This window comes from Leucoraja erinacea, chromosome 9 (assembly GCF_028641065.1).
Source record: "Leucoraja erinacea ecotype New England chromosome 9, Leri_hhj_1, whole genome shotgun sequence".
Classification (NCBI taxonomy): domain Eukaryota; kingdom Metazoa; phylum Chordata; class Chondrichthyes; order Rajiformes; family Rajidae; genus Leucoraja; species Leucoraja erinaceus.
Window position 1 is genome coordinate 32,144,936 of NC_073385.1, and position 144,179 is coordinate 32,289,114.

The following is a 144,179-nucleotide window of genomic DNA, read 5'->3' on the forward strand; positions in this document are numbered from 1 at the left end:
CCAACTGTGGCCTGAAAAATATTTGCATTGGTTTCCTACTCCATATAACCATATAACAATTACAGCACGGAAACAGGCCATCTCGGCCCTACTCCTACATCATTACCACCTAAAATACCCAATAATCTATCTGACTTTCCAATCATAGTACAGCCAGATTTTGGTCCTAACCTGAAACGTCATCTGTGCAATCCCTCCACAGATGCTGCCTGATCAGCCAAGTTCCTCCAGCACTTTGTTTCTCGCTCAGTATTCCAGTATCTGTAGTCTCTTGCTGGATTTCCTCCAGCACTTTTGCTGGAGACATTTATCTCATGTGGCTTGTCCTTCCTCCTATGTCTGACCAGCTTTCAATAGTTTAATGTAAAATCAATGCTTAATGGTTGGATGGCTTTTAATTTTAAATTAGACCATCACTACAGTTACAAGGGCTGAAGTCTTAAAAGGCTCATAAAATAAGGCCATGTGGATAGAGCTCAGATATAATAATGGGGCCACAACGGAGACACACGCAATTGTAGATGCTGGTTTACAAAAAAAAGACACAAAGTGCTGGAATAACTCTGGGTCAGGCAGCATCTCTGGAGGACATGGACAGGTGATATTTTGGATCCAGACCCATCTTCAGACAAAGGGAGAGTGTTTATTTTACTGGGTCTATAGTACGGGGGGGGAAGCGTTAGAAGGACGTATGGTGGTTGCGTATTAAATTGGGCTGAGTCCATAACTACATTTTCTTGTGGTCTTGAGCAGAATAATTGCCAAATCAAGTTGTGATGCATCCCAATGGGATGATTTTATGGTACATCTGTAGAAACTGGTAAGATGGGGGTGCTTTTTAAGACTGAGATGATTTATGGGCCTGTCCCACTTAGGCAATTTTTCAGCTGACTGCCAGCGACTGTCAGAGTGGAACACACACACGTTTCCTTCACCAGCTCGTTATGCAGGCGGAGACAGGGCAAGTGGGGGGAGAGCTGTCTAAAAAAATTCTCACGTTGCAAAGCCAAGGTGATACAGACATGCACCGCGATGAACAGGAAATTTGGAAGCTGTAAAAGCAGTGTACGGTAAGTCCTTTAAAAGGGGGGGGGGGGGGGTGAGGGGTGAGAAGGAGTGGAGACAACTTTTAAGAAGCCAGAGGTACACGGCTGTGAAGCTCGGCGGACATTTGATATTACAGGTCGGTTATCCTTTGTTCGGAAATCTACTGCTTACCTTTTTTTCCCCAATGAGCCAATGAAATTCACCGGTCAGCACCAGTTACAACCTACGAGAATCTCTGAGAACCTTCGACTTCCTGGCAACCCATTAAGACCTCCTGGAGTCGCCTAAAAAAATCACCTGAGTGGGACAGGCCCATAAGTGTGCCTTTTGCAGTAGTCAAATTACGAAATAAATTGGAAACTCTTTGAACCTGGAATTATAAATGGTTTTCAGTGATATTTTTGTGGTATCTGGTGCCACAGAATTAGTTGCGTGTGTGGGTCACAAAGATTTAAATAGTTGTGCCCATAAAAATTTGGCATGCTCCTTTTGTGTGTTTTGTAAATTTTTTTCAAGGTAGAAAGCCACAAAATTGAAATCTGTTATTTCAAAAAAGTTGTATTTTAATCATGCTTTTTTACAAATAAGGCTCAAGTTCGCAATCAATGAATGTGAATTATTTGTAAATAAAACACATTGATAGAAATCACAATTTTTGTAGTGGTATTGTGCACTGGCAATACTGCTACTGTACATTAAATATTTCATAAATTAACCTTAAATAATAGTGTATTGATAAATATAAACTAGTATTTTAACACCATACAACAAAAAACCACAGAAACAATCAGACATAAACAGCCATCTGTTTGGGGAAATTAACTGGCAATATTTCTATAGTAAATAAACCAACATAAAAAGCTAATAAAATACACGACAGTTTTCAAAATAATTTTCGCAACCATTGGCAAATTTTCAATTTTAGACATTAATATATTGCACACCAAATAATGTAACTTCAGCAGTCTCATCCCAAAAGGACAATCAAAGAATGAAATTGTATGCAAAAAACAAAGTGCTGGAGGAACTCAATAGTTCAGGTAGCATCTGTGGAGGGAATGTACACACATTTTAGGTTGGGACCCATGTTCAGTCTGAAGAAGGGTCTCGACCTGAAACGTTGCCTTTCCATTCCCTCCACAGTTTTTTTAGCACTTGTTTTTTTGCTCATGTTTACAGTTTCTTGTCTCCAATGAAATGATAGGATTGCTTCAATATTTTAAATTTAAAATCTTTAAAACCGATTCAAAACCAAGAAACTGGGACAAAGAATTGGCATTGCAAGATTTATTGCATGTATTTTACTGATTTTTGATTAGAATTCTTTCAATATGGAAAACAGTTAAAAGTAATGTGATCTGTATCCCAGATATTGAAATTCTCTGACTGGTTTAGCTCAGTTTGGTTTAGAGATACAGCGTGGAAACAGGGACTTCAGCCAACTGAGTTCACACCGACCAATGATCACCCTTACATTAGTTCCACATTATCCCAATTTTGCATTCTACGCACTAGGGGCAATGTACAGAAGCCAATTAACCTACAAACCTGCACGCCTTTGGAATGTGGGAGGAAGCCACCCGGGGAAAGCCCACATGGTCACAGGATGAACATACAAACTCCGTACAGAAAACACCTGAAAGGTAGCAACTCTACTGTTGCACCACTGCACCGCCATACAGAAATAGTTCCTAACTGGTTTTCTATTGATTGCAAGAAACAGGACATAAAGAACATTTTTTTTCATACAACCTGTTAATTTTAAATTATTTTGCAATCTATATAATTTTAGCACAGATAATTGATGATGGAAGATAATTAATGGAATACATTGATCTTGCAGAATGGGGTATAAACTATTGAATATGTTAACTATCTCCTATCTTTTTAAGGAATTGGGTATTTCTTTTCTTTAAGGAATTGAGTATTTTTGTGTAACATTTTCCTCCACCAAGCAGAGCTGGTCCTTACCCTTATCAACTTCTCCTTCGATGACTCCTATTTCCACCAAATCCAAAGCATAGCTATGGGCATTCACATTGGCCCCAGCTATGCCTGCCTCTTTGTAGAGTGATCCCAAGGTGCTCAACCAACATAGCATAGGTAATAGAATTCCTATCTATGGATAGGAATACAGCGTCATACAAGATGCAGTTTGTTTTGACAAGAACCTTTCAAGATTAACTTGCCCAGGATCTTCACAGTGTCATATTTTCCATGAACATTGATGAAGGCACTTCAGACAATAACAAAAAAATTCTGACCGTCTTGGTAAGCTACTATTCTCCATCTTTGAATAAGGTGGTTATCAATCATTTTGTCTCACTCAGTTTGATTGTGGTGAATAGTTAGCTATTCGCCACAATCAAAGAAAAGATTGAAGAAAAGAAAGCTTTTCATTCTAGAGCAAGATCTGCTAGCAAATGTTTGCAGGAAAAACTCTCCTTGATTGATTCCTTGCTGCAACGACACAACATTCCATGAACAAATGTGATATCTATCTTGATGGATTCATGTAATGTCATGAGAGTTTCGAAGAGTGGATTGGAGACAAGGATAAGGACAAAGCATGCTCCTTATCACATTGATATAGATGGAGATGTTTGCATACACAATGCATGTAAGAGATTCTCAAAAGCATTTGAACAGCATTTGGAAGAACTGTTCACTTCAATCTACAATGACTTTAAATGGTCTACAGACCTTCACCAGTACTTGGAGAGGCTGTGCAATATCCTTGGTGTGAAGTTCACCGTACCCGAGAGATATGTTCCAACAAGGTGGCTGAGTGTGTATGATGTAGTGGTGGACACGTTGAGATTGCTTGATGTGTATACAATCTTCTACTTTCCCTTCCTGTCTTTACCAGATCGTCAGCACTTTTTCCACTTGTGCAAGGGTATCTACTTATCAAAGGAGATCGGAGACAAAGCAGTTAGGGCTATCAAAGTAATTCAGGACAGGTTAGAGAAAAGAAAATGACAGAAGAAGGGAAACAGCGGAAAGAAAGGATCACACAGAAGCTGTTTGTGAATCACAGTTACACAAGATTGCTCCTTTAGCCTTGGCTCTACCGAAGAAATTTGTTCTGGTCTTTCAGAAGAACGAAACTCAAATCCACAAACTATATGATGAAGTTGTAGGCCTGAGCAAGAGTTTCTTCTCATGCTTTGTGAAGACAGAAGTGCTTCTTCAGTGTAAAGTGACTGATGTAGATGTAGCAGCTAAGACTTCAATGCTTGCTCTTGTAGACATATTCATTGGACCAGAAGCAACAGCTATTCTACACAATGAAAAGAAGATTGAAGTAAAGAAAGCTTTTCTTTCTAGAGCAAGATCTGCTAGCAAATATTTGCAGGAAAAGCTCCCTTTGAAGAACAGGTTATTAATTAACCTGTCTGCCATTGATCCCTTGGTGACAGGACATACACATCAGTCTGAGTTTCCTACCAATCAGTATGAGTGAGCGTTGTTGTGCGCTCACCCCGTTTAGTGTTTAGTCACTTTTTAGCTTTTAAATATCATTCAGTTGATTGACTATGGCTTCTAGAGCAAGCGGTGGTGATTGTGTCAGTCTAAGTGTTAACGAGAAACTAGAGTTAATAAAAAAGTTAGAGGCTGTTGCTATGGTAGCGCACATATGTGAAGAATATAGTATGAAAAAACAAGCTCTGTCAGACATACAAAATGCAAAGGACAAGTTTACTGCATTGTCATTAAAGTTTGGAGTCGATTCTAAAACTTCTATTGGTGGAAGTAAACATATGAGTTGCGCAATTTAAAAAACTTGACGAAGCCGTGTGCAAATGGTACACGCAAGAACTTTCCTGTGGTGTAAACATCCGTGGTGTACAGATCCAAAATGCAGCAAGCAAACTAGCCAGGCATATAGGAGTGGAGAAGTTTATGGCTAGTGAGAAAGCGCCATGGCATTGGTAATAGAATTACTCATGGTGAAGCTGCCAGTTCGCCAGCACAAGTAGAACCTTTCAGGAAGAGGCTGAATAATCTAGTCCAGAATGAAGGTCTACTACTTTCCCATGTGTATAATATGGATCAAACAAGTCTGTTTTGGCAGTCAATTCCCTGAAATACCTAAGCATGAAGCTTCCACACATGGCCATAAATGGAACATGGAGAAATTCTCAGTGTGTTGCACAAATGCAGATGGTATGCATCATCTACAGTTAGCCATCATGCGGAGATCAGCACAGGTATACGGTGAGAGTGCAAAATCTTAATAGGAACCTAAGAGGCAACTTTATCACACAGACTATGGTGGGTATATGGAACAAGCTGCCGAAGGAGGTAGCTGAGGCGGGTACGATAGCGACATTTAAAAGACATTTGGACTGGTGCATTGATAAGAAAGGTTGAGGGTTGTGGTCCAAATGTGTGAAAATAGCTTAATTGGGCCATCTTGGTTGGCAAGCCCTTGAACCTCAGGATCCCAAGGATTTTGTCCCCAACAACAAAACGCATCTCGGCAACAGGGTGGGAATCACTCAGCCAGGTGTGGACTGTGTGAATGTAACCTGCTCATAATAACGGACCAGGTAGCCAGACATAATTCACAACACCATTTAACTCGTGGTAAACCAACAAATATTAATTATCACACATTAAATCAATTTTTTAAATGCAATAAGCTGAAGAAACTGCAAAAGGAATAATTCATAAACAAGACTAACCAAAGGACAAATTACTGATCTGCTTTCTCTACAGATCTTCTGCGGAATGGTATGACTGCCCACTGAATTTACACAGCAGACAACAGTTCACTCGAGTTAAGAATGTCTCATGGTGCTGATAAGCACACATTCCTCTTCCGCATCAGAACAAACATATTGAGAATGTAAGACAAGGACGTCGTATCAAGCAATGTATCACTTAAGGAGCAGACCAAAAGCAGTACAAGCAAAAGGAGGGCAATTACATTAGTTATCATTTCTGTGTTTTTGTATTATTTTAAAAAAGGTGTGTTTGGGGAAAATCCATGGACAAAATGCATAGAAAGGAGCAGGTGATCAACAGGCTGAATCATGTCCAGAAATAGTTACAGAATAAATTCTAGCTGAAATTATTAATTAAAAAATTAAGCCATGTAGTTTTTTAAATCTTACTACTATAGCCTCTGTACACTAAATCAATTCACTTTTTTTCTTGTTTATTTCTAGTGTTTATTATATTGCAGTGTAAATTTGGTTTAATAACGTTTTTAGAAAGATCTAGGGTTGTGCCCGAGTCTTCACTAGCTTTTACCCAATTTGAGCAAACTCAAGCTGAACTTAGAACAGATATAAAGGGGAACCATCAGCAACAATCTAAACCCACTACTCCATGCACAGCAACAGCAAGAAATATCAAGGACTATTATATCAAGCAATACAAGAGTTAAGGAATAGACCAGAAACAAGTGGTATAATCAAAAGGCAGGCAATCAAATGTCATTCCCATGTTACTGTGTTTATTAAGAAAGCATTAAGACCGTTTTCCAGGCCCCCCACTATGGATGGCCAGTCACTCCATACCTCCATCCCCCACGAGGAAGGTCTTCAAGTCCTCCGTTTCTTCCTCAACCGCAGAACCAGCCAATTTCCATCTACTAATGCTCTCCCCCGCCTAACAGAGCTGGTCCTTACACTCAACAACTTCTCCTTTAATTCCTCCCACTTCCTCCAAAAGTGTAGCTATGGGCATTCTCATGGGCCCTAGCTATGGCTGCCTCTTTGTAGGGGACGTTGAACAATCACTGTTCGAGGCATACACTGGCCCTATCCCCGCACTCTACCTCTGCTACATTGACGACTGCATTGGTGCTACCTCCTGCACCCATGCAGAACTCATTGACTTCATCAACTTCACAACCAATTTCCATCCTGCACTTAAATCCACTTGGACCATCTCCGACATCTCCTACCTCCTTCAACCTCATCTACTGTATCCACTGTCACAGATGTCAACTCCTGTACATCGGCAAGACCAAGCGCAGACTTGCCAATTGTTTCGCTGAACACCTCTGCTCAGTCTGCCTAAAGCTACCTAATCTCCTGATTGCTCAGCAGTTTAACTTTTCCCCCTCCCATTCCCAATCTGACCTTTCTGTCATGGGCCTCCTCCATTGTCAGAGTGAGGTTCAGGGCAAATTGGAGGAACAGCACCTTATATTTTGCTTCTGTAGCTTACACCCCAGCAGTATGAACATTTGCTTCTCTAACTTCAAATAGCCCTTGCTTTCCCTCTCTCTCCATCCCCTCCCCAGTTCGCCCACCAGTGCCTCCGACTACATTCTATCTCTGTCCCTCCCACTCCCCTGACATCAGTCTGAAGAAGGGTCTCAACCCGAAATGTCACCCATTCCTTCTATCCAGAGACGCTGCCTGTCCCGCACTCCCCTGACATCAGTCTGAAGAAGGGTCTCAACCCGAAATGTCACCCATTCCTTCTATCCAGAGACGCTGCCTGTCCCGCTGAGTTAGTCAGGCATTTCGTGTCTATTAAGAAAGCAGTACCCTGTATTGGGAGGGGGAACTGTGGACAATGTTCATTACATGTATAAAAAGGAAAAGGTTCCTTCAAGTGAGCAATCTTCAAATTTAGAGAATCAAGTGAATAGAGGGAATGGTGTCAAAGCCTCCTGCAAAAATGCAATATCTTTACCAATTTGTGGTATTCCCAATGCCTCAATTGCTCAAAACAGAATTCATTTCTTGAGAATGCATATCTCATTGCTTACAATGGAAAATGCATACCACCTCCCAAACCATCCATCTTACTCCCCACTACACCATGTCCAGCATCTCCTCATGCACCAGTGGCAGGGTCCCACAATGGCCTCAGCAACCATCTCAAACCACAGAACGGGCATGGAGGCGTCAACCCAAGCATGACATCATCAAGACAACATTACTCATCTCACTGCCATTAAATGCAACTATATGTAAACTGGATGCAGCTGACCTCTACAATGACATTTACCAAATAATGCCATAATCAATAAATTATGTTTATGCTCTTTTATGCAAGATTATTAGTGTAAGTATTGAAACAGAGAACACACCCCAGCCTAGAAATGGAACGCACACCTGCTTTTATGTACCTATTATGCAAAAGTATTTTCTCCTGGATTGTACCAGCTATCATTTCCAGATGAAATTCGGCCAGGCAATTCTGGTCATGTTCACCCTTGCATGCATAACCTTTAAACAGTAAGTTTAACATTACTTTTAACATCCTTCTCACTGAAATTATAGTTCTGACAGACGGGAGAATGACAGTGAAATGAGAGTTTAAAAAAATCTGCTGAAATTTGCAATGTGACACAACCTAAAGATCTCTTCAATTGTATTTTGATAACATCAAACAGATTTGTATTACTAAAGGTTAAAATACTTTTACAATTACTTTTGCTTGTTCTATCACTGTTTACTGTCCTTTTATATGAGCATGAATCTGCCATAGCTGATCATCCCTATACATTCAAGAGTTTAAATATTTGGTGTACCAAAATAACATTTTCTTCAGCTTTACATGCACATTAATGCAACAGAGCAAATAAATATGTACCAATAATATAATAATGACTATGGCTCATGTGGTTCTGCTTGAGGCATAGCCCTCCACAGGACAGAGGATCTGTTGGAGTTGGCTATACACCTGCTCTTGCCATTTCACCTACATTTTTATTTTCTTCCAGTTGTAGTAAAGATCACAATCATACGGGATGCTTCCAAGATCTGATGACTCTCCCTGCACACAGCTCAGCAATCGCATTCATGGCGTGGAAATCACAACTGTTATTGACAACTAGCTTCAGGAAACTTGAATGTCCCTTTTCAGCAGGTGCAAATTTGGGTAGTACTTCAAATGACTTGATCAATCTGACAATTTCTTGCAGCGTGAACCAAATCAAAATTAACTTCAATGGCAATGGAAGTTAAATACACCATACAATAGTCACAATCCAATTGCAAAGCAATATCCATCAACCTGCTTTTCAACTATTCATATATGGAAACTATTTTCACACCATTACACCTTTCCTTCAAAGGGAAAGGACACGATAAACAGCATCTGAAAAAAATGTAGTTGTCCCATCGTTTAGGGTAAGGCTATTTTTTTTTTGTTATTAATGTCCCATTACCATTTGGCACCAGCCATTTCAGAACATTTACACAGTTTTCTCAAGCGAGGGTTCGATATTGTACTTTATACAGATTAGACATAAAATGGTCTGTTTCATGTTACCAAAAACTAATTTTCTTTCTTTATGATTAAGACTTTGGAATGAAATCATCTCAAATCCAATCATAGCACATTTTAACATAACCCATTCTAGTGTCACAAACAGGTTTTGTACCACAAACCGTTTGCTCCATCCTCCATAAAATGTTACCAAATGTATATAATACGATTGGATGGTTTTGATCTTATTTAAAGGCTGGTGTCTGCAGTTACTGATTTGGCTACTGTGGGCTCAGGCGTTGCATCAGGCTGTCCATCCCGACAGAAGAACACAGCTGGATTTTTACAGGCCCACATTGCCACATCCCCATTCGCGGGACTAGAAGAGGACATCCTGTTGCCAGCTCCCTGCCCTCTGACGTAGTGCTCCCTTATCCTGTCTGACTGAATTCTTGTCTCGTGATCTTGGTTCTGCCCAGACAGATAGGCTGCTATGTTTCTAGTCCTGTAACCGTCTTCCCTTTTCCTTCCCAAAAGCATGGAAATGTTGGGATTTCTGGTGGCGTAGATGACAGGATTGAGGGCACCGTTGGCCCAGGCCAGCCAGATGGCCACGGTGTCCATGACAGGAGTGAAACGAAAGTTGCTAGTGGCAGTGATAATTCCCATGACACAGTATGGGCCCCAGCAGCAGATGGTGAAGACAATCATTATCAACACTGTGGTGGCTGTCCTCATTTCACTGTAGAAGCGCAGAAGGTGGGCATAGGTAGGTTCTGGGCGGACTCGGATTTCTGAAAGCCTCACAGTCTTACAGATGTTGTAGTGGCAGAAACACATCAGAGAGAAAGGCAGCAGGAAGCAAGTGACAATCAGGGCCAGGCTGTAGCCAGTGCCCATGGGCGAGCTGCCTGAGTGAAAGATGTACATGCAGTGGTAGAAGCCCTTCTTGTGAACCACCTTGTGATCCGGGGCTGGCAACAAGAGATGCCAAGGGAAAGAAAAGAAAAAGGCCGTCAGCCAGACGGCGGCCAGGAGCTGCGCTGCCAGGCGCCTGTCCATCTTTCCCCGTGGCCTCCTGACGATTGCGTAGTAGCGGTCGAAGGAGATGAGGGTCATGGTGAGGCTGGAGACGATGCCCGAACACGAGTTGAAGAAGCCATTGGCCAGACAGAGGCAGTCGCCGAAGATCCAGGCACCGTCGGTACTGAAGAGCATGAGGAAGGAGAAGGGGAGGCAGAGCAGCGCGGTGAGCAGGTCGGACAGCGACAGCGACACGATGAAGGCGTTGGTGACGGTGCGCAGCCGCCGGTGCCTGGCGATCACCGCGATCACCGCCGCGTTGCCCAGGCCCGATAGCAGGAAGATGAGGAGCAGCACCAGCGCCTGGGCGGTCACAACCACGGCCGTCGCCGCAGCCGGCACAGGCACAGACCCCGCCTCGGCCGCCCCGCTCTGGTTGCTGAGCGCCGTCAGGTTGCCGGGCCCCGTGGCCGCCCCGCTAGCGAGCTCCATGTCGCTCGTCCGCTCCGCGTCGGCCCATCACCGGGGGCCTCGGGCCTCGCCTACCTTACCTACCCCGGCTCCGCGGCCGACGCCCATTCCCTGTGTACCGGCCCTCGCCCCTCTCCCCCGCCCGGTATTGGGGTGAGGAGGCGGCCGGCCGCGGTCACACCGAGCGCCCGGCTCTGCTCTCTCTCCTCTCGCTGCATTAGCTGGGGACTGGCGGCTCCCAACGCCCGCTATCGCCCGCCGCACGTGTCCGCCCGCTGACGTCGCCGCGCCACGTGCTCTCCCCAGCGTACGTCACTGGCCACGTCTCCTTCGCCCGCCGCATGACGTCACGCTCCAGAATCCTCAGGCCGCCGTTGCCTAGCGACAGGAGGCACGCCCGCGTCACAGGTGGTTGCAGCTGCTTTACATTGCGGCGGCTGGGGACACCTTACAGTGAGCGAAATCTATCTGCAGAGGAGATCAACACCATGCACCAGAACTGGGATAGTTTAAAAAAATCTATTTTAGCGGCAGGAAGACAACTAGATAGCTAACCTCAGCAACGGACTGTTCCAGCTGCTACTTCAGGCAAACGCCTCCCCTGTCATGCTGTGAAATCAGAGAGGATGAGACATAGTTTCTTCCCACAGGCCATCAGGACTGTAAACTCCTATCTCACCTGGGACTAATTTACTGTACTAAATTACTGTTGTGTTGTGTCTCTTGTAAAACATTCTTTGCTAGTATGTAAACACTGATTATGTTCTGTAGTTTTTGCACAATCCGCAGGCATTGCCACTTTCATTTCACTGCACATCTTGTATGTGACAAATAAAGTTGACGACTTGAGACTTTTGGACATTGTTGGAGATTGAATGTGGTCCCAGGCCTGTAATCAAGAGTCAAAACCTATTGTCATTTGTCCCAGATAGAACAATGAAATTCTTATTTGCAGCAGCACATCAGCTTGCATGGATTGATTTAACGGGTTTTTGTAGACCAACAAACTAGTTCTTTGTGTCCACATTTGCCTGCTTGGGTTAGTCAAGTGCGTTTCATTGTAAAGAGCCAAGTGTGTATAAGTGTTGTATGTTTAAGAAAGAACTGCAGATGCCTGTTAATCGAAGGTAGACACAAAATGCTGGAGTAACTCCATTTGCGCAAATTGGAGAAACAGCACCTCATATTTTGCTTGGATAGTTTGCACCCAAAAGGTATGAACATTAACTTCTCTAGCTTCAGGTTGCCCTTGCTTTCTCTCTCGATCCCCTCCCCCTTCCCAGTTCTCCCACTACTCTTACTGTCTATGCCTACATTCTTTCCTTGTCCCACCCCCTGACATCAGTCTGAGGAAGGGTCTCGACCCGAAACGTCACCAATTCCTTCTCTCCATAGATGCTGCCTCACCTACCTAGTTATTCCAGCATTTTGTGTCTACCTAAGCGTTGTATATACCTGGTAACGGAATAATAATAGCTGAAGCTTAACATGTCGAGTAAGCAATAACACGCAAATAACTATTCATTATTTTCCATAAATTGGGAATTTGAGAATTATGTGTAGAATTTGAGAATTATGCTGTGGGCGTACACAACGTGAGATTTAACTGGAATAATATAACAAGACAGGCAGCATAAGTGGAGAAAATGAATAGATGATGTTTCGGGTCCAGACCCGACTTCAGACTGATTGTAGTAGGGGGAGTGGGGAAAAAGACATTGACGAAGCCGTACTTGGAGCACTGTGTTCAGTTTTGGTCATCTCTTCCATTAAGCTAGAAAGTGTGCAGGGATTTACGAGGTTGTGGTGAGGACTTGAGGGCCTGAGCATTAAGGAGAGATAGGGCAAGCTAGGGGTGATCTTATTGAGACGTATAAAATCATGAGTGGAATAGATCTGGTGAATGTGCAGTCTTTTTTCCCAGGGTTGGGTAACCAAAATGCTGGAGTAGCTCAGTGGGACAGGCAGCATCTCTGGAGAGAAAGAATGGGTGATGTTTCGGGTCGAGACCCTTCAGGCTGATGTTCTTCATGAAGCACCTATCATGAACCATTGAAATATATGTTTCCCTCTTATTACTAAATAAATGCAGGTACTGGGCAACAAACAGAATCATTTGGAGCTATGGAGCTCGGAAATAGAGTTTTAATCAGGAATAACTGGATACAGCTGTATTTTATTAAAAAGACTTTGAATAATATACATATATTGAACAGGCATATATATTTTTAATTGACATTTCCAGCAAGGAGCTGCATCTCACTAGCCATATGCAGTGCAGTTATTATCCCTGTATTGGTTTACACAAGTAAACATCGCATTGCCCTATTGCAGAGCCAATGTAAGTAGCTTGAATTGTAACAATGTGATTTTGTTTTGTTCTTCATCGCCTGTTTTTAAATTGGGCATAATCTACCCATAGATAATGTAGATTAGTCAGAATTGCCATTGATAATTTTACCAAAATAGCTAAGGAATCAAAATAAAAGCTAATGTTATCAACAGTAATGTGTACAAAGGTTAATACAGTAATTAGAACTTTTCTTTGAGTCTTTACAATTAGTATCATTGAGATAATATAATTTTAATATAGACTAAAAGCTAAAGGGGTTGAGATATCAGTTTAGGATTCACTCAGAATGAAATATAGGATAACATTTAGATTCCATATTCGTAAATATTTAAACATGATCTATCGGACCTAAGCATTTACATAATATGAACTTAATTATATTGACAAATTCAGAGTTAAATGTCTTGATATAAATTTCAGAGAGAAAGCTAAATTACATTTAATAAGTTCTAGGGCTTTAAAATAATACATGTAGTTCTGCCACAAATGCAATAATTGCATTCCTAAGAAACTCCCTGTTATTGGAAATTGTGTTCGAAAGCTAATTGTCAGTAGGGGAAAGAGGATTAGAGGCTAAAGAGTTTTTCTTGAAGGATTGCAAATATAAAGGTCTTTTCAATAACAAAATAATTATTTTTATTACTGCGAGCTAAAAATACTAAGACCGTATGTTGCATTGTTTAACAAAGTATTATTGCACGGGTTAATAGAAGTGATTGGTTATTAATTTCTAATGACCTCACACGGTTAAAGTAGCATCTGTGTTCTTATGAGGTAATGATGCTTGATTACTGTGGGGAGGTTACATGGAAAGAGAGTTTTTCCTCGTTACAGCGTTTAAACTCAAGACAGTACTAAGACTGTATGTTGCATTGCTTAATAAAGTATTGGTGCACTAGTATAATTTGAAGTGATTGGTTATCAATATCTAATGACCATGCACGATTAAAGTACCAGCTGCGTTCCTATGAGGTAATGGCGTCTGATTACACCATTGTTACAAGGTGTCTGATTACATCGTGGGGTTACATGTAAACAGTTGTGTTTTCCTCGCTATAGCATTTAAATTCAAGACAGCTATTATTCCTGCCTATTAATTTCCAAAGTAACTTTTAAGCAGTTCTCTAGTTCCTGAACAATATCACGTTATAACCAATTTGGCCTACGTAATGCAAGTAGTGTTCCTTTAATTTGCCACTCATGTTTTATCTAATTTGTATTCTGAAAACACGTTACCCACAGAGATGGGTTAAGTACAAATTATAATTTGTTTACAATACTTTATCGGAGAAGGAACCCATCTTTGAGATCATCATCATCTTCCACATAAAAGTTTGCTGTTCCTGTGTAATGTGCTTGTCCTGATATTTCCACTACAACAGCTTTGAAATCGCCACATTTTGTTTCCTGAAAATAAATCAGCATCCCCTTCACTTTGGATCAAAATATTGCAGTATTAAGTGTTTAAAAAGCAATAATCCTAAATTGTACGTGTGAGGTATTGCACTTTAGGAAGTTGAATCTAAGGGGAAAGTATATGGCTGATGGCAAGACCCTTAATATCATTAATGTGCAGGAGGATCTTGGGGTCTAAGTCCATAGCTCCTTGAAAGTCACAATGCAAGTAGACAGAGTGGTAAAGAAGGTGTATGGTATGCTTGTCTTCACTAGTTGGGGCACTGAGTAGAAGAGTCAGGAAGTCATTATGCAGCTTGGTAGGACTGGTTTGAATGCATTTGAGAGTAATGTGTGCAGTTCTGGTCGCCCCCATTGCAGGAAGGACGTGGAGGCTTTGGAAAGTATGCTGAAGAGATTTACTGGAATGTTGCGTGAATTAACATTTATTAGCTAAGGAGAGGTTGTACTAGCTTGAATTGTTTTATCTAGAACGGCAGAGGATGAGGGGCGACCTGATAGAAACATATAAAATTATGAGAGGCACAGACATCATAGACAATCAGAAGCGGGCTCAAAATGCTGGAGTAACTCAGTGGGTCAGGCAGAATCTCTGGAGAATGCTGCTTGGCCCACTGAGTTACTCCAGCATTTTGTATTTATCTTTGGTATAAACCAGCATTTGCAGTTCCTTTTTTATTACATTATAGAACATCATACCCTTTTTTTTCCCAGGGAGAAAATGTCAAAGGCTAGGGGGCATAGCTTTAAGATGAGAGGGACAATGTTTAAAGGAGATGTGTGGGGCAAATTCTTTTTACACAGAGGGTGGTGGGTGCCTGGACCATGCTGCCAGGGATGGTGATGAAGGCAGTAACAATAGTTGTGTTTAAGAAGCGTTTAGCCAGGTCCTTGAATATGCAAGAAATGGAGAGATTATGGATAGGTTGCATGCAGATGAGATTAATAATAATAATAATAATAATAATACATTTTATTTATGGGTGCCTGTCAAGAGTCTCAAGGACACCTTACAAAAAATTAGCAGGTAGAGGAAAAACATGTAAGGGGAATTAAATAGACAGTAGAGACATGACTAGTACACAAAGTAAATACAGAATTCAATACAAAACACAATGAGTCAATTAATGCACAGATGAAAAGGGAAGGCACGTGGGACTAAGGATAGGCAGAGGTGACGAGATGGGTCTTGAGGCGGATTAAGATTAGTTTAACATGCCATTATTGTTGGCACAGACATTGCCAAATGGAAGAGCCTGTTCCTGTGCTGTGTTCTTCCATATTCCACGTAACTCACCTCAACAGCTTTCCCAGTGAATACTGAGTTAGTTAAACCACTTTGAAATGTCCTGGTCTGATTCAGGAGAATCAATCCTTTGTGATATTGCAATGCAATACGAGCTGTTACACCTGAGCCACAGGGACTCCTGTCCACCTATTCAGGGCAAGTTGAACAAATTGTCCATGAGCCTTTGAATTATATATAATTGTGTTATTTCATTCAAAATCATCTATCTGTTTAAACCCAATAGATTTGAATGAACTAAACATAGAAAATTCAATTTCAAAATTATCAAATGTAACTATATATTAATATTAAAGGTAAAGGATATATATATCCTTTACCTTTATTTACACAATTCATCAATAGAAACACATATTAATAAATAATTTAAATACATTAATACCTAGTAGCCAGCCTGTCTGAACATTTCCAGTTTTGATTTCTTGTTTTAATTACACATTATAGATCGATGTTAAAGACTATTAAAATGCCAATATCATTAGCCTCTATTTACCTGAGCATCTGCAAAAACACAGACATTTGCAGTTGGTTTTTTAGAAAATTCATCTTTGCCATCAGTAATTATGGTGCCGTAGAGAAAGGCAAGATCTTCACTATCAGGGTGGTGCAGTTTGACCTGCAAAGAAAAACTCAGTCAGGTGTGTCATTAACTTATTTGACTAGTCAGTCAATTGTTTTAATTATTACTTGTTATCACACTTAAGTGTCTTTCAGAAACTTTCAGAATCTAACATCTGTTGGGTGAATTTGTACTTCAGAAACTATTTGGAATAAATATAATGGAATGATCGTGAAACAATAAAACAACTTTTAATCTCCACTTATCAGTGCAAATGCCGTTAATCATTTAGTGGACAATACCTCCCTGTGGCTGATATTATTTGATATTGACCAAAACCCCACTGTACACAGTTCAAATAACCAGAAGCAAACCAACAGAAGTAGCAAGCCTTCCGTCATGATCTACTGAAAATGCTACTTTTTATATTATTAGCACTCACACATTATTATTTTGAATATCCTATAACCAAATGGTAATAGACCTGTTAATGTCTCGGAGTGGCAAGGACTAAGGCCCACTTGTCCGGTTAAACAAAATTCCAAATCAGATCATGAATCAGCAGCAAATGTTGAGATTATGGATTTCCACCCAGGGACAAACAGTTCACAAAAACCATCATTCTCTTATTGATGTTTCAGTCAAATAATCTAGGGATGGCTGAACAAAGAACCCCATGTTGGAAATCTGTATGATTTCCCCTAATTTCCTAATAATTTATTTGCGCTTCAAGTAGGACTGTTAAGTTCTTAGGGTAAAGAAAAAATACGTAATAAAACATATTAAAAAGATATTGTGGATATTTCACCATATACAACTCCACTTTATCTACTTGAAGGAGGGGGTGAGCGGTGAAAGATCTGCTTGCTGAATCAGTACAGTATTGCTATTTTTTACTCACCCGTGCTTTCACGGCATTAGTGACAGCTACTGCTGCATCGACAAGGTCTCGTGTTTTGGAGGAACAAACATCCAAACTAAAACAATCTGCACTCACAAATGCATAAAAAGCACCTCCATATACAACATCCACTACGATCTTCCCATGTCCTGGCACATCAACTGGAATATCTGAAAAAGAGCAGTAAACCAGGACTGGTAGGTAGTTGAGGCCAGTTCAGGTAGTTGAGGCTAGTTCATTGGCTATATTTAAGAGGGAGTTAGATGTGGCCCTTGTGGCTAAAGGGAGCAGGGGGTATGGAGAGAAGGCAGGTACAGGATACTGAGTTGGATGATCAGCCATGATCATATTGAATGGCGGTTCAGGCTCGAAGGGCTGAATGGCCTACTCCTGCACCTATTTTCTATGTTTCTATGACTGTGACACATCTGTGTCATCACTGAATTTGAGCAGGGCTTCAGTTAGTATCTTGCCCTGTTTCCAAGAGGCTGATCGAACCACTCAAGAGTGACCGGCTATTTCCAGCAATGTTTCAAATTTGAAGTTTGAAACGTAAAATCTCTCTATTTATTAATTTCTTCTTTTCCTCCTTGGGCAGAAGGTACAGAAACTCAAAAGCATGCGCCACCAGTCTAAGGAACATCTTCTATCCCATTCTGAAGAAGGGTTTCGACCCGAAAGGTTACCGATTCCTTCTCTTCAGAGATGCTGCCTGTCCCGCTGAGTTACTCCAGCAGTTTGTGTCCAACTTCCCCTCTATTATCAGATTTCTGAAAGTTTTTTCCTTAAGTTAGGCTACCGTCCGAGGGGAGGGGGGGGGGGGAGGGGGAGGGGGGGGGGGGGGGAGGGGAAGAGGAGAGGGGGGGGGGGGGGGGGGGAAGAGGGGAGAGGAGAGGAGGGGGGGAGAGGGGAGAGGCGAGGAGGGGGGGGGAGAGGAGGGGGGGAAGAGGAGGAGGGGGGGGGGGAGGGAGAGGAGAGGGGGGGAGAGGAGAAGAGAGGGGGGGGGAGGAGGGAGGGGAGGAGGAGAGAGGGGGGAGAGAGAGGAGGGGGCAGAGGGGAGAGAGGGGGGAGAGGAGAGAGGGGGGTCTTGCTTTTAGGGGAGAGGAGAGAGGAGAGGGGGGGGGAGAGGAGAGAGGGGAGAGGGAGGGGAGGGAGAGAGGAGAGAGGGGGGGAAGAGGAGGGAGGGGGGGAAGAGGAGAGAGGGGGGGAGAGGAGAAAGAGAAGAGGAGGGGGGGAGGAGAGGAGGGGGGGGGAGAGGGGGGGGGGAGAGAGGGGGGGGAGAGGAGGGGGGGGGGGGGGGGGGGGGGAGGGGAGAGGAGGGGGGGAGAGAGGAGGAGGGGGGGGGGAGGAGGAGGAGAGAGGAGGAGGGGGGGGGAGAGAGGAGGGGGGGAGAGAGGGAGGGGGGGAGAGAGGAGGGGAGGGAGAGGAAGAGAGAGAAGGAGAGGGAGAGGGGGAGAAAGAAAGAGAAGAAACGAGAGGGAGAGGGGGGGGGGGAGAGGGAGGGGAGGGAGGAGGAGGGGGGGTGAAGGGAGATGGTTAGGGGAGGGGGGGAGAGAGAGGGAGGGGGAGAGAGAGAAAGAAAGGGAGAGACAGGGGGGGAGAGAGAGAGAGAGAGAGAGAGGGAGGGAGAGAGGTGGGGAGAGAGAGGAGGGGGGAGAGAGAGAGAGAGAGGGTTCCTTTTTACTTCAACCCAAACAACCATTGCAGGCAGTGCTTTTTTCCTCAAACTAACCATATTTTCATTTTAAAACCACATTATGGGTACTCACAGCTGTGGGGACATTTGTTCAGTGTTATTCAGAGCTCTGATTGAGGCACACCACTTGCAGAGACTGATTGAGGCACACCACTTCCTGGTTTTATAGTCCCTCCCCCCTGCCGCCAGCAGGGGCAGCAGAGAGAATGGGGAATTTTGTAAAAACATTAATATTTCTGTCATTTTTCATCGACGGGAAAAATCCTCGGCACACATACGGCGGAGGGGGGCTCTGAGCAACGTGGCCAAAAATGATGGCCGTAGGTGATGGCATTCTCTCGGAAATCGCAGCACAGATGGCCAAAACCGGTCAAGAACAGACTTTTAATAATATAGAATATTATCTGATCGTATAGCATGCAAAACAAAGCTGTTCAATGTACCTTTGTACACATGACAATAACCTCACCCCATTATTTGTGAATCAACAGACTACCCAGGCTTGTCAAATAATGACAAAATCATTGTGCAGTACATGCATAGGGAAAGGAAAGCAGTGTGCTGAAGTGCGGAAAAAAGATGGCGCAGTGATTATTTAACATACTGATCTTTGTTCTGTTTACTGTTTTGACCAAATAAACCATGTTAACATAGAATAGTGCAGCGTAGGAACAGGCCATTCGGCCCACATTGTCTATGCCGAACACAATGCCAAGACCCATTCTTCTCTGCCCACACATAATCCATATCCCCCCCATATCTATGTGCCTATTCAAAAGCCTCTTAAATACCACTATCGTATCTGCTTCCACCACCACACCCCGCAGCACGTTCCAGGTATTCACCTCTATGCCCCTCATATCTCCTTTAGGCTTTTGCCCCTCACCTTAAAGAGCCATTCATTTCCCCATCCACTTCAACACCCTACCCCCAATACCATGTGCTCTAATTTTAGTCACCAGTCTCCTGTGCGGGACCTTGTCAAAGGCTTTCTGAAAGTCTAGATACACTACATCCACTGGCTCCCCTTCATCCATTTTACTTGTCACATCCTCAAAAAATTCCAGAAGATTAGTCAAGCAGGATTTTCCTTTCATAAATCAATGCTAACTTGGACTAGTCCTTTTACTGCTATCCAAATGCCCCATTATTATCTCTTTAATAAGTGACTCCAGCATCTTTCCCACCACCGGTCAGGCTAACTGGTCTGTAATTCCCCGTTTTTTCTCTCGCTCCTTTCTTGAAAAGTGGGATAACATTAGCTATCCTCCAATCCACAGGAACTGATCCTGAATCTATTAAACATTGGAAAATGATCACCAATGCGTCCACTATTTCTAGAGCCACCTCCTTGAGGACCCTGGGATGCAGTCCATCAGGCCCAGGAGATTATCATCCTTCAGTCCCATTAGCCTACCCAATACTATTTCTCGTCTAATGAAAATTTCTTTCAGTTCCTCGACCCCCTTAGATCCTCTGTCCTCCAGTACTTCTGGGAGATTGTTTGTGTCTTCGTTAGTGAAGACAGATCCAAAGTACCTGTTCAACTTCTGCCATTTCCTTGTTCCCCATAATAATTTTACCCGTGTCTGCCCTCAAGGGACCCACATTTAACTTTGCATATTCTTTTTCCCTTAACATATCTAAAGAAATGTTTACTGTCCTTCTTTACATTACTGGCCAGCTTCCCCTCGTACTTCTTTGCAGCCCGTATTTCTCATTTTGTTTCCTTCTGTTGTCCTATTAAAGTTTCCCAATCCTCTGGCTTCTAGCTACTCTTTGCTGTGTTATACATCTTTTCTTTTAGTTTCATTCTATCCCTAACTTCTCTTGTTAACCACGGTTGCCTCCTACTCCCCTTAGAATCTCTCTTCCTTTGCGAGAGGATTTGAGTTTAGGAGCAAGGAGGTCCTACTGCAGTTGTACAGGGTCCTGGTGAGACCACACCTGGGGTATTGTGTGCAATTTTGGTCTCCTAATTTGAGGAAGGACATTATTGCTATTAAGGAAGAGCAGCGTAAGTTCACCAGGTTAATTCCCGGGATGGTGGGACTGACGTAAGATGAAAAAATGTGTTGACTGGGCTTGCATTCACTGGAATATAGAAGGATGAGAGGGGATCTTATAGAAACATGTAAAATTCTTAGAGGATTGGACAGGGTAGATCCACGAAAAATGTTTCCGAGGTTGGGGGAGTCCAGAGCAAGGGGACACAGTTTGAGGGTAAGGGGTAGGCCATTTAGGACTGAGATGAGGAAAATCTTTTTCACCCATAGAGTTGTGAATCTGTGGAATTCTCTGCCAAAGAAGGCAGTGGAGGCCACTTCACTGGATGTTTTCAAGAGTTAGATTTAGTTGTTAGGGCTAAGGGAATCAAGGGATATGGGGGGAAAAGCTGGAATGGGGTTCTGATTTTGGATAATCAGCCATGATCATATTGAATGGTGGTGCTGGCTTGAAGGGCGGAATGGCCTACTCCTGCACCTATTTCCTATGTTGCTACCCATATCCTCCAGAGATGCTGCCTGACCCGCCGAGTTACTCCAGCACTTTGTGTCCATTTAATATAATTTTAGTGTGGTAACAGGCCCTTGCAAACATCTGTACAGGAGTTCTACCCTACTCAATATCAGGAATGAACATGCGTCTCTGGTGATGTAAGGCAGCAGCTCCATCGCTGCGCCACTGCAGCTTAGCACCCCCTTGACTTTGAGTCACCATGCATATAACTGGTCAGCTTGGGGCATGTCTTTCTGATGCCAAAGCTGAAGTTACACAAAAACAAATGGCTCCATGAACACAAATTAGTAGGAAATCAAAAGGTTCCATTAACTTTCAATGCATAGCACGGCCAAAGTTCGAAGGTTTGGCAATATCGTCAGCAGAAATTGTCAAGCGGGCAGTATAGATTTGGAAACAGAACCTATAGTTTGACTGAATATAAACGACAGAGCACTTGGAAATTATAGTTGCATTAGATTAGATTCAACTTTATTGTCATTGCACAAGTACAAGTACAGGTACAACGAAATGCAGTTTAGCATCTAACCAGAGTGTAAAGTAGTAAAATGCTGATTAAAACAATATATACAAATGAGGATATATTGGCCTATGTACATAGGCATATACATATATACAGATAATTGTTAAGGTGCAAAAGATTGACGTGCTAAATTCTGGTGAATAGAGCTTACCTATAAATTATATAAACTATAAATAATACTGATGAGAAGGGGGTGGGGGGGGGGCTAGCGCCGGGCCTGTGAGTTCAGCAGGGTAATGGTGTTTTGGAAGCAGCTGTTCTTTAGCCTGCTGGTGCGAGACCTGAGGCTCCTGTGCCGCGTCCCTGATGGGAGGAGGGCAAACAGTCCATGGTTGGGGTGTGAGGAGTCCTTAATGATTTTGCCAGCCCGTCTCAGACACCATGTGCGGTGAAGGGCAGCCATGGCAGGGAGCGGGGCACCGATGATGTGATGGGCGGTTTTCACCACCCGTTGCAGTGCCTTCCTGTCAGCTGTGGTGCAGCTGCTATACCACACCGTGAAGCAGGTGGTCAGGATGCTTTCAATGGTATAGCGGTAGAAGTTGGACAGGAACCGAGGGGACAGGTGAACTTTCTTAAGCCTCCTCAGAAAGTAGAGACGCTGTTACGCCTTTTTAATCAGTTTGGCGGTGTTGAGGGACCAGGACAGGTCCTCAGAGATATGTACCCCGAGGAATTTGTAGTTGGAGACGCTCTCCACCTCAGTCCCGTTTATGTGGATGGGGGTTTGTCTGCTGCCTCTGGTCTTCCGGTAGTCCACAATGATTTCCTTCGTCTTCTGTGTGTTGAGGACAAGGTTGTTGTTGGTACACCAAGCTGCCAGGTGCTGGACCTCCTCCCTGTAGGCTTTGTTGTTGTTGTCCCTGATCAGTCCATCGGTTCACTTTGAACAAATACATGGAATGGAACTTACAGAAACGTATTTAGGTAACTTTTTTGGTTAGTTGGTGCGACTAAATGCACTGTGATTGATACACAGAACACCTCATGTATAGGAAAGAACTGCAGATGCTAGTGTAAATGGAAGGTAGACACAAAATGCTGGAGTAACTCAGTGGGACAGGCAGCATCTCTGGAGCGAGGGAATGGGTGACGTTTCGGGTTGAGACCCTTCTTCAGACTGATGTATAATTTGATTTTGTATAATTATGTTCACATGGAACAATACCACATGGAACAATAAAATTGCAAACACCGTTTCCACTTTATTCACCTGATCACGTAGTAGAAACTGATCCATCTGCGTAGAACGTGTGCCTACAGTTTAGCACTTAGCAGCATGGAAGGTAACTCCAAGAAGACCAAAATTGCTTCAGGAAGTAGACTCACGCACACCCCATCCACATTAACGGGACAGGTGGAGCTAGCTTCAGGTTCTGGAGCAACATCTCCGATGACCTCTCTTGGACCCACAATGGGAAGGCTCATCAGTTCTTCTTCCGGGACTGAAGAAGGTCCATCTTCTCCTCAGACCTGGTGAACTTCTACCGCTGCACCATCGAGATTTACCAACTGCATCATATGGTATGGCAACTGCTCTCACCGGAAGGCATGGAGAGGGTGGTGAAAATTGCCCAATCACCACATGGAACAAGCGCTGTAGGGCGCTCAGCAAAGGACTGCTCTCAAACACTGTTTCCCTCCTACCATTTATTCACCGTTGAACCAGCGTCGAGGAACAGCTTCTTTCCGACTCTACTAAACAACGTACCTCGGTGACATCACCATCTGCGTATTTTTATTCAAAATCGTTTGCTATGTCGCTCTTCAAGGGAGATGCTAAATGCATTTCGTTGTCTCTGTACTGTACACTGACAATGACAATTAAAATTGAATCTGAATCTGACATCATACACTCAAACATATGTTGTGGTGGACACTAAAAGGTTTGGTGTACCAGAAAACAAACATTACATTATTAGTGAAAACAAAACATTTTCACCAATATGATCTAAACGGTACATGGATGGTCGATGAATCATCAGAACGTTTGATTTGGGCTTTTTTTTTTTTTAAAGTAAAATGTCTCCGTAACGGTCGTTGCGGAGCTTCCCGATGTTGACACAAAGGAATTAAGTTTGCGACTTGGTCCGTACGAAAGGAAAACAAGAGACAGTGTGTTGCCAAATTGAAGATTGGCTCAGTTTCTTAGTTTTGATGACCAATATATGTCCAAAATTGATTCTAAAAAGTCAGAAAATATATCGTAAACGGTCGTTGCGATTTTGACACAATGTTTTTGATATATTAAATTGGAAAATAAGAAAAAAAATAACCCACACAAAAACGCTACTACCATAGGATACCTTGTTGGGTTTTTGAAAAGCGTTAGAGGTTTGGAGCTTCCGTAACTTACGGAGGTACCGACCCCGATAATGGTCGTTGTGACAATGGACACCAAGCACAACGACCGTTACTGGATCTTTACTGTACTTTATTACCTTTAGGTTACTGTATTTTTATCCTGGTATTGAAGATATTCCCCAGATCCTTATCAAAACATATATGTATGAGGGGCCATATGAAGTTTATTTATGAATTCAATATTCATGACTAAATGTCATGACTAAATGTGGCAGTTTTTAATGTCACATGAAGATTTGGCTGTCATGAAAAAAGTTTTTGACTTTCACTCTTGAAGTTATCTAATTTATATCTGTTATTTTTAAGGTTTCACATGGTGGGTAGATTTTTGTTGAGAACAGTGTTTTGGTGTAAGAAAAGGGATAATAATCTTGTTCCTCAAAATCTCTCCAGTAATGTAAAAGGACACATACACAGAAAGAAAGACAAAGTGCTGGATTAACTCAGCTGGCCAATAAGCATCTCAGGAGAACATGGATAGGTGATGTTTCGGGTCAGAACCCTTCTTCATATATCATATATGTAAACACTGAGTTTGTATGTACACTCTGATCGTACTGAGGATATAATGCTTAAATTCTGAGGCTGGAATCACTGAAATATCTAGAGAATACATCTACAAATTCTGATCATGTATTGATTCACTTTGTATACATTACATAATACATGCAAACTTGAGGCAGTATTGATTGATTGGGTCGAAAGGGGAAAAAAATCACATGGAGACACTGAAGTTATCTTTATTCATTGTCGAATAAACATGAAATATAGATGGTAGAAATAAGGAACTACAGATGTAGGTTTACCAAAAAAGGACAAAAAGTGCTGGAGTAACTCGGCAAATCTGACAACATCTGTAGAGGCAATAGTCAGCCGGACCCTGGCCCCCACGAATCATGGGATGTGGCTTGGAGGGCTTACACTGCGGAGCATCCTGGATAATACATATCACCTCCTCCATGACACACAGGTCAACCTTCAGCCTGGTTCCGCCAAAATGCAGGGCAGAACGCCACAGGAGATCCTTCTTTCCTGTGGCTATCAAACGTTACAACTCCTCCCCCTTCTGTCGCGGGGTAGACCGAGACCGATACCCTCCTACCCTCCCCCCGAATCTTTGCACATTCTCCAAGCCTTTCCACAGGTCACTTTTGTTTCAAGCTTCATTGATTTTGTGTTTTTATAACTGTTAGCAGATCAATTTTCTTCCTGGGATCGTATCGTGTGCTACCTTACCCGTGAGTGCCTTCAGTACTGTGTGCGTATCCCAGAGGTTTGCTGCTGCCACTGCGGCCCCCAGCCCTCACCCTACCTGTGGCGAAGACGAAGGCAGGGACGCTGTGGAAGCGGACGCGGCCGCTCTTGCCGCCCTCGTATTGGACGTAGGCCCGGACCAGGCCACAGGGGCAGTGGATGTTGACCTGCGTCTCGGGGGAGCTGGGCTGGGCGACCAGACCGTAGTCCACGGCGTAGCGGCCGAGGGCCATCATGGCGTGGCCGCACATGGTGCTGTAGCCCTGGTTGTGCATGAAGAGGACGGCGAGGTGCGCGTCGGGCAGCTCCGAGCCCACCAGCAGCGCGCCGTACATGTCGCGGTGGCCGCGGGGCTCCAGCATCAGCCGGCGCCGCAGCCCGTCCAGCCGCTCACGGATGTAGCGCCGCTTGCTGAGCAGGTCGGGCCCGGGCACGGCCGGGAAGCCGCCGGTGATGATACGCAGCGGCTCTCCGCCCGTGTGCATGTCCAGCACCCGCATCACATGCACGCGCCCGGCGCCCCGCTCCTCCATGGTCAACGGCACGGCACGTGGTACACAACGCGTCATGCGTGGCTCGGTCACGTGACTGATAGCGTCATGGGCTAGTGGGATGGAACCAGGTGACATGCGCAGATCAATGGAGCCCCGAGTCACGTGATACCGAGCGCCCAGGGTGGGGTGACGTGACACCTGTCGTCACCGGAGGGGGCGGAACCACGCTGTACCATGGTCTCGGCCGAAACGTCACACATTCCTACTCTCTCTCTCTCTCTCTCTCGATATTGCCTGTCCCGTTGAGTTATTGCAGCATTTTGTGTGTCTATCTTCGGTTTAAACCAGCATCTGCTGTCCTTTCCTACACGCAACGCGCGTCCGCTGTCCGAGAGGCCGCACGCAAGCGATGCCACGTGATGCGGGGTGACGCGCTACAGGAAGGCGGGGCCGGAAGTGGAGCGGCGGCTGGCTGGCTGTGTTCCGGTTTGGAGGCCGCGGCCGGGCTCGGTGTTCGCTGCTGACTTCAGTATGGGTAAGACTGGATACTAGAGGAGCTTTGAGTAAGGCGGTGGCGGCCGCGACCTGCGGGAGGTCACCATCCGTGTTTGATTAGTTAGCACTGAGAGCATGCAAAACAAAGCTTGTCACTACAATAATAAACCTAAACCAACTACCTCCAATATGTAGGAAGGAACTGCAGATTTACACCAGGGGCAGACACAAGAAACTGGAGCAACTCAGCGGATCAGGCAGCATCTCTGGAGAAAAGGAACAGGGGACGTTTCGGGTCGAGAGCCTTCTTGACTACCTCCAATGTTTGTAGATCATTATTTAAATTAATTTACCTAAATTAGACCTTAGGCTTCAAGTCTAAAGTTCTCTGAAAGTGGTCACACCGGTAGATATGGTGGTGAAGATGCCCTTGGCATGCTCGCGGCTTGGATTATACAAGTTGTGATGTTATGTTGAAAAACACTGAGTGGGCTGCACTCGGTCGTGTTGTGTGCAGTTCTAGCCATCATAACAGGAGGATGAAGGTTGTGATGAAGAGTGCAGAAGGTTTCGCAGGATAATGCCTGGAGTATTGTGTGCAGTTTTGGTCCCCTAATTTGAGGAAGGACATTCTTGCTATTGAGGGAGTGCAGCGTAGGTTTACAAGGTTAATTCCCGGGATGGTGGGGCTGTCATATGCTGAGAGAATGGAGTGGCAGGGCTTGTGCACTCTGGAATTTAGATGGATGAGAGGGACCTTATTGAAACATATAAGATTGTTAAGGGTTTGGACACGCAGGAGGCAGGAAACATGTTCCAGATGTTGGGGGAGTCCAGAACCAGGGGCCACAGTTTAAGAATAAGGGGTAAGCCATTTAGAATGGAGACGAGGAAACACTTTTTCTCACAGAGAGTTGTGAGTGTGGAATTCTCTGCCGCAGATAGCAATGGATGCAGGTTCTCTGAATGCTTTCAAGAGAGAGCTGGATAGGGCTCTTAAAGATAGCGGAGTCAGGGGATATGGGGAAAAGGCAGGAACTGGGTACTGATTGGGGATGATCAGCCATGATCACATTGAATGGCGGTGCTGGCTCGAAGGGCCGAATGGCCTACTCCTGCACCTATTGTCTGTTGATTGGATGCCTTTATTTACGGGGGGAAATTAGATAGGCTGGGTTTGTTTTCCTTGGAGGTGGCTGAAGTGTGATGTGATAGAGATTAGCCTGATTTAAGTATACCAAAAACAAGAAGGTAGGTTGGACTAGTATAGATGGACTACCTTTTTTAGGAGAGGAAGGGATGACTATGTTTTTAGGAGAGGAAGGGATTTTAAAGTGGATTTAAATGGAACATTTTTTTACAGAGAGTGATTGATATCTGAACCTTGTTGCCAGAGGAGATGGAGTCATACAATCACTACATATAAGAGACAGTTGTAAGCATTAGGCAAAGTGTAGAAGAATCTGAACCTATGGCAAGCAAATGGGATTTGTGCAGATGGGCATACAGGGTGGGATGATGGGCTGCAGAGTCCATTTCTATGCTGTATGACTGACTGTACCCCAGGTATGGACTTAACCAATAGCCAGCAACAATATCTTCCTATTTCTAAATGCTGACTGGCAAATAAAGACCAGTGTTATTTACCTTAAATTCTACTCTTCTAAATTGGCACATAAGTATTGTTGAAGTTGCCCAGAAACAATCCATTTAAAATGGGTTAAAAACACCCAAAACATAAAAGGAAATTTAAACATTTAAATAATATACAAACATAAGTAATATTACTATTACTCCATACGCTGCAATCCATTTAGTAGACATGGTCCCAGTCATACCATTCTCCCAATCTTTTTACAATGCAAAGAGGAATTTATTTTAAAATAGAGCTTTATGTTTGGGCATGTATTTTGTAAATTGATCATGAGGGTATGTAAAGGATGATAGACACAAAAAGCTGGTGTAACTCAGTGGGACAGGCAGCATCTCTGGAGAGAAGGAATGGGTGACATTTCAGGTCAAGATATATCTTTTGTTTCCCTTAGGGATAAGAGAGAAGAGGGATACATCTTGACCCAAAATGTCCCCAATTCCTTCTCTCCAGAAATGCTGCCTGTCCCGCAGAGTTATTCCAACATTTTGTGCCTATCTTCGACCTCATTACTGGGGTCTGAGGTTTCCATCTGCTTTAAAAGGGCATCACTAATACCAGTGCACAAGGAGAGTAAGGTGCCTCTATGAATACCAACTAAGGTCTGTGGTGTTAAAGTACTTTGAGAGGTTGGTTATGGCTCATATCAGCTCCTACCTCAACAAGAAACGACCCACTACAATATGCCTACCACCATGATAGGTCAACTGAGGATGCGATATCACTGGCACTCTGGACTGGACCACTTGGGGAATAAAAGCACAAACGTCAGGTTGCTGTTTATAGATTCCAGCTCAGCATTCAACACAATCAATCATCTCCAAACTGGTTACTAAGCTCACAGAACTGAGTCTCTGTGCATCACTCTGCCACTGGATCCTTGACTTCCTCATCAACAGACCACAACCTGGATGAATTGGCAGCAGCACTTCCTGCTCGATAACCATCAACACAGTGGCATGTGAAGGCTGCGTGCTCAGCCCCCTGCTTTAGTCACTCTATACTACTGACTGTATAGCCAGACAAAGTACCAATCCATCTTCAAATTCATGACAATACCACTGTTGTTTGACAAAGTACAGATGACGATGAGTCAGAGTATAGGAGGGAGATAGATTGACTGACCAAATGGTGCCAGAACAACCTTGCTCTCAACGTCAGTAAAACCAAGGAACAGATGGTTGACTTTGGAAGAGGAAGGTCAAGGATCCATCCACCTGAGCAGGATTGTTCACTGAGCCAGAAGAGAAGCAAAAGATATAGTACGGCGTTTATCTGCAGTTAATCTAACTTGTTGAATTAATTTTGCTGCGATTCTATACACAGTCATACAGTTTTGATCATCAGTTTCCCTTGAATGGGGTTATAATAACTGCTTTAGAAAATGTTTACAAAATATTTAAAGATTGCGAATTAAAATAAATGATAATTTATCTGAATTAATTTAATCGTAAATGAAATATGTTTTTAAATTTTATTAAATTTCAGATGTTAATTTAATATGTCCCGGATTATATTGTGGAAAACAAATAAAAGAGAGTGGAAATGATAGTCAATTCCAATACGGAGACTGTGGGGTGAGTTTCTGTTCATTTTTGCATTTCTTACAAAGTGCAAGCTAGTAGGCAGTTAGTTTAAAGAGTACTCTGAAATGAAGTAATTTGGATGCTAACTATTACCCAACATTCTGCATTTTGTTTAGTTCATTAAATAGCGAATGTTAGGTGTGCCAGTGACTATATAATATCTGGAAATTATATTAATCATACAATCCTCGATCTGCAATCCAAATGTTATTTTTGCTGTTGCACATTTTGGGATGCAGTGTTCCTTTTTAAGTGTTCTTCATTTTGTCGTTCGCTTTCACGGGCATGTTGTTTTTTTTAGTGAAACTAAATAGTGGGGGGGGGGGGGAGGGATTGACAAATTGGGAGTATAAAGAGTTGAAGGGGAAGTGAGTCTCAGTTAGAAATTGGCAAGTATGATGTTGTGGGAATTACAGAGACATGTCTGCAAGAGGGCCAGGGCTGGGAACTGAATATCCAAGGGTATACCTCCTATCGAAAAAACAGACAGGTGGGCAGAGGGGGTGGGGTAGCTCTGTTGGTGAGGTATGAAATTCAGTCCCTTGCAAGGGGTGACATTGAAACAGGAGATGTGGAGTCAGTATGGATAGAACTAAGGAATTGTAAGGATACAAATACCTTAATGGGACTTATCTACAGGCCCCCAAACAGTAGCATGGACATAGGGTGCAAGTTGAATCAGGAGTTAAAATTGACATGTAGCAAAGGTTGTTATGGGAGTTTTCAACATGCAGGTAGACTGGGAAAATCAGGTTGGTACTACACCCCAAGAAAGGGACTTTATAGAGTGCCTCCATGATGGATTCTCAGAGCAGCTTGTATTGGAGCCTACCAAGGGAGAAGGCAATTCTAGATTTAGTGTTATGTAATGAACTGGATTTGATAAAGGAACTTGGGGTTAATGAGCCATTAGGAGGTAGTGACCATAATATGGTCAGATTTAGTCTACAATTGGAGAGGGAGAAGGGTAGATTGGAGGTGTCAGTGTTACAGTTGAATAAAGGGGACTATGGGGCAATGAGTGAGGAGCTGGACAAAGTTGACTAGACAGATACCCCAGCAGGCATGACAGTGGAACAACAATGGCAGATATTTCTAGTAATAATACAGAAGGTGTAGGATTAGTTCATTCCTAGGAGGAAGAAAGATTCCAAGGGGAGTAAGGGGCGACCGTGGCTGACAAGGGACGTCAGGGACAGTATAAAAATAAAAGAGAAGAAGTACAACGTAGCAAAGATGAGCGGGAAGCAAGAGGATTGGGTAATGTTTAAAGAGCAGCAGAAGATAACTAAAAAGATAATACGGGGAGAAAAGATGAGGTACGAAGGTAAACTAGCCAAGAATATAAAGGAGGATAGTAAAAGCTTCTTTAGGTATGTGAAGAGGAAAAAATTAGTAAAGACCAACGTTGGACCCTTGAAGACCGAGTAAGGTGAATTTATTATGGGGAAGAAGGAAATGGCAGATGAGTTGAACAGGTACTTTGGATCCGTCTTCACTAAGGAGGACACAAACAATCTTCCTGATATAGTAGTGGCCAGAGGATCTGGGGTGACGGAGGAACTGAATGAAATCCACATTAGGCAGGAAATGTTGTTGGATAGACTGATGGGACTGAAGGCTGATAAATCCCCAGGGCCTGATGGTCTGCATTGCAGGATTCTTAAGGAAGTGGCTCTAGAAATTGTGGATGCATTGGTGATAATTTTCCAATGTTCCATAGACTCGGGATCAGCTCCTGTGGATTGGAGGGTAGCTAATGTTATCCCACTTTTTAAGAAAGGCAGAAGAGAGAAAACAGGGAATTATAGACCAGTTAGCCTGACATCGGTGGTGGGGAAGATGCTGGAGTCAATTATAAAAGATGAAATAGCTGCACATTTGGATAGCAGTAACAGGACCGGTCCGAGTCAGCATGGATTTACGAAGGGAAAATCATGCTTAACTAATCTTCTGGAATTTTTTGAGGATGTAACTAGGAAAATGGACAAGGGAGTGCCAATGGATGTAGTGTACCTGGACTTTCAGAAAGCATTTGATAAGGTCCCACATAGGAGATTAATGGGCAAAATTAGGGCACATGGTATTGGGGGTAGAGTGCTGACATGGATTGAGAATTGGAAACAAAGAGTAGGGATTAACAGGTCCCTTACAGAATGACAGGCAGTGACTAATGGGGTACAAGTCTCAGTGCTGGGACTGCAGCTATTTACAATATATATATCAATGATTTGGATGAAAGGAGTCAAAGCAACATTAGCAAATTTGCAGATGACACAAAGCTGGGTGGCAGTGTGAACTGTGAGGAGGATGCTATGAGAATGCAGGGTGACTTGGACAGGTTGGGGGAGTGGGCAGATGCATGGCAGATAAAGTTTAATGTGAGGTTATTCACTTTGGTATAAAATAACAGGAAGGCAGATTACTATCTAAATGGCGTCAAGTTGGAAAAAGGGGAAGTACAACGGGATCTGGGGGGTCCTTGTTCATCAGTCTATGAAAGTAAGCATGCAGGTACAGCAGGCAGTGAAGAAAGCGGATTGCATGTTGGCCTTTATAACAGGAGGAGTCGAGTATAGGAGCAAAGAGGTCATTCTGCAGTTGTACAGGGCTCGAGTGAGACCACACCTGTAGTATTGTTTGCAGTTTTAGTCCCCTAATTTGAGGAAGGACATTCCTGCTATTGAGGGAGTGCAGCGTAGATTTACAAGGTTTAATTCCCAGGATGGCCAGACTGTCATATGCTGAGAGAATGGAGTGGCAGGGCTTGTACACTCTGGAGTTTAGAAGGATGAGAGGGGATCTTATTGAAACATATAAGATTGTTACGGGTTTGGACACGCTAGAGGCGGGAAACATGTTCCCGATGTTGGGGGAGTCCAGAACCAGGGGCCACAGTTTAAGAATAAGGGGTAAGCCATCTGGAGATGAGGAAACACTTTTTCTCACAGAGAGTTGTGAGTCTGTGGAATTCTCTGCCTCAGAGGGCGGTGGATACTTTCAAGAGAGAGCTAGATAGGGCTCTTAAAGATAGCGGAGTCAGGGGATGTGGGGAGAAGGCAGGAACGGAGTACTGATTGGGGATGATTAGCCATGATCACATTGAATGGCGGTGCTGGATTGAAGGGCTGAATGGCCTACTCCAGCCACTATTGTCTATTGTCTTTAAATAAACCAGAGTTATTGAACAGCGTTTGAAAAAATACAGAAAATATTGGAAATACATCAGTTCTGGCAGAATGATTGGAGAGAGAAAAATCGAGTTCATGTTTCAAATGAACAGCCATTCACCCTCACAGAGCCGTACAGAATGGAAGCAGGCTCTTGGGCCCAACTAGTCCATGCTCACTGAATTGGGTCTCATTGGCCTGCATTTGACTCATAGCCCTCTAAACTCTTCCTACCAATATCTCTGTTCAATGTCTTTTAAACATCACAATTGTTTCCACTTCTACAGTTTCATTTGGCAGCTCTCTCCAGATACAGACCACCTTCTCAGTGAAAACGTTGCCCCTGAAGTCCCTCTTAAATCTCTACCCTCACCTTTGCTCTCTAGCTTTAGTATCTTCTAGTCTAGGAAAATGACAGCGAGCATTCATTTATCCATCTCTCTCATAATCATGTACATCTCAACATAGTCACCCCGCAGCTTCCTGTGCTCCAAGGAAAATAGTCCCAGCCTATTCAGCCTCTCCCTATAACTCAAGCCTGCAAGTCCAGGCAATATCCTGTTGAATCTTTTCTGCACTTTTTCCAACTGCACACATTATTGCAAATGTTGTCTTATACTGCTGCATCCTGATGTCCCTACTTTTGTACTCAATACCCTTCCCAATAGGGTAAATGTGCCAAACGCTTTCTTCACTGCACTATCGACCTTGCTCGGCATATACAATACAATACAATACCTTTATTTGTCATTTGAACCTCACATGAGGTTCAAACGAAATGTAGTTTCTGTAGCCATACAATACAATAAAAGAACCAAAACACACACCAACACTATTCACATAAACATCCATCACAGTGGCTCTCCTCCTCACTGTGATGGAAGGCAAAGTTCTTGTCTCTCCCCTGCACTCCATTTTCCTCCCGAAGTCGAGGTCAAAGCCCCCGGCAGGCGCTAGTCCGCGGCAAATTAAGGCCGCGCCGGGCGTTGTAGGGCCCTCCTCCAGGTCACTCTCAACCCCGCAATTCGGGCGGGAGAAGTCGCCGCTGCCGGTACCCCGCAAAGCAGCCTCCCACCGGGGATCCGCGAGCTCCCAGTGTCACCATCCACCGGAGCCGGGCCGCATCAACGTGCCACCGCCGCTCTCCACGCCCCGAAGCCGGCCAGCTCCACGTAGGTAAGTCTGCAGCAGCTCCTCAGCAGCTCCACGGCAGGCTCCTCAGCAGCTCCACAGCACCTCCTCAGCAGCTCCACAGCAGGCTCCACAGCAGCTCCCCAGCAGCTCCTCAGCTCCACAGCAGGCTCCACAGGCTCCGCGGCTCCTCAGCAGCGGAGCTATTTAGGGAACTGTATATGTTTAGGGAAGCTTACTGATTCAAACTTGAACTCGGGTAAAGCACCCAATGTTATAAGAGCCTGTAGTTCTAAATTGTTATGAAGGAATTTGTAGTTTGAATCTAGAAACTAATCAATGACAGCCTCATTATTATCCCTAATCTAAGATCAAACCAGTTTGACTTTTTACAAGAGTTAAGAGTGTTTAATTGACATGTGTACCGAAAAGGAATAATTAAATTCTTACTTGCAGCAACATGTCAGGTTTATAAACATGTTTAAAAAAGAACTGCAGATGCTGGAAAAATCGAAGGTAGACAAAAATGCTGGAGAAACTCAACAGGTGAGGCAGCATCTGTGGGGAGAAGGAGTAGACGATGTTTTGGCTCGAGACCCTTCTTCAGACAGATGTCGGGGGGGGGGGGGGGGGGGGGGGGGGGGGGGGGGGGGGGAAAGAAAGAGAGGCAGAGACAGTAGGCTTGGGGGATGGCTGGGAAGGGGAGGGGAAGGAGGGAGAAAGCAGGGACTACCTGAAATTGGACAAGTCAATGTTCATACCGCTGAGGTGTAAACTTCCCAAGCGAAATATGAGGTGCTGTTCCTCCAATTTGTGCTGGGCCTCACTCTGGTCGTGGCGGATGCCCAGGACAGAAAGGTCAGAATCGGAATGGGAGGAGGAGTTGTAGTACTCAATAGATAACTTAATAAACAAACAAAATACCAAAGTTAAATAAATAAATAAACCGACTTAGTGACCCACAAAATAATGCCCAAAGTCACTTGTATAATTAAGCCAGTTGAAAGTTGGGAGTTTAGTTTGATTGCATGGTGTTCAATAATAGCCTAATGGACGTTGGGAAGCAGATATTCCTGAACCTGGATGTCACAGTTTTCAAACTCCTACATCATCTTTCCGATGGCAGGAGTGAAATAAGAGCATGGCCAGGGTGATATTGGTCCTTGTTGATGCTGGCCTTTTGTACCCATGATGGACTGGGCAGTGTTCACCACTTTTTATAATCTACTTTCCTGGGCATTCGAGTTGCCACACCAATTAAAACAAAGTTCTTTCATGTCAGCAGGGATATGTGTTAAACCTATAATCCGTGTAGCAGCATTGCATATACTTGTACCCTGGTACAGAAAAGTTGGAACGCTATTTCATTTACATCAATCTTGCTCAACAGGTATGCCCAAGAGGGGAAAGATCAAATGACTTGAAGATTTGTCGGAAATGTGAGGGATCGCCAGAGTTATATGACTGGCTGTATCTTGGCTTCATGGCAGTCCTACCTTTGGTTTTGCACTGGTTCTTTATTGAATGGTACTCGGGCAAAAAGAGGTTTGTTTCTTTGAGAAATGGAATGTGAATCATAGTATAATATACTATTAGTATAAGTGTCATAAGAGTCAACATTACTTTTATCTCCAGACCATAAATTTATATCCAGTAGGGATCTAAGAGACTGAAAATCTGTGACGTGAAATATGAATGGACAGTCTTAATTAATTGATGCCTTTATGTGGGGCAGATGTGGATATAACCGAAGGTACATCAAAATGATGCTCAGCAGAAATGAAACTGAAGTGGATGATCAAATAATTATGTTAGGGGTATTAAATTGAAATTGCAATAATTTGAATTTGAAGGCCAGTTCCAGGTCTCTGAATTGAAAGGATTGCAATTTCAAAGAAACAATTGTAAGCGTCCCTTAATATTAAACATAACTCCAGTAAAATTTATACATTATGAATATGATTTGAATCACATACCTTTCAATGTAAGAACTGCTTTATCGTAGGTGGTTCCCAAGATGATACTCGCCAAAGTAAAAGCACTGACACATGTAATTGTAAATCAGAATTGTTATACATTATTCCACAGAACCATGTTCAAGGGTAAGAAATAATAAGTGTTCAGTTTTGTCCACAAAGTAAATAAATTAAAGTGGAGAGTCTAGCCAGGTACAATCATTAAAACAACCACTTGCTGTCTTGGACTGATTCTTCATTAGTTTAAATCACTCTAAGATTTACACTTATTTGCATTAATCATACTATTCAGGTGCAGTTTATTATAACCAAGTTCATTTGCATTTTTTTTGTACAGTTCCAGTGCACTTTTTCAGCATGTGACTGCATTATTGGAATGTGCTGTTGCAGCCATTGTCACATTGTTGGTAAATGATCCAGTTGGAGAGCTGCAAATCCGGTCCTGCCGTGTGGAGATGCTATCAGATTGGTACACAATGCTTTATAATCCCAGTCCAGATTATATTACTACATTGCATTGTACACAGGAAGCTGTATTTCCTTTGTAAGTATATTATTTTAAAGATGATTTTATTTTTAATTATTTTGGGGCAGCATGGTGGTGTAGCAGTAGCGCTACTATCTTACATCGCCGGAGACCCGGGTTTGATCCTGACTACGGGTGCTGTCTGTACGGAGTTTGTACGTTCTCCCCGTGATCTGTGTGGTTTTTCCTCTGAGATCTTTGGTTTCCTCCCATACTCCAAAGACCTACAGGTTTGTAGGTTAATGGGCTTGGTATAGTTGTAAATTCTCCCCTGTGTATGTAGGGTAGAGTTAGTGTGCGGGGATCGCTGGTCGGTGCAGACTCGGTGGACCGAAGGGCCTGTTACCGCGCTGTATCTCTAATCGAAACATAAATATTAAACGCTTTCATTTTCTTGATACATTAATTTATTCACTGCCATTGTGTAAGTAAATTTGACATTTTTTTTAAAGTACTGGTGTACACTGCATGCATTTCTCTGGTTCACATCAATACAGATTAAAAGAACAAATACAGAGTCTTTGCATTTGCTATTATAAAAACATTCTATTAACTATAATGAATGTTAGAAGAGGAAGAGCCAAAGGGAATCTTAAATGGAGATTTCACCTTCACTGATGTTATTATTCTGATGGTCAGTCTTGTCTGTTTCAGGTACACCATTGTCTTCATCTACTATGCTTTCTGTCTGGTTTTCATGATGCTGCTCCGTCCTCTCCTGGTTAAAAAGATTGCATGTGGTCTTGGAAAGTCGGACCGATTTAAAAGTATTTATGCAGCCCTCTACTTTTTCCCAATTCTTACAGTGCTTCAAGCAGTTGGTGGAGGCTTGCTTTGTAAGTGTATTTTTATTTACAGGCTACATTTGGATTCCCATTTCAAATAATTCTAATTAACGGGTGGGTCCATAACATGACTTTAATTAATTCTCTACCTTAATTAACCGGATGGAATTTGGGGCTGAATACCAGAACCACCATCTTTAATAATTTTATTTGTTAGTCAATATACCTGAGAATTGCATACCTGAGAATAAGGATCTTCATCTTTGGTTGAAATTTCATTTTGCATTTAGGATTTGTATTTAAGTATCTGGAGTTACTAACAATACATTATCTTAATATAAAATCAAAAGTAAATGCTGCACAAATATATAATTTTGTTAAGTTTGCACCAATTCATTATTTGCAAAATACATACTGCATTTTAATCATTGTTTTTCTGTGTATTATCCTAATTTTTGCTGTCTACATTTTTTTTAGACTATGCTTTTCCATACATAATTCTAGTCCTGTCCTTGGTAACTTTGGCAGTATATATGTCTGCTTCCGAAATACAGGTAAGTTAGAATTCTCAAAATAACATTGTTTGGAAAGCTAACATATAATTGCACTAATTGATCTAAAACTGATAAAAATTAATATGAGAATAAATATGGGGTGATTACATACTATGTAAACACGTAGCCGTATGGATTTACAGAAAGTACAATAATCTCAGAGGTAATTCAACATACTATAATTACTAAGTTTAATAATTCAGTGCAAAATTACTAAAAGTGCACATCAAATGTAATCATTTCTAAATATAAAATAATTATTATTATTCATCTCTTCCTTTAACAGACTTATAAGGATTTGATCACCAAAAAGAAGAGAATAATTGTTCTGTTCAGTCACTGGATACTGCATGCCTATGGAATAATCTCAATTTCCAGACTGGATAAACTGGACCAAGATCTGCCCCTGTTGGCCTTAGTGCCCACTCCTGCACTTTTCTATCTTTTAACTGCTAAATACACAGAGCCTTCAAGGATACTGTCAGAAGGTGGCAATGGACATTAAAGAAAATGTGGGAAAACAGAATACAGTATTTGATTGGTCAATGAATGTTAGAGATTGCTTTAATAACATGGGGAGACCCACTAATGTTATCACCAAGGAAACCTGTTTTTTATTGCTTATTAAGATTGTTATTTATATTCTGCGCACACATGAACAAAATTGCACTAAGAAGCATAAAGGAAATGTTAATAAAGTTGAATATATAAACGATTGGATATCCTGTGGGATGGGATAAAAAGTGAAAATTTGAAAAGATTTGTAGAAAAGCAGCATTGTAGTGTCTTTGTATCCCTGCAGTTTGCTGGCTGTTTAGATTAAGTTAATGTTTTATTTTCTGGGATTTCATTTGACTATAATTCTATTGCACTGTTACCCTTATCTTAATATCTCTAGATTGAACCAACACAGCATTGCCCAAAGCCTCATCAGTTGCCTTGTTAATTGCTTTTCTATTAGACTACCACCCAGAGTAAATCACACAAGAAATTGGTGCCACTTCTTTTTTAAATTATAAAACATCCATTCATGCATTTCATATTTTGCCAAGTTGCTTTTACAGAGCTACCTTATTTCCAAATTCAAGCATGTAAGTGTCTTTTCATTTGTCAACACCACATTTGTAGACAATATTACAGTGTAAATACAGTAAATTCCATGACACTTAAAAGGATTAATTGTAACTCCTGTATTTTCAGGAAGTTGGAACCGTGAACTTTTTTAAATCTAAAAGTAGAGACGCGCGGTTATTAAATCTCTAGCACAGGCTTTATCAGACGCGAAAATATACTTAAGATAAACACAAAAAGCTGGAGTAACCCAGCGGGTCAGAGAGCATCTGGAGAAAAGGAATATGTGACGTTTCGGGTCGAGACCCTTCAGACGATATGCTTTTTCAAATCAGACTACTTAAATCAGAGCAGGTTTTGCAAGTGACAGTTCAAGACTTACAAAATTTATACAACTAGTAGATCAGCTGCCAATTAAAGGGCCTGTCCCACTTTCCCGAGTACTCTGACGAGTTGAAAGGACCTTTTAAAAAAAATCAAGATTTTTGTGATCTACGACTCCTCCTCCCGACTATCTTTTTACTCATGGACATTTTTGTCATGCTGGAAAAGTGTCCCGCCTTGCCTGATGCCCCGAGTACCTACGGCTGGCATAACGAGCCACTACGATATAGCTACGGACTCCTGCGGCCTCGCTACGGACATTCTCCGAGTTTGATTCCAGGGGAAAACGGGAGAATTTGTGAGTAACTCGGGAAAGTAGGACAGGCCCTTAACTATAAATGTAAATATTTTTAAATTGTATTCTAATCCAAGTACAATTTGTGATGCTGTCAATTAAATGTTGTCTTACCTCATTTAAGCGTACCTCATTTAAGTGGGATGGTTTTTTCATCCTACATTTTTGTTTTATTCCTTTTGTAATTCAAAGAAATTAAAGTTTAGAATATGTTTAATACAACTAAAAGTAAAATTATTCAAAGTTCATTGTATTTGCTTACCTTTAGAAGGTGTACTTCCCACAAAGGCTAGCAAATTACTTAAATGATCTTTGAGCTGATCACCAATGCTGCCAAGCTTTATCTCTCTGAGCTGTATTTTATCCATCAGTTGCTCTATGACATTCAGAACACTTTGATCACAGGCACCAAACTCCTGCAGTGGCACAAAGCAGTAATGTGTACCCTATATTTTTCTACAGCATGAAGTATAAAATAAATACATTAAAAAATTGTTACCAGCTACCATTTGAACACTAAAATCCAATGCCCAGCTTTTCATTAAGTTATCTAAAAATAAATAGAAAAATAAAATTAATGACATAACATTTGCAGGCAATTTTAATTAAAGTTAAATGCATGCAATTTTACAATTGTTTGCTGCTTAGAATATAGAACAGCACAGGAACAGGCCCTTCAGCCCACAATGGCTGTGCCGAACATGATGCCAAGACTAATTCTTATCTGCCTGTACATAACCTGTATCCTTCCATTCCCTGTATATCCATGTATTTCCAAAAGTCTCTCAAAAACACCTTTGTGTCTATTTCCACTCCCAACAGCTGTTCCAAGCACGCATCACCCTCTATGGGGGAAAAAAAAAACCTTGCCGCACACATCTTTAAACTTTATCCCACTCATCTTAAAGATATGATACTGGTATTTGATATTTCTATCCTGGGCAAAAGGTTGTGATTGTCCACCCTATATATGCCTTTCATAATTTTTTAAATATCTATAAGATATATACTTGTCAGCTTAATTTTGACTGGGCCGGAGGAGCCTCAGCAGTGGCGGCGATGGGAGCCTTAGGGCGGCAGCGAGTGCCTTGGCAGCAGTGGGAGCCTCACTGGCAACATGAGCCTCGGGAGCCTCAATGGCGCTGGGGCCTCGTGGTCGATGAGCGTGAGGGGGGGGGAAGGGAAGACAATGGGGACCCGGCATGGGGAGATTCTGAAACCTAAACAAAACATGGTTGGCTAGAAGGTCAAATCTGTTTTTTGTGTATTATGTCTAAATTGGCTATTACAACTATTTTATTCCATTGAAATGTCATTTACAAACGCATCATTAAACCTTAAATAATATCAGTTTGCAATATTTCCAATCATGAGATTTATGTTTGCTAATAAATACTCTTGGTTTTAACATTATAAGATGATCATTTTTCAACTTTAAGCTTGGAACTAAAACCACAAAACTACTAGCTAATTTAAACCAAAACTACCTTTCCTACCCACCCCCATCCCAAACATGTACCATGGATAGTTTGAAGTTCATTATCCTGCTTCTCCTTTTCTGCTTTTTGCCTTTCTCCTTCTTCTTCAAGTGAGGCAACATCTTTGGTCAGTTGGAAATTGCACTGCCAATGAAAATAATAAAAATTGTATTCAAATACTGATGTATTGCAATTTAAAAAAATGAGTGAATCACAACCATTGTATATTTTTCCAAAAGACTCTTGGATAGAGATGAGAAGAGGAAATACAAAACTTAATTTATATCCCAATTACTGACACAATGGCTATTCGTGCAATTATTGACGATAATTCCTCATGCTACAGTGTAATGAAGGAATATTTTTCAATTAAAGGGGATTGGTGTGACATTATTTGCTAGATATTAACTAACAAAAAAACAAAGCTAGCTTCTAAACTTGAAAGTTTCCTTGTATAAATAAGGAACTGCACTTGCTGGGTTACACAAAAGGGCACAAAGTGCTGGAGTAACTTTGCGGGCCAGACAGCATCTCTGGAGAACATGGATAGGTGATGTTTTGTGTCAGTCTGAAGAAGGGTCCCGACCCAAAACGTCACCTATCCATGTTCTCCAGACTTGCTGCCTGACCAGTAGAGTTACTCCAGTACTTTCTATCCAGAAGGTTTCCTTGGTCTGTTTGCTCCAAAGACCCTGTAATTGGATAGCATGACAGTCGTAGCTTATGTCAAAACCACAAAACACAGAATCTCATTCATGGGCATGCTATGTAGTTGTTGCTGAATAGACGAGAAATGTGCATTTGAAATGTTATTCCTCACCAGTGAGCCAGAAAGTAAAATCTGGATAGAGGAAATGCCCTGCAAGATTAACTTAAATAATACGGTAAGATAAAATATGTTCCTGCCGAATGGCCTGGTTTTATGCTGTACTTTTCTATGTTGTATGTACACAATTGGTTTTCCGAGCATAATCAATACTAAATGGATAAACAAAAATAACTTTATACTCACCAGTTTCAGTTTGCAGTTCTCTATCTGAACAAGTTCAAGCCTTCTATCTGCTTCATAAATTTCCACTTCAAGCAAGTTCAATTGCTCAGCAGCACATTTAACTTGGTAAAAGATATCGTGTCGAATTGTAGACAACTTGGATTGTAGATCTGGCTGATGAAATGAATGAATCGATTTTTATGTATTGAATCAAAAAAAGGGATTTCCATTATTAAATGGTCTGAATTATTGCAAAAGTGTTATATAATGCTATTAATAGTAATGAATGTTCAAGGTGACGTGGAGGCAGAGATTCCCACAGTATTTAAGATGAGACTTGAATCCCCAAGGCATAGAAGGTAAATGGGATTAGTATACGATCAGCCATGATCACAATGAATGGCGGTGCTGGCTCGAAGGGCCAAATGGCTTCCTCCTGCACCTATTTTCAATGTTTCTGCTTAATAGTCAGCATGGACATTGTGAGCTGAAGGATCTCTTTCAATATTGTATGACTCAGTAATGGGGTGACCTGATAGAGGTATGTAAAATTATGAGAGAAGTGGTTTCTCCAAGGAATAAAAGCTCTCGGATTCTCTTTAGTTGCCCTTTTCCCCCTTATGAATTTATCAAATCTTTTGGGACTGCCCTTAATGCTACCCACCAGAGCAATCTCCTGGCTCCTTTGTGCCCTTCTGATCTCCTTTTTCAGTTTACTCCTTAGTTCCCAAAACTCCTCCAGGGATGCACTTGATCCCAGCTGCTTATACCTGTCCCATGCATCCTTCTTGTTTTTGATCAACGCCTCAATTTTCCTCGTCAGCCAAGCTTCCTTACGTTTGCCTGCTTTGCCCTTCACTCTAACGGGGACGTACATATCCTGAGCTTTTGTCAGCACACTTTTAAAAACATCCCACTTGGCCGATGTTCCTTTCCCCTCAAATAACCTGCTCCAGTCAACTTGTGCGAGACCTTCTCTCATACCCTCAAGTTTGGCCTTACCCCAGTTGAGCATTTTAACACGTGGACCCAGATACAATAATGGTATTTATGATTCTTTTAGACAGGCTCATGGATATGCAGGGATGCAGGGAATGGAGCGATATGGATCAAATGCAGGCAGAGAAGATTAGTTTAACCTGGCATCATATATGGCACGTACATTGTGGGCTGAAGAGCTTGTTCCTGTGCACATCCCAAAGATGTGTGGGGTTGTAGGTTAAATGACTTCTTTAAAATTGTCATGTAGCAAGTGGATGGAAAGTGGGATACCGTAGAACTAGTGTGAACATGTGATTGATGGCTGGCGTGATCTTATTGGGCAGAAGGGCCGTTTCCACCCTGTATCTTTCAATCAATTAATCAACCAAACATTTTTATTGCAGCTAAGACCACATTTTTTTTTCCAGTGATCTGGTGTCCTCATTAAATCAAATAGATTATCTTGTTGAAGACTCCGATGAGCCTTGATTGGAAGGATGGCAGTAGGATGTTCCTTCTCGTAGTAAATCTCAAAGTAGAATGCACAGTTTCAGAAGAAGGATTTGTGGAATATCTGTGATGATGAGGTAACTGAATGACTGACATCGAGTCAGACTTTTGGGTGAGTAGGGAATCGAGAGTTATGGGGAATGGACAGGCAGGTGCTGTTGAGACCAAGGTCCGATTACTCGTGACTCCCACTCCAGCTCCTATTTCTTCTCTTATTTTATTCTTACCCTTTAACTGATGGCGAAAGGAGCAGAATTAGGCCATTCAGCCCATCAAGTCTACTCCACCAGTCAATCATGCGCTCTCTCTCTCTCCCCCTCCCTCCCCTCTCTCTCACACACTCTCAGTCACTGTGTGTGTCATCTCTGTCTCTGTCTCCCCTATCTCTGTGTGTGTCTCTCTCTCAGTCTGTGTGTGTGTAACACTCTCTCTCTCACAGTCCCTGTGTGTGCGTCACTCTCTCTCTCCCCCTCTCTCTCTCTCTCTCTCTCCCTCTCTCTCTCTCCCTCTCTCTCCCCCTCTCTCTCTCCCCCCCCCCCTCCCTCCTCCCCATAACCCCTGACACACTTGTAATTAGGGACAAATTACAGTCCAATTAAACTACATACTGTGCCCACTTGCCTTTGGGATGTTGGCGGAAAAAACTGGAACTCTCACTCGGAAAAAACCTACATGAGAGACCATGCAAACTTCTCACCCCCGAGGTCCGGATCCCCCCCCCCCCCCCCAGCCCCCCCCCCCCAATTATCCTGCCAACTCCCAGCAGAACCCCAGACACACTTGTAATTAGGGACAAATTACAGAGTCCAATTAAACTACATACTGTGCCCACTTGCCTTTGGGATGTTGGCGGAAACTGGAACTGCACTCGGAAAAAACCTACATGAGAGACCATGCAAACTTCTCACAGACTGCACCCGAGGTCCGGATCGAACTTGGGAATCTTGCTCTGTGAGGCAGCTGTGCCACTGTAGACAATTATGCTCGGAATACAACTTCCCAGGTGTTTATGCAGCAGAAAGATCAGCAATCCACTCTGCTTGTTTACAGGTGAGAGGAACACGGGCTACACTTTCCACATGAATGGCCTTAGTGTTTTTTGCGCATTTTTACAACATTAATATATACTGATTTTAATCCTGTTATTGTTCAATGGTGCTGATAAATAAATATAAAAATTGCAAGCATTTCCAGAAAGGGAAATTTTGTTTTCTACAAGCCTAGCAAATAAAATCAATTTTAGGCCATCTGCAAATAATCTCACACAAATTCGAGAGATAAGTGGCAAGGCAGTTAATTTGGTTTGATTAATTTCAGTTTACTGCACTAACATATATCTAATTTATATTAGCAAGTAGTCATGAATCTAAGATAACAATTAGGCAAAAAGCTTGTTAATTGGATGTTTCTGATGCTATTAATCACATTGAATTTAAATTATAAAGAATGTTACCAGAGAAGCAAGAAGGTTTGTAGTTTCTCCCTTTAACCTGGCGATGTTGCGATCCAAGGCAAATTTCTTACTCAATTGGCCTGTAAAATGTCAGAAAAAAGACATTCAATAATATTAAAAAATTGCAGTTAAATGTAAGATGTTGCATTTTGGGAAGTCAAACCCAGCCAGGACCTTTACAGTCAGCCCCCAGTTGGGCCCTGGAGAGTGTTGTAGAGTAGAAAGATATAGGCATACAGGTGCATAGTTTCCTGAAGGTGGTGTTGTTGGTAGCTAGGATGGTGAAGAAGGATGTTGGCATGTTGGTCAATAGTAGGGAATTGAATTTAGAAGTCGAAACGTTACGTTACAGTTGCACATGATATTGGTGAGGCCACGCTTGAAATATTGTGTTCAATTTTGAAAACACTGCCAGTGGAAAGATGCAATTAAGCTAGAAAGATGTAGAGAACATTTATGAGATTGCCAGGTCTCGAGGGCCTGAGCTATAAGGAGAGGTTGCAGGTTAGAACTTTATGCTTTGGAGTGATGGAAGCTGAGGAGTGATCTTGTAGAGGTGCATAAAATCATGAGGGGGATAGGATGAATGCATATATTCTTTATAAGTCAGGGAATCAAAAACTAGTGGGCACTGATTTAAGGAGAGACGGGAAAGAATTATTAGGAACATGGGTGCCAACATTTGCACTCAGAGGATGGTGGACATATAGAACAAGCTGCCAGAGGAAGTAGTTAAGGCAGGTACAATCACAATATTTAAAAAGCATTTGGACAGGTGAATGAATACAAAGGGTTTAGACAGATATAGACCAGGCAAATGGGACTCGTTTAGAAGTGGCTTCTCGGTTGATGGACAAGTTGGGCGATGTCACCATGACTCTTTGGCATTAGCCTATTACAAGGTTAGATGGGTAGACAAGTATCATTACTATAATCATTGTTTAATCATTAGATAGATCTCTGAATTAAATGCCTCTGGCCTAGACAAGCTTGTATAGTCCTTCTCATGAATATTTGGAAACTGCTCTTTACATTGTGCACACAAATAAGTCCTGCAGTAGCCAAGGCAGTTATAATCACAAAATTATACCTTATAGAAAAGATGCTGGACTTTTCCATCACAACCCATGACCCGTCCAAGATTTTGGTTACTGGAAAACATGAGTGAGGAAACCTCATCCTGATTACCACCTACTGTCAACCGATGAATCAGTGCCTCTCTATGGTTAGCAACAGTTGACTCCCAAGAATTTGACCAGCCTCAACAACATGTTAATGTCATCCAGTACGTAAATGCTAAAGATAAAGTTGAGGCATTCATAAGCAAATCCAATATCCTTGCTTTCGCAGAAGCTAGTCTTGAGGTAATCCAATTTACCTCTTCAAATGACAGGCAATTAAACAAAGATTATGGGAGCAGCGAACATGACTAGCTGTAAAGTTGAAGGCTTGTGCTAGAGAACTAGCCAAACCTCGAACCAAGTTGTGTAAGAAAGAACTGCAGATGATGGTTTAAATCGTAGGATGACACAAAATACTGGAGTAACTCAGCGGGTGAGGCAGCATCTCTGGAGAGAAGGAATGGGCATCGTTTCTGGTCGGGACACTTCTTCAGACTGATGTTGGGGAGGGGGAGGGACAAATATAGAATGTAGGTGGAGACAGTAAGACTAGTGGGAGAACTGGGAAGGGAATGGAGAGAGAAAGCAAGGGCTATCTTAGTTAGGGAAGTCAATGTTCATACCAGAAAATATGAGGTGCTGTTCCTCCAATTTGCGCTGAGCTTACTCTGACAATGGAGGAGGCCCAGGACAGAAAGGTCAGTTTGGGAATGGGAGGGGGAGTTGACGTTCTGAGCCACTAGGATATCAGGTAGGTTAAGGCGAACTGAGCAGAGGTGTTCAGCGAAACGATCGCTGAGCCTGCGCTTGGTATCGTCGATGTAGAGAAATTGACACCTGGAACAGCGGATACAGTAGATGAGGTTGGAGGAGGTGCAAGTAAACCTCTGCCTCACCTGGAAAGACTGTTTGGGTCCTTGGATGGAGTCGAGGGGGAAGGTAAAGGGACAGGTGTTGCATCGCCTGCGGTTGCCCCCCATTCGTAGCAAGGACAGAGTCCTCATTGTCCTCATCTTCCACCCCATCAGCCGTCGCATACAGCATATAATCCTCCAACATTTTTGCCACCTCCAACTGGATCTCACTACTGGCTACATTTTCCCATTTCCACCCTTTTCTGCTTTCTGCAGAGACTGTTCCCTCCGAAACCCGCTGGTCAACTCGTCCCTTCCCACCCAAATACCCCCTCCCCTGGTACTTTCCCCAGAAACCGCATGAGATGCAATACCTGTCCCTTTACCTCCCCCCCTTGACCATTCAGGGACCCAAACAGTCTTTTCAGGTGAGGCAGAGGTTCATTTGAACCTCCTCCAACCTCATCCATTGTATTTGCTGTTCCAGGTGTCAACTGCTCTACATCAGCGAGACCAAGTGCAGGCTCGACGATCATTTAGCTGAACTCCTCCGCTCAGTCTGTCTTAACCTACCTGATCTCCCGGTGGCTCAGCACTTCAACTCCCCCTCCCATTCCCAATCTGACCTTTCTGTCCTGGGCCTCATCCATTGTCAGAGTGAGGCCCAGCGCAAATTGGAGGAACAGCACCTCTTATTTTGCTTGAAGTAGGGTCTCGACCCGAAACATCGCCTATTCCTTCTCTCCACAGATGCTGCCTCACCCGCTGAGTTTCTCTAGCATTTTTGTCTACCTTCATATTTTGCTTGGGTAGTTTACACCCCAGCGGTATGAACATTGACTTCCCTAACTTCAGATAGCCCTTGTTTTCTCTCTCCACCCCTTCCCCGTTCTCCCACTAGTCTTATTGTCTCCACCTACATTCTAGCTTTGTCCCGCCCCCTCTACTGACATCAGTCTGAAGAAGGGTCTCGACCCGAAACGTCTCCCATTCCTTCTCTCCAGAGATGTTGCCTCGCCCGCTGAGTTACTCTAACCAAGTCGTTTTAGTACAGCACAGATTACAGGAAAAATATAAGTAATTAAGCCCCACTAATCTACTTCAAATCATCAGCAATATGATGGAAGATAGCACTAATAGTACTCTGAAATGACATTTGCTAACCAATCAATGCTCAGTTTAGGTTTGAGCAGAACTACTTGAGTTGCATCATCAAGTATTTTATGTTCTATATTCTATCGCCAGAATATAGCTTCTTGCTTCATATTTGGACCAGAGTTCTGCTTGCAGAACTGCTTGCAGAACTCTGGTCCAAATATGAAGCAAGAAGCTATATTCTGGCGATAGAATATAGAAACTAAAATACTGCACAGGAACAGGCCCTTTGGCCCACAATGTCTGTGCCGAACTCAATGTCTAGACTAACACTTATCCGACAGCACATAATCCATATCTCTCCATACCCTGCGTATCCAGATGTTTATCCAAAACAGTCTTAAATACCACTATCGTGTCATCCACCATCACCGTCCCCAGCAGAGAGTTCCAGGCATTCACCACCTTGTGCAAAAAAAACTTGCCCCGCACATCTCCATTATCTTGCAAGATTAAGGAGTTAATTATTGACTTCAGGAAGTATGGTGAAGTGTATCCCAAAATCAGCATCAATGATGCCAAAGTAAAAATAGTTGGGAGCTTCAGGTTCCTTGGCGTTAATATTACCAATGATCTGTTTTGGACCGACCACTCGATGCGACAACCAAGAAAACGCACCAATGCCTCTACTTCCTGAGTAGACTAACGGAATTTGGCACATCTCCAAAGACTTACAAATTCTACAGATGCACAGTAGAAAGCATACCGTCGGGTTGGATCACAGCTTTGTTTAGGAACAGCTCTGTGCAAGAACACAAGAATTTGCAGAGTTGTAGTTGGGCCAGTCCATCACACAACCAGATTTCCCACCATTATTCCATCTACACTTCACACTGCCTTGGAAAAGCTGTCATAATCAATGACTCGTCCCACACCGATCATTCCTTCTTATCCCTGCTTCCATCGGACAAATTGCACAGAAACTTGAAAGTGCACACCAGACTCAGGAACAGCTTCTTACTATCTTATCAGGCTTCTGAACATTCGTTCCAAAAATTAAGGGACAATCAGATTCACCTCTACCCCATTGTAGACATTGGACTTTGTCTCTGGAACTAATGCGGTACAGTGTTGAGAACTATATTTAGCACTCTGTATCTTCCCCTTTGTTCTACGTATAGCATGAATTAATACTTTATTGTCACATGTGATGAGTCACAGTGAAATTCTTTGTTTTCAGGTCTTCCTTTGTTCCACCCCCTTCCCCACCACCTCCCCCTCCCCTTCACAGTAGTTTCCCCAAGCGAGGTCCTCCTCTGTTATCCCCCCCCCCCCCCCATCCCTCATGGAGATTCCGCCATGCCAGATCCTCCTTTGTTCTTCCCCACCCCCCTCTCACGGTGATCCCCCCCATGCCGGGCACTACTTTGTTCCCAGTGGGCTGTCTTCCGCCTCCCACTTGGCCCGTGCTTGACCGCCGGCGCTCTCAATACCCGCCAACCTCAACCGACCACCGCACCAATCACCTCATCGATTGCTGCACGGACCTTCTCGACGACCACCGCCAGGTCCCCTCCTGACGCCCCTGCGGCACCAACCCAGGCCCCGGCCATGGGGTTCCGCCGCCCCATGTATTGTACATGAATTTAATTTTATTGTATTTATGTACAGTATCTGATTGTATAGCATACAAAACAAAGCTTTTCAGTTTAGTTTAATTTAGAGATACAGCGTGGAAACGGACCATTCGGCCCACCGAGTCCACATCGACCAACGATCCCCATTCACTGTCACTATCCTACAGACTAGGGACATTTTACAATTTTTACCGAAGCCAATTAATCTACAAACCTGTACGTCTTTGGAGTGAGGGAGGAAACTGGATCATTCGGAGAAAAAACACATGGTCATAGGGAGAACGTACAAACATCGTACAGGCAGTACCCATAGTCAGTTTTGAACCCAGGTCTCTGGTGCTGTAAGGCAGCAACTGTACTGCTGTGCCACTGTGCCCCCCACTGTACACAAGATAGTAATACTTAACCTAAACTTTGTCTCTCTCAGCTTAAAGCTATGTCCTTTAGTCTTTGACATTGCCACCTTGGGATAAAGTCTACCTTATTAATGCCAATCATCATTTAAAATATACTTCTATCCGGTCTCCAGCATTCCAGACAAAACATTTCACGTTGTTCACCCTCTCTGCTTGCAGCTAAGTTCTCCAGCTTTCCAAGGAAAATAAACCAATTTTGTCCAATCTCTTCTTGCAGCTCATGCCTCCTATTTCAAGCATCATCTAGAAAACCTCCTCAGCAACCTCTCCAAAGCCTCCACGGTCTTCCTAGATTAAGGCGATGCAGCAAGATAGATTGGTTTTGACATGAAGGCAGACTGGGTAAAGTATCATGGAAAACAGGATAAAACTGAAGATAACGGGCTTCAATAGTTGGTGGCATGCCTTGTAAAAAGGAAGAGAATTGCCAAACCCATCATTACTGTAGATGTTTCCTATGGGCAATGTCCAGTCAGCCATCTTTGGTTATTCTTCAATGATATCATCACCATGTCAGAAGTGGGGATGTTTGTTAATGATTGCATTCCATTTACAACTCCTCAGCAAATGAAGCAGTCTTTGTCTATATGTGGCAAGACCCAGTCAACAAGTATGCATGGCTGATAAGTAGCATTTGCACTGCCAAAGTGCAATGAACATCGCCAACAGCAGAGGATCTAACCACATCATTTGACATATTATATCGTAATAATTACAATGTCTCTCCAACCAATGGCTTTTTGGGGTCACCCAACAGGTCAAGCAGCAGTTGTAGAGAAAATAGATAGGCGACGTTTCAGGTTTAGGCTCTTAGTGTCACCTATCCATTTACATTTTTGCACTATGTGCTATTCATATGTGGGAATAACAAATTCAAACAAATACCATGCTTACATTACCTTCAAATTCTGTCCCTCGTTCATTACAAATTGCAGTCGCTTCTGCAAGATCAGAGTCTAGCTTCTGTTGGATGGGCAAATTTAATTCCAATTCTTTTTTCGCCTGCATTATTCTTTCATTTACTTCTTTAATTCCATCCTTTTGGATTGAACAGAAAATACAAAAAGCATTGCCTTACTATTGTAATTGTTATCAACAGGCAAGGATTAAACCTTGCTTCATATTAGTACTAGGGTTTAAATGTTAATAAGATGTGATGGTTTCACTGAAGATCAGTCCAAATCCATCAATCAATGTTAAATGAGAGTATCTGTTCAGGGAAACAATCAAAGCATGATGATGGGTGCATAGATTTGAGGTGTCCTTTACATTAGTGCAGATCTTAAACTGACTAAGTTTACCAGTTGCTGGTGCCTTGGATCACACAGTTTCTGTCAGCACAATCCAGAGTGTAAGCTTTTGCTGGGAGCCCAGCTCATTACCTAAACCTTATCACTCAAGGGCCATTGCAACCGAAGTGCCAGCTGAAAAAATGTCAGTGGCAAAAATGTTGTTGACAGCAGTGAAGCACAGGCCCATTTTCAGAGTCATTTCCTGCCCTGCTCAATCCCACCCCCAACCCATCATCATAAGTAGCTCGAAAAGTAGCCAATACATCCAATTGGAAGGCAATGTGTATACCTAATACAGACACTCCCCCAACTGACATAAGGGTTACATCCCGCAGACCCTGGCGTAAGTATGATATTACGTAAGTCTTAAATGGAAGTGCTACTGCGCACATGGAAATTTACTATTCGACGCAGAGACCACGTGGGAGCTTCGACACGGAAACCATGTGGAAGCTCCCAGGCAGAAACCACATGCGAACATCCACGAGAAGAGCTGACTGGCTTACAGAAATGGCTGCATGCAACGGCAGTAGCACACAGCTACAAAGACTACCGTGACGTGGAACTCAGAAATAAAGCAGTGGGCTTAAAGAATTGCTAACACAAGTGAAAGTTAACATTGTTTATTGCAATTTCAGACAATTAATAAAGGTGGAGACACAAGAAACTGCAGCTGCTGGAATCTTGAGCAAAACACAATGTGCTGGATGAACTCAGTGGCATTCATTCCCTCAACAGATGCTGCCTGGCCCGCTGAGTTCTTCTAGCATTTTGTGTTTTATCAAAGAATAAAAGGTACATTTGTCTACAGCTGTTTCCTGGTCTGACTTTGGAACTGAATGAAACTTTCTTGAGGTGGTTATCATGGATTAACTTGGCACTTCAAGCTTGGTTAGAATAAGCTTTAAACATCACAGGCACTTTATCAATATCATTAAAGTTGTTACATAATATGAACATTATTTTATTCATTCACAAAGCGAAATAATTGCTGGCTATTATTGAAGCTTTATGCAAGCATTTCATCCAGACAATCATTTCTGTAAGCACATGGAGATATTGGTGACTGTAAATTCCAATCTGCAGATGCTATAAACACAGTTGAAGAAATGAAAGGTATACTATACTTTCAAATCCTTGTTTTCTTTGAGCAACTTCTTGGTCATGTTTTTCAATGCATCTTCTTCTGCCGCAACTTGTATTTTAAGGGCCGCATTTTTTTCAGCATATTCTCCAATAGCCTTCTCGAGATTCATACTCTGGTTTGAAACATAAAACAGTGGTAAATTTTGTTTTTAATTTAATTCTTAACTAAAATTGTCTTCTAAAACCACTTGAATTATCCACTCAAACTCAAAAGATGAAAAATTGGTGACATATTCTCAACAAAACTTTTTGGAAACTTTCAGATTCCAACAATACATGGAAACCAAGCCCAGTCGCTCCATTCTTTCAACATATGACAGTCCCGCCACCCCAGGAATTAACCTCGTGAACCTACGCTGCACTCTCTCAATAGCAAGAATGGCCTTCCTCAAATTTGGAGACTGAAACTGCACACAATACTACAGGTGTTACCCCATTGTATTATCCACAAGGAGCAATCTTTCACAGAAGGAAAACCATGCTGTCATTGGGAGACGTGAAAACTACACACAGCCAGCACTCAAGGTCAGGATCAAACCCAGTTGTCTGGCACTATGAGGCAGCAATTCTATCAGTTGGGCCACAGTGCTATCTTCAATGCATTTTTTCCCCACATGCAACAGGTGAAGTCTACAGCAAACCATGATAATCTCGGATATCCTAAATTAAGCAGGTCATCACGAATGTCACCTCCCTCAACCACATTTCCCTGCTCCGCATCTTAAGTATCAACGTCCATACCTGTTTTATCTGTTTCTCACGTTTCCTCCTGAAGGATTGCAAGCGCCTACTCATATTAATTAAGAACCGCTCAGTTGCTCTTTTGGCTTCCAGCATTTCCCTTGATATCTCGTCTCTTCTCCGTTGGGTGACTCTCCTATTTGTTAATTAAAGGCGGTATTGTAGCAAAATTTCAGACACAGAAATTATGACATTGCATTTCCCTTAATTAAATAAATCAGGTTACAAAATATATCATCTACATTTTAAAATTGTACTTGAAATTCTGATTTTTTTGTGTGAATAAGCAAATAAGTAGTTAAGTTTCAAATTAAGGTCAGTGTGATAGGTGAAAGCAGAACACATAACAGTCCTTCGGCATGAGGTCTGGGCATTTATATGTGTAGTGCAGATAAGTCTCTAAACCAAAATTAACATGACGGCTGGCGGGCTGACAGGAATGAATCACACCAGAGACTTAATGCTAACTAGGACTTGATTTAGGTTTAGGTTTTGTTACTGTCACATGTAGAAGCCGAGGCCGGAGCCTCGCTGGGTCAGAGGCCTCGCGAGTCAGCGAAGCCCGCAGCCAACGGCCCCTGGGCCTGCAGAGCCCTGGGTCGGCAGCACGGAGGCATCCAGAGAGGACCCGGCAGCGATATTGGAGAGGTCGGTGTGGCGGTTAATGACCAACGGACGAGGACAGACATATGGAAGTGAGGACGCCGCAGCTGTGGGAAGGAGCAAATGAGGACCCGCGTGGGGGGACTGCTGTGAGGGAGGGGAAGAACAGTGGACAACCCTGCTTAGGGGGAACTGCCATGAGGAGGTGGGGGGGAGAACAAATGGGGACCTGGCGTGGGGATACTTTGTAACTTCATAAGCGCCTTTTATGGGCAACTTTTTGCATATCGGGTATGCAAGCAAAGAATTTCACTGTGACTTGTCACATGTGACAATAAAGCATTAATTTTTTAAAAAAGTATTCATGCATTCATTTTTCATTAATTCAATATTAGTTTGCGTGGCATCCAATAAAACTAGATAATACGATACACAAGTACAAACAAGTCAAACTCTTGCACAAAAGGAAGAGCAAAGGGGACGATACAAAGTGCAGAATATAGTTCACCGGTTCCATAGACACAGTCCAATGTCTGCAATAGGGTAGAAGTGAGTTAGACAGTGCCATTGACAAACCTGATAACAGAAGGGGTGAAGCTGTTCCTGTGCCTGGCAGTACACCCTTTCAAGCTTCTGTATTTTCTACCTGATGGAGTGGGGAGAAGAAGGAATAACCAGGGCAGAAAGGTCTATGATTATGTTGGCTGCTTTCCTATAGCATTATGAAATGTAGATTGAGTCAATGGTGGGGAGGCTGCTCTGTGTGATCGAGTGGGCTACATCCACAACTCTGCAATTTCCTAGGCAGAGCTGTTTGCACATCAAGCTGTGAAGCAACAATGATAGTATGTTTTCTGTACTGCATCTATAGAAGTTTGTCGGAGTCATTGAAGACATGCTGAATTTCCTTAGTCTCCTAAGGAAGAGGCGTTGGTGTGCCTTTTTAGCTGTCACTCCAATGTGGTTGGTTCATGACAAATTGTTGGTTATATCGACGCCAAGGAGCTCGAAGCTCTCAACCTTTTCCACTTCACCATCATTGATGCTGATTGTGGCATGTACTCAACTATGCTCGTGTAGTGATCCTTGTAAAGGTAAATGAGGAAATAGCAGGATTTAAGTAATATTTAAGAAGGAACTGCAGATGTTGGAAAAATCGAAGGTAGATAAAAATGCCGGAGAAACTCAGCGGGTGAGGCAACATCTATGGAGTGAAGGAATAGGTGAAGTTTCGGGTCAAGACCATTCTTCAGACTGATGTGGGGGTGGGAAGAACAAAAGAAGATGCGCAGACAGTGGGCTGTGGGAGAGCTGGGAGGGGAGGGGAAAGAGGGAGAAAGCTCTCTAGCATTTAGTACACCAGTCATTGAAGGTAGGCATGCAGGTGCAGCAGGCAGTAAAGAAAGCGAATGGTATGTTAGCTTTCATTGCAAAAGGATTTGAGTATAGGAGCAGAGAGGTTCTACTGCAGTTGTACAGGGTCTTGGTGAGACCACACCTGGAGTATTGCGTACAGTTTTGGTCTCCAAATCTGAGGAAGGACATTATTGCCATAGAGGGAGTGCAGAGACGGTTCACCAGACTGATTCCTGGGATGTCAGGACTGTCTTATGAAGAAAGACTGGATAGACTTGGTCTATACTCTCTAGCATTTAGAAGATTGAGAGGGGATCTTATAGAAACTTACAAAATTCTTAAGGGGTTGGACAGGCTAGATGCAGGAAGATTGTTCCCGATGTTAGGGAAGTCCAGGACAAGGGGTCACAGCTTAAGGATAAAGGGGAAATCCTTTAAAACCGAGATGAGAAGAACTTTTTTCACGCAGAGTGGTGAATCTCTGGAACTCTCTGCCACAGAGGGTTGTTGAGGCCAGTTCATTGGCTATATTTAAGAGGGAGTTAGATGTGGCCCTTGTGGCTAAGGGGATCAGGGGGGTATGGAGAGAAGGCAGGTACGGGATACTGAGTTGGATGATCAGCCATGATCATATTGAATGGCGGTGCAGGCTCGAAGGGCCGAATGGCCTACTCCTGCACCTAATTTCTATGTTTCTATGTTTCTAAAGCAAGGACTACCTGAAATTGGAGAAGTCAATGTTCATATCGCTGGGGTGTAAAATACCCAAACGAAATATAAGGTGCTGCTCCTCCAATTTACGGTGAGAATCACTCTGGCCATGGAGGACGCCCAGGACAGAAAGGTCGGATTCGAAATGGGAGGGGGGTTGAAGTGCTGAGCCACCGGGAGATCAGGTTGGTTATTGCGAACTGAGCGGAGGTGTTGGGCAAAGCGATCGCCATGCCTCCGCTTGGTCTCACCGATGTAGAGCAGTTGCCACCTAGAGCAGTGGATGCAATAGGTGAGGTTGGAGGAGGTACAGGTGAACCTCTGCCCCACCTCGAAAGACTGCTTAGGTCCTTGGATGGCGTCAAGGGTGAAGGTAAAGCGACAAGTGTAGCATTTCCTGCAGTTGCAAGGGAAAGTACTAGGGGAGGGGGTGGTTTGGGTGGGAAGAGACGAATTGACCACGGAGTTATGGTGGGAGCAGTTTAGCGGAAAGTGGAAAGGGGAGGAGATGGGAAGATGTGGCCAGTCGTAGGATCCAGTTGGAGGTGGCGAAAATGTCGGGAGGATTATCTGTTGTATGTGCCGGCTGGTAGGGTGGAAGGTGAGGACAAGGGGGGCTCTGCCTTTGTTACGAGTGGGGGGGATGGGGAGTGAGAGCAGAGTTAGGGGGTACAGACGAGACCCTGGTGGGAGCCTCATCTATAGTCGAAGTGGGGAACTCCCATTCCCTAAAGAATGAGGACATCTCCAATGCCTCATCCTGGGTGCAGATGCGGCGTAGACGGAGGAATTGGCAGTAGGGGGATAGAGTCCTTGCAGGAAGCAGGGTGGGAAGAAGTGTAGTCCAGATAGCCATGGGAGTCAGTGGGTTTACAATAGATGTCGGTCAGTAGTCTGTTACTTGCAATGGAGATAGTGAGGTCTAGAAAAGGTGGGGAGATGTCGGAAATGGTCCAGGTGAATTTGAGTGCCGGATGGAAGTTAGTGGTGAAATGGATTAAGTTAGTGAGATCTGCATGGGTGCAGGAGGTAGCACCAATGCAGTCATCAATGTAGCGGAGGTAGAGTTCGGAGATAGGGCCACGGTACGCCTCAAATAAGGAATGTTCGACGTACCCTACAAAGAGGCAGGCAAAGCTGGGGCCCATGCGTGTGCCCATAGCAACACCTTGGATTTGTAGGAAATGGGAGGAGTAAACAAAAAGTTGTTGAGGGTAAAGACCAGCTCCGCTAGGCGGAGGAGATTATCGGTAGACGGGAATTGGTTGGTCCTGCGGTCGAGGAAGAAACTGAAGGCTTTAAGAACCTCCTGGTGGTGGGGGATGGAGGTGTAGAGTGACTGGACATCCATGGTAAAGATGAGGAAATGGGAGCCTAGAAAACGGAAGTCCTGGAGTCGACAAAGAGCATGTGAGGTGTCTTGGACATAGGTGGGGGGGGGGGGGGGGGGGGGGGGGGGGGGGGGGGTGGGAACAAGCAGAAACAATGGGTCTGCCAGGACAGTCAGGTTTTTTGGGGAGTAGGTAAAATTGGGCCGTGCGGGGCTGGGGATTTAAGTAATTGTATCTGCAAAGGATATGATTATGAATTTTTGACAGCGTTCATTTTTTCAAAATTCACCCTTAAAGTCAGCTAAATTACTGAAACTTTCTACCTATCACCTATTTAAGGATGATTTGAAGTCCGGTGTGGCCAACAAAAGATGGATGCATGCACGAGTAGGGGGAAACGCACAGCTTTCTAAATCTTACCTTATTTGTTGTTCTTTTTCTAACTTGCGCATATATTTATGCATCTCCTTATTTAGAAATTCCATTGCATCCCTTTAATTAAAAGAAATTCTTAGGATCTCAGCTTTATCATAAAATAATCACTGAAACTAAAAGAAAAAGTGAACATTCAAAAAAGTTTAGAATTAAGACATATTTCAGCTAAGAATTATGTTTTACTTATAAAGCACAAAGTGCTGGAAGAACACAGCGGGTCAAATAGCACCTGAGGAGGGAATGGACAGATGGCGTTTCAGGGGTTGGGACCCGTCTTCAGAGTGAAGCACTCTATTCAGAGTCTGAAGAAGGGTCCTGACCTGTAATGAAGCCTGTCTATTTTCTCCACAGATATTGCCTGATCTGCTGAGATCTAATTAAGATTTCTGCATTTGCAGTTTCTTATGCTTCCTTTTTTTCCTGTAAGTTACAATAATATGAAGTTATTTTCTATTTAAACCTGATAACAAATATAAAACATTGTGAATAAATACAACAGTATTTCTCTGTGGAATAGAGTAGATGTCCAGATGGTAAAAGGTCCTAGCAATGTCTTTTGCAGTGAACATTTCAGCTTGGATAGTGCACTATTGATAAAGCTCTATGAAAGACCTTACACACAAGGAACCGCCGATGCTGGTTTACAAAAATAGATGCAAATTCTGGAGTAACTCGACAGGTCAGGCAGCATCTCTGGAGAATATGCATACATTACTTGTTAGTTAGGAGCACAGACAGGGGATTCTGTGGCAGTAAATGAGACTCCAGGATGTTGTGTTGTCTCCCTGGTGCCAGGATCCAGTATGTCTCCAAGCGATTGCAGAACATTAGGGCGAGTAGCCGGAAGTTGCTGTGAATGTTGGCACAAATGGCATAGGTAGAAAAAGGGATGAGATCATGTGAGGTGAATATAGGGAGTTAGGCAGAAGATTAAACATCAGGACCACAAGGGTAATAATCTGGCTAACTCTTGGTGCCAAGTGCTAGTGAGGGTAGAAATAGGAAAATAGGATAGATAAATGCATGACTCAGGAGTAGGTGCAAGGGGCAGGGAATCAGATTATAAGACCATTGCGATCTCTTCTGCGGCAGGGGTGACATGTATCCTTGTAGGGAGGTTCGCTGGCTTACTCAGAAGTATTTAAACGAGAGAGGCAGGGAGGTGTGAACCAGAAATTTGATGAGGTGATAGGAAGGTAGAAATCAGGACCAGTAAGTATCAAAGGAAGAATAGTCAGGCAGAGGTGAAGGAATATGTTGCCGTTGATAGGCTAAAATGTATTTATTTCTATGGAAGGAGTACTGTGCAGAAAGCAGATGAACAGAGCATGGGTTGATGATTGGGACTAAGATGTTGTGGAAATGTGGTTGTGGCAGGGACATGCCTGGCAGCTCAATGGTCTAGGGTTTTGATATTTCAAATGTGATCGAAAGGGAAGCAAAAGAGGTGTAGGAGTTGCACACCTGTCACAGCAGCACTCATTGACAAACTGGAGGGTTCGTCTGCTGAGGCAGAATGGGTGGAGCTTAGAAATGTTGTCTGGAAGGGCACGTGTACGATAGAGGCCATCTCCATTATTTTTCTCCGGGGACAGAGCTAGTGATTTCACCATCGTGGGGGAGTGGACCAACGCCTCTGGAGTCGAAGCAGGAGACTGTGGCGCAGGCGAAGATGGGACAGACAGAGGAACTGTCACAGGCATGGATTGTTGTGCTGACAAGAGCATGCGAGGGTCACCAGATGCAGATTGAAATGAACTTGTACGATCACGATAATAAGGTGGAGGGATTGGGTCCTTCACAGGCAGAAGATGTTGTCTGTTTTGTAGGTAGGTACTGCCATCGGCTCTAACAATGTACGAGCGTGGCTCCGATGCTAGTTTGGTGGCCTGCACTCTGCTTGAAATGCCATGAAATTTATATTTGGTGGCCTGCACACTGCTTGAAATGCTATGAAATTTATATTTGGTGGCCTCTGCAAATGCTATGCTTGCTTGAAATGCTATGACATTGAGTTTGGTGGCCTGCACTCTGCTTGAAATGTTATGAAATTTAGTTTGGTGGCCTGCACTCTGCTTGAAATGCTATGAAATTGAGTTTGGTGGACTGCACTCTGCCTGAAATGCTATTTCAAGGAATAGCTGTGAGTGAACTGCCAGCCCACCTGACCTGAGTGACTGATCTGCCAATCCACCAGCCCTGAGTGACTGATCTGCCAGCCCACCAGCCCTGAGTGACTGAGTTGCCAGCCCACCAGCCCTGAGTGACTGAGCTGCCAGCCCACCAGCCCTGAGTGACTGAGCTGCCAGCCCACCAGGCCTAAGTGACTGAGCTGCCAGCCCACCAAGCCTGAGTGACTAAGCTGCCAGCCCACCAGGCCTGAGTGACTGAGCTGCCAGCCCACCAGGCCTGAGTGATGAGCTGCCAGCCCACCACGCCTGAGTGATTGAGCTGCCAGCCCAAGAATCCATTTGCCCCACAACACCCATACTACACCTTTGGAAACCAGTCCTTTCGGCCCACAACACCCATGCTAGCACTCCAGAAAGCCCCCCACTGGCCATCAATATTGGAATTTGTGGAGAGGTGGAATAATGTGTTGGGGGACCAGCCCTCCCATGTGAACATGGGACCCAATGGGTCCCACTTAGTCCAGTTCATACTGTAAGTTTGAACAAAGAGAAGGAAACATCATCCATTTTCTTCTCCAAATTTATGTCTCATTTTTCAATCAAAATATTTCTGTAAACGCTTAAGGTTGTGAGTGTACATTATTAAAATGAAGATGCAAGGAACTGTAGGTGCTGGAATTGTGAACAAAACACAAAGCGCTGGAGTAATTCAGCAGGCCAGGCAGCAACAGTGGAGGGAATGGGCAAACAACATTTTGGTCGGAACTTCTTCAGACTAATGAGGAAGGGATCAGTCTGAAGAAGTGTCCCCATCTGAAACATCACCTATCCATTCCCTCCACCAATGCTGATTGACCCACTGAGTTACTTCAGCACATTGCGTATTACTGAAATGAAATAAGGCAATACCCTGCAGATTTGACAATCCACAAATATAGTTGAAACAATACACACCCGCATGGAACTCTACCCATTTCTAAGCAGCTGGAGTGAATAGGGAATAAATAAATGATATTTAGAATATCAAATTAAACTTAAGAATATTGTAATGGTCTTACTTGTGTTTATCTGCAAGACTCAGCATCATTTCTTCAAACTCTTGGATTTCCTTCCTGACACTTGACAAAGTTTCTTCAGTCTGATCAAGCATATCGTTGGTTGATTCTAACCTAAAATATTAAATTAATTGATATATTACAAATATAGCTTAATATATGTTGCTGAGTGAAAATGTTTCAAAACTGAGACTTTCCATTTATGTATTTGATTTTCTCTTGCACAGAACATCTGTTTATTTAATTTATAGAAGCTCCATAAAACTACCCAAAGTAATAACATATAAATAGTGGAAAAATTGTGGAAAATATTGCAAAATAAGTCAAAATAGCATGAGTAAATGGTACAAATGAATTCTAAAAACTACACGAGTATAATTTTCAACAGTGTCATTTAGTATATAACCTATTAATTAAATCCTAATTTAAGTACGGCACTACACAATCATCTCCTCAAATCAGTTTTAACCACCATTCAATTAAATCTGTACCTCATGTCCCTTTTAGTGCTCATGCTCTCTTCTAAAACATTTGCATTCAATTCCCATATAATAATTTCAATTTCCTAACAAAAGTATACTCTTTCCACATAAATTGTTGTTGATTTCCCATCAACATTTCAAGAGGGAAATCATAGAACTAGTACAGCACAGTAACAAGCCCTTTGGTCCACAAAATCCATGACAAACGTATTGCCAAGTTGAACTAATCTCATCTGCCTGTAAATTATCCATTTCCCTCCATTCCTTCCATATCTAAGTGCCAGTCTAAAAGTTATTTAAATGCTACCATCATATTGGCCTCCACCACTGTCCCTGGCAGCATGTTCTAGGCCCCCGTCGGCCTCTGTGTAAACAAAATTTGCTCTGCACATCTCCTGTAAATTTTGCCCCACTCACTTTAAAGTTATGCATTGGGGGAAAAGGTTGTCACTGTCTAATAATCTTATATAGATAAAACCCTGCAGAGAGAGTTTACAAAGAAAAATAAGAATGAACTTGAATTTACCGCATGATTACACATGAACATGTGAATCTTTTCCTTTTACATTAGAGATACAGCACGGAAACAGACCCTTTGGCCCACCGAGTCTGCCCAGAGATCACCCCATACACTAGCACTATCCTACACACTAGGGACTATTTATCATTTTTACCAAACCCAATTAACTAAATGTCTTTGGAGTGTGGGAGGAAACCGGAGCACCTAGAAAAAATCCATGTAGTCACAGGAAGAATGTACAAACACAAGGGTTGACACAAAAAGCTGGAGTAACTCAGCGGGACAGGCAGCATCCCTGGAGAGAAGGTGACGTTTCTGGTTGAGACCCTTCTTCAAACAGAGGGTATTGAATCAGTGAAATTCTCTTTGCAAAGGGCTTTGCAGATATAACTGAGTTTACTCAATTTAGAGACTGAAAGATTTATGGATATAAAAGGATTCAAGGGATATGGGGCTGATAGAAGAAGATGTGCTAATCTAAAAAGAAAATCAAACCCAATTTGTACCATTCAATGGTCAAGCAGGTACAAATGCCCAAATAGTTTATTCCTGCTTCTATAACTTATATGCTAATAAAAAAAATTACTTGTCTACAAGGCAACCTAAAAGATGTAGGGGGCAATAAAATAATATTGAATTACAGTCACTTATGTAACAGGAGATATGGCAGGCCGCTTATATGTAAAATGACCAAACAAACTGCAATGAAACAATGCAGTCTGAAGAAGGGTCTTGACCCGAAATGTTGCCTATTTCCTTCGCTCCATAGATGCTGCCTCACCCGCTGAGTTTCTTCAGCATTTTTGTCTACCTGCAATGAAACAATAACTATTTTAAAAGGGCATTTGGACAGATATATGGATGGGAAAGGTTTAGCGGGACATGGGCCAAATGCAGTCAAACGGGAGTAGACTTAAATTGATCAGCATGGGAAAGATGGGACGAAAGGCATGTTTCCATGCTGTATATAGTAGATGATTTGCTTTACATATTGGTTGTTCAGATAATCAAACTCTCATTACAACATTGTAAAGGATTTCCGGATCTTCCTCAAATAACTTCATGGGAACGTTTAGGCAAACCAGAAAATACATTGAAAGGGAGCAGATTGGAACAAACCTTACTTTGGTACTGCACTGACAAATCACTCCACACTGACACTCTGGAGAGGCATTTAAAGCTCTATCTCAGATGTTTAAAAAAAAGGTCTCCTATAAATAAAGGCTAAAATATTAAGAGGGAGAAATCCTTGGAAAACATTAAATAGAGAATAAAGATCAGTAGTGAGGAACATTGTGGAAATCGAGGAGAGAAGGAGGTTAGGAGCTTGATATTTTTCTTTCCTTGTTTCTCAGTTTTTGTACTAGAGGATCTGATGTTATGCATGCAGTGTTTCTTTAGTGACAGGACGTGCCAATACAGCATAGCAGCACCTTTAAAAGTAAAAAACTAGATTTTAAAATTGATACTTAATGTTGATTTTATACATTATACTTATTTGTTTATCAAAATTAGGCATTGATCGCAAAATCAAAACAGAAATGGGTGGTATATTGATGGAAAACAAGCGTTGATAAGTGTAGCTTGATTTTTAATGGATAAACGTCTCCAGAATGCCAGTGATTGAGCGGAGGCCCGAGAGAAGCATATAAAATGAGAAGCCTAGATAGGGTAGACAGTCAGAACCTTTTTTCCAGATGGGAACACCAAAACGAGAGTGCAACGTTTTTGGGTGAGAGAGGCAAAGTTTCAAGGAGAGGTGGGAGGCAATTATTTTTTAAACAGAAGGTGGTGGATGCACGGAAGATGCTGTCAAGGGTGATGGTGGAGACAATTATGATGTGCATTTTAGAGGCTTTCAGATAGTCTCAGGGTGTGACAGGGTATGAAGGGATATGATCATATGCAGGCAAATGTTTAATTTAACTTAGAACATGTTTGACACAGACATTGTGGACCAAAGGGCCTGTTGATGTGCTGTATGTTCCTTCTCTATGTTCTATGCACCTGCATTTTTTTTGTCAACAAGAAAAAGCAATGTATATGTTCATAGGGATTGTGAGCGGTACAGTCCAATTGTGTAGGAGGTTCTGCAGGTATGGGAATTTTTGCCTTTTTGGGTGATTATGAGTTCATAATTTTGTGAGCAATATTACGAAAAATCTATTGATTTTTAAAAGTAAAATATATCTAGTTCTTTTATTCATTTATGCATCAAGCAATTTCCTGTTGCTGCTAATTTCTGCTAAACATTCAGTGCAACTAAGAATAATGCCTAACAAACACACCGATCTGTTAGACTTTTCAAACGTTTTCTTGTTTCAGTTTCATATTCTTTTGCTTTTCTAGCTGCTTCGCTGCGAGAATTTCTTTGTTCTTGAAGGTCCTGATTTACAACCTTAATTTTATCGATTTCCTCCTGAACCTGCAGAAAAGAACAAATAACAAAATGTGAGGGGGAAGGGGGCAAAGTTTAAAGGAGATGTGTGAAGAAACATTTTTTCCACACCGATGGTGTTGGGTGCAGGGCACATGCTGCTGGGATGGAGGAGAGCACTGATGTGTGGGCGAGGCAGCAGATGCAATTGGGATATTTAACAGGCATTTAGATAGGCAAATGAAGGAAACAGGGGCAATGTGTGGGAAGGAACTGCAGATACTGGTTGAAACCAAACATAGACACAAAAAGCTGGAGTAACTCAGCGGGTCAGGCAGCATCTCTGGAGCGAAGGAATGGGTGACGTTTCAGGTTGAGTCCCTTCTTCAAGGTAACAGAGGCATATGAATCATAAGTAGGGTGATGGTAATAATTAAATTTGACATCATGATTAGCACAACGTTGTGGGTCAAAGGGCCTATTTCTATGCTGTGCTGCACAAGCTTCAAAAGGATCTCGGTTGAATATAAATGCCACTCATTCTGGGGCACTTGCATTTTGTACCCAATGTAAAATTAGTATTTAATGCTCTGTGATTTATGCCTCACTCATTGCACCCAGTGAACAAAGGAGGGACACAAATAACATGGCTAACTCTTTGCATCCTAAGCAACAGTAAAATTGATCTTCATATCTCAGATGAAGTAGTGTTTCAGGGATAATTAACAGATCTATTCCTTACTGTCATTCAGTTTCTGTTATATGGCCACTTGATTTTCCATTATGACTGACAAATAAGCAAAATACATTTAGGCAAAGTATTGAGGGCAGTCAGCAGCTGCAAAACTATACCCCAACAAGCAGCCAACATCTTTAGCAGAGGACAATATAAATATGAAGAAAAAAATAAACTAAAAAAGTAAATTATATTTTCAGAACAAGCAGACCTTTAGCCATTCCCTCCACAATTGCTGCCTGACCCACTGAGTCTTCTTTCTGAGTGCTTCTTTTTCTTATAATGATTAACTCTGAATCCTGTAAATGTTGTTGCTCCTCAACTTTTTCTAGAATTCCTGCCTCAAATGAAAGGAGAACTGCATTTACGAACATGTAAGACTAATTCTATATGCAGTGAAGGTTACAACAGGGTTTTGATCAACTGTGCCAATGGGCTGCGGCATGGCAGATGGGATTTAATGGAGATTATCCAAGGTGCTGCATTTTTGCAGGACAAACCAGGGTTGGACTTGCATAGTAAAAATTAGGGTCCTGGGAAGAGTTATAGAATAGAGAGATCTCGGGGTGCAGGTACTTTGTTCCATGAAAGTAGCAACACAGTAGATAGAGTGAAAGCAGCATCTGGCACGCTTGCCTTCATTGATTAGGGCACTGAGGCATCATGTTACAATTATATAAGACATTGATAAGACCGCATTTAGAGTATTGTGCATAGTTTTGAACACCCTGCTATAGGAAGGATGTCATTAAACGTGAAAGAGTGCAAAAGGGATTTATACGGATGTTACAGGGTCTGGAGAAGAAGTTATGAGGAGAAGGTAGACACAAAATACTGGAGTAACTCAGCGAGACAGGCAGCATCTCTGGAGAGAAGGAATGGGTGATGTTTCGGGTCGAGACCCTTCTTCAGACTATTTAAATCCATTTAAATCATTCAGGTGATGTAAACCAGCATCTGCAGTTTTTTCCTACACAAGTTATAAGAAGAGGCTAGTTATCTTTTCCCTGGAGAATAGGAGGCTGAGGGGTGACCTTATAGAGATATATAACACACGTCAGGGGCATTGATAAGGTGAAAAGCTGCAGTCTTTTCCCTATGTTAGGGGAGTTTAAAAATAATTATGCATAGATTTAAGGTGATAGGGGAAATATTTAAACGAGGCCCGAGAAGCAACTTTTTCCACACAGAAGGTGGTGCATAAATGGAATGAGCTTCTAAACAAAGTGATAGAGGTGGGTAAAATTATACCATATAAGGTACTTTGACAGGTACATGGATAGAAAAGGTTTGAGGTAAGTGGGCCAGGTGCAGGCAGGTGGGATCAGCTCAGTCAGGCAATTTGGTTGGGAAGGACAGGTTCGGCCGAAGAGCCTGTTTCCGCGTTGTAGTATAGCACTGATTTTAATAGCCAATGTCTTTCAGAAAACAATTAAAGGGTTGCTGCTCCCTGAATTATGTAATTTAACTGGGAAAATGTCAGCTTGCTAAGATGAATCATGCCCAGAAGTGTCCACTGAATGGACACTGATCAATGATCATTCACGTGATCTAATCAATTCCCCAAATCTAATCAATCGTATGGAGACACAGGAACTGAAGACACTGGCATCTTGAGCAAAACACAAATTACTGGAGAAACTCAGTCTGAAAATGGGACCTGACTGGAAACATGTTCTGTCCATTCTGTCTACAGATGTTGCCTAATCTGCTGAGTTCCTCCAGCACTTTATGTTTTGCTTATCAATCCTATAATTAGCCAGATACTTTGTTAGTGACCTAATTTACTCACAATACAATACTGAAAGCCAATAGCACAATGGGTCCCAGTTTTGTTCTAAATGTTTTTAAACATTCAGACGGACCGACAATTCATTCAGACATAACAACCAAGATGGGTCAAAATGACAAATTTTGATGGAGATTAAACATTTCAGTGAAAATTTTGTTACTTTTGAGAAAATCATTGTTTAGTGCTTTCAGTTATTCCACCTACATTACCCTGCAAGTGATTGGCATTACACCTGCCAATGAATGAGTATTCAATACTTCAAATCGAAGTATTCAATACTTCGCCGAATGACCAGAAACTTAACCATGGTTAGAAAAGTAGGTCAGTGGCTGGGAACTCAGAACACATGACTAATTTCATACTTCCCACAGGACAGTAAGGCACCAGGGATCTATGTAGACGTGGTAGATTAGATTCAAAATTGGCTTGGCCAAAGAAGACAGAGAGTAGTAGTGAGGTGGTGTTCTTCAGATCGCATGTTCATGACCAGCGATGTCCCACAAATATCAGTGCTGGGATCTTGACTCTCGTGACTCTTGACAGTACTGCAGGGGAATTGATGGAAGCAAATACAATAGAAATGTTTATGAGGTACTTCGGCAGACACATGAGCAGGCAGGGTATTGAGCGATATAGACTAGAGCAGATAGATGTGCAATTTCGATTGGCAGCGTGGTCAGCACAGTCATTGTGGGTGGAAAGGCTTGTTCTTGTGCTATATTGTTCTATAGGCTTTCCACCACCTACACTGTATGAGCCAGGGATCTGATAAAAAATTCTCCACTTGCTGGATGTGTACATCTCCACATCCAGGACAAAGCACATAATTGACACCGTGCCACCATCCTAAATTGACTCTGTCCACCACTAGTGCTCTAATACACAACAAACATTTTCACCAGAAGGACTGCATGATGGTCACTCTCCAACCCCCCTTCCTCTCCCCCCCTCCCCACCTCCACATTTCTTTAAGGCAGTGGCTCTTAACCTTTTTGGCACACGTATGCACATACGCGAATAAAATACTATATGGTATGTACCTTTGTTAGGTTCCTAAAAATGGGATCACAAATGGATATGTTATTTATGACCATGTCCCCCGTTAAAACCCCAAACGACCTGCCATGAGGGTCCCGACCCCCAGGTTAAGAACCACTGCCTTAAGGGCATCTAGAGATGGGCAATAACATTGACCTTGCAAGTTACTTCCACATCCCATTAATAAATTTAAAAGAAATGGACCCACAGGTACTTACCAGTACTTTATAAGCAGTCATCATTTTCTTTCATCTCTGAACCATGTATAATTGTTGCTGAAATCAAAAGAATTAATCTAATACATTTATAAAAATCCTACCTGTGATGATCTCATCGTTGCATTTTCAAATTCCCGTTGGTTGTATTCCATGAGGATTTTTAATTCATCGGTAAATTTGGCTCTATTCACAGCAAAATACATATTCATTATTTAAGTAATAACACTAATCATAATTGTATGCTTAAAGTTATTTTCTCTGTTTAAATATTTAACAACATAAAATCAATAAATAATCCAGATCAAATACTAGTTATATTGTTCATGGAGCAAAGTTAATTTATCTAGTTACAACCGCAGTTATTCTGATCAAGCGAATTACTTTCATATATAATGTGTAAGGTGGAACTACAAATGCTGACCGAAGACATACACAAAAGATTGGTGTAACTCAGCAGATCAGGCACTATCCCTGGAGAAAAGGAATAGGTGCTGTTTCGGATGGAGAGTGGCGCAGTGGCACAGGGGTAGTTGCTCCTTCCAGCCCGGAGACCTGGGTTCGATCCTGACCATGGGTGCTGTCTATACGATGTTTGTACATTGTCCCTGTGACTGTGTGAGTTCTCTCTAGGTGCCTCCCACATTCCAAAGACGTACTGGTTTATAGGTTGAGAGGCTCCATAGATGCTGCTGCACCCGCTGAGTTTCTCCAGCTTTTCTGTGTAACCTGGTTTATAGGTTAATTGACTTCTGTACAATTGTCCCTCGTGTATAGGATAGAACTAGTGTACAGGAATCGCTGATCGATGTGCTCAGTGATGAGATATATTAATCATCATCTTTTCTTCCATTCTCCTCTCTTTCACCCAGTGTCTTTTTGTGCTCCTTTCTCCACCTTTATCCTCATTTTCCATCCCCATTCTTTCTCTCAAGCACTTTAATCCTTCACCATTTATTTTGCTCTCTCTCTGTCGTTCTTGTTCTCGAGATTTTACTCCTTTCTATTTCATCTCTCCATGCTCTCTCATTGGTACCCCATTTACTCCCTAAATTTCAACATTTGTCATCTCTTGGCCCTTCACTTGATGCACTTTGCTCTACTTCTCCCCCTCTGCTTCTACCTCAAATCTATCAATGTCCATCATCGTACTCCCTACACTTTTCTTCACACACTTCCTAATTTCCAAAGCCATCTCCTGTATCCTTCTCTCCACTTTAATCACCACCATTCATCGAAGATTGATTTGTGGTTGTCCAATTTAGGTTATAGAACAAATATAGCCAGAGGTTTAACTAGTTTGCATCTAAAATGTGGTGTGATGTTTACAATATGAGATTGCTTTTTCCTAAATATGATTACAGAGAGGAAGTCCTGAAGTTGACAACCTGGTGCTCAGAAAACAATCTGGCTCTGAACACCAGGAAAACAAAAGAGCTCATTGTCGACTTCAGGAGGCACAGCACTGACTTAGTCCCCCTACATATCAACGGCGAGTGTGTGGAGAGGGTCAACACCTTCCGGTTTCTCGGCGTCCATATCGCTGCTGATATCTCCTGGACAGACAACACGACAGCGGTCATCAAGAAGGCTCAGCAGCGGCTGCACTTCCTGAGGGTCCTCAGGAAGCACAACCTGGACTCTAACCTGCTGCTGACCTTCTACCGCTCGTCCATCGAGAGCCTGCTGACATACTGCATTACAGCATGGTACGGCAGCTGCACCATGGCAGACAGGGAGAGGCTTCAGAGGGTAACTAGGACAGCACAGAAGATCATTGGCTGCCCTCTCCCCTCCCTGATGGATATTTACACCTCCCGCTGCCTTAGCAGGGCAAAGAATATCATCAAGGACAGCTCCCATCCTGCGTTTGGACTGTTCGACCTGCTGCCCTCTGGAAGGCGCTATAGGTGCATCAAATCTAGGACAAATAGACTCAGGAATAGTTGTTTTCCGAAAATTATAACTACTCTTAATTCACACATGCACTGACTTTACAGCCCAACACCCGGACTTCCATATATTATATCCACGTAATGAAATTTGGAACTGTAATGTGTATTGTAACTGTAATTTTTAACATTTTTTTAAAAAACATTTTAAATATTTAATATAATCTTTAAACATCTCCTTCACCATTTTTCCTTTATAGATATGTATATAGCGCCGCAGAATTGTGCACCTATCCCCCCCCTCTCCCTTTTGTTTTTGTTTTCTGTTTCTTGTTTTTTGTACTAAATTATATGTATGCACTGAGTACGAGCAGCTTTTAATTTCATTGTACATGTATAGTGAGAATAAATGGCATATCTATCTATCTAAATACAATGAAAATAGTACTTTCAGCACTGGTCACTTGTGCACAAGCTTTTGTTCGACTGTAACGTTTTCCAAGAATATTGAATGACACATAATTTTCTTTTACTTCTTAATAATTAGTTCTTCAATCTTTTGCAATTTTTCTTCGTATTCGTATTGAAGAACAGTTTTATTCGTCTCTAAATGTGTATTCTGCACTCTTAAATCTGATGTTATCTAAAAAAAAACACAGCATTCACGATAATGTTTAAGAACAAAAATCATTATTCAATCAAGTGCAATATGAAACTAATTCTGCCTTATTTGGGTGTAAAATGGTAATAAAATATATGCTCCATTTCCTGGCTTCCTTTTGTTCATAGTTCTTTGTCGAGCACAGTGGATTCTTCATTCTTTCACTACTGCCAATGTTGCCAGAGCGTTATGTAAAATATGCCTCACCTGCCTTACCGCCTCCTTATTTAGAATTTAGAACAGTTAGTTCCAAAACATAGTTAACTGTCGTTTGCAGGTTAGAGTAGAAATATGAGATTTTAGAGTAATGGGCAGATTAGAATAAAAATAATGCTGTGAGTGAGTGGACTCGTGTTCACTTCGGGTGTTCCCACTGGATCCCTAGAACTAATTTCCTGAACGCACATCAGGATCCAGTGATGTACACAGGATAACAACATAATACTTTTGGCTTTTGAGTGAGTTGATCACTGTGGCTCTCTGCTCAATGATCAGGCACACATAGAGGTTACAACTCATAGTCTTAATTGCAGTTCAGCGGAAGGAACATGTCATGCTTTCATCCCCATGGTCTGCATTATATCTAAAGAGAGAGAGTGACGTACTGGTTTGGATCAGTGTGCCCAGGGTAGGGATGAAGATTTGGACTGGATTACATAAGGAATGTGTAGCATGCATAATCTGTGTGGTTATATATATATAGTAAAGACATACTAATCTACATCCTTCTTCTTATAGAATTAACTCCTAATAAAATAGATAAGATAATCGCATGCAAAAATGTAGGTATTACTGATTACATAAAGTACATATTTTATGTGTAAGTAAGCTGGAGCGAAGTTCAAACGTAACTCGGGTACTTTGGGATGACCTGGAAGCTAACAGTACAATCCTGCATCTTCTCCCATCACCCGAGATGCGATCAGTGGTAGAGCAGGTGCAGGAGATTGAAACAGCATCCCTAGCGATGAAACTGGAGACCTTGGCATAGGCCGAGGCAGTGGGGCCATGGGTGAAATGACCGGATCAGGAGCGGATGGTAGTGGTGGTATGGTCGGGCCGATGCCACTGGATGGGGATGGAAGTATACCTGTGCGGTCAGGATAATACAGAGGTGGAGCTGGTTCGTTCACAGGCAGGATGTGCTGTCTATTACGTCGGTAGGTGTCACCATCGGCATTGACCAAACATGAACGTGGTTCAAAGCAGTTCCAGAAATTACACCGAGGCGGTCGTGACCCTTTTCGGTTTGTAGACGGACCACCTGTCCCTTGGCTAGTGGTGTAAGTGGTCTGCTCGTCCTGACATACCATCCTTTTTGAACGTTATGCCTTTGTTGTAGCCTGGACTGGATTTCGGATGATGGAAGCACTTGCAGTACTAGTGCCTGTTTCGCCACAGGCAGTGTGGCTCATGTTTGCCTTGACATCAGTCGCTGGGCAGGTGACCCAATATCAGGTCACGGGAGATGTTACGCAGGTTGAGCAGGTCTAGGTATAGGGCTGATCCTGCTCTGTGGGATAGTTCCATAACTTGTTTGGAACTCCTGATGGAACTTTCAGCCAGCCCGTTTGACTGTGGGTAATATGACAAAAACCCCACGTGACAAAAGTCTTTGAAGTACTGACTGGTAAATTGACTGCCATTGTCAGACAGTGGCTGATACGGGGTCCCGAGAACAGAGAAATGGCGTGGCGTGCCAGCTTCTGGACAACCCCTGCAGAAGTGGGGCTACTGAGTAGATCGATTTCAAACCATCCGGAATACGAGTCGACTAGAACCAGGTATTGTTTGCCATGCCACTAAAAAATGTCAGTTGCCATTGTGGACCATGGGAGGTCAGGAACCGGGTGTGAGAGAAGTGGCTGCTTTTGTTGGTGTGGTGTCAAACTGTTGCACACTACACGGGACTTTACTTTCTCACAAATATAATCAGCCATGTCAGGCCAGAAAAACATGCTTTTCGCTCGCAGGACAGTTGCCTCTGTGCCTGGGTGGCCTGCATGGACGGCATCAAAGTACTTGGTGTGTAAGGAGGCAGGAAATACAGCTTTGTGGCCCTTTACAATAATGTCCTCTTGTAGTACTAGTTCACCATGAACAGCAAAGAAAGGCCGGATTGGTAGTGGTAATCTGTATTGCTTGTCTGGCCACCCGTGCTTAATGACAGAGGAGAGCGATCGTAAGGTATCGTCAGCAGCAGTTTGGGCAACCAGGTACTCCAAACAGGACGAAGGAACATAGACATCATGACAATGAAGCTGTCTTCAGCTGTGGATGGTTTCTCAAAGGTCTTCCGTGGAGCACGTGACAGAGAGTCAGCCAGGTGCATGTCCTTGCTATGTTTGTAAGTTCGAACAATGTCATACTTCTGTAGCTGTAGCAACATACGTTGGAGGCGCCCTGGAGAAGCGTGTATCGGTTTGTTCAGAATGCTGATTAGGGGTTGGTGGTCAGTCTCAATCGTGACCGTTTTTCCCACGATAAAGTCATTAAACTTCCTGCAAGCAAAAACGACCGCTAGCAGCTCCTTTTCAATCTGAGCGTAGCGTTGTTCCGTGTCGGTCATGGTGTGAGAAGAATAGGCAACGGGCCTGTTGCCTGTTGTTGTTATATTATATTTTATATTAAATGTAATTTATATAATCTTGTATTGAAAATAAGTTATATCTTAAAAAGTCTGATTAGGCAGTGGGCCTCTCAGGCCATATGGTCACAGGTCATTTGCTCTTTCTGAATGTCACATTCTTGTGAAGTGTTGTAATGACATGGCTCAGGATTTATGGATTGTTTATACGTCCAAGACAACAAGGCTGGAATAATAATGGATTCTGATTTAAGTTTGATAGTTTAATTACACATATGTTGAGATAAGAGGGGATACATTTGAGCAGGTTGTATCTTTTATTTTTATATATATGTATCTAAGAAAGTAACTTTGTTTTGATTTGAGATAAGTCAGTGGTCGGCAGTTGTAAACATTACTTTCTGTAATGCTGTTGGTGAGGAGTCATAAAAAGAGGCCCAAGGATGTGTTTGGAATTCCATCCCCTGGAGATAGCAAGAGAGGGGGAGCGTGTGTGAGCTAGCCAAGAAGCCATTATCATTTATCAAGTGTGACATTTATACGACCCCTGTGTGCTTGGAGATAGGAGGTGTGTGATTGGAATCAGCTTAAAAATCTTTGAAGACCTTGCAAGGATAAAGCAAATTCATACTTTTAAGGTTTATAATACAAAGGTAATGTTAGTCTAACTATATGATTGTGATGAGACCATCTGGGAAATATATTGTGTTTTAATTAGGATTATAAACATTAGACCCCTGTGTTTAGATCTGTAGTTTAAGGGGTAACATTCTTCCCCAAGACGTATAGAGTTTAATGGGAACAATGTCTTGTTTATATAAATTGAGTTACATGCAATAACATGCAATAAGCAATCTACACACTGTATCTCTTATATTTTGAGAAGTGGGTTCTGGGAATTGTCCTCTTTTCTTGGATTTCACTTTGTTAAAATGAAACGACTCTGAACAAAGAAGTCAAGAGCACATGGCTGGCGAGGGGCCACAGGGGGGAGTCATGTGACAACATCAGTTGCAAATATGGAAATGTACTGGGAAGGAGGAGATAAGTGGGAGCAAGTGATTGGCTGATGATGAGGGAATGTCGGCAAATTATTGGATATGGAAATGTAACAGGGGTGGGGCATGCAGTGTTGAAAATTGTATAAAAATATATGATCCTTTGTTTGTGACTCAGAGAGCTCCACGTGGACTGATGACGTGGGGTGATCCAGCTTTTATTTGCAAATAAAAGTTTAAACTTCTTGAAGAATTCTCCGCGTGGGCTGAGTTAATTTTGAGTATTGAAAACCACGACGCCATCCCCGTTATTTTGGAGGCAAGCTGCTCCTCAACTGTACTGCGAGGCGTCACAAGTCAGTGTGACAGGTAGCTTAACATCAAAGTAGGTGAGGGTGGGGGCATGACATTTGTTGTTTAAGAGTGTCAAACGGCCTCTGCTGCTGTTCATGCCAGGACCAGATAGTGTCTTTGTGGGTTAGCTGGCACAGTGGAGCTGATAGTTCACTGAAATTTGGAATTAATTTCCCCAAGTAGTTTACCATGGCAAGGAATCTCTGTGGGTTGAGCACATCTGTGGGTGCTGGTAATGCGTTAATTGCAATAGTCTTTGATGGATCGTGTTTGAGGCAGTCATTAGTGAACACATGACCCACATAGTTCATCTCGCTCACTCTGAATTTGCACTTTGGTGGGGTTTAACTTGAGGTTGAGCTTTTCGGCGTGGTACAGAACTTTGTTTACATTTGCGTTGAGTTCTTGGAATGTTTGTCCAGCAACAAGAATATCATCAACAATGATGGAGCATGGGTAACCTGCAAATAGTTGTTCCATAATGCGCTGAAATACTTCACTTGACGAGTTTATGCCGATTGGCATACACATGAATTTGTAATGTCCAAAAAGTGCTGAAAGTGGTTAGCCTGGAAGAGTTGTGATCTAACGGAATCTGCCAGAATGAATTCTTGGAATCTAGAACTGAGAATACAGTTGCCTTGCCCAGCTGTGCTGCAACTTCATCCACTGTGCGCATGGGATAGTGTTTAAGAAGGAACTGCAGATGCTGGAAAATCGAAGTTAGACAAAAATGCTGGAGAAACTGTAGAGGCAGCATCTATGGAGCGAAGGAAAATAGGTGACGTTTTGGGTCGAGACCCTTCTTCAGACTGATATGGGGGTGGGGAGCGGGAAGAAGAAAGGAAGAGGCGGAGACAGTGGGCTGTGGAAGAGCTGGGGAGGGAAAAGAAGGAGAAAGCAGGGACTACCCAAAATTGGAGAAGTCAATGTTCATACCACTGGGGTGTAAACTACCCAAGTGAAATATGAGGTGCTGCTCCTCCAATTTATGGTGGGCCTCACTCTGGCCATGGAGGAGGCCCAGAACAGAAAGGTCAGATTCGGAATGGGAAGGGGAGTTGAAATACTGAGCCACCGGGAGATCAGGTTGTTTATTGCGAACGGAGCGGAGGTGTTGGGCGAACCGATCGCCAAGCCTACGCTTGGTCTCACCGATGTAGACCAGCTGACACCTAGAGCAGCAGATGCAATAGATGAGTTTGGAGGAGGTGCAGGTGAACCTCTGCCGCACCTGGGAAGACTGCTTGGGTCATTGGATGGAGTCAAGGGGTAAGGTAAAGCGACAAGTGTAGTATTTCCTGCAGTTGCAAGGGAAAGTGCCAGGATAGGGGGTGGTTTGGGTGGGAAGGGACAAATTGACCAAGGAGTTACGGAGGGAGCAGTCTCTACGGAGAGCCGAAAGGGGAGGAGGTGGGAAGATGTGGCCAGTGGTGGGATCCCGTTGGAGGTGGCGAAAATGTCTGAGTATTATTTGTTGCATGGGAAAGTGTGGTCGTTTGATGGCAGTGTCTAAATCTTTAGGAGTGATGCAAATCCGTATTTCCTCCTCATTCTTTTTCGTTGCTACTACCATGGTTGAAACCCAATCTGATGGGTCATCGACAGGGGTAATCACACCCAGAGACTCCATTCTGTTGAGTTCATTTTGTACGCGAACCCGCAAAGCATGGTGAATCCGGTGTGCAGGACGGACAGCTGGTAGGATCTCCAGGTCGGTCGTGATCGTGTACTTGATGGGAAGCTTGTCGTTTAAAAAATGTCCGTATTGTGCCAGGATCTGCAGACAGTTGATGAACTGCCGTACCGAAGGTGGCCAGACCTAGGTCGTTACAGGCATCAATGCCTAGCAGAGAATTCTCGGACAATAAAGAAGCTCCGATTGTAGACACGTGACGCCAGATGGCACTGTAACTCCACTCTTCCAACAGGGAGCACTGCACCTCCTCCAAATGGAAGTAAAGTGGCGGCGGTCTGATTGATGACCTCGGTTTTCCGAATCCTGTTGAGCTCAGATAAGGACAGAACGTTGCCACGCGTTCCAGTGTCGAGCTTAGCAATAACACTTGTCCCGTTAATGAGGAGAGTGACCATGGGATCTTGGTGTTCATGAGACATCTGACAAGGAATGTATGTTTATACTCCATCTATCAATAGCAGGCAGCATGTCCTTGTTAGTCAGAGAGGTTGATGTGGGAGTTAAGTGGGAAGGTTCTGGCTGTAAGCTGTCTTGCTGTAGCAGGTGCACTGATTGCTTTGTCTGTACTCTGTTCCCACACGAGTGGCAGCAGAGGATGAAATGTTTTCTGCGTTTACAGTGGTAGCAAACTTTTCGAATGCCTGCATGCGAACCTCCACAGTTCACACAATTACTAATGAATCCGACACCTGATCTACCGGGCACTTGTGAAGGCTGGCACTGGGCCTAATAAAACGTGCCAGCAACATTTACATCATAGGCAGAGTGGGGACCCAGCCCCAGAGATTTTGTATGAGAGTCTGTCATCTCTGCAACACGACAGCGATTCTCAGCACTTTCCAGAGTGGGATCTGCATCACGTATAGGTTCATCACGCACACTGTCATTTAGAATACCATAAACCAGTCTGTTACGTATAAGATTGTCACATAGATTTTTCAAACTTGCATCGGCTGGCGATGTGCATTAAAGAACTGATATAGGCTTCAACAGACTCACCTTGCCTTTGGCTGCGCGAAAAGAATATGTGGCGCTCCATTACTAATCTATACTCTCCAAGAAATTAACTTGTTATGGAGGCAGAGAGATTTGCTAAGCCCATCTGGTTCCATCTGTTGGTCTACACCTATTAACCACCAGTCTCTGTCTTCCAACTCCACCCATCCTCCCTCCCATCTTCCCGCCATCCTTCACCCTTCCTCAGTATACCTATCACATTGCCATGGGCACATTTGTTCAATCAATCAATAATTGTTTTATTTGCATACCTAGAGAGTCACCCTTGTAACTCTGATTTAAGGTATTTGGGGCAAATAGCTTTTTGATCATTCACTAGAATTACTGTCCCATTGAGGGTGTTTTGAATATTCATAGTTATCTTGACGGTTGAGATATGCTCCCATTATAAATATGCAATTCATGGAATAATTTGTTGCATCTAAAATAGTGAAATAAACTATGCAATCATAATCATTGAAAGTGTATTTAATCAGCTGCCATTATATTTGTTTTTAAGAGTGTAAAAGCTCAATGCTCTTTCAGCTCAGTGCAATTAGGGCAGCACAGTGGGATAACTGATAGAGCTGTTGCCTCACAACTCCAGAGACCAAGGTTCGATCCTGACCTTGGGTGCTGTTTGTGTGGAGTTTGCATGTTCTCCCAGTGCAGGTTTCCTCCACATATCGCAAAGACATATAGTTTTGGAGGTCAATTGACCTCTGTAAATTACCCCTTGTGGGTAGAGAGTGGATAAGAAAGTGGGATAACATAGAACGAGTGTGAACAGGTGATCAATGGTGGGTGTGGACTCGCTGGGCTGAAGGGCCTGTTTCCATGCGGTATGTTTCAATCAGTCAATTCTTTCAAGACATATACCATTCAACCTTGAGTGTTTGATCCCTATCTTTCCCTGCTTTTTGTTCACATTTTGATACACCAGTAACTTCTGCTGAGGAAAGATCACCAATCTGTAACATGAATTCTGTTTCTCTCTCCATAGATGTTATCTGGCATGCATCCACTACATCTAAGAACAACTCTGGGTTTCCAGAAGCATCAGGGTCTTGAACACTGCCCAACACTAACTACCTCAGCTACTGATGTGTTCAGAATTCCACAAATACTGAAATTCACATCACATCAGCTGCTGAAGTAGTTAGTGTTATTATTTCAAATTTCCATCATCTTTGTTTTTATTTGAAATTTCCATCATCTACTAACTTTTGGTGTTCTATTAATTATCGCATATTGACCTTTCTGCAACTCTTACCTTTTCCTGGTCCAAGATATCATAGTTTAAATCTTCCAGTTTTATCTTTAAACCATCAAGTTTGTTTTTTTTCTCATAATTGACTCTGTTCTGTTCCTGAACCACATCGTTTATTTCAGTAAACTAAAATAAAGGATTTAAAATATGTCAGATTACAATTGAATATACACAGGTTGTCGAGAATTAAGGTGTACAAAGTACCAAAGTTCATCAAACGCTGATTTTCTATCAATACCAGTGAACTTAAAAGATAAATCCTGGAATCTCCACTGTGAATACAGTCTGACAATTAGATCTTGCTCTCAACATCAGCAAGATCAAGGAGCTGATTGTTGACTGATTACTGTTCCGTTGCCAGTATATCAGTCAATTGAACTTTGACTCTTGGAAAATGCAACTAAATGCAGACCAAGGAAAACAGCACACCTGAACTTCTAAACATATAGAAATAGTGCTGCAATTCATTTAATTATTATTTGTGTATGTTAGGTTTAAAAACATGCAATTGGGAAAGCTTCTCAATTTTCAAATTGACACACTTATATATTAGAATCTACTTAAAGAATCTACCCTGCAAAACCTGTTTCTAGAGAGCATCTTTGACAATTCTAACAGACCTTTCCGCCACCCGTTGGAGGCTGGATGGTATGGGGGAACAAGTGTGTGTTTTACACCATTCCACTGCATGAACTCTTTGAACCGTTCTGAGCGAAACTGAGGCCCGTTATCAGATACAGGTTCTTCCGGTAAACCATGGCATGCAAAAATGGATCTCACCTCATCTATGGTACACTCTGTAGTAGTGCTTGACCCCATATGCTTGACCTCAATCCATTTGGAATGACTGTCTACTAGTATCAGAAAATGATCATTACCGTTTTCACAAAAATCTACATGAACTCTCTGAAAAGGTCTACTTGGCCATGACCAGGGTTGCAGTGGTGTTTTTGGTGGTTTACTCCGGCAATTTTGGCAGACACTACATTTGCTCACTAGTGACTCGATGTCACTGTCAATACTAGGCCAATACACAAAACTTCTGGCAATTGACTTCATGCTTACAATGCCAGGATGTTCTGCATGAAGTTCATTCATAATTTTGTTTCTCAAAGACTCTGGTACAACCACTCTGTAACCCCACTTAATGCATCCCTGCTCACATGATAATTCATGGGGTTGATTATGGAAAGGCTTCAGGTCTGAGTTCAGAACTGAGTTCAGAATTCAATTTTAATTGTCACTGACAATGACAATTAAAATTGAATCTGAATCTGAATCTGAGAACTGAGTTCAATCCACTATCGATTTCAGTCCAACCATTCAATCTATTCATAGACCCTCTTTAGCACAGTGTCTTTCTCTGTTTCTGCTGCAATTTCTGTTGCAGTCACTGGAAAGTCTTCATCTACAACTTGCAGTGTGTAGATTGAGTTCTCAATTCCCACGTCAGAGTTCTCATGGGGCAACCGGGACAACACAGCTGCAATTGCGTTGCACTTGGAGCTTCTGTACTCCACCTTGTGGTCATACTGGGACAGCAAAATTGCCCAGTGCTGCATCCTTGATGCCGCCATGGAAGGTATAGCTGACTTGAGGATACGATATAATACGATAATACTTTATTATCAGAGTGAGTCCGAAATTTGTTTTGCATCACAGAAGCTCCATTTACAGCATCATAAAAAAGACAAGAGGGGCGAAAGAAGACATGCATCAAGATATCAAGACAGGATCGCAAAATACCCACAGTATCACTAGTAGTGATCAAGTATCAATAGTAGTGATCAAGTATTGACCAGGGTGAATGGTCTGCCAAGAAGAAACTGATGGAATTTCATGATTCCGAACACGATGCTGAGTGCTTCCTTTTCTATTTGTGCATAATTGCGCTCACTCGGTGATAGGATGCGGGATGCAAAAGTAATAGGCTTTTCCTGTCGTCATTCATTACATGGGAGATTGCTGCACCTACACCATAACTTGAAGCATCACAAGCATGTTTCATCTTACGCGTCGTATTGTAGTGAACAAGGAGTTTGTCACTTGTCAAGTTTTCCTTGCAAATGTCATATGCACGCTGCTGTTTCTTTCCCCACGTCCATTTCACATCTTTTTGTAGCAGATGATGTAGTGGCTTTAGCACAGTTGCTAAATCTGGAAGGAATCGTGCATAGAACTGCACCATCCCAAGGAATGATCATAGGTCTGACACATTGTTGGGTTTGGAGCATTCACTGTTGCTTCCACTTTCGCCTTCACAGCGCGAAGTCCGTTGACATCTACTTTGAGTCCAAGGTAGACCACCTCTGACTGCGGAAATGCACATTTACTTTGTCGCAATTTGACATTGTGGCAGTTCAGTCGTGTGAGAACTTGCTCGAGGATTTCCGGATGTTCAATCATGCCCTCTGTGAATATCAGTAGGTGATCCTGGTTGCACTCACAGTGCGGAATGCTTTGTAACATTTTGTCCATGACAGACTGAAACATTTTTGGGGAGGATTTCACACCGTAGGACAGCTTTGTATGTGTGTTGATAGTCACAGATAGTACTGCTGACTTTCCTTGGCGCCATTGAGTTGGGCGTAAGCGTGAGACAAATCCAGTTTAGTGAAGACTCTTGCTCCGCTAAGTTCTGCGTACAGTTCTTGCGAGGTTGGTAACGGATATTGTTCGTCATCAATAGCTTGCTTGATTGTGACTTTGTAGTCACCACATAGTCGAACAGTTTTTCTGGCCTTGGGTACGGCTACAATTGGCGTTGCCCAGTTACTCTGGTCTGTCTTCACAAGTACTCCATTCCGCTCTAACCTGTCAAGTTCTTCCTCACTTGTTGCTTTAGTGCATATGTTACAGGTCTTGGTTGACAATACACAGGTCTCACATCTTGCTTTAGTTGTATCTGTGCAGAGTACCCTGTTATTCCCATGTAACTGTCAGCAAAAATGTTTGCATGTTTGCTTATGACGTTTTCAAGACGTGATTTGGACAAATCAACGCTGAAAATGTTCTTCCAGTCTAACTCTATTCTACTCAGCCAATCCTTTCCAAAGAGGGTTGGTTTATTTCTGTAGCTGGCCATTATGATGGGCAGTGTTACTGACTGACCATTATGCTGAACTTTACAGTTCATTTGTCCACATGTCTCCAAAACTTCGCCCGAGTAGGTTCTCAGGTTGACCTTACTCTCAAACAATGGTGTCTGTGGGAACTTTGTTTCGTACAGGTCTCTGCTCATGACCAAACAATCTGCTGCCGTGTCAATGCACATATCGATTAACTGTTCATTTATCAATAATTTAGTTCGAAAGTCCTTGCCTTGGCTGGTTGTAGGCTTATGGATGTTGGTTGCATAAATGGTCAGAGTCAGAGTCAATTTAATTGTCATTTGGACCCCTGGAGGTCCAAACGAAATGCCGTTTCTGCAGCCATACATTACACACAAATAGACCCCAGACACAACATAATTACATTTTACATAAACATCCATCACATAGCTGTGATGGAAGGCCAAATAAACTTATCTCTCCACTGCACTCTCCCCCCCCCCCCCGATGTCAGAGTCAAAGTCATAGCCCCCGGCTGGCGATGGCAATTGTCCCGCGGCCATTAAAGCCACGCCGGGTTGTGCGAGGTCGCACACCGGGTCTTGGTGTTGGAGCCCCCGGTGTGCGCTCGCAGAGTCCCGAGGCCATTCCAAGCCTCGCGGGGCAGTGATGTTAGGCCCCGCTCCAGGAGCTCTTCAACCCCGCAACTCGGGCGGGAGAATTCGCCGTTGCAGGAGCCCCGAAAAGCGGTCTCCCTCCAGGGAGCCGCGGGCTCCCGGTTCCCGCCGTCCACAGACCTGTCGTTGGAGCCTCCGACTCTCCGGTAGCAGCAGCAGCAGCAGCGGCAGCGCTCCTCCACCGCTCCACCCGCTCCGGTCTCGGCCAGCTCCGCGACGGTGAGGTGAGTCGGCACCAGAGTCCCCGGCTTCTTCCCGTTGGAGGCCGCTCCTCGTTGCGACCTCAACGACACCTGAGACCCGACGAGAAAAGGTCAGGTCTCCAGTGCAGGGAGAGATTCAAAAAGTTCCCCCCCCCCTCCCACCCCACCCCCCCCCCCCCACACACACACACCCCAACATAAAATAACAAAAACTACATAAAAAACACAGACAAAAAATAATAAAAACGCGGACAGGCTGCAGAGGCCGCTGCTGGCCAGAGCCGCGCCGCCTACCGGTTTTGGTGTACAACCCAAGTTGATTTCCATCTGAGTTCACCTCCAAGATTGTTAACGGTTTGGACACGCTAGAGGCAGGAAACATGTTCCCGATGTTGGGGGAGCCCAGAACCAGGGGCCATAGTTTAAGAATAAGGGGTAAGCCATTTAGAACGGAGACGAGGAAACACTTTTTCTCAGAGATTTGTGAGTCTGTGGAATTATCTGCCTCAGAGGGCGGTGGAGGCTGTTTCTCTGGATACTTTCAAGGGAGAGCTAGATAGGGCTCTTAAAGATAGCGGAGTCAGGGGATATGGGGAGAAGGCAGGAACGGCGTACTGATTGGGTATGATCAGCCATAACCACATTGAATGGCGGTGCAGGCTCGAAGGGCCGAATGGCCTACTCCTGCACCTATTGTCTATAACTCCTCTCTGGCGTTGTCGCTTGATTCCCGCAGATTGTTGGTTTCCTGTTTTAAGCTTGGTCCGACATGCTGAGGCGATATGACCTTTCTTCTAGCAGTTATAGCCCTTGGCCATTTTGAACTGACAAAATTGGGATGAATGATTACCGTTTCAACGATAACAACTGGCTGAACTCGGCTCCCCGCCATACTTTAGTGTTGGTTTAGCGCCTCTTGGTTTGGCCATAGGCACTGGTTTGTGACTGTAAACGGCCACTGCAGTCCCTGATGGACGAAACTCGCGAGCATTCTTTGAGGCCATCTCCATTGTGGTAACAATATTGCATGTTTTCTCGAATGTAAGATCTGGAGTGTTCATGAGTTTGGACTGAATTAGTTCATCCACTAGACCACAAACAAATCTGTTGTGTAGTGCGCGTCTGAGAAAGGTTCCAAAGTTACAGTGTAGACTTGAGTTTTTCAAGGCAACAATGTACTCATTGATTGTCTCATTCTGCTTCTGCTTTCTAGTGCCAAATTTATAGCTTTCTGCAATTTCCAGAGGCTTTGGGTTGAAGTGCTCCTCCAAGTTCTTCATAATGTCATTGAATGGCACGTCTTTAGTCTTTGTGGGTGGAAGGAGATTCACGAGTGTGCCATGCACTTCAGGACTGATCTCCGTGAGCAGAATTGCTTTCATGCTTTCGCAAATGGCCTTATTTGTTTCAGTCACTATCTCTCCTTCACCACTAATCTCCATTATGTTGTTTGCCGTGAAAAACATGTTTGCTCTCTCCATATAGCTGAACGGCTCTCTATTTTTGTCAAAAGTGCCAAGGTTTCCGATATAGCCCGTGGATGCTGCCATCGTGTCGTTCTCTTTTTTTTAAGTCAGTTCAAAACCCTCAATTTCCTGTCTGTTCTGGTGTAACAATTCACCTAAGATTTAGCTGAACAAAGACTATTCAGCTTGAGGAACTCGACAAAAAAAAAATATCTTATACAATCCCAAGAATGGCATCTTGCCAAGTAGACATAACATAGAGATAGCCTGACAAACTCTCGACGATTTGTCCAGCTGCTGTTTTAAACTACAGTCCTCTGCATAGGAGGATCTGCAGCCTATCGTGTCCAGCTCGCAACCAACTGCGACACAACTCCTTATTTACTGTTTAAAATGGTAAACAATACAGCATGTTGCAAAACAGTCCTGCACTGTATTTAAAGGATGAGATCACATACTCTATCCCATCCTCGTCGCCAATTTTGTTATATTCCGGACGACAGAATGAATAACAACTTACATGCAGGTTGCCTGGATCACAGGAGAGAGATTTATTACCCGACTTATATTTAACACCAACTCATTAACATATACATGAATATGTATGAATACATTACAGCTAGTATACAATTGAATATCAATATACAAAACAGAATTACATTTTTTTTTTAAATGAAGAAAAAAATTACTTTTTCTGTCAAGTCTCCTTTTTTCACTCGATATTCATTTCGTCTTTCTATCATTTCCTCTTTTAAATCATGCTTGTCTTTGTTTAGATCAATAATTTTCCTTTTTGTTTCTTGTATGTTGTCATATGTTTCATTCAATGTGATTTGCTTATTGACTCGATCTCCCATCACATTATTCATGAGGAATATGATGTCATTGTATCGTGCTCCTGCCTTTCGTTGTACAGGGCTGTGAAAAGGGGAGGCAGACAATGAACATACTGACCAGACATTTAATATGATCTCTAAATTCTGTACATCTCCATGCATCGTATCTTCATTCTATACAAGAGTTGTGGAATTATTAAAATTGAATTATCAGGTTAATTGTTTTAATCACACTGTTGAACACTCAAATTTTTGAATTGTTCAATGGACAATGCTTATAATTTCCCCTTGTTCAGATTAACTATTATTTTGTTTTGAAGACACAAGAACCTGCTGATGCTGTTATCTTGAGCAAAAATCAAACTGCTGGGGGAACACTTCAGGGTCTGGCGAAGGGTTCCGACACAAAGTTTTGTCTGTCCATTCCCTTCACAGTTTGCTGATGATCTGTGAAGTTCCTCCAGCACTTTGGCATTTGCTATGCTTTTGTTTTCTCTGGGTAGGACTATTCAGATACGTTCCTAGCAAGACTCCCTTCTTCCACCACCTCAATGAACTTGCTTTACGGAAAACCCTCCCACCACATTCCAATCCAAACCAGGTCCTGGTCACCAGCACTCCTTGCTCATGACTTCCATCGTTTTAGCAACACTCAATTTTAAATTCTCCATGTGAACCAACAAAGTGCTGGAAGAACATTTTAGACTGGGTATTGAGTAATGAGGAAGGGTTAGTTAGCAGTCTTGTTGTACGTGCCCCCTTGGGCAAGAGTGACCATGATATGGTTGAGTTCTTCATTGGGATGGAGAGTGACATTGTTAATTCAGAAACAATGGTTCTGAACTTAAAGAAAGGTAACTTTGAGGGTATGAGACAAGATTGGCCAAGATTGACTGGCAATTAATTCTAAAAGGTTTGACGGTGGATATGCAATGGAAGACATTTAAAGACTGCTTGGATGAACTACAAAAATTGTTCATCCCAGTTTTGGCAAAAGAATAAATCAGGGAAGATAGTGCATCCGTGGATAACAAGGGAAATCAGGGATAGTATCAAAGCGAAGGATGATGCGTACAAATTAGCCAGAAAAAGCAGCATACCAGAGGACTGGGAGAAATTCAGAGACCAGCACAGGAGGACAAAGGGCTTAATTAGGAAAGGAAAAATAGATTATGAAAGAAAACTGGCAGGGAACATAAAAACTGACTGCAAAAGTTTTTATAGATATGTGAAAAGAAAGAGATTAGTTAAAACAAATGTAGGTCCCTTGCAGTCAGAAACAGGTGAGTTGATCATGGGGAACAAGGATATGGCGGACCAATTGAATAACTACTTTGGCTCCGTCTTCACTAAGGAAGACATAAATAATCTGCCGGAAATAGCAGGGGACCGCGGGTCAAAGGAGTTGGAGGAATAGAGTGAAATCCAGGTTAGTCGGGAAGTGGTGTTGGGTGAATTGAATGGATTAAAGGCCGATAAATCCCCAGGGCCAGATAGGCTGCATCCCAGAGTACGTAAGGAAGTAGCTCCAGAAATAGTGGATGCAATAGTAATAATCTTTCAAAACTCTTTAGATTCTGGAGTAGTTCCTGAGTATTGGCGGGTAGCAAACGTAACCCCACTTTTTAAGAAGGGAGGGAGAGAGAAAATGGGGAATTACAGACCAGTTAGTCTAACATCGGTAGTGGGGAAACTGCTAGAGTCAGTTATTAAAGATTGGATAGCAGCACATTTGGAAAGTGGTGAAATCATTGGACAAAGTCAGCATGGATTTACGAAAGGTAAATCATGTCTGACGAATCTTATAGAATTTTTTGAGGATGTAACTAGTAGCGTGGATAGGGGAGAACCAGTGGATGTGGTGTATCTGGACTTCCAGAAGGCTTTCGACAAGGTCCCACATAAGAGATTAGTATACAAACTTAAAGCACACGGCATTGGGGGTTCAATATTGATGTGGATAGAGAACTGGCTGGCAAACAGGAAGCAATGAGTAGGAGTAAACGGGTCCTTTTCACAATGGCGGGCAGTGACTAGTGGGGTACCGTAAGGCTCCGCGCTGGGACCCCAGCTATTTACATTATATATTAATGATCTGGATGAGGGAATTGAAGGCAATATCTCCAAGTTTGCGGATGACACTTAGCTGGGGGGCAGTGTTAGCTGTGAGGAGGATGCTAGGAGACTGCAAGGTGACTTGGATAGGCTGGTGAGTGGGCAAATGTTTGGCAGATGCAGTATAATGTGGATAAATGTGAGGTTATCCATTTTGGTGGCAAAAACAGGAAAGCAGACTATTATCTAAATGGTGTCCGATTAGGAAAAGGGGAGGCAGCGAGACCTGGGTGTCATGGTACACCAGTCATTGAAAGTAAGCATGCAGGTGCAGCAGGCAGTAAAGAAGGCGAATGGTATGTTAGCTTTCATAGCAAAAGGATTTGAGTATAGGAGCAGGGAGGTTCTACTGCAGTTGTACAGGGTCATTATTGCCATAGAGGGAGTGCAGAGAAGGTTCACCAGACTGATTCCTGGGATGTCAGGACTGTCTTATGAAGAAAGACTGGATAGACTTGGTTTATACTCTCTAGAATTTAGGAGATTGAGAGGGGATCTTATAGAAACTTACAAAATTCTTAAGGGGTTGGACAGGCTAGATGCAGGAAGATTGTTCCCGATGTTGGGAAGTCCAGGACAAGGGGTCACAGCTTAAGGATAAGGGGGAAATCCTTTAAAACCGAGATGAGAAAAACTTTTTTCACACGGAGAGTGGTGAATCTCTGGAACTCTCTGCCACAGAGGGTAGTTGAGGCCAGTTCATTGGCTATATTTAAGAGGGAGTTAGACGTGGCCCTTGTGGCTAAAGGGATCAGAGGGTATGGAGAGAAGGCAGGTACGGGATACTGAGTTGAATGATCAGCCATGATCATATTGAATGACGGTGCAGGCTCGAAGGGGCGAATGGCCTACTCCTGCACCTAATTTCTATGTTTCTAACTCAACAGGTTAGGTAGCATCCATGGAGGGAGTGGACACACATTCTTTTCAGTTGGGATCCTTCTTCAGAACCAAAACAGCAACTGTCCATTCCCTCCACAGATGCTCCCAGGCACACTCAACTTCCTCCAGTGCATTGTGTTTTGCACAAGATTCCAGCATTTGCAGTGTCTTGTGTCTGCTCTTAAAATTCTCCTTATCTTTTATAATTGCTCCTTGTCCATGTCTCTTCAAAGTCTATCACCATCAACTTCAATCTGTATGCTAATTCAATTCTGGTCCCTTCCTGACAAGAACCATTCCACCATCGATAGCTGGAACTTCAGCCGATGAAAACCCGTGCCCTAGAATTCCCTTGCTGAACCACTTCACTTTTCCCGCCATCCTTTTAAAATTTTAGTCATTCTGTAAAATATGCCTCACCATCTCCTTATGTAGCTTGATGAATCTTTGATAAGTTTAACAATCTGAAAAAGGCACTACATAAATTCTTGTTGACGGTACTACAATAAACATATTTCCTTCTCTCTGCCAATTTACGAGAAAATAACTCATGCCAGATGACGATATTGTAAAGTGAGCCAGTTATCTTTATATTAGCACTAAATTTTATAACTCCATCACATTATTGCATTTCACATAAGATACACACAGATGGAAATCAAATTAAACTTTCACACTCTTATTCTAACTCAAGGGTCTCAGTGGCAAATACCAATGCATTCACATGCAATAATGGAGGGAAAATAAAACATTTTTTTCCTGTAATTGGGATGTGAAGAGAGTGTGTTGGAGTAGCTCAGCGAGCCAGACAGCATTGCAGGAGAGCATGGATAGGTGCTGTTTCTGGTAGGGACCCTTCTTCAGTGTTTATATGGGGGGGAAAGAAAGCTGGGAGGGGCAGGCCAAAGCTTGGCAAGTAATGGTCAACATAGGTGAGGAAGGTTTTTTGATAGGCAGATGGTTAGACAATGGCCAAAGATGAAAAGACAGAAGGTCTGAGACAAAAGGATGGAAGAGTTGCAAATTATGAAGCCAGAGGAAGGAATGTAAGTGGATGGAGAGGGGAGAGAATAGGTGTGAGTCCAGGTGGAACACAGGGAAGGGGGGTGGAGAAGAGGGTTAAGTAGTTACCTCAAATTGGAGAATTCAATGTTCATACCGTTGGGTTGTAAACTAGCCAAGCAGAATATGAGTGTTGTGCCTTCAGTTTGTGTGTGATCACATTCTGGTAATGGAGGAGGCCCAGGACCAGGCACATGCCGTCAGGGTAGGCAACGTAGGCACTGCCTTCCCTGACTAAAATTATGAAATGGTAATTATTAAATATAAATAGTAAAGGCATGGGAGAATTATGCCTATCAAGAGATCGCTCTCTTAAGTAGGCATAATTCTCCGTGCCTTTCATCCACAGTACTTGTAAGACGCGAAGGTCTGCGCAGCCCACGTGCCGTCGACGCTGCTGCAAGCCGTCAATTTCAAGCGAAGGTATAGACAGCTGAAATTCTGCCTTTGCAGTACTGCGCAAGTTTCTTGGCGGGTTTTTCAAATATGGACTGTCATTATCTTAAGAATATCTTAAGAATATCTTAAGAAACAAAGAGAGAAGAATGGAGTTTGTGTACAAATGATGTGGTAAGTAGATTTCTTGGTGCTTTATGGTTTTAAATGCCGCATTTCCCAGGGTGGGGAGGGAGAGCTCCTTTCACAGTGAATGGGGAGTCTGGCCCGGGGTAAAGTTGCGGGGAGGGCAGGAGCGTTGTGAAGGAGGGGATCGGGGATCGTGCCAGTAACCCACTTGTGACGCTCCGGGCACAGTGCCACCGCATGTGGCTGGGGACTGAATTAACTCGGGTGGCTGCGAGCAGCCGCCGGGACCGGACAGCCCCTTCTGCCGGCCCCCGCTCACCTCTGGCAGTGCTCTCCGTCTGAAAACCTCTCTCCTGCCGCTCCCGGCCTCACTCATTTCAGCCGCTTCCCGCAAATCCTTAAATTCCGACAGCGCAATAAAGGGACCAATTGAGGTTACTCGGCTGTCGGAATTTAAGGATTTGCGGGAAGCGGCTGACATGAGCGAAGCCGGCGAGCGGATGGTGAGAGATGTTCAGACAGAGAGCACTGCCAGAGGTGAGCGGGGCGGAAGAAGGCACTGAAGTGGCGGCTAGTTCTGCTGTCCGGTCCCGAGGCCACTCGCAGCCACCCGAGCTGCTTCCTTCTCCGACCACCATGCGGTGGTTCCGTATCTGGAGCGTCGCAAGTGGGTTACTGGCTTGACCCCCATCCCCTCCTTCACAACCCTCCTGCCCTCCCCGCAACTTTACCCCGGGCCTGACTCCCCAAAGGCTGTGAAAGGAACTCTTCCCCCCAATTGGTCCCTTGAACAAGTATTGTCATTCAATAAGATGACAACTGATTCAACTTGTCCCGGTGTGCTCCCGTTTTCCCCACCATCTCTCCACCGGCCATCACCCTTCACCCCCACCCATTCAGTAATTAAAAAATGAAGGAGATTGGGAAGCCTTGGGCAAATTGAATTGTTACTTATTTTTATTTTTACGCAGAGGAGAACAATCTGTGCATGCGCGGTTTAAGATTAAAAAAAAAAAGCCGACTGACTGCCTACCCTGAGTAATTGCTCACGGCCTGCCCAGGACAGAAGTATGACAATGGGAAGAGGTATTAAAATACATTGCAACTAGCAGGTCCTGCAGACCTTTGTGGACTGAGCGCAAATGTTCGGAAAGCGTTGAAGGATGTACTTACCACAAAGAAGCATTTTCTTGTTCCAATCTCCAGTATTCTTTTTCTAAAGCTTCTATTTGTAGTGTCATCATCTCGACTTTGGCCTTCAATTCGTTCAACTCGGTTGCTTTTGACTCGCGGGCAGCAGCAATAGATGCTTGAAACAAGCAAATCTTTGTCTTAAAATCATTTGAAAGCTCAAATTCTTAGTTTCTCTCAATGTAGAGAACAAAATAAAATGTTGTGAATATAACCAAATATCATTGAAGATAGATTACTTAAAAAGAATTCGAGGCTCTGATATCGTCCCACATCCCGGAAATGTGCCAGCTGGTAGGTTAATTGTCAACTATAAATTGCCCCTATGGTATGTAGATGCTAGTAGAATCAGAGTTGTTGATGATGGGGTAAACAAGTTAAAATGTGTTAAAATACGCGGGGGAACAGGATAGATGGTTTAGTTTAGTTTAGAGATTCAGCATGGAAACAGGCCCTTCGATCCACTGTCCAATGATCCTATTTTCCCATCCACTCCCTAGATGCTGCGGCAATTTCCAGAGGCCAATAAAACTATAAATCCACACTTTTTGATGTGGGAGGAAACTGGAGCACACGGACCACAAGGTCACAGGAAAACATGCAAACTCCACACAGACAGCACCTGAGGTCAGGATCGAACCTAGGTCCCTGGGGCTGTGAAACAGCAGCTCTATCAGCTGCACCACTGTGCTACCCTGGGTTCCTGAATTTTTCTAGCATTTTCTGTTTATATTTTAAATACAAAAATGAATGGAACAAATTGAAAATTTGTCAATTTAGGCTTAAAGTTTCACCTCCAACTTTCTTTCGCATGGTCTACTTCCAATTTTTCCCTTCTTGTATCTTTGCAAATTCTTTAATTAAGGGACAGTGAATCTCTACAATCCTCTACCACAGGGAGCTGTGGTTGTTTAGTCACTCAGCATTTTAAGATTGAGATCAATAAATTCTCTGACACACGATCAGGAATTGTGGAGTCTTGGAGGTGGAGAATTGGCCAAGAATCCACAAAGTAACAGGAATATGTGGAATTCACAAGGTTACTCCTGATTCAATGTCTCTAACTTCCTGACAGCGACTCTACTTCCTGAGAAGATTATGGAGATTTGGCATATCGAAGAAGATTCTCCTAAACTTTTGCACAGGTGCACGGTAGAGAGCATTCTGACTGGTTGCGCCGTGGCCTGGTTCGGCAACTTGAACGTCCTGGAGCGAAAAAGACTACGTAAAGTTGTGACCACTGCCAAGTCCATCACCAGCTTTGACCTCCCCTCCGTCGAAGGGATCTACCGTAGTCGCTGCCTCAAAAAGGCAGTCAAAATCATCAAAGACCCACACCATCTTGGCCACACACTCATTTCACCATTGCCATCAGGAAGAAGGTACAGGAGCCTGAAAACTGTAACGTCCAGGTTCAGGAACAGCTTCTTCCCTTCAGCCATCAGGCTATTAAAAACAATGATGAATAAGTTTTGAGCTTTGAACTGCATTATTATTATTATTTAATACAAATTACTATTATTATTTGTTATAACAAATATTTGTTATTTATTGAACTTTTCACTTTTTCCCCCTTCCCCCGTTATGTATACTATGTTTACATATTCACATATTCTGTTGTGCTGCAGCAAGTAAGAAATTCATTGTCCCATCCAGAACATATGACAATAAAACACTCTTGACTTAACTTTACTCCTTACTCAGATTTTCTATCTTCACTTAAGCAGACTGATTACCAACTAATACCTACTGTAAACCTTCTGACTCTCATAGCTGGCTCAATTACATATTCCTAACCAGTTTCCACCTGGGCATTCATTCCATTTGTCCAACTTATTTCCTCCTCTGTAAATCTCCTGATAATGCCACCTTCCGAACAAGTACTTCTGGTGTTTTTCTTCTCCTCGACTGAAAACTGTTGTCCACCAGGGATGACAGAGTTATTTTTCCTGCATTTACTCTCATCTCTTACCCTCTTTCTCAGAATCATAACAAGGTTGTTTTGCCTGCACTTTCCTTTTCAGCAGTTACCACATTTTACAGATCATCTTCCAGAATTTGCTCTATTTTTTACTGAGATGTCAATATCAAACACATAATTTGTCACTACACCCGTTCCATCAGAATTCTGATGAGATTTAATTCTCTTGAATATCCTAATCTTTCAGACACACTTCCATTACATGCCACCTCATCCTCCAATGGAAGAGTAAGCATGCACCACTGAGTCTTATGCTAACCGTCCCACTATACAAGGCCCAAACCCTCCTTCAAAGTGAAGCATGCATCTTTTTCAATTTTGTTATAATGCTTTTGCTGCTAAAAACATGTTCACCTCTAACTTCTTGAAACTAATAAACCTACAAACTCACACATCTTTGGGATGTGGGATGAAACTGGAGCACCCGGAGGAAATCCACACGATCACAGGGACAATACCCCAGGACAGGATCAAACCTCAGTCTCTGGGGCTGTGAGGCAGGAGCTCTAACAACTGCACCACACTTTGCTGAATGCCTTCAATCAGTCTGCATGCCTGCTTCTGGGCTTCCTACCATTTGCTATTTTAATTCTCAATTTTAATTTTGTTTCCAGCTTTACTCCGCCCAATTCAGACAGCTCCTACTGTGGCCATCTACATCGTACCAAGGAAGTTCAAAAGAGGTGCAAAGAACAGCTTTTCATCTTTTGTTTAGGGCATATCTAGACTAACACAAGATAATATCAGACCCATCGACCCATTTTTTTCAAGGCAGCTAAAGATCCTGGTGTTGAAATTAATAATTCAACAAAGGGAATTACAACGCATTTTTTTTACCTGCGATTTCCTGATTTAGCTTGTTAGGAAGTTCCGAAAGATTGTACCGCAGTTTACTGGCTTCAATGGTTTCCACTTCAAGTATTTCGTGGATGCTCCGCCTGGCTTCCTCCTAGACGGTATATAACAAAAACTATTCATGAAGCACATTTCCCAAGTATTTACGGGTACATCATCAAAACAAAGATTAATGCCAGGACATGTAGGAAGAAATTAAGGCAGACTCCATTAAAGGAGGAGGTTTTAAACAACTAGTTTAGGGCAGCACATTGGCACACCTGGTAGAGGTGCTATGTCACAACGCCAGAGACAGGTTCAATCCTGAGCTCGGGTGCCGCGTGTTTGGAGTTTGCACATTCTCCCTGAGACTGTGTAGGTTTCCTTCTGGTGCTGCGGTTTCCTCTCACATCCCAATGACGGGTGGGTCTGTAGGTTAATTTACCTCTGTAATTGGCCCCTGGTGTTCAGCGAGTGGATGGGAAAGTGGGATAACTAGCGTGTACTGGTGATCCTCTTTCCATGCTGCATCTCTAAAACTAAAACTAAACTAATAAGACTAAATTTAAAGGACAGGACATAGTAGCGTAGGGAGGAAATACAAAAGTGAGCTCAGGGTACAGGCAGCTCAAGAAACAATCACCAGAAAGTGGTGGGTGCCTGGACTGCACTGCCAGTGGTGGTGGAGGCAGATATGATAGTGGATATGCAGGGAATGAAGGGATATGGATCACATAGTTGCCAGGACCTGAGGGGCTGAGCTAGAGATCAAGGTCGGGCAGGCCAGTACTATATTCCTTGGAAGTGAGGTACATGATGGGTGATTTTATATGAAGGGATTTGATAGGGTGAATGCACAGAATATTTTACTCAAGAGTAGGGATATCAAGTACTAGAGAACATTGATTTAATGTGAGAGCGGAAAAATGTAATAGGAACTACAGGGCAACCTTTTCACATAGAGGGGTGGTGGGTATATGGAACGCGCTGCTAGAGGATGTACTAGAGGCAGGAACTATAACATTTAAAATACATTTGGACAGGTACATGGATAGGAACGATTTTGGGATATGGGCCAAAAGTAGGCAGGTTGGGTCAATGCAGTTTCCATGCAGTATGGCTCCATGACTTGCAGGATGAGATTAGTTTATCTTGGCATCATGGCTTGGCATGGACCCCTAAGGAGATAAGATTTAGCTCTTAGGGCTAATGGAATCATGGGATATGGGAAAAAAGCCTGAATGGGGTACCGATTTTGGATGATCAGCCATGATCATATTGAATGGCAGTGTTGGTTCAATGGGCTGAATGGCCTATTCCTGCACCTATTTTCTATGTTTCTAAGAGGGGTGTTTAAGAGGTTTTTAGATGGGAACATGGTTACGCAGAGAATAGAGGTTTATAGATCAGATGCAGACAAGAGATTCATTTAAATTGGCATAATGTTCAGCACAGACAATGTGGGCCAACGGCCTGCTCTTGTATGTGTGTAAACATACTGTTCTATGTTCTATGTAGAGGACACCACATTGTGAATGTCACATGCAGTACTTTAAACTGGAAGAAGTGCAAGTGAATCACTTCTTCATTCAATGTGGAAGCTTGTGGAGTAGAAGACAAGTAACCGGTGAGGGGGTGAGAGCAGAGGTGTAGGAATAGATGGGATGCAGTCACAGGTTATATCCACAATGGCAGAAGGGAAGCCACTTTTCAAGTAAGAAGCCTTTCCAGAGACACAGATGGTTGGGGCAAATGTGATAATGATGGAGGTAAAGAAAACGGGGGAATAGCTATAGTCGCAAAATGTTACTAAATGGAATGCATTCATTCCCAGATTTCCCTTAGACAAAAGACTTTTGTAAAGACGCAGACCATTACATAATATCTGGTTGCACAAGTTCTTAATCTGTTTCCTTTTATCATATTTTATGATTATATATTCTTCTCTTTGAGCCAGCAAACCTGCAATCGATCACTCAAGCAGAACTGTCATATGTAGTTATACATAGATCAGCGCTCTAGATAGATTTCTAGAAAACGCTATCGGGGGGTTGCGCGTAAGATCATCAGGTCACAGGGCGTGATGCACGGAGCAGCTCAATCCATGTGGAGTACATGACAGCTTACGGCATACACTGTTAATACACAAAACCCTTACTTTCTTACGTTAAAAACCGCTGAAATTGTCAAATTTTGCACTGTAAATAATTGTGGAAATCGGGGTAATCGTGAGAGACATTTATCCTACTTCAGAATTCCAAAAGTGAGGAGAAGTGATGGTAGAGAGAAGCAACAGCTGAAGGGACAACAGCTAAAGTGGTTAGCGAACATTGGTCGTGCAGATATCAAGATTGAAAATATTAGGAATGATCGCGTTTGCTCACTGCATTTCATCGAAGTAAGGCATTATTTGTGTTTTTTCTTGATTTCTTTGGTATCTAAAAAGTTTCAGAAGTGATAAATCTGGCTGTAAATTTTTTTAATCAACCTTGTTTCTCAAGTGGGTTTTTACATGCAAAAAGAAAACGCTTCTGAAGCTAAATTTATCATTAAAAAAAATCTCCAGACTTACGAGTGGTGTGGGGAAAAGTAAGTTTTCTATCATTATGCTTTTGTATATTTTAGCAAATAATAAAATGTCCTGACAGCTTAAACACCCACTCCCTTTCAAAAATATTGTCAATTTGCTGAGGTTGATTTTGTCCAATTAACAGTTAACAATTATGCCATTCCTTGGCTTGCATCTGAGTAAAATGTAATTCAAAACCCATGTATGGTTTGTGATTTTTTTTAATGATAAATTTAGCTTCAGAAGTGTTTTCTTTTTGCATGTAAAAACCCACTTGAGAACGATGGCCGTATTTAAAATTTTACAGACAGATTTATCACTTCTGAAACTTTTTAGATACCAAAGGAATAAAAAACACGAATAATTACTTACTGTTGATGAAATGCAGTGAGCAAACGCGATAATTCCCAATATTTTCAATCTTGATATCTGCACGGCCAATGTTCACTAACCACTTTAGCTGTTGTTGTCCCTTCAGCCGACGCTTCTCTCTACCATAATTTCTTCTCACTTTTGGAATTCTGAAGAAGGATAAATGTCTCTCATGGTTACCCCAATTTCTACAATTATTTACAGCACCTAAATTGACCATTTCGGCAGTTTTTAACAGGTAAGAATACGTACTTTCTTACTGCCGAAATTATGAATTTTTGTGCTGTAAATAATTGTGGAGGGTGACTGAGCGCTCTGAACCAAATGCTCTAGTATCTTTGCTCTGAACCCGAGCAAGGTGTAAGCAGCCGAAGCAGCGCATCTCTCAGGACAGCACCCTGGGGTAAGCGCTGTCGGGCCACGGCCGTCCTCCGCCCCGTCTCCCTCTGTGCGGCCGCACTTTCACGCGCTGTGGGTGACACACCGAACCGAACGCGTGGACAGGCGGCCCGGGGTCCACAAGTGTGGAACCAGAGTGTGGAGTCCGGATGCTGGGACAGAAGAAAGGCCGGCTGTGCTAGCAGCCATAGTAAATGCTTACCTGACATTCACCGCGTGTACTCCAGTTACCGTTGCATGGCAACAGTACGGGTCACGGGTCGTGAACTTGATGCCGTGCAACCTCCCTATTCGCGGTCATCTTAACATAGCATAAATAGAGATGCGATCCTAATGTTATTTTTAAACTTACTTATTGCTAACTGCTACGAACTCACTTGTAAGTCTGTATGCTTTTCCACAATGTTCAATCCAAACTTTTACGAGTTTATTTCACTACCATTCTCAGCTCAAGTATGAAAAAAGATACGAAACGTCCGGATTCCCCGATTCCCGACCTTTGATTCTCATGCGCAGTTATCATGAAAGGTCCTCTAGGTCAACTGCCACCCCCGGCCAACTCCAACAAACCTCATGCCTTTTAGTATTGATGATAAACTCAACAAACCATTGGTGCAATGAGGCTTTGCTCTGTGTGGGAGGAAGCATCTCGTGGCAATGCCCTGTCCCAAACCTTGCCTTTGGGCGCCTTGAGGAACTCACCGTTTAAAGATTGGGAGTTCATTGTGTTGCAAGCGGCGAGGGTACACCGAACATAAAACTTTACTGGCAAATCACTTTATGCCATCTCTATTCTTTTGGGAAAAAATAAACCTACAAAATGAAAGAGTACTGTAGCAAAGCAGCGCTATGCGGGGTAACATTAATCAAAGTATATCTATCTGCATACTCCAGTATGAAATATTAATTATTATTAATTAATTATATAATATGAAATATTATTATATTAATTATTAGCATATTATATCTAGTATGCTTGGTGCTTACCAGCTGACTAACTCCTTCTGCAAGTTTTGCAAAATGTTGAATAGGTCCAAAACAAAGTCCTTTATCATTCAGATTTTTTTCTGAAAAATATACAGTATTCAGACATTTTAACATTCAGATTTATTATTGTCACTTGTTCGGAGGTAGTGAAAAACTTTTTGCATGCTCTCCAATCAGATAATACGATACATAAATACAATGAAGTACTAAGAAACACAAAAGGACACAAATGTGCTGGAGTAACTCAGCAGGTCAGGCAGGTTGACATAATACTAAAAGCATACATGTCCATACAAACAAGGATAGCTACAATGGTACAGGATTTTCTGAATAGGATTTTCCAGATGTTCGGAACAACCTTAATCCCTAAATTAAATGAATTGGTTTATTATTGTCACATGTCCACAGAGAGGTACTGTGAAAAAACATTTGTTTGTGTGCTATCCAATTGTGTGCTATCCAATCAGATCATACTATACATGAGTACATTTAAGCCATACACATGTAAAATAGATTAAGCAAAGAGAAAAATACCGAAGTGCAGAATATAGTTTTGCAGCATTGTAGTATTACAATTGCAGAGGAAAAAGTCCAGCATCTGCAACGAAGGTAGGATGGAATATCGTGACTATCCCCCAACCTATGGGAGGACTGTTGGGTCTGACAACAGAGGGAAAGATATTGTTCTGAATAAGTACTGAAGGTTCAGGTTTTTATATATTCTGTCCGACATGTGAGGAAAAAATAGGGAATGATAATGGTGAGAAAAGTCCTTAATTCGTTGGCTGCTTTCGCGAGTCTGTGTACAGTGTAGATAGATTAAATGTTGGGTGATCGGGTCCGTGATGCAACCCATAGCATTCTGCAATTTCTTGCAGTCTTTGGCAGAGCTGTTCCCAAACCAAGCTGTGATGCAATCCAACAGAATACTAAAGCAGGTAATCGGATCAATGTGTGGGACGTTGCCACATATTTACAACACATCAAAAGTGACCACTTCAAAAGGAATACTCTTTTGATGTCCCAGGTCAATAAAACAGCTGTGCAAAACCAAGTCCGTCTTCTTTTATGTGTAAGATGCTTGTAATTGAGTGAAGACACAAGAAACTGCAGATGTTGGTTGACGTTTGTGTTTTTGTAATTGAGTGAGGTTGAATGACATGAAAGTATATTATACATCCCATGAAAGTAATGACAAAATCTTAATGTAACTGTCTCCTGCTGAATAATCAATTCGTCACATATGACTTTTTTTTGCAATAATTTAAATTTTCACTTAATTGCGCAGGTTGGACAGTGGGTTAATAAAACAACATGATCATAAATGAGACGCAAATCTTTCTCCACGCTGAGAGATTAATGAGACAAATGTGATTTGGATGATGGATAGTGAAGAGCAGATGAGCTGGAAGACGCAAGGAACTGTAGATGCTGGGATCTAGAGCAAAACACAATGGGTCAGGGAGCATCTGTGGGGAAATGGATACATCGAGCGATGTCGGGTGGGGAGGGGGAGCACAGAGATAGGGTGGGGAGTGGGCGTGAAGAGTGAGGGTGAGGAGTGGGGGATGGGTTAGTGGGTGTTAGGAGTGGGGGTGGGGGGAGTGGGCAGTAGGAGTGGTCGTGGGGAGTGCGCGTGAGAAGTGGGCGTGGTGGTGGGGAGTGGGTGTGGGGAGTGAGCATGAGGAGTGGGAGTGGACATGGGTGTGGGAAGTGGGCGTGAGGAGTGGGCGTGATGGTGGGGAGTGGGTGTGGGGAGTGAGCATGAGGAGTGGGAGTGGACATGGGGGTGGGAAGTGGGCGTGAGGAGTGGGCGTGGTGGTGGGGAGTGGGTGTGGGGAGTGAGCATGAGCAGTGGCAGTGGACATGAGGGTGGGGAGTGGGCATGAGGAGTGGGCATGGTGGTGGGGAGTGGGTGTGGGGTGGGGACTGAGCGGGATAGGGGTGGGCGTGGGCATGGGTGCGGAAGCGGGGTGGAGCCGGGTAGGGAAGAGGAGCGGTTGGGGTGGGTGTGGGTGGCATGGGGTAGGGAGTGGGGTGGGAGCTGGCTGGGGGTTGGCAGGGGGCAGGGATGCGGGGGAGCAGGATGCAGCAGAGGAGGAAGGTATAGGTGTGTTGCAAAGCGTACCTGAAGCGAACCTGAAAATCTGTCCCAGCCTGTGTGCGCGATTTTGGCGCCGTTTAGAGGGGGGCGGGTTTAAAACACGATTTTCTCTAGGCTGTTCCAATCGAAGAAGTTCAGCCTAGTTAATTATTAACGAAAAATCGCTGGAAGACCCCGTCGCAAAAGCTATTATTAGTTTTAAAGGCCTTGTATAATAGTTATAGTAGTTTAAAAATCAATCTCTAAACCCGCGACCACCGACAGCCGTCAGGGTCGCATAGAGCAGACAACAGAAGGTTGGCTGTTTATTTTTACATTAAAAAGGGCTTCTTAAGATCCCTTTATACAAAGTTTAAAGTTGCGAGTAGCTCATTTTTGGCCCATTATATCCCGCAGTATTTTTCTGGGCATTTGAGGGCACAAATCCACCGCAATGTGAACGTTCTAAACCAGCGCGTTCACAGGATCCCAATAGAAAGATGATTTAAATTGACTTTAATTTACAGCAATTGAACACTAAATTCCTTCCATTTGGCCTATAAATTAATGTAAATGAGATATAAAAATCATGTTTTATTGTGAATTATTTATGAATATTATTTGGACACTTAGGCTATTTAAAAATGTTAATCATTTATTAAGAAATGGATAGATGTTTAGATCTAGTAATTGAAGTTTGAAATCAGCTACAATTGGGTGACTAACTAATTATATGCTTTAATTTCAGGTCATCCAAGTAAGATTATTTTATATTTGTTTCAGAATGGTTCAATCTACGATAACTGAAAATTTCATTCAGTTCTCTTAATTTTTAAGAAGGTTATGGGCATTTGACTGCACATGATCACAGCTTTTTTGTTATGTCCATAGAAAATCAATAGGGAACAAGATGCTAATTTCCGAGTATGAAAATGACCATAACTTTTTAAATACTTGAAATATGAAAGTGAATTAGGTGTCAAATTAAACTTCTTTTTATGCTTTATCTGATGGGATACATTACAGACTTGATTTTTTAAATCTCAACATTTTGTAACATTGGGGTGGGTGTGGGTGGCATGGGGTAGGGAGTGGGGGGGGAGCGGGTTGGGGGTTGGCAGGGGGCAGGGATGCAGGGGAGCAGGATGCGGTAGAGGAGGAAGGTATGGAGGAGAAGGGGTGGGCGAGGGTGGAGGGGTGAAGAGATTGCATGAGGATTGAGAGTGAATGGTCGGGGTGGGAGTGGTGTGGCTGGGCATGGGGTAGGGTTGGGGACGAGACAGGGCGGGGCAGAGGGGTAGGCGCGGAGAAGAGACGAGCCAGTGTGAGTGGATGGACGGGGTGTGGGTGGGATAGGGGGGGGAGCGGTGGGGGGAGGTTTGGAGAAGAGTGTGTGAGGGGTAGTAGTAGACGGGCCAGGCTGGTGTCCCACCTACCCAGTTCCTGCAGCCGCTCCAGCGCCAGCTTCATGCCGGGCGGCCACACCGTCTGCCTGCTGTCCTCCATGGCGGCTCCGGGCCCGGGACAGGGACAGGGACGCGGCGTCTCCATGGCAACGGCGGCGCCAGGCCAGGCCCAAAGATCCAGGCCTGCTTGACTCGGCGACCAGCGAGCGCAGCGACGGCCATCGCCAGGAGTGGCAGCAGCGGGAGAGATTTACAAAGAATCACCCTTTCCTCTTGCTCTGCATGCGTCCAATTCATTTTTGGTCGCAACAATTGCATCTATCATTGAGTCGCTGTGTTTATTGGAGATAAGGCTTTGCAGGGAATGCCAAAATCTTAAGGAAATGTGGTGGCCTCTGCAAATAGCAAAACTGCAAATGACAGAAATCTGAAATAAAGACAGAAATGCTGGAAATATTCAGCAGGTCAGGCAGCATCAGTGGAAAGAGTTAAGCCGTCATCAAATAGACACAAAAAGCTGGAGTAACTCAGCGGGTCAGCAGCATCTCTGGAGAGAAGTTTCGGGTCGAGACTGCCTGTTCCGCTAAATAACTCCAGCTTTTTGTGTCTATCTTCGGTTTAAACACCTTTCTGCTGTTCCTTCTTACACATGCCGTCATCAGTACTGGTTGCAGTGTTCAGTTGAGGTTGTGAACATTCCATAACATAACAGAATCCATAAGTATTCTGTCCTCTATGATCTCAAAGAGGTGTATAAAATCATGAGGGGACATATAGATGGTTAATTCACACCGTCTTTCCTCCCCAGAGGATGTTGCCAGGACTCAGGCCCTGAGCATGTGAGAGAGTTTGGGCAGTCTAGAAGTTTGTTCCTTGGAGGGCAGGAGATTGAGGGGTAATCTTACAGTGGGTATAAAATCATGAGGGGAATAGATAGGGTGAAGGTAGTCTTTTCCCCAGAGTGGAGTGAAGAACCAGAGATCATGGATCTAAGGAAAGAAAAGTTGGATGGTCGGCATATGGAACGAGCTGTAACAGGAGGTGGTCAACAGCATTTTAAAGACATTTGAACAGGTACATACATAGGAAAGGTTTTGAGGGATGTGGGTAAAATGCTGTAGCAGTGCTATTTTACTGCCGGTTTGTACGCTTAATAAACATAAATGCCACGTGGGTGTAAACAAAATGCCGTTTAATTTTTAGAGGTGCTAATACATTGCACTGACGAATACTGTCATGAAAAGCACAGGGCTGATGAGCCTGTTTCCATGTTGTATAACTTCATGATTCTCCATGACTTTATGACTGAATGTTGCAGAGTAGCACGTTGCAAGGTACTGGGTTGTATATAAAGGAAAGCAGTGAAGTTTGATGAAGCATCTCAAAAGGTTGTATGGCAAGAGGATGTTTAGTTAGAGATATAGCATGTAAAAAAGCCCTGAGTCCACACCAACCACTGATCAGCCACTCACGTCAAATCGATGTTATCCCACTTTCTCATCCTTTCTGTACGCATGAGGGGCAATTTACAGTCAAATTGACCTATAAACCTGCACATCTTTGAGATGTGGGAGGAAACAAGAGCACCCAGAAGAAATCCACGCAGTCATAAGGAGACTCTGCAAACTCTGCACAGGCAGACAGCACCTGAGGTCAAGTCAAGTCAAATTTATTTGTCACATACACATACAATATGTACAGTGAAATGAAAGTGGCAATGTCTGCGGGATTGTGCAAAACAACAGAACAGAACAGAATCAGTATTTACATTTTTTTTTAAAAGACACAACAGTAATTACTCCCTGGTGAGATCAGAGTTTACAATCCTGATGGCCTGTGGGAAGAAACTCCATCTCACCCTCTCTGTTTTCGCAGCATGACAGCGGAGACGTTTGCCTGACCGTAGCAGCTTGAACAGTCCGTTGCTAGGGCGGTAGGGATCCTTAATGATCTTGCTGGCTATGGATCTGTACCTCCTGGTGTATAGGTCCTGCAGGAGGGGGGAGGGGGGGGAGTGTAGTTCCCATGGTGCATTTGTCCGAAAGCACTACTCTCTGCAGAGCCTTCCTGTCCTGGGCAGAGTTGTTTCCAAAGATTCCATGATTCGAGAAGCTGTGTCCGGTACCCAGGATGCTTTCTACCTTCTAAAGCACCATCAGTCCTTAGTTTTAGTGACATTCAAGTGGAGATTGTTGTTCTGACACCAGAATGCCAGGTCAGCTACCTCCTCCAGGTAGGCCTTCTCATCGTTATCGGAGATCAGGCCCACCACCACAGTGTCATCAGCAAACTGTATGCGTGCCCTGTTTGGGAGAGATCACCCCCATTAGACCCAGCGTTAACACCTGCCACTCACACAGTGAAGCCCACCAACATAAACACCCTGCACCTCCTCGCTGGCATTGTGTGTGAGACGGGAAGTCGCCAGCCGAGTAGAGAGACCAAGGCCACCATATGAACGCCACCTCCTCTATGCAGTGTACCCCCGGCCCACTGCCAGGAGAAGCTTTCTCAGCCATGCCCCCTACTAGCATCCCACCCAGTGGACAAAAAGGCTTGAGGACGACCCCCCTCCTAACAGGGTATCCCTCCTTCTGAAGCCCTCCCTCCAGTGTGGGTCAATGGAAAACGCAAACAGGACTCAAAAGTGTATGAAACTGGCCAAACCACCTGTGAATGGAGAAGAGGACCATACAATGCACTGCCTTGTCTGCCCCCTACTACCCAACCAGTGCGGCCCAAAGGATCTTGCAGTGTTCAATAAAAACGCAAAGGACTGTGTAAAGGAATGGAAAACTGTCATATAACCAACCAGCTTCAAAGACATGAAAAGAAGAAGAAGCAAACTTGATGATGGAGTTGGAGCTGAACCTGGCCACACAGTCATGTGTGCACAGGGAGTACAGTAGGGGGCTAAGGACGCAACCCTCGGGGGATCCTGTGTTTAGGGTGAGGGGGTTGGAGTTATGTCTCCCCATCTTGACCACCTGGGGCCTGGTGGTGAGAAGGTCCAGGACCCAGGCATACAAGGGAGTGTTCAGTCCCAGTTCCAGCAGCTTCTCAGCAAGTCTGGTGGGGACTATGGTGTTGAAAGCTGAACTGAAATCAATGAACTGACAGCATCCTCACATAGCCCCCCCCCCCTTCTAGCTGTCAAGGTGAGAGAGAGTGGTGTGCAAAACCTGGGAGACCGCATCATCCGTGGAACTGTTTGGACGGTATGCGAACTGCAGCAGGTTCATGGTGCGAGGGAGGAAGGCGCAGATGTAATTTTTGATCAGCCTCTCAAAACATTTCATGACCACTGAGGTGAGGGCCACCGGTCGGTAATCATTCAAGCAGGCTGGAACATTCTTAGGCACTGGTACAATAATGGATCTCTTGAAGGATCAAACACAGGTCTTTGGCAATATGAGGAAGTAGCTCTCCCAGACCAGCTATGCCAGTGTACCACCCGATATTGTTGTGCACTGTGGGAGTGATATTTCTATAAAAGATCTTTGGACTTATTGCACGTGAATTGTATGTAATATATTACATTAATGTAAATACTAAACTGTGAATTGTAATATATGGCCTAATAAATTACATACAGTTGAATAAAGTCTAGTTTTGGAAAACACTGTGGAGAGATAGACTATTTGTATTCAGAAAAAAAGCCTGCATTTGTGCTGCAAAGATTATCTGAAAGAAAGTGGCATTACAGTATGTTGATCATCCCAAACCAGCAGTGCACCAATGCAAAATTGCTATTTTCAATTTACAATTCCCTATTGAAGCATGAACTATGGTAGTAGGTGTCAAGATGGATTACTATCGAAGAAGTACAGACAAATATCTGTAGCATGTGATGTGATAGAACTGCTGGATGTCACAGTTCTTAAGAAATTAACTTAGGTTGTTATTCCATCATCTTGATAGCTTCTAATTACTTTCCCTCACATGAATCCATGTATGCACGCCATATAAATTATCTATCAGGTTAAATTTACCTTAGATCCTTTAATATTCCCTTTGAGTATTTGGAAGCCACTGAGTGCTTTTAAAATGGAAATATTTATTCAAGGACTACTGGCATGTGGAGAAGAAAGAGGAAGATGAATGTGTAAGATATTCAGATTTCTCACGAACGCATTTTGGATAATTTACACATTGGTATTGGTATTACTTTAATATTGGCACGTGTACCAAGATATAGTGTAAAAATATGTTTGTGTTCTATCCAGATATATCATATAGGTGTGAGACAGAATGATTGAATCAGCTGTAATCAGCTCTGACCTTGGTCCAATCATCAGCCTCATCTAGCCTTTCTCCCTCCCCCACCTCTATTTCAGCTTTCTTTCCACCACCCCCCTCACAGTCAGTCTGAAGAAGGGTTCCGACCCGAAACATTGCCTACCAATGTTCTCCTGAGATGCTGCCTGGCCCCACGGAGTTACTCCAGCCATCTGATTTTTTTTTTGTAAACCAGCAAGTGCATTTGCTTGCCTCTACACAAGTACAACGGGTAGTGCAAGGAGAAAATTGTCAGAGTGCAGAATATAGTGTTGAAACATTCTAGCTTCAGAATTATAGAGAATGTGCTGATAACAAAAAAAGTGCAATGAGGTAGGTTGGAAGATCAGGACTACACCCGTAACTTATGAGTGAACTGCTCAATAGTCTGATAACAATGAGGAAGAGGCTGTTCCTGAGTCTGGGGGAATATTCCTCCAGGTTTTTTGTATCTTCTGCCCGACTAGATGAGGAAATATGGGAATGACGAGTGTAGGTGGTCCTTGATTATGTTGGCTGCTTTCCCTGGGTTGAGACCATGATTCAGACTTCTGAAGATAGATGCTGCCTCACCCGCTGAGTTTCTGCAGCATTTTTGTCTACCTTCGATTTTTCTAGCATCTGCAGTTCTTTCTTAAACCTGTGGCACTACAGTAATCAGCCTGCCAACTGGAGGAGATACTCTTTGCTTTCTGTCTGACAACCAATTCTCTCTCCATATCATTACGTTTTTTTCGATTCCACACACTCTAAGCTTCTATGTGGAATCTTGTCAAAAGTATTCCAAAAATCCAAACACACCACATCCTCAGGTTCCTACTTATTTATTCTCTTGGTCACAGCCTCAGTGAACTGCAACTGATTAGTCAAACATGTCTTTATCTTTCATAAATTCATGTTGACACTGCTCAATTCATTTGAAAATGTTCTTCTGTCAACAGAACATTTTGAAATCCTTTTCAAAATGGTCTACTGATAGATTTGGAAATGTTCTCATGTCAAATACTAGAAGTCCTCTAATCCACAGAAACTATTCCAGAATATATATGGTCTTGACCTGAAACATCATCTGTCCATTGACTCCACAGATGCTGCCTGCGACCCCCTGAGTTTCTCAGGCACTTTGTGTTTTGCTCAAGTTATAGTCTTACAGCATGGAAACCGGTCCTACAGCCTAACTGACCCATGCTGACCAAGATGCCCCATCCACATAGTTTCCAGCATCTGCAGTTCCTTGTGTTTCTCTTATTTATTTCCTTGTCTTCCTTTGCTGCATTCTAAAATACTCCCAATCCTCAAGCCTGTTGCTATTTCTGGCAACTTCATAACTTACTTTCTTTTAATTTAATATATTTTTAATTTATTTTGCTGGTCATGCATGAATCACTGTCCCTTCAGGTTTTTTTGCACCGAATATATTTATTCTAAAAATAGACTTTTTCCCACTAGTGAGGAGTTCAAAACTGTTGGACCAATATAAACCACCCCCGGATAAATCCTATAAAGAAATAAAAGCTACATTTCTTCACCCAGACACAGATTAAAATATTGATTCAGATATCATATTGAATTGTTGAAGAGAATAGCATTGGCTCAATAATGGAAAACTAACTGTGTTTTCAAGGGTGAAAGTAACGCAAAGCTTGGCCTATTTCTGTACTATAATGCAATTCGGAATCTTCTTTCAAGAACGATAATAATGCACAGGTACTTAGGTTTGTTTTAAAGATACACACGTCATACCTTTTTCATGAAAGGTGCTTTGATTTGTTTTGTATTTCATAACAGAATAATCTGTAGTTCAAGTTCAAGTTCAAGTGAGTTTATTGTCATGTGTCCCTGTATAGGACAATGAAATTCTTGCTTTGCTTAAGCACACAGAAAATAGTAGGCATTTACTACAAAACAGATAAATGTGTCCATATGCCATGATATAAATATATACACACATGAATAAATAAACTGGTAAAGTGCAAATAACAGAAAGTGGTTATTAATAATCAGAGTTTTGGCCGAGCCAGGTTTAATAGCCTGATGGCTGTGGGGAAGTAGCTATTCCTGAACCTGGTTGTTGCAGTCTTCAGGCTCCTGTACCTTCTACCTGAAGGTAGCAGGGAGATGAGTATGTGGCCAGGATGGTGTGGGTCTTTGATGATACTGCCAGCCTTTTTGAGGCAGCGACTGCGATAAATCCCCTCGATGGAAGGAAGGTCAGAGCCGATGATGGACTGGGCAGTGTTTACTACTTTTTGTAGTCTTTTCCTCTCCAGGACGCTCAAATTGCCGAACCAAGCCACGATGCAACCGGTCAGTATGCTCTCGACTGTGCACCTGTAGAAGTTAGAGAGAGTCTTCCTTGACAATCCGACTCTCCGTAATCTTCTCAGGAAGTAGAGGCGCTGATGAGCTTTTTTGATAATTGCGTTAGTGTTCTCGGACCAGGAAAGATCTTCAGAGATGTGCACGCCCAGGAATTTGAAGTTCTTGACCCTTTCAACCATATAAATGGGGCTGTGGGTCCCCCTCCTATTCCTTCCAAAGTCCACAATCAGTTCCTTGGTTTTGCTGGTGTTGAGGGCCAGGTTATTGCGCTGGCACCATATGGACAGTTGCTCGATCTCTCTTCTATATTCTGACTCATCCCCATCAGTGATACGCCCCACAATAGTGGTGTCGTCAGCGAACTTGATGATGGAGTTCGCACGGTGGTTTGCTACGCAGTCATGGGTATAAAGAGTGTACAGCAGGGGGCTGAGCACGCAGCCTTGAGGTGCTCCCATGCTGATTGTTATCGAGGCTGACACATTTCCACCAATACGAACAGACTGTGGTCTGTGGACGAGGAAGTCGAGGATCCAGTTGCAGAGGGATGCGCAGAGACCCAGTTCTGCGAGTTTGGTAACCAGTTTGGAGGGGATGATTGTGTTAAATGCCGAGCTGTAATCAAGGAATAACAGCCTGACATATGAGTTTTTGTTGTCCAGTGCGGAGTGGAGGGCCAGCGAGATCGCATCCACCATTGATCTGTTGTGGCGGTAAGCGAACTGCAGTGGGTCCAGGTATTTGTCGAGGTAGGAGTTGATTTGCTCCATGATCAACCTCTCAAAGCACTTCATCACCACCGGCGTTAGTGCCACTGTCGATAGTCATTGAGGCACGTCACCTTACTCTTCTTGGGCACCGTATGATTGATGCCCTTTTAAAGCAGGTGGGGACCTCAGACCTCAGAAGTGAGAGGTTGAAAATGTCCGTAAAAACTCCCGCCAGTTGGTCCGCACAGGTTTTTAGAAAACGACCGGGTATACCATCAGGACCAGGTGCTTTTCGAGGGTTCACCCCTCTGAAGGATTTCCTGACATCGGCCTCTTTGACTGAGACTGAAATGCCATCACAGCGAATGGGGGATCGGGAAGGCACATCAGTATTCTCCCTGTCAAAGCGTGCGTAAAAAACGCATTGAGCTCGTCAGGGAGTGATGTTTCACCGACATTCGAGCTGCCTCCTGGTTTCGCCTTGTAGGAGGGGATTTCATTCATGCCCTGCCACAGCTACCGAACATCTGTCTCATCCTCCAGTTTGGAGCAGAAGTCCCTTTTGGCCTTTTTGATGGCCTTACCAAGGTCGTATCTGGTCTTCATGTAGGCCACTGTATCATTGGAGGTGAATGCCCTGTGTCTGGACTTCAGGAGAGTGCGGATCTCAAAGTTCATCCAAGGTTTCTGACTGGGAAACACTCGGAAGGTTTTTGTAGGGATGCAGTCCTCCACACATCAGTATTCTTTATGAAGTCGTGTAAAACGCATTGAGCTGGTCGTATTCGTTCAAGTCCGTTCGAGCTGAGTCTGGTTGAACATTGGTCAGCATACAGACTCCAAGCCTGGAGTACAGTCCTGTCTCGTCCTCCAGTTTGGAGCTTTTGGCCCCCCCCCCCCCCCTTACCCCCCCCCCCCCCCCCTTCAACCAGCTCTGTGCTGTCCTCACTTCTGGGGGTGCGCTCTGTCAATTGACTTGTAGGCAGGAAGAAGCGGATCACCGCGGTATGGTCGGAGGTTACCGATTGTGAAGGCGAGGGATAGAACGATAGGCATTCTTGATGGTGGTGTAGCAGTGGTCGAGGGTGTTAGGTCCTCTGGGTGCAGCAGGAGACATGTTGGTGGAAGTTGGGGAGTGATTTCTTGAGGTTCGCCTTGTTGAAGTCCCCAGCAATGGTGGTAAATGCCTCGGGGTAAGACGTCTGGTGTTTGTTGACCACGGCATGCAGCTCCTCCAGTGCCAGACGGACGTCTGCCTGGGGTGGGATGTAGACCGCGGTCAGGATAACGGTGGTGAATTCTCTCGGGAGGTAGAAGGGACGGCACTTCACCGCCAGATGTTCGAGGTGTGGAGAGCAGGAGTTGGACAGGACTGCCACGTCTGAACACCACGCAGAGTGGACCATGAGGCAGACGCCCCCTCCTCTCCATTTCCCAGATGCCAAGGTACGGTCCATACGGTGGATGGAGAAACCTTCAGGCTGGACCGCTGAGTCTGGGGAGCTGGAGGTGAGCCATGTGAACAAAGAGCATTCCCTCAGCTCCCTTTGATAAAGCAGTCTTGCCCTCAAGTCCTCCACTTTGTTTTCAAGGGACTGTACATTAGCCAGTAGGATAGTAGGGAGAGGGGGCGGGGGGGAAGGCCCCTGCGCTTCATTCTGACCTGAAGTCCTGCCCGACGGCCATGTTTCTGGACACAATGGAGGCTTCCCCTTTGTTTCCAGGTACTGTGCTTGCTGTACCTGCTGTTTCTGCGGACCTGCGCTGGAACGGGGATTCCCTCACAGACGGCAGCTCCAGCTCCGTAACGAACAGGGGTGCCCTCAAAGTTGGCAGCTCCAGCTCCGTTGTTCCTGGAAGATCCAGCCCGTCGGCTCTGGGGGTCATCCCGGGGTTTCAAGGTACAGTACCTGTGACCCACAGTCGGGTCAGGAGTTCCACAGCCAGCGTGGGAAAGTTTAAAGTCCGGGGTTCCCGCAGCTGCGGGAGATCGCAAAATTGCGAGAGCCTTGAGGTGCTCAAGCAGCTTGTCCGAAACGGCACCGATTTCTGCTGTTTTTCTGGTCCAGGTAAGTTGTTGGAAGTTGTAGTTGTACATCAAATTAAATTAATGAGGTTTGTACATGTTAATCTGCATGTTATGCACACTAAAAATGAATCGCAGGTCAGTGGTCAATGACAACAGACTCGAAGTATCTGCAGAAATGATATATAGCACATATGTAGAACCAGGATCATCTCATTACAGAAAGTAAGAAACGGCTTTTGAGAGGGTGCAGAAGTGGTTTACCAGAATGTTGCCTGGTTTGATAAGCGAGGTTGGACAAATCTTGATTGTCTTCCCTGGAGTGTCTAAGGCTGAGGGGTGGGGGGGTGAATGTCTGATAAAAGTATATAAAATAATAATTAGAGGCATGGATAGTATAGACAATCAGGATGGAAATGTCAAACACGGGGCATAGTTTTAAGATGAAAGGGGCAAAGTTTAAAGGAGATGTGGGGGCAGATTTTTTAACTCAGAGAGTGGTGGCAGCCTGGAACGCGCTGCTGGGGTTGGTGGTGGAAGGAGATACGTTAAAAGGTTTCTAAGAAGTTTTGGATATGCCGATGGAAATGCAGGGAATTGAGGGATATGGATCACATGCAGGCAGAGGAGAGTAGTTAAACTGCCATGATGTTTGGCCCAGGCTTGTTTGTGGGCTGAAGGGCCTGTTTCTGTGCTTTGTTGTTCTATGTTAAATTACTTCAGGACTGCACCATCAAGTTTAAAGTCTGATTTTTTAGAAAAAACTCCTCAGAGAAATTATGTCTCCAAAAAGCATGTAAGTAATTCCTATAAATCAAACCTACGGTTATCCAGCAACCTGTTTTTGATCACCCTCATTATAGTGCCATATGTACACACCATTGACAACTGTCACTTTTTGGCACAATGCTTGTGAAATTCTAAATGGCCTGTCCCACGGTGATTTTTTCGGCGACCACTGGCATAATTGATTGACATATCAAGTCACCAAAAATTTTTCGGATTGATGCGGCGTGACGCGGCGTAACGTGGTGGTGACGTGGCGTGATGAGGTAAGACGCGCAATGCTTTTTCAAGTGTTGCAACATTTATTTTGTCGCCGCTAAATTTTGAAATTTTTTTGTGGACACTGCTATGAGGCCGGCAGTTGCCAAAAGAATCGCCAAGTGGGACAGGCCCTTAAAGTATCCAATTCCAGTAGCTGCCTGAAAACTCCCAAAATTGCCGAGGGAGAGGTATGTCCCTAAATGTGAGAAAGAGCTACAGTGTCACTTGCTGGCAAAGAGTAGCTTGCATCATTACCATCATTTGGCATTGTGAGTGTAAAAGGGACTGCAGTAAGAGAAAACATTAGAACTGTACATAGAAACAAAAAGCTGGAGTAACTCAGCGAGTCGGGCAGCATCTCTGGAGAAAAGGAATACGTAATGTTTCGGTTCAAGACCCTTTTTCAGAGGGTCAGGACAAAGGGAAATGTAAGATATAGAAGCTAAATAGAAGAAATTAATGAAAGGAATGCATAAAGTAACGATGATCAAGATTAGATGGAGCCCATAATAGTCCATTATTGGATGTGAGGTGGATGATAACGAGTTATGCAGATGGTGAAACTCAACAGATCAACAGTGAAACTAGTGTGATGACTAGGGTGGGAGAGGGAAGGAGAAAGAGGGGATGCAAGGGTTACTTGAAGTTAGAGAAATCAATAATCATACCATATATTCATATTCAAAACTGTACATTAGGCTAGGGTACTAACTGATTCACCTCTACCACATTGTGGACATTGGACTTTGTCCATGGAACTGGTGCGCTACAATGCTCAGAACTATATTCTATACTCTTTATCTTCCCCTGTACTCTACCTATTGTACTTTGATTATATTTATTTATAGTATGACCTAATCCGATTGGAGAGCACGCAAAAAAGATTAAAAAAAGATTTTTACTTTATCTCGGTAGCTGTAAATTGTAATGTTGAAAAACTATATTCTGTACTTTAGATTAGTATGCTTCTTTTTGCACTACCTATTGCACTTGAGTAAAGCTTGATTGTACTCATGTATGGTATGATCTTATTTAATTGGGAAGCAAACAAACAAAAGCTTTTCACTATATCTCCGTACATGTGACATTAATACATCAATACATGTTTAAAATCAAACTATCTTCAAAACCTTGTCCAATGTGCACTGTGTTTGTTCAGGCTGTGATACAATCAAATTATAACATAGATTTATAACATCACAACATTTATCCCAACTTTATCATCTAGTTCCCAAGCATAGTTAATGACCAAAGCCATAACATTATGTCCAAAGAAAGATTGTTGGAGGGAATCACAATAAAATCTATTACAGCTGCATGATTGTTCTGCATGATATATCTTAAATGTACTTGAAACTGACGAATGAGCTCATCTCTTCAATGCTTTTCCAGGTACATCAAGCTTTAAGAAGCACTGTGAAGTCTTTGATGTGGACTCTTTTTTTCAAACAAAAAACTGAGAAAACCTCAAATTTTGACTGAGCCAGTGACCCCAGAACATTAACCTGACTTTTTTTCTTTCCTGTACTGATAGACATAATAACAAACAGGAAATGAGAATACGAGAATAAACTGGCAAAAAGCAGAAAAACAAACTGTCTGACTTTCAGAAGGTTTGTGAAAGGGGCCATGGAAGAGGCCATAAAAAGCCAAGAAGAAGAAGCAGAGAACCAAGGTTCTAATGAGAATAAGTAATGAAATAAATTGGTGGTTAAAGGCTGATCCTCAAGATCTGTATGCCAAAGTCTTGGCAGAGACAGCTACAAAAGAAGTGAAAACACAGGTTAGTGAGCGATATCAGGGTTTAGAGTGACATGGGCCAAATGCAGGCAAAAGGGACTAGCTTAGATGGGCATTTTGGTCATCATGGGTGAGTTGGATTATAGAGTCATAGAGTGATACAGTGTGGAAACAGGCCCTTCGGCCCAACTCACCCACACCGGCCAACAATGTCCCAGCTACCCTAGTCCCACTTGCCTGCCATTGATCCATAACCCTCCAAACCTGTCCTATCCATGTACCTGTCCACTGTTTCTTAAACAATGGGATAGTACCAGCCTCAACTACCTCATCTGGCAGCTTGTTCCATACACCCACCACCCTCTGTGTGAAAAAGTTACCCCTCGGATTCCTATTAAATCTTTTCCCCTTCACCTTGAACCTATGTACTCTGGTCCTTAATTTCCCTTCTCTAGGCAAAAGACTCTATGCATCTACCCAATCTATTCCTCTCATGATTTTGTATATCTCTATAAGATCCCCCCTCATCCTCCGACGCTCCATGGAATAGAGACCCAGCCTGCTCAACCTCCCCCACTAGTCCAGGCAAAATCCTCGTAAATCTTTTCTGAACCCTTTCAAGCTTGACAATATCTTTCCTCTTGCATGGTGACCAGAACTGAACACAATATTCTAAATGCGGTCTCACCAATGTCTTATACAACTGCAGCATGACCTCCCAACTTCTATACTCACAACCATGATGAAGGACACGTTTCTGTGCCGTGTGACTTGAGAACTCTGAAATACTGATCTGTTGGTAGCAGAGAACATAGTGAATAATGCACTAACAAAATATCTGAAAAGGATAAAAGGATAGATCGGAATTGTGCTTGAATAATCTACTGGAGTCCTTTGAGGGTCAGGTTTGTAGAATAAGTAGTGGGTGTAGATAGTTTGCTGAATAAACAAATATAGGATTAATGTCAGAAAGTGGCACTGAGAGACCCTCAATATTGATCTCCAAGAAAGTCACAGCAGGTCTGGATGACCTCCTCATTTTCAATGTCTTGTTTAGCTTTCATCTTCTCCAATGCTCGCCATCTGGTCTTGATGGAGAACCTCATGTGTGCCTAAAATCCTGAGCGCTAAACAGTCTGGATCTATGCTCCTGGCAGGGTTACCCATGGCAGGCAGGTCAAGGGGGCAGCTTCCTGACAAAGCGCGGTCTAAGTAAAATACCTCAATGGTGGAACTGGTGGTGGTTGGTCAGCGCGTGGAGCACCACAACAGCCGAGATGGTGGAAGAAGGCTGCAGCAGGGTAGACTCATAACCATGGTGGAGTTTATGCCATTGTAGCTATGTCGGCCTCGTCAAGGACCTTGTGGTGGTGGCCTGCACACCAATCTCCCCATGTTAAAAGATGTCACGCACAGGTGTCTTGGAAGGGGGGACATAAAGTCGGTGGCTCCAGGATTGGCTTCTTCAGCCATCTCAAGCCCCACACAAACGACTCACCAGGAGGAGAATCAGGCTTGACTTTGAGTGATCATTGATGATGATGATGATCTTTCATATTTTAGAGTAGTTCAGTAAATGGGACAGTGCTGCTCTCCTTATGAACAAGTAAATAAAATGTGTCTGGAAAATGAATGCAAGTTGTCAGAGTCCAGTTGATCGGCGAAAAACATACATGTTGACCAAAATGCCCCATCTATGCTAGTTCCTTTTGCTTGTGCTTGGCCCATATCCCTCTAAACCTTTCCTGTCATGTTCCTGTCTAAATGTCTTTTAAATGTTCTTGTAGTACCTAATAATTTAACAAGGAAGCCTATTTCTCATAAAATTGAATAGTTCAAATTTAATCAATTTGCCTTCAAGATAGTTTTATGGTGGCTAAAATTTCACAAACAATGTCAGGGTATTACCACTAGGTGTCAGAGGTTTACTTATATCAGAATTTCAGTAAATATCCTTTGTCAGAAAAATAGGCAGCAGTTATAATGAACTTTCCTTATTAATGTCTACATCTGATAATCGGAAAATTAATTGGAGCATAATTAAAGTGTTTATATTCTGATGTTCAAATTAGGTAATTCTTCTGGTGCACATAAGCTGAAGGGGAAAGTTGGCTGGTGTGACTGTTCTTTGAATTCACCTCATGCACCATCGGAAAGCACCCTAAAGTTCCGTGACCTTTTTGGGAAGTGAAACATGGTGACCTTGGCTCATAGAAGAGGGAGCTGCTGCTGAAAGTCGTGGGTCGTGGTGTTGGAGGAGATGGCTGCAGGAGGCCCTGCAGCAGTCGGGTGAGCGAGCGGATCAAAAGCAGCCTGCAGCAACTGCACAGAGCAGCGGTGGAAGGAGCAGACAGCATCGTGCTGGGCTAGGCCGACCCCTACTCCATTGGTCCAGTGCTGCAAGGACAGGCTTCAAACTGAGAAAATAAATTGTATATCTCCTTGGGACAAGATTCGGACTTTTCAGAGACGTGGAAGTTCCACCTTTTTGCGCCAGAATATGGTGACTCTCCGCAAGTTGTTCCAAAAGAGGATCTGTGGTACTCATGTATAGCATGATTTGACTGGATAGCATTGGAACATATAAGATTGTTAAGGGTTTGGACACCTAGAGGCAGGAAACATGTTCCCGATGTTGGGGGAGTCCAGAACCAGGGGCCACAGTTTAAGAATAAGGAGTAGCCATTTAGAACGGAGAGGAGGAAACACTTTTTCTCAGTTGTGAGTCTGTGGAATTCTCTGCCTCAGAGGGCGGTGGTGGCAGGTTCTCTGGATGCTTTCAAGAGAGAGCTAGATAGGGTTAAAGATAGCGGAGTCAGGGGATATGGGGAGAAGGCAGGAACGGGGTACTGATTGGGTATGATCAGCCATTATCACATTGAATGGCAGTGCTGGCTCAAAGGGCCGAATGGCCTACTCATGCACCTATTGTCTATTGTCTTATTGACAGAATAAGATTTTCACTGTATACACAAACAATAAATAAACCATTGAACCATGTTGACCAAGTGTAGGAAGGAACAGCAAATGCTGGTTTAAACCGAAGAAAGACACAAAAAGCTGGAGTAACTAAGCGGGACAGGCTGCATCTCTGGAGAAAAGGAATGGGTGACATTTCAGCTTGAGACCCTTCTTCATTCAGACTGTTTAGGGATGAGGGAAATGAGGGATATAGACAATGGTGTAGAGAAATAAAGACAAATGAATGAAAGATATGCAAAAAAACAATGGTATAGGAAACAGATCTTTATTAGCTGTTTGTTGGGTGAAAATGAGAGCCAGCGCGACTTGGGTGGGGGAGGGATAGAAAGAGAGGGAATGCCAGGGCTCCCTGAAATCAATATTCATACCACTGGGCTGTAAGCTGCCCAAGTGAAATATGAGATGTTGTTCTTTCAATTTGCGTTTAGCCTCACTCTGACAATGGAGGTGACCGAGGACAGAAAGGTCTGTGTGGGAATGTGAAGAAGAATTAAAGTGTTTATCAACCGAGAGATCGGGTAGGTTCACAATCAATCAATCAATCAATCAACCTTTATTGTCATATTGCAAGCAAAAGTTGTACAGTGCAAAATGAAAAGACGTTTCCCAGTGAATAGCGGAGCATCGCACAAGAAATTTAAAACACTTCACACATAATAACACTAAAAACAATCCAGTCCCTGATGAAACAGTATAAATAGTTAAAAGCAGGTAAAAACACAATGTTAAAATACAATAAACCAGTGGGCTGAGCGAAGGTGTTCAGCGAAACCATCGCCCAGTCTACATTTGGTCTCGCCGATGTATAAGAGTCCACATCTTGAACAACAGATACAGTAGATGAGATTGGAGGAGGTGCAAGTCAACCTCTGCCTAACCTGAAAGGACTGTCGGGGTCCCTGGACAGAGTCGAGGGAGGAAGTATAGCGATAGGTGTTGCATCTTTTGCGGTTGCAGGGGGAGATACCTGGGGAGGTGGTGGTTTGGGTGGGAAGGGATGAGTTAACCAGGAAGTTGCGGAGAGGCCGGTCTCTGCGGAAGGCGGGAAGGGGTGGAGATGGGAAGATGTGACTAGTGTTGGGATCCCGTTGGAGGAGGTGAAAATTTTGGGGTATTACGTGTTGTATGCGACGGCTGATGGGGTGAAAGTTAAGGACTAGGGGGACTCTGTCTCTGTTGCGACGAGGGGGAGGGGGAGCAAGGACAGAGCTGCGGGATACTGAGGAGACACGAGTGAGGGCCTCATCTATGATAGGAGAGTGGAACCCCCGTTCCCTAAAGAATGAGGACATATTGGATGTCCTGGTATGGAACACCTCATCTTGGGTCTAAAGAATGAGGGGGATATGGACCAAATGCGGATAGGTGGGTCTAGTGTAGCAGGGACATGTTGGCCAGTGTGGGCAAGTTGGGCCGAAGGGCTTGTTTCCCCACTGTATCACTCTATGATTTTATGATTCTAAATGCTTTCTAGCTAATTAGAGGAATATCAATTTTTTGCAGACAACAATAAAATATGTATTTATTCTCTGGCATTTTGGCATGGTCGATAATAAACATTTGCGCTATTATCAACTATCTATCAGACACGGCAAATTTTAGGCATGTGGGACCTGAGAAGCCACAATGTGTGCATTAGAAGCAGTAGGTGACACGGTGTAACAATGTGGAGAAATAAAAGACACACAATGCTGGAGTAACAGGCAGCATCTCTGGAGGACATGGATAGGTAACATTTTGGGTCGGGACTCTTGCACAGTTTTGAGTATTTACCTTACCAGAACGATGTGAGTGCTGGATAAAATACTTTAGGGACAAAAATGACATTGAGCCAAGAAAATACCTGACTCTTTTTTCATTGACTTTTATTGAGAGAGAAATATAACTTACCCTTGATTCTGACTGTCAAGTTTAAACCATCTTAGGTTGTTATTTCCAATGTATGAAGACTGGCAGAGCAAAAATCCTTTGTTTTTCCACGATTCAATTAGTGATTAATCTAAATTTTCAGTTTAGTCCATATCGACCATCGATCACCAGTTCACACGAGTTCTATGTTATCCTACTTTTATATCCACTTCCCTATACATTAGAGGCAATTTTACAAAAGTCAATTATAACTTTTATTCATAATTACTAAATTTAATATTAATATAATATACAAAAGTATAAACCACATGTTTTTTGGGATTTGTGGGAAAACTGAAGCAACTAGAGGAAACCCACTAGGTCATGTGAAGATCATGCAAACTCTACACAGACAGCACCCAAGGTGGTGTCTTCTCTGGCATTGTGAGGCAGCAGTTCTACCAGCTGCACCACTGTGTTGCCCGGTAACTTAGCTTCTCTGCAGCTTTACTGGTGATTAAAATTCCAGTGGTGTTAGTGGGGGATGTCATAATTAGATCCTACACCAAATATATATATATAGATTTATGCTCTCATTTTATTTATATTGATAAATAAATATCAATACTCATTAATTTCCTTGGAATTTAAATGTAGGCATAATCATGTTGAAGTGAACACCTATAATTGTGGCCATAGGAAAGCATCAAATGTACACATGATTTCTAAACGTTTTAAGAATTAAAATTAGGGATTCACATTATTCACCTTAACATTTTCTATGCAGAATAGTATTGCATGTTTAACCTGACATATTGAAAAAAGTTGTAGGTCTTAGTGGGCATAAAGAAAATAACAAAATAGTTCAATATTACAATACAATTATCTTGATATCTGTGATGCTGAAAGTTTTTACGTATATTTACCTATCTATTCCTCTCATGGTTTTGTCCACTTCTATATGATTACCCCTCATCCTCCTGCACTCCAAGGAATAATGTCCTGCTCAACCTCTCCCTACAACTCAGGCCCTCGAGTCCTGCAAACATCCTCAGAAATCTTCTCTGCACTCATTCTTCCTCACAAGCACAAATTTAATGAAAGCAAAGATCTTGGTTGATCCTTTTGCATGTATAGTCTCCTGTCTAGTCCTCAAATCTCTGACAACCTTCGAGAGAAAAAACAATTCAATCCTAGGCCTGAAGGTGCTGACATATTAGTGGTCACAATGGCTCAAAGTCCTAGCCTGCACAACCTCTCCTTATAGCTCAGGCATTCGAGGTCTGACACCATCCTCGTAAATCTTTCCGGCTTAACAACATCTTTCCCATTACAGGGTGATGAAAGCTGATAACAATACTCTAGATCGCTCTGCTATACAATACAATACAATACAAATTTATTGTCATTTGAGCCCCAGTGAGACTCAAACGAAATTTCGTTTACACAGCCATACAAACAAAGACAATGTCCTACAGACATACACACAATTAAATTCACACAAACATCCATCACAGTGAACCCACTGTGATGGAAGGCAAAGTCTTTTCTCTCCCCTGCTCTCAATTTCTCTCCCGATGTCCAAGCCCCAGGCGGGTGATGATAAGTCCCACGGCCATTTTAGGCCGCGCGGGGCGATTTACGGCCCCGCTCCCGGTCTGAAAGTACAAGGTTGGAACCCCCACGGGCGATGGTGAGTCCCACGGCCATGAAGCCGCGCCAGGTGATGTACGGTCCCGGTCCTGGTCGTTCCAACCCCGCAACACGGGCTGGAGAAGTCGCGTTGCGGGAGCTCCGGGAAGCGGTCTCCCCCCGGACCCGTGAGCTCCTGATGTCCCAGTTCACCGGACATGTGGCTGCGTTGCTGGAGCCCCAGCCCCAGGAGTCGAGTCGCAGCAGTGAGTCACCACCGCTCCCCACGCTCCGAGGCCGGCCAGCCCCACGATGGAGAGTCCGCAGCTCCGCAGTCTCCCGAGACCCCGGGTCGTTCAGGTTGGAGGCCGCTCCACGGTGCTAGGCCCCAACGACAACGGAGACCCGACAGGGAAAAGGTCGGGTCTCCCAGACAGGGAAGAGATTTTAAATAGTTTCCCCCTGCCCCCCCCCCCCCCCCCCCTATACACACATTTAAAAACACTATTAAAAAACACCAAACACTACATTTAAATAGACCTACAACTTTCAGCATGAACAGAATTGATGCGCTACAATGCTCAGAACTATGTTCTGCCCACACTGTGTCTTTCCCTTTGCTCTACCTAATGTACTTTGACTTGATTACATTTATGTGTAGTATTATCTAATCTGTTTGGATTGCATGCAAAATAAAGCTTTTCACTGCTCCTCGGTACATGTGAAAATAATAGACCTAGACCTCAACTTAAACCATCCCACACAGACACACCCAATTCACTCAAATTTGCAATTCCTTGGCCTCTAACCTGGTTGGTGTGCCTAGCTTGGTATAGTTTGGTTTAATTTAGTTTAGTTTAATTTAATTTAGGTTAGTTTAGATAGTTTAGTTTAGTTTAGTTTACAGATACAGTGTGGAAACAGGTCCTTTGACCCACCAAATCCATGACAACTTTTGATCAACTGTTCACACTATTTTACTCCACTTTCCCATGTTATTTCACCCCTTATACATTAGGGGCAATTTACAGAGGCTAATTAACATACAACCCTGCATGCCTTTGGGAAGAGACAGGAACAACCGGGGGAAATCCATACGATCACAGAGAGAACATGCAAACTCTACACAGATCCCAATCCAGGTCTCTGATGCTGTGAGGCAGCAGCTCTTCCAGCTGCACTACTGTGCTGGCCTTACCCTTTATGTCTTAATATCCCTCACATTTGTCATGCCCTCCATAGTTACTCACAAAGTGCTGGAGTAACTTAGCAGGTCAGGCAGCATCTCTGGAGAAAAAGGATGGGTGACGTTTCGGGTCGTGGCCCTTCTCTGCAGTTTTTTCTTTCTACATTTTGCCGCGGCCTCTGTCTCCTTCCTCTGTCAGTTGATGATTTGACCCAGCCTCTATTTCCCAAACCTGCAAAACAATCCACCATTCTCTTTTTGCTTTTCGCAACATAGCAAGAGACAAAATGAGTAACAAATGCAGCAAAATTAAACTAGAACCGCAGAAAAACTGCTATTTCTACCAAGTTACACTTTGTAGAGAATGTCTGATGAACTTGCAGTGATGTCCCATGGCTTCCATTTATTGTCAGTTTAATTATGCGACCCATTCCCACCTGACCTTCCTTCCTTTGACTCTTACATTGTCTCAGCAAAGCTCAGCGTATGTTCAAAGACCAGCATCTCATCTTCTTGATGTGGATGCTTTAGCCTTCATTCATTTCTATTGAGTGGCACAGTGGTGCAGCTGGTAGAGCTGCTGCCTCACAGTGTCAGAGACCCGGGTTTGATCCTAACCGAGGGTGCTGTCTATGTGGAGCTTGCACATTCTCCCTGTCACCACGTAGGTTCACTCCGTGTGCTCCAGTTTCCTCCCACATCCCAAAGATAAGCGGGTCTATTGGTTAGTTGGCTGCTGTAAAATTATACCCAGTGTGCAGGAGTGGATGAAAAGGGGGATAATATTGAACTACTGTGAACGGATGATTGATGATTGGCATGGGCTCGATGGGTTGAATAGCCTGTTTCCATTCTGTATCATTCCATCAATCAGTTCAATCAATCTCTTCAATCAATCAGGGTAAGCTGGTTTGGAAGGTAAGATGACACGGGTTGCAGGATCTGCTGTTGTTCATTATTTGTATTAATGCTTTAGAGGTAGGTGGTATGATTGGTGAATAGGTAAAATTGGTGGTATAGGGACAGTGGAGAAGGTTATCTAAGATAACAACAGAAGATTTATCAACTGGAACAATGAGCTGAGGAATAACGGATGGAGTTTAATTCAAATTAATGTGAGGTGTTGCATTTTGATAAGAAAAACCAAGGCAGGAATTACATAGTAAATGGTAGTACCCTGTGGAATGCTGTAGAACAGACAAACCTCGAGTTGTAGGTACATAGTTCCATGAAAGTGACAACAGGGAGAAGGCGTTTGGAACTCTTGCTTCACCTGGATCAGTGCTGGGAAGTAAAATATTAAATTATATTTTTTAATGTTTAGAAGCTTACTTAAGTGCATTTAGCAGTTTTAGATGTTGCCTTTAAATGCTTAGCAGCCTTTAATTTATTTTAATTGTCTCATTGATTTCAATAGTTTTGAACATTTTGAAATGATTCTGAACAGCAAGGACTTTCAAAAACATTCATAGTTCTTCACAACCAAGGATTGTTCGACATGATGCCCTTTTACATTCACAGTCCTATTTCTGCCTGGATGCTCATCATTAAGATTCGCATGGCTTAAGATCTGAATAACAGATCTTCAAAGTTTCGTTCTCACTTATGTCAGAAGGAAGTGCTGGAAACAAGCGGCAGCTAGTTCTGGCTAGAACGTCGCTCCTGATGAGGCTGCATATTTGGCTTTCCGTTGCTCCCTGCAGCTTTGGCTGATAACTGTGAAAGCTGACACTGAGCATTATAATCATAATGTAAGGAAACACTCTATGCAAACACTGTGAGGCTCAGAACTATTCCGTGCTTTGATGATTAACAACAGAGTAGCTTCTCAGAATTCTCCAGCACTTTGAAGCCATTGATTGATCGATGGCATGCTTAATATCTATGAATTTCTGAATCATTTATTATGTCAGTGGTTAAATTAGTGGACAAGAATCTAAATTTGAATCTTACTTTGTAGCTGAAGTCGCACTGCAAAGTAATTAAATAGGTCATGAATTTGAAACAAAATGATGATGGTGATTGTGAAACTACCGATTTGTTATTATACAGCAATTTAATTTCTTTAGGAAGAAAATCCGATAACTTTACCCCTTTTACTCGACATATGCATCCAGATCCACCACTTTAGTTGAATCCTAAATAGGCTAGGGGAAATTAGTCAGGGGAAATTAATGTCAACCTTGTCAAAGATGCCTACATAGAGAATGATTAAACAAGAAAAATAGTTCCTTTGGTTGCTGTTCGCAAACTTTAAAAACTCAAATAATTGTTTTTTTCCATTCATTCTTTTAATAATAATAAATGTTTAAATAAAAGCTTAGTCTTTAGTCGTTGTATCTAATTGTTTACATGTTTCCTCATCGTCTTCCAGGTGATAATTTACTTTCTGCCTGGTTTTTGGTCCATTCAGCAGTGACATCCTGATAAAAACACAGAACATAGAACAGTAAAGCACAGGAACAGGCCCTTCAGCACACAATGCCTGTGCTGAATGTGATGTTGTTAAATTAATCTCTGCCTGCATGTGATCCATATCCCTCCATTCTCTGCATAACCTTGTGCCTATCTATAAGTCTCTTGATCACAACTTTTGTATCTGTCTCCACCACTATCCCGGTTAACACATTCCAGGCACCCACCATCCTCTGTGTGGTCATCAGGTGGCCATCACACCAACCCTGCCCCTCATATTTTTGGTTTATACTCTCTAGAATTTAGGAGATTGAGAGGGGATCTTATAGAAACCTACAAAATTCTTAAGGGGTTGGACAGGCTAGATGCAGGAAGATTGTTCCCGATGTTGGGGAAGTCCAGGACAAGGGGTCACAGCTTAAGGATAAGGGGGAAATCCTTTAGAACCGAGATGAGGAGAACTTTTTTCACACAGAGAGTGGTGAATCTCTGGAACTCTCTGCCACAGAGGGTAGTTGAGGCCAGTTCATTGGCTATATTTAAGAGGGAGTTAGATGTGGCCCTTGTGGCCAGGGGATCAGAGGGTATGGAGAGAAGGCAGGTACGGGATACTGAGTTGGATGATCAGCCATGATCATATTGAATGGCGGTGCAGGCTCGAAGGGCCGAATGGCCTACTCCTGCACCTAATTTCTATGTTTCTATATCTGCTTTAAACAGTGCCGTTATAATCTTAAACCTATGGCCTCTTGGACAGGATTTACATTGTAAATGGTAGGACCCTGGGGAGTAGTAAGCTCTGACTGTCTACCTCATCTATCCATTCCAGAATTTTGTATACATCTATCAGGTTTCCCCTCGACCCTCGGTGTTCCAAACCAAGTCTGCCCCACCTCTCCTTGTAGCTAATCCTTCCACAACCAGGCACAATCTGGTAAACCTTCTCACCATCTTTTCCAGAGCTTCCATATTCCTCCTGTAATGGGGTGATGAGAACTGCACACAATACTCAAAATTTGGCATAACCAAAGTCCTATAAAGCTGCACCATGACTCCCTGACTCTTATACTCAATACCCCAGTCAATGAAGGGACAGAAGGATACTATGCACCTTCTTTATCACAACAGATGATGCAGTATTTCAGTAAGAAATTGGTCTCAGAAAATAGGTCATAGAGTCATCGAGTCATACAGCACGAAACGTGCCCTTCGGCCCTACTTACAATACTCTGACTGTGGCCTAACCAAAGTCCTATGAAGCTGCATCATGACTTCCTGCCTCTTTTTTAAAATTTATTTAACCTTTATTTAACCAGGAGAAGTCGCGTTGAGATTAAAAATCTCTTTTACAAGAGAGTCTTGGCCAAGACAGGCAGCAGCACAGTTCCACAGTGGACTTCCATAATGGAGTCTGCAGGTGGACAGGGCAAACCATCCAACTTGAGCATACAAAGAGCAGTGGTGCGTGAGGGTTTTAAAATTAGTAACAAATCTCATACTCATACATACTCATGTCCTGATCAATAATAGATATGCCATTTATTGTCACTATACATGTACAGTGAAACTGAAAGCTGCTCGTACTCAGTGCATACATACAATTTTACACAAAAAACAAGAAACAGAAAACAAAACAGAAGGGAGATGGGGGGGGGGGGAATAGGTGCACAAATTCTACGGCGCTACATACATATATACAGATGGAAGTCCGTGTTGGGCGGTGTAGTCAGTGAATGTGTGGATTTGAATTCATGGTAGATATAATTCTCGGGAAGCAGCTATTCCTGAGTCTGTTTGTCCTGGATTTGATGCACCTATAGCGCCTTCCAGAGGGCAGCAGGTCGAACAGTCCAAACGCAGGATGGGAGCTGTCTTTGGTGATCTTCTTTGCCCTGCTAAGGCAGCGGGAGGTGTAGATGTCCATCAGGGAGGGGAGAGGGCAACCAATGATCCTCTGCGCTGTCCTGGTTACCCTCTAATGCAGCTCAGATCTCCCCATTGCACGAAGGATGTGGAGGCTTCAGAAAGGGTGCATTCTAGATTGATGCTAGGATTAGGGGGTAATAACTACAAGGAGAGGTTGGACAGATTTAGATTGGCGACCAAGATGCCCTTCGAAGGTAGTCTCATTTGTCTGCATTTGGCCCATATCCCTCTCAAACTTTCCTATGCATGTACCTTCTAAATGTTGTTAGATGTACCTGCCTCAACTACACCCTCTGACAGGTGATTCCCTAAACCCACCAGAGTGAAAAGGTTGGCCCTGAGTTCCTATTAAATTTTTCCCCTCTCATCTTAAACCTGTGTCCTCTGGTTCTTGGTTCCCCTTCCACGGATAAATAACTGTCTATTGACCCTATCAAGTCGATGATACATTTACTGCAGTTTACAAAATAAACTCTGCTCTCCTTTTTCTGTATTACAAACACATTCACTACAAAATGTACTATGACAGAAGGAAAACAATTGTGGATATCATTTATATCGTTCACCTTCATTTACCTTCATGAATCATACAATACAATCATAGTACATGATACTGGTTTTGAAGGTAACATTTATTTTAAATATCCCTAGCAATGAAAAGATGTTGCTGACAAAAAGACAGCAAAGGCTTTACTGAGATGCAAATCATATTGATTGTTAGCTGAGAAACTGAAAGATAATATTAACAGAAATTATCAAGGCAAAGGCAGCAGCCAAACCAAGGACATGAATCTCTGGTTGCTATGGAGTCGAGGAACCAACCAATAATGTGTTGAGGTAGAATCGGAAGAATTGGACTAAGTAACTGAAGATACCTTACTAATCTTTAAACCAACGATGGTTAATAAGGAGCCTTGGCATGTCTCAAAGGATCCAGCACTGAGGTTTAGTTTAGTTTAAGAGATGCAGCATGGAAACAGGTCCTTCGGCTCATCAAGTCCATGCTGACCATCGATGACCCATTCACACTAGTTCTATGTTAACGCACTTTCAAATCCACTTCCTACACACAAGGAGCAATTTACCCAGGCCACTTCACCTACAAACCCACATATCTTTGGAGGAAACCAGAGCATCCGAGGAAACCCATGCACTCACAGGGAGAACGTACAAACTCCACACAGATGTCATCTGAGCTTCAGGATTGAACCCAGGTCACTGGTGCTGCGAGGCAGCAGCTCTTCCAGTTGTGCCACCCTAAAGTATTTGCATGAAGAACATGAAGGTGGATGGGACCAGTGTACCTGGTCTAACGCATATAAATCTGAAGTTTCTCTTGCTGAATTTCTATTTGGCTAAACGAAGCATGGAATCTCCAGCGCAGGTCCAGGTGAAACTAAATTAATTACTCAGTGAATTAATGTGTCAGTATGTTTCTGCTAGGGTGGGTTCAGGTCTCTCCTCCTCACTCTAATGACCTGTGATCGGAGCTAGAGTGAAATTCCCACAAAATTACTGATTGTCCTGTTCAAATGGGAATTAATAACTTTCGATCCGGTGATTACTAAAATAAATTACGACCTTCATTTTGCAGTGCTCAGTTCAGCTCTAAATATCGTTCTATTGCTTCTCCTGTATATTTGGAATTGACTTTCAATTCCAAATTTTGCTTGGGGCAGTTTTGCATGAAAAAAACAAACCTGAGCAACACACGGGAAACATTAAAAAAACACTTAAAGTGAATCAGATTTTAGAAAGTGAACACGTATTCTTTACCCGAAGACTTCAAGGTGACTTATATACAGTATGAATGTTTGCACCTTATTCAGATGCTGAACGAAAACTGTTGACCAATTTGCACAGATATATGGATAAGAAGTTTGGATGGGCCAAATAATGGAAAATTGGACTAGCCCAATATGCCAACTTGGTTGGCATGGACAAGATGGGTTGAGGAGCCTGTTTCTGTACTGTACAGCTCCACTCTACGAATGGCAATTGCTATTTGAAAAGTAGAATAATATTAACATATGCTAGGAGCCAGATACATGAGTGTAGGAATAGTAGAGGTCACTGAGACAGTACATGTTTCTTGTAGGTTTCCACCATGTTTCTGGCACAATTTTTTATGATTTAATTCCAAAGTTAAAAATGCAGGGCCTTCACTTGGCCATAAAGGCCGGTTGTCGGTGTTGGTGAAGTGGGCTGCCAGAGACCCTACCTTAACCTACAGCTCGAGTGGATCAAGCATCTCACTAAGATGCCAAGAGGTGGATCGGACGTGGCCTGCAGTGGCACGGAGCGGCGGAGCATCGGTGGTGAATACCGACAACATCGTCTGCCAGGCCGACCCCTGAAACTTCATTCCAGTGCCTCCGAGTGGCTACTAATTGTTGCTGCAGTTACAAGGAAAACAAGAAATGCTCTTCGCATAGGTAGAGTTCTTCGACTTTCTCCAGCCCTGTTTAAGATGCTATATCCTGCTCAGCTTGATAGCAACCCTCCTGTGTCTTGTTACAAGACCTTCTTTAAGGACAAGACCAGGTAAAATATTCCCTGAGCAAAAAAATGTTCCAAGTCATACAGTTGAGATACATTTTTGACCAATATTGGGACAATTTCATTTCTCAATGTGATGTGATTTTCTTCTTTGATTTAAATACGGGTTTGAAGAAGTGTCTCGATCCGAAACATCACCCATTCCTCTCCAGATATGCTGCCTGTCCCGCTGAGTTACTTCAGCATCTTGTGTCTATCTTTGGTTTAAACCAGCATCTGCAGTTCCTTCCTACACATTTAAATACCAATGATGATAATGGCATATTGTCAAAAGTCTTAGAAAGAGTTCTGCTGGATAGAGTAAATGAGTTTGTTAACTCCACAGATAACCAGTTTGGTTTTAAAGCTAAACATGGCACTGACTTGTGCATATATGCCCTAAAGGAGATTGTAAACAAATATAGAGGCAAAAACTCTTCAATTCTTATACTTTATTGATGCTTCCAAAGCCTTTGATCGTGTTAATCACAGAAAGCTGTTTGTTAAAATGAGTCAAAGAGGGGTGCCTATATACATTCTGGCTTACTGGTATGCCCACCCGACTTTGCAATAAAATGGGGCAATAGGGTCTCAGCCCCATTTGGGGTTAGCAATGGTGTTAGACAAGGGGGGATTTTGTCCCTAGTCCTTTTTAATCTTTATATCGATGATCTGTCCAAACAATTGAAAGCCTGTAATACTGGGTGCATGATTGGTAATATTTTAGTTAACCATATTATGATTGCAGATGATGTGGTCTTTAGTCAATCTAGCACTCCAGCAGCTCCTTACTATATGTTCTGTGTATGGTTTGGAACATGATATTAAATATAATGCTTCTAAGAGTGCTGTTATGATCTGTAGACCAAAGAGGATAAATGTCTAAAATTTACTGAATTTAAATTGTCTGACAATAATCTTAGTGTCTGTAATAAGGTAAAATATCTAGGGCATTTTATTACAGAACAAATGACAGATGATGAGGATATCTATAGGCAACGACATATGCTGTATGTACAGGCAACTATTCTCTTGCATAAGTTTGGTGCATGTACAGATGTGGTGAAGATGTCGCTGTTTAGAGCATATTGAACACCACTCTATACTGCGCACCTGTGGTCGAACTATGGAAAGACAAGAGACTAAAGGTGGCCCATAATGATGCCATGAGAACACTGCTAAGGAAACCCAGATGGCGTAGTGCTGGTAACATGTTTATGGCTGCAGGAGTCAATACTTTAGAAGCTATCCTAAGGAATCATATGTATAAATTCATTTGCAGGATAAATGGCTAAAAATGTAATTATCGTGGCCTTGTCAAACATAAGGTTTAGCACGACACGCTACGATTCCCAGTTGTGGAGACACTGGTATCGCTGTCTCGTTGTAGGATACTGATTTTTCTTTTTTATTCTGGATTTTAAATCATGTATTGAGTTTTATTTAATATATAATTTATGATGCTTTTATAGAAACATAGAAACCTAGAAAATAGGTGCAGGAGGAGGCCATTCGGCCCTTCGAGCCAGCACCGCCATTCATTGTGATCATGGCTGATCGTCCCCTATCAATAACCCGTGCCTGCCTTCTCCCCATATCCCTTTTTATATGATATATTAAAATTGTATATGTGTTTTATGATGTTTTATATGCAATGTATTTTTATGTAATGTTGTCCCTTGTCTGGACCTTGAGTCCGAAATAAAGTTTATTATTATAATGGTACCATCGCCTTAATTGCGCCCATCCAACTCAGAACAGAATAGGGGAGCAAAGCTTGGACCTCCCTGGTCCAAGTGATTTAGTCCCACACTCCAGTAACTACCAAATGTTTAATTCCCCGGGAAAACAAAATGGACATTGTAACAACAAACACACAATTCGGCCATGTCAATGACTTGGAACTTGGAATTGCAACTGAGCCTCTGCATCTGACTCCTTGCGTGCTACAGAAATATTCCAGCAGTCAAGGAAGGCTTACAATCAATTGTTAGGGTGAAGACTGAGATTGGATATTTGACCTTTGAAACTCCAACACTAAATTCAAAACTGATTTCCATATTCTCATGAATTGCATGTTTAAGTGCCAGTCATTCAATAGCTTATTTCAGATGTTTCACTTGTCTGCCAAAGTCTGAAAGAGATGCAATTTCTACTCAATGCTTAATCATCTCTGATTGTTAGCTCTTGGGACCAGAACATAAGCCAATGGGCAGCAGAACTGAAGTCATCACAGACTTGAACTAGAATACTGATCAAGCCCCATGAAACTTTTTTCCCCAAGATCTATCAGACTTTCTTGCCGAATATAATGCTCCCTTCCAACTTTTCACTCCTCTCCTTACCTGACACCCTTTTGTCATATTTTTACCTCTAGCCTTTATTACTTATTCCACCTATTTGCAAACCAGATCCCCTCCCTCACCTGTATCAACCTATCACTTACCAGGCTTTGTCCCACTCTCATCTCTTCCAGCTCCCTCCCCCACCCCTCACCGTAAACAGTCTGAAGAGGGGGCTTAACCCAAAACACTGCCTGTCCATTTCCCTCCACAGATACTGCCTGACCAGTGAGTTCCTCAACCACTTTGTGGTTTGTTTAAGATTCCAGCATCTGCAGTTCTTTGTATCTCCATTCCTACAGATTTATTCAGAGTTTTGGCTCATTACATTATTTGGTTAGGGGTGAATGAGACCAAATATCTGAAGGTCCACTCGGCAAACAAAGAGAACAAAAGTATGTGATTACTAAAATGCATGACAGCTTGTACTTTCTATATTGTTTCCATGTTTAGGACAGAGTGCCGGACATTTGAAATGATTTAATTCACCTGTTTAATATCAGCAGAACATTTTTTTCTTCTTTTGTGACTGAATTTCACACTTAATTCCATCCACAAAACTACATCGTAAAGGAGGCAACAAAATTATCAGAAATACCATCCAAAAACACAATGACTCAATGGATCAAAGCAAATAGTCTCACCAGAATTCAGCAATTGATTCACCGAACACAAAGTGTTAGAGGAACTCGGCAGGTCAAGCAGCATCTCTGGAGTGAAATGGGTGTGACGTTTCGGTTCAGGATACGCCCTGAAAAGTTGCTTGGCCATTCCTTCCAGAGAAACTGCCTGACCTGCTGAGTTCCTCCAGCACTTTGTGTTTTGCTTAGTTACTCCATGCACTAGCTAATCACACCACCCTTCCCTGTTTACAGCTAATAATTGCCAGGCTTTGTCCTGCCCCATCTTCCTTCTCTTTTCCAGCTCTATCCCCCCCCTCCGCCCCCTCACTACAATCAGTTCGAAGAATGGTCGCAACCCAATATGTCGTCTGTCCACTTAATCCATAGATGTTGTGTGACCCGGTGAGTTCCTCCAGCGCTTTGTGCTTTGCGCAAGATTCCAGCATCTGCAGTTCCTTTTATCATAATATTTCACTTATGTTGCTTCCAAAGAAATCCAAACACTATTTTATGTTTACCTAGGCTTGGAGTGAACCCTTTATCCATTCCTGGTGAGCTGCACGTGCAGGAATTTGTAACATTTGTATAGGGTGTTCTGGCTTTTCATATTTCAATTTTAAACAATATTTGCTGCCAGCTTTTTCTTTCATTATACAGTTTTAGTCATACAGCACAGAAACAGGCCCTTCAGCCCAACTCGTTCATGCTGACCAAGAAGTCCCATCTTCCTATCATCCTATCCTAAAGAATGTATCTTTTAAATGTTGTTATTGTACCTGCCTCAACTACCTCCTCTGACAGCTGATACCATATATCCACCACTCTCTGCATAAAAAAAGTTGCCCCTCAGGTTTCTATTAGATCTTTTGCCCCTCGCCTAGGTTTAAGGTCCTCTGGTTCATGATCCCCAGAAAAAGACTGTGCATTCACCCTATCAATTATCAATTCCCATCATGATTTTATACACCTCTACAACTTCACCCCTTTAACCTCCTGCTCCCCAAGGAATAGAGTCCTAGCCTATCCAATCTCTCCCTGCGGCACAGGTCCTCAAGTCATGACACCATCTTGTAAAACTTGTTTCTACTTGTTCCAGCCTAATGATAGTTTTGCTGCTAGGTTTATGAAACTAAAGGTACTGGATGCAGTAAATAGTGGAGCCCTTTAGTAACCCTTCAGATTGCAGCTTTTCAAATTCCTACAATGTTTCAGATGATTTATGCTCTATGCTTCACCTCACATTTCATTGTGCAGCCAATACCTGATTCCTTCAGGACATGATACTTCAAGACCAGATAATGTGGAAATGGATGGCAAAGAATATCTTGTTTGGTTCAATGACCCTATCCAGCTGGGTGCCTATAGGAGCAAAATAAGATGTATTAGAATGAAAGGAGGAAGAGACATTTGAAAGAACTTATAGGAAAGAGGTTGCATGACTACATCTATGTATGAAGCTTCTTCTTGCGTATGGCGTGCACAGCGTAAAGCTGTAGGTCAACTTTTTCTATTTGATCTTTTATTTGTGCAGGTCTGGTTGATTGCATTCGTCGAAACAGGTGGACCACGTGAAGGTTGCAATCTCCCACCCTATGCATGAATGAGTAAATAGAAGAAAATAAACGTAAACTAAAACACTCTGCTGGCCACAAAATTGGAGCAACAATAGACAATAGACAATAGGTGCAGGAGTAGGCCATTCGGCCCTTTCTAGCCAGCACCGCCATTCAATGTGATCACGGCTGATCATCCCCAATCAGTATCCCCGTTCCTGCCTTCTCCCCACATCTCCTGACTCCGCTATCTTAAAGAGCCCTATATAGCTCTCTCTTGAAAGCATCCAGAGAACCGGCCTCCATCGTAGAGAATTCCACAGACTCACAACTCACTGTGAGAAAAATTGTTTATTTGTCTCCGTTCTAAATGGCTTACCCCTTATTCTTAAACTGTGGCCCCTGGTTCTGGACTCCCCCAATATCGGGAACATGTTTCCTGCCTCAAGCGTGTCCAAATCCTTAACAATCTTATATGTTTCAATAGATATCCTCTCATCCTTCTAAACTCCAGAGTATACAAGCCCAGCCGCTCCATTCTCTCAGCATATGAGAGTCCCGCCATCCCAGGAATTAACCTTGTAAACCTACGCTGCACTCCCTCAATAGCAAGAATATCCTTCCTCAAATTAGGGGACCAAAACTGCATACAATACTCCAGGTGTGGTCTCACTAGGGCCCTATACAACTGCAGAAGGGCCACTTTATGAAGTGTTATAATCAGTTTGCCACAGATGGATGCAGATTCTGTCAAATTCTTTCAATTTTGTGTTAAGATAACTGCTGCGGTTTCAAGATTAAGGACCTAATACTTCAGTCAGTAAGCATTTTGCCCATTGCTGCAGCAATCATGGGAAAGGTAATAACAGCATAATTTTGCAGTGTTGAAAAGCCAGTTAATGTTGAAACAGAGGGATTGTTGCATGCTGCGTCCGATGACCCAGGAAATAAACATATCCCCATTGACAGGAGTTAGGAAGGGAAATAGTATGGTGTACTTGGCCCTTACTACACAACGTTTAGAGTACAGGAGTAAAGTAATCATGCAAAGATTCTACAGTGCTTTGCCAATACCTAATTCGAAGCGTTGCAATTTTGTCTCTATACTTAAAAAAAGGATATTCTTGCATTGGATTCAATGCAATGCAGATCCACTACTTTGATTCATAGGATGAAGAGAATATGAGTGAGGAAATCCCAAACATTCCGATGCGCAGTTCTACATTCCTGCAAAAACAGGTCCACTCACCTTTCCTTCAATCAATCCGACTGTAGAAATTAAGCAGGTATTGTTCCTGGTGTCAATCCAGATGCTCTATTTATTGTTTTTAAGTACTGGAGCAAGCTTCTGCTAAAATTAATAACCACCCAATTGTTGAACCAAATTGAAACAGTGTGAGGTATATTAAGTTGACACAGCTCACAAAATACATGGCTAGAATTGTATTCACCAAGTATGCTGTATGTCTAACTGTGAGCAGAGCATAATAAGCATTTAGAAACAATTTGTATGCATTAGAAGGCACTCCAGTTGGAACTGGCTTTTTTAGGATTAAATTATGTATCCAGTACTGTATAGTTCCAGTCTAACTGTGAAGCCATGCATAATAAGGCCAGTTTTTAGTGCCAAATACAATGATGCCCATTTAGAAAACATTTGTATGCATTAGAAGGCACTCCAGTTGGAACTGGCTTTTTTAGGATTAAATTATGTATCCAGTACTAATATAGCCAGTTCCAGCTGGAGTAAAGCCCCTGTCCCACTTAGGCAACTTTTTTCGGCGACTACAGGCGACTAGGCTGTCGCCACATGGTCGCGGGGTGACGCCTGTATGGTCGTGTGTAGTCTCCTCAAGTCGCCTAACGAGTCGTAACGATTTTCTGGTCGCCGCTGGATTTTGAAATGTTCAAAACTTTTCGGCAACCGTGGGCTTGACGTAACTTGACATAGCTTGTCTTCTCCTGTCGTAGGTGCTATCGTAGGTTGTCGTCAGGTGACTTTGGTTGTTGCCGGGTGCTGACTTCGGTGAATTCCATTGGCGACTACCTTCGTCAACCTACGTCAACCGGCGACTGAATTGTCTTCAGTTGTCGCGGGCAAGGTTGTTGCTTGTCGTAGCTTGTCGCGGATGGACGTAGGCTAACTTTGGTTGGCGTAGGTTGTTGCCTGCGTGGTCGTAGGTTGTTGTAAGTGATGTCCTAATGGGTTGCCGGAATTTGGTAGCTTGCTGTAGCTTGACGTCGACTAGGTGGTAGGTTGTCGTAGCTTGTAGTAGACATTGTCGTATGGGGGGTCCAGTCGCTGCTTTTTCGGCAACCTGCTACAACTGTGACAGTCGCCGGCCATCACCGAAAAAAATTGCCTAGGTGGGACAGGCCCTTAACATTAGGCCACTGGTGTTTATAATTTTGTGCTGCCCATATTAAAGCTTTTAATGTAATTAAAATGAATTTCTCTGAGAATATTGTTCATATATATAGCAAAAATAGAAATTATGGAGAAACTCGGCAGTTCAGGCGGCATCTAGTGTAACTGTGGATTTAATGTCTACATGACGTTACCCTTTTTACAGACATTCCCTTTCATTTACCAGCTGTGCCTCACACTTCTTCCACTACTCATACATTTATTTTCTTTCTGAGTTTGGTTTAATTTAGTTTAACGATACAGTTTGAAAACAGGTCCTCCGGTCCACCGAGTCCGTGCCAACCAGCAATCACCTGAACACCAGCACTATCATGTACACCAGGGATAATTTACAATCTTTACCCTAAGCTAATTAACCAACAACCCTGTATGTCTTTGAAATGAGGGAGAAAAGCAGAGCACCCGGGGAAAACCCATGTGGTCACAGGGAGAATGTATAAACAGACATCCAGACAGCACCTCTAGTCAGGATCAAACTCGGGTCTCTGGGGCTGTAAGGCAGCAACTCTACTGCCACCATGCCGCCCTGCTGACAATTCTCAGACCTGACACTCTTCCCATTGGTGCTGACTAACCTACTGAGTATTTCCAGCATTTTTATTTCATATTTTCAGCATCTATAGTTTAGTTTGGGTTATGTTTATATATAATTGATTCTTTTAATCATTAGTTAAATATATTTCTATTGGTGAGAAAATACAACACTAAAACTACAAACAAACATAACTGCTGGACAAGATTGGATCAGTTAGTCAGTCCAGCTGAATCCATTCTGCCAGATCACACATAGAGTCATAGAGCTGTACAGCATTGAAACAGGCCCTTTGGCCCACCTTGTCCAAATTGACCAAGTTGGCATATTGGGCTAGTCCCATTTGCCTGAATTTGGTCCAAAGCCCTCTAAACCTGGCCTATCCATTTATCTGCCCTGCAATGCAAATTTGCTATGCAAAAGAAAGAATTCCACTGTGACTTGTCGCATGTGACAAAGTGTTCATTCATTCAATCATTCATTCATGGTCTTTCCATATTTTAGTGCGGCAAAGAAGCACTGCAGTAGAGTTGCTGCCTTACAGCGCTAGAGACCTGGGTTCAATCCTGACTATGGGTGCTGTCTGTATGGAGTTTGCACATTCTCCCCGTGACCGTGTGAATTTTTCTGGGTATTCCGGCTTCCTCTCACATTCCAAAGACATGCAGATTTGTAGGTTAATTGGGTTATGTGAATAGTCCCTAGTGTGTAAGATAGAATTAGTGCACAGGTGATCGCAGGTCAGCATAAACTTGGTGGGCCGAAGGGAAGTGCCGGAGTCGACATTATGGAGGAGGCGCCTGTCCTGTCTGTCCAGGAGCGCTGCTGTTCCCGGTAGACCATCCCCTCTAAGAGCTGCTGAATGCAGCTCAGGCGGCTGTCTCTCCTCCGTTTTGGTGAGGACATTTCCCCCTCCGACGAGTCGGAGTCGACCGGCCGATTTGTTTTTCGGGTTGCTTTCCCAGCCCGCCGTGCAGGCTCTGGCGTGACTGGGTCCGGCTCGGTCTCAGGGATAGCAAACCGCTCAACGAGCGGTGCTGCCGCCGGTTGCTGCCCCGCTGGAATTGGCTCCTCTGGTGGAGTTAGAGCGCGGGCAGTTCTTTGTGAGAGCTTCCTGCGTTGAGACATTTTTTGCACTGCAAAACAATAACGCCAACTCTCCTCCGGTTAGTCCCAACGCACCGTCCACTTACCTGACGGTCCGTTTTAAAGTGCAGCTGGAGAGCCTGACTCCAGCTGCCGCCGCTGTTGCACTGCTGGGCGTAATGCCGCGCCTGCGCCCTGAGCGGGCTTCTTCACGAAGTCACTCATCGTGACTCCGAAGTAAAATTAGTGTACAGGTGATCGCAGGTCAGCATAAACTTGGTGGGCTGATGGCCGATTTCCAAGCTGCACCTCTAAACTAAACTCAACAAAAACATTTCATCACAGTTATATCACAAATCTAAATTATTTTCAGAAACCGGCTATTGATAAGTATCCAGCAATTATTTTGTCCCACAGTTGGCAGTGTACAGTATATATTAATGATACGATGCAAGAGTGACTGGATTTTCTAAGGAGGTCAGCTATAAATTACTGTAGTTCAATGAACTAGTGGACATCTTGTAACTCAAGGGACCTAGAAATGCAATTTAATACTTGATTTTGAAATTACATTTCATAAATTGCAGCATGATCTTTTCTGCCTTAAAAACATAAATCTATTTTAATTGACTTTGAACAATTAAGCTTTATATTAAATATGCATTAAGATACCCTGCACTTCCCACATAATCTTCATTGCCTTTGTTAATTGTCAGCATATCACTTAGATGAACATTATATTCTCTCCAGCTTTAATGATATCCTTGATTAACCTGTGGAATTTAAGCACTATCCATCCTTACTGACACTCCAGTGAAAGGGTTACTTTATCTCTATTTAAATTAAAGATGACCACTAAGGAGGATAATTTATTAATTTGTAATTAAATTTGTAATGGGTAATTGCCATTGAAGTCCAACTGGTCAGCATCACTTTCGAGGAACTATCACATTGCAAAATATCAGTTCCTCTTACCAAGTATTTATACATCTCCTTGGATTTCTGATTACATTTTGCTTTCACTGTTTCTCCTCGTGGTATGCATTGCATGGAGGAGAATATTGTTCTCTCCATTTATTGGCAACACTACACTAGCCATAACCAGACATTTTGTGATTTTGATTAAGTAACCAAGTGCTGGAGGAACCCAGCAGGTCAGGCAGCATCAGGGGAGGGAATGGACAGGGAGTGGAAGGATCCTGATCTGAAACTTCATCTGCCTATTCCCTCCTCCAGCACTTTGTGTTTTAGTCAAGATTCAAGATTAACCAGCCTCTGTAAATTGCCCCCATTGTGTTGGGAATGGATGCAAAAGTGCAATAACATAGAACTAGTATGAATGGGTGATCAATGGTCGGCGTAGACACGTTGTGCCGAAAGGTCTATTTCCATGTTGTATCTTTCAATCAAATAATCTCCTTAAAAATATCTCATGCGAAAAACAAACAGCCTTCGAGACCTAAATCTGAATAAATCATCATTAGTTGGTATTTATGTGGCAAGAAATAAGTATGGATTTTCCTGGCCATTAACATCTTGGATGACCTGTTTTAGGCCTAATACATTGATGTAATCATGTAGAAAGAAGGCCAGTGCCTCTACTTTGTTAGAAGTTTAAAGAGATTTGGCATGTCACCACATACTTGAACAAACTTCTAGAGATGTAGAGAGTATTCTGACTGGTTTCATCATGGCTTGGTCGAACAATTCCAATGCACAGGAACACAATAGTTGCCGATAGTTGTGGCCCATCACAGGCACATCCATTCCCACCATCTAAAGCATCCACATGAGACGCTACCCCAAGAAGGCTGCATCGATCATCAAAGATCCTCACCATCTGGGTAATACCCTCTTCTCGCTGCTACCATTAGGCAGGAGGTACAGAAGCCTGAAGTCCCACACCCACCAGTTCAGATCAGCTAATTTCTTACAACCATCAGTTTCTTAGACAGACCTGTATAAGCCTAACCCCACCTCTGCAATGGAATAAGACAGACCACCTCCTGAAGTTTTATGCACCTTTGTTTTCCAATTGTGTTTTGTACTAAAGTCTTGCTTTTTTTGCTGCCTTGGATAATTTATGCATTTTGCGTAGAGAGACACAAAGTGCTGGAGTAACTCAGCGGGTCAGGAGAAAAAGGATGGGTGAAAAAGGGTCCTGATCTGAAACACCACCCATCCTTTTTCCCAGAGATGCTACCTGACCCGCTGAATTACTTCTGCACTTTGTGTCTATCTTTGGTATATCCCAGCCTCTGCAGTTCCTTGTTTCTACACTTACGTTTTTGTGTCTTGCCTGAGTCTATGTACCTGCAATGCTGCTGCGAGCAAGATTTACATTGTACCTGGACCTCACCATAAGTACAGTACATTAGCCAACGTTTGATTTGAAAACTAAGGCAAAATACAGACAGCTGGAAATCTCAGCAGATGAGTCCACACGGGGAGATTAAATGTGCTAGTATTTAAAATCATGGTAAACCTTACAACATTGTTTCCAAAAAAACAATTTGGAAAAGGTAGTATATAAATGTAAACTGTAAATTGCCAAGTAATTAGAAATACTTTGGGAAACCAGAATTGGAGACTGTTAACTACATGCTGAGCTCAGGATACACTCTTTGATAAGGTTTGAAATAGTCTCTGTAAGCTGCCTACAAAATCTGCTGCTTAATGATCAGTTTTAATAAACAAAACCCTTTATCTGCAGTGTTATTTATTTCCCTTGATCAGCCTCATGATTTCCCTGTATTACTGACTGATCTTTACTACTGCCTCTCATCAGAAACCTAACTATGTATGTACCATTTTAATCTATAGCCGCAGAACTGTTGGGCACAAAAACAGGCCCTTCAGCCCACCTTGCCCATACTGTCCCATTGGCCCATATTCCTCTAACCCCGTCCTATCCATATATCTCTCAAAATGTATTTTAAAATATATCAGTGTATCTGATTCCATCGCTTCCTTTGGCAGCTCATTCCGGATAAGTTGCACTTTCAATGTCAGCAAGATGAAGGAGCTAATTATCTTCTGCAGGAAGCTTGGTGGAGTACATGCCCCAATCCGCATCAATGGTTCCAAAGTACAAATGGTTGAGAGCTTCAAGTTCCTTGGCATTAATATTATCAATGAGCTGTCGTGGATCAATCACATTGAATGCCTCTACTTCCTCAGGAGTCTTAGGAAATCTGTCATGTCTCCAATTACTCTTACAAACTTCCACTGATGCACCATAGAAGGGTTTCGGCCCGAAACGTTGCCTATTTCCTTCGCTCCATAGATGCTGCTGCACCCGCTGAGTTTCTCCAGCTTTTTTGTGTAACCATAGAAAGTATACTGTTGGGTTACATCACAGCTTGATTTGGCAACATCTCTGCCCAAGACTGCAAACAATTGCAGAGAGTTTCAGACTAGGGGATATGGAGAGAAGGCAGGAACAGGATACTGAGTTGGATGATCAGCCATGATCATATTGAATGGTGGTGCTGGCTCGAAGGGCCGAATGGCCTACTCCTGCACCTATTTTCTATGTTTCTATGTTTCTAAACTTCCCACCTTTTATCCCATCTACACTTCACGCTGCCTCAGAAAAGCAGACAACATAATCAAAGACTTGTTCCACTCTGGTCATTCCTCCTTCTTCCTGTTACCATCGGGCAGAAGGTACAGAAGCTTGAAAGCATGCACCATAGACTCAGGAACAGTCCTTCCATGAGCTAGGGTACTGTCTGATTCACCTCGACTCCATTGCGGGCATTGGACATTATCTATAGAACTGATGCGCTACAATGTTGAGATCTATATTCTGCACTCGGTATCTTGCACTTTGCTCTATCTATTGTACTTGAGTTTGATTTGATTGTATTATGTATCGTATTATCTGATCTGTTTGGATATCACGGAAAAGAAAGCTTTTTACTGTACTTTTGTAAACATGACAATGATAAATGTAACTAAACCTAAACTTAAAACCTACCATCTGAATGAAAACATTGCCCCTCTTAAATCCATTCCCTCTCACTTTAAGCTGATGTCCACCAGTTTTTGAAACCCCTGATCTTGGGAAAACGACAAATGGCATTCAATTTATCCACGTTCCTCATGATCTTGTACATGCAAAACTAAGCTTTTTACTGTACCTAGCTATATGTGCCAATAATAAACCTAAACCTCTCAACCTCCTTTGCCCCAAAGAAAAAAGTCCCAGTCGATCCAACCTCTTCCTATAACTCAAGCCCACAAGCCCAACATTCTGGTGAATTTCTGCTGCACCATTTCCAATTTAATGACATCCTTCCCATAGCTAGTTTGATTCATAGTCGCAATCAGACCCTGAGATAGGGGTTGGGATCACATATCCGCACCATCATTAAACTGTTGATTTCCAAATGTAGCATCACCCGCTGCATGTCAGCTCATTTGCTGCTAATGCCTTTTGTTACCCCCAAACTTTGATCTCTCAAATGCGCTTTTGAACCTCTCTTATTCTAGCCTCCATCAGCGTGAGGTCACTCAAAAATTGGCTGGTTTTGTACTAACGCACCAACACTCCAGTCATCGAACGTGCTTGCTGGCAGAAACTAGGAGCTGCACAAAGGCGCAAATAAAGACACAAAGTGCCAAAATAACTTCACAGGACAGGCAGCATCTCAGAAGAATGGTCCCACCTAGAAACGTTGCCTATCCATATTCTCTAGAGATGGTGCCTAACCTGCTGAATTACTCCAGCGCTTTGTGTTTTTCTTTGGTTGCTGGTGCTCATTGGTTAAGAAATACCACAACTATAAGAACCCCTCATTGTTTCAAATTCACCACAACACTCTCCAACTTACTGAAAAAATAGCTCCCTGCTTATTCTCAACTGTAGTCATTCTATCATTAGTGCCAACCTTTCAATATCTTCAGTTTTGGAATCACTTTAACCATATAATAACCATATAACAATTACAGCACGGAAACAAGCCATCTCGACCCTTCTAGTCCGTGGCGAACACATATTCTCCCCTAGTCCCATATACCTGCGCTCAGACCATAACCCTCCATTCCCTTCCCATCCATATAACTATCCAATTTATTTTTAAATGATAAAAACGAACCTGCCTCCACCACCTTCACTGGAAGCTCATTCCACACAGCTACCACTCTGAGTAAAGAAGTTTCCCCTCATGTTACCCCTAAACTTCAGTCCCTTAATTCTCATGTCATGTCCCCTTGTTTGAATCTTCCCTACTCTCAGTGGGAAAAGCTTTTCCACGTCAACTCTGTCTATCCCTCTCATCATTTTAAAAACCTCTATCAAGTCCCCCCTTAACCTTCTGCGCTCCAAAGAATAAAGCCCTAACTTGTTCTAACCAACTTTACCAAACATTTTTACTCTCCCTCAATGTAGCAAGACAAAGAAGTTGGTTGTTGACTTCAGGAAGTGTTATGGAGTACATGCCTCAATCAGCATCAGTGGAGTCGAAATGGAAATGGTTAAGAGCTTCAAGCTCCTTGATGCAAATATTACTAACAATCTGTTCTAGTCCAACCACATTGAAGCGGCAGCCAAAAAAGAACATCAATGTCTCCATATGCTCAGGGGACTGAGGAAATTTGTCATACCTCCAACGACTCTTGCAAACTGCTACAGATGCTCCATAGAAAGCATACCATTGGGTTGCACCACATCTTTGTTTGAACGGCTCTGCCCAAGACTAAAATAAGTTGTAGTGAGTTGTGGATGTATAGCCCACTTTATCACACACCAGACTTCTCACCATTGCCTCAGGAAAGCAGCCAACATAATCAAGGACCTTTTCCACTCAGTCATTCCTTCTTCTCCGCTCTCCCATCAAGCAGAAGATATAAAAGCTTGAAAGCCGATCACTAGATTCAGGAACAGCTTCTTCCCCTCTGTTATCAAACTTGTGAACAGTCCTCCCTTAAGCTAGGATAGAGTCTCTAACACCAAGACCCGGTGTGCGACCTTGCATTACCCGGCGTGGCTTTAATGGCCGCGGGACAATCGCCATCGCCAGCCGGGGGCTTTGACTTTGACTCTGACATCAGGGGGGGGAGTGCAGTGGAGAGATAAGTTTTTTGGCCTTCCATCACAGCAATGTGATGGATGTTTACGTAAATTATGTTGTGTCTTGGGTCTATTTGTTTGTAATGTATGGCTGCAGAAACGGCATTTCGTTTGGACCTCAAGGGGTCCAAATGACAATTAAATTGAATCTTGAATCTTGAATCTTGAGTCCCGATTCTGCAACCTACCTAATTGCTAACCCTAATTTTGGCCCTGTTACATTGCAATGCTCAGAACTATATTCTCCACTCTGTATCTTTGTCTTCGCTTTACCTTTTGTACGTTTGGCTTTATTGTATTCACTTGTAGTATTTTGTAATTTGACTGGATAGCATACAAACAAAAGCTGTTCACTGTACCCCAGTAAACATGACAATAATAAATCTCAATCTAGGTTGTGATGTGATTCCAATTTTTCAACCCACCTCATTGCAGATATTGGAGTATTTCCCTGGAATTGAAAAGTTCCAATGCTGTGAAACTATATTCTGCACTTTAGTATCGTTCTCTTTACGCTACCTGTTGTATCTGTGTATGATTTGGTTGTACTTATTTACAGTATGATCTGATTTATTTGGATAGCACACATATAAAGGTTTTTCACGGTATCTTGGTATACGTGACAGAAATGAACCAAATCAAACCAAAATTCCACCTTAAGATGTTTCGTAGTACCTATCTGTTTCACCAGGTATTCAGGACTATTTTGCCATGATCCTCAGCATCTTATTATTTGATATGATACTTCCCTGAAGTGCCTTGTGATGCTATTGGAAAGTTAATGACAGTGATCGAAATAGAAGTTGTTATTATTTAACTACTTTAAATTTCATGGCTATTGAGAATTTATAATCTATCAATTCTATAAATTAACTTTAATGGGACCAATTTTCAACTTGCTACCCACACATCAATTAATATTGCTCAGCTCTCATTTGTTCCACAAATCATTCATTTCTATTGTGTGGCACAGTGGCACAGCTGGTGGAGCTACTGCCTCACAGCGCCGGAGACCCAGTTTTGTTCCTGACCACGGGTGCTGTCTGTGTGGAGTTGATGGTCAGCGTGGACTTGGTAGGCCGAAAGGCTTTTTCCATGCTATATCTTTTCAATCAATCATTGGTGGTATAATATGATTTATTTTACAAACAGATGCAGTACCAGTTCAAACCTTCGAGTGGCACTGTTGGCTCATCAGTCAAAGGACATTTACAGCCCAACAATATGAACATTGAAGATAGACACAAAAAGCTGGAGTAACTCAGCGGGTCAGGCAGCATCTCTGGAGAAAAGGAATAAGTGACGTTTTAGGTCAAGGCCCTTCTTCAGACGGGACCCTTCTACAGTCTGAAGAAGGTCTCAATCAGAAGCGTTACATGTTCCTTTTATCCAGAGACGCTGCCTGAACTGCTGAGTTACTCCAGCTTTTTGTGTCTATCTTTGGTGTAAACTGGCATCTGCAGTTCCTTCCCACACAGTGTGAACATTAAATTCTCTAATTTTAGGTAACTGAGCAACAACAGCTCATCTGCCGCCCCTACCCCCTTACTCCCCCTCTCCT

At 43.0% G+C, this 144,179-nt stretch overlaps 4 protein-coding genes across 4 annotated transcripts; 1 reads left to right on the top strand and 3 right to left on the bottom strand.

Annotated features, from left to right (window-relative positions):
- Window positions 1-1,595: 1,595 nt before the first annotated feature.
- LOC129700215 (G-protein coupled receptor 135) lies at window positions 1,596-12,642 on the bottom strand. The gene is given in 2 exon segments (XM_055640504.1): window positions 1,596-10,753; window positions 10,755-12,642. Coding segments are annotated over 2 exon segments (1,293 nt in total). The 5' UTR covers window positions 10,775-12,642; the 3' UTR covers window positions 1,596-9,480.
- Window positions 12,643-12,881: 239 nt separating this feature from the next.
- Window positions 12,882-26,201, bottom strand: LOC129700216 (trans-L-3-hydroxyproline dehydratase). The gene is made up of 5 exons (XM_055640506.1): window positions 25,676-26,201; window positions 17,261-17,430; window positions 16,294-16,416; window positions 15,792-15,929; window positions 12,882-14,485 (listed from the first exon to the last, which is right to left on the bottom strand). Exons 1-5 carry the CDS (start codon window positions 26,184-26,186, stop codon window positions 14,360-14,362), a joined length of 1,068 nt encoding a protein of 355 aa, XP_055496481.1. The 5' UTR covers window positions 26,187-26,201; the 3' UTR covers window positions 12,882-14,359.
- Window positions 26,202-26,370: 169 nt separating this feature from the next.
- On the top strand, window positions 26,371-39,853 carry jkamp (jnk1/mapk8 associated membrane protein). Its single transcript, XM_055640507.1, has 7 exons — window positions 26,371-26,646; window positions 29,746-29,834; window positions 35,535-35,689; window positions 36,458-36,664; window positions 37,301-37,482; window positions 37,909-37,985; window positions 38,272-39,853. Exons 1-7 carry the CDS (start codon window positions 26,643-26,645, stop codon window positions 38,488-38,490), a joined length of 933 nt encoding a protein of 310 aa, XP_055496482.1. The 5' UTR covers window positions 26,371-26,642; the 3' UTR covers window positions 38,491-39,853.
- ccdc175 (coiled-coil domain containing 175) lies at window positions 38,619-101,653 on the bottom strand. The gene is made up of 21 exons (XM_055641219.1): window positions 101,359-101,653; window positions 97,840-97,919; window positions 93,516-93,627; window positions 90,680-90,815; window positions 84,776-85,004; window positions 78,694-78,816; window positions 70,659-70,768; window positions 68,338-68,419; window positions 64,364-64,500; window positions 61,077-61,187; window positions 57,872-57,943; window positions 53,451-53,586; window positions 52,691-52,822; window positions 51,171-51,309; window positions 45,149-45,228; window positions 42,226-42,378; window positions 41,255-41,357; window positions 40,242-40,285; window positions 39,998-40,151; window positions 39,850-39,911; window positions 38,619-38,654 (listed from the first exon to the last, which is right to left on the bottom strand). The coding sequence occupies exons 1-21, from the start codon at window positions 101,471-101,473 to the stop codon at window positions 38,619-38,621; spliced, it is 2,346 nt and encodes a 781-aa protein (XP_055497194.1). The 5' UTR covers window positions 101,474-101,653.
- Window positions 101,654-144,179: the final 42,526 nt, after the last annotated feature.

Bases quoted from the DNA above. Each gene is read 5' to 3' on its own strand.
- ccdc175 (XM_055641219.1), bottom strand. From the start codon at position 101,473: ATGGAGACGCCGCGTCCCTGTCCCTGTCCCGGGCCCGGAGCCGCCATG. The intron at 85,005-90,679 runs GTAAGTACATCC...CCCTTTTCACAG, and splicing joins CAAGAAAATGCTTCTTTGTG to CCCTGTACAACGAAAGGCAG. The intron at 78,817-84,775 runs GTAATTTTTTTC...CCTTTATTTTAG, and splicing joins AAGGAGACTTGACAGAAAAA to TTTACTGAAATAAACGATGT.
- LOC129700216 (XM_055640506.1), bottom strand. From the start codon at position 26,186: ATGACGCGTTGTGTACCACGTGCCGTGCCGTTGACCATGGAGGAGCGG. The intron at 15,930-16,293 runs GTAAATAGAGGC...TGCCCTGAATAG, and splicing joins GTGTTTTTGCAGATGCTCAG to GTGGACAGGAGTCCCTGTGG. The intron at 14,486-15,791 runs GTGAGTTACGTG...ATTTATTTTCAG, and splicing joins TCACTGGGAAAGCTGTTGAG to GAAACAAAATGTGGCGATTT.
- jkamp (XM_055640507.1), top strand. The intron at 37,483-37,908 runs GTAAGTGTATTT...CATTTTTTTTAG, and splicing joins AGTTGGTGGAGGCTTGCTTT to ACTATGCTTTTCCATACATA. The intron at 37,986-38,271 runs GTAAGTTAGAAT...TTCCTTTAACAG, and splicing joins TGTCTGCTTCCGAAATACAG to ACTTATAAGGATTTGATCAC.